This window comes from Papio anubis, chromosome 7, assembly GCF_008728515.1.
Source record: "Papio anubis isolate 15944 chromosome 7, Panubis1.0, whole genome shotgun sequence".
Lineage (NCBI taxonomy): Eukaryota > Metazoa > Chordata > Mammalia > Primates > Cercopithecidae > Papio > Papio anubis.
This window is the reverse complement of record NC_044982.1, coordinates 9,659,796-9,803,974: the sequence shown is the minus strand read 5'-3', so window position 1 is coordinate 9,803,974 and position 144,179 is coordinate 9,659,796. Positions and strand designations below refer to the sequence as shown.

At 39.0% G+C, this 144,179-nt stretch overlaps 1 protein-coding gene and 1 long non-coding RNA gene across 9 annotated transcripts; both read left to right on the top strand.

The window, feature by feature from the left end:
- The first annotated feature begins 29,502 nt into the window (after positions 1-29,502).
- On the top strand, positions 29,503-43,337 carry LOC103886473. Its single transcript, XR_650093.4, has 3 exons — positions 29,503-30,019; positions 36,085-36,259; positions 39,165-43,337. It is a non-coding gene; the product is annotated as an uncharacterized LOC103886473 (long non-coding RNA).
- Positions 43,338-45,762: 2,425 nt separating this feature from the next.
- On the top strand, positions 45,763-131,659 carry VRK1 (VRK serine/threonine kinase 1). Of its 8 annotated transcripts, none has more exons than XM_009212225.2 (14): positions 45,763-45,905; positions 82,723-82,887; positions 87,019-87,074; positions 95,771-95,840; positions 96,932-97,019; positions 102,469-102,577; positions 102,711-102,803; positions 104,889-105,021; positions 105,810-105,930; positions 106,213-106,271; positions 110,202-110,380; positions 126,079-126,169; positions 127,554-127,625; positions 131,225-131,659. In XM_009212225.2, exons 2-14 carry the CDS (start codon positions 82,728-82,730, stop codon positions 131,254-131,256), a joined length of 1,263 nt encoding a protein of 420 aa, XP_009210489.1. In that variant the 5' UTR covers positions 45,763-45,905; positions 82,723-82,727; the 3' UTR covers positions 131,257-131,659. The 8 variants fall into 8 exon arrangements, with proteins under 8 accessions (XP_009210489.1, XP_003902302.1, XP_021797240.1 ...); XM_021941548.2 differs by lacking the exon at positions 45,763-45,905 and adding an exon at positions 46,268-46,356 and having other exon boundaries at positions 110,292-110,380; XM_017961522.3 differs by lacking the exon at positions 45,763-45,905 and adding an exon at positions 46,270-46,356 and having other exon boundaries at positions 126,082-126,169.
- The last annotated feature ends 12,520 nt before the right edge of the window (positions 131,660-144,179 follow it).

Sequence of the window (144,179 nt, the reverse complement as noted above, 5' to 3'; positions counted from 1 at the left end):
CATTACCTCTCCCTCTCCTTTCTCTTACAAGGGCACAAGTCCTAGATCCAGGATGATCTCATCTTGAGATGCTCAACCTAATTACATCCGCAAAGACCCTATTTCCAAACTGGGTCACATTCACTGGTACCAGGGGTCAGGATTTGGATAAATCTTTTTGGGGGACACAATTCAACGCATGCACGTGGACTGCCGAGTGGACCATGGAGAAGAAAGTGTGTGTGGGCAGGTGCAGGGCACGATGGTGGCAGAGAGTGAGCGGGCTGCCACCTCTTCTCGGAAGGAGGCTGGGGAGGGTTCTGCAGGGAAGCATGCCCTTGAAGGGGGTCTTGAAGGTGGAGTAGAGTGTGGGGGACGTGGAGAGGACACCCCAGGCAGAGGAAATGAAATAAGCAAACCACAGACCTTTCCAACAGCCTGGGGGCAGCTTCGGGGTCCTAACTCACTGGTTTTGAAGTGGCTGGGGTATACACAGGGTGTGGAAGCGGGGAGAGGGAAGGCCAAGGAATGAGGCAGGGAGTTTGGATACCATGTCGTGGTGTTTCACAGAGGAAATACCTAATCGCTCATTTTCTTTGCTTTATATTCAAGATCCTAGGTGGGGAGTGTCAGAGACCAGTGAGTTGTTCGTTTTTCCTCCTGGGCACATAAGTGAAGTACAAGTCCCAGGCTTCCTTGCAGTTAGGTGCCGCCATATGACTGAGTTCAATGGAATGCGGGAGAGATGAGGTATGCCCCTTCTCGACAAGGTCATGGAAACCTCCCTGTTATCCTCCATACTCCCTTGTCCTTCATCTGCCTGCTGAATGCAGATGGGGCAGTGTGGGACCCTGAGCCTCAGATGGAGGAGTCCTGGCTGGTGGGATCACTGCATGGAGCAGAACACCCTCACCCACCCATGTTGGGCTGTGTTGTGTGTTATTTATTTCTTATTAAAAAAAAAAACTGTAGAGACAGGGTCTCACTATGTCGTTCAAACTGGTCTGGGCTCAAGCGATCCTCCCACCTTGGCCTCCTAAATTGCGGAATTACAGGTGTGAGTCACTGCGAAAGGCCTACATTGTGTGTTATTGTGGGAAGCCTCTGAGACGTGGGAGTTTATCACAGCAGTGGTCTACTTTGACCTTAACAACCACTTCCCTGCTGCCAGCCCTAAGAATCCTCTGCAAACAACTGAGCCACATTAGGCAAAGGGCTCTGTGGGGGAGTGGAATGGGGCCAGATGGAGGCCTGGGCAGGGATAGGCTCAAGTGGCTCAGAGGGGATAGTCTCCATCTGCCCCACAGGGGGTCAGGGGACGTGGCCTGAGAAGATTAAGTCCCATGGGACCAGCCAGGGCAGGCCCGCCTCCTAAGCAGATGCAAAGGAGATGGATGTGGAGCCAAGGATTGGGAATTCCAGCTGGAAGTCTCTAGATGGGGCCCAGAGTCCTCAGCAGCCAGGGGGAGCAGCTGCTGCAGGAGTGGGAGCGAAAGCAAGGCTTGGAGGTGAAGGTCAGGCACTCGGCCTGTGTCCAGATCAACAACGCAGGTGCAGGCTGGAATCGGGGGAGATGTCAGTGTTCCCCCATAGAGCCAAACCCCCTGGAGGTCTCTGCATGCTGGGGGTGAGGATGGGCATGAAATGAGAAGGCATATGCCAGGGTGCCCTAACAAAACAGGCTGAAACCAGGATGCCCTGATGGAGGCAGCAGGTGTCATTCATTCATTTACTCACTCATTTATTCATCCACACACATTTTCTCAACACCTACTGTGTGCCCAACCCTGAGCCAGAGAGAGGGGAAGGCATACAGGCCAACGTATCTGCATCGAAGTAGAGCATGCTCAGAGCTCTGAAGGGAGGAGAGGGGTTTAGAGGAGGGTCCAGGATGGCATCTTTCCAGAACCCTGGGGCACGTAGTTCTGATGGCAGTGGCCACCCTGAAGTCAGCCCCTCCACCCCGAGAGGGAGTCAGAGCAGGCTCACCAGCTAGGGGATGTGCTCTGCTCATTCACCAATGAAAGCCTCCTTTGTCCCTCCTCCATAGGGAAGGACAATGCCATGCCCTGGTTCCTTTGTGTTCAGGGGCCAGCAGGCTCTTGGTGAGTGTTAAATGCAATAATACCCACTCATCTTAACAGCCTCTGTTTTGGTGCCCACTGGTAGCTCAAGAATCCACACACACACACACACACACACACACACACACGCACGCCCATGGGGTCTGGCAGATGCAATTAGCCTCTGGGTGCCTCCGAATTAGATGCAGGTGGCTAATTGTCCATGCCAGGAGGCAACTGTGGGCACGATTAGTCATGTCTCTTTCCCCACTTGGGGCTAATAATGGGTGGAAATCTGCATGGGGAGCAGAAATCTGAGGGGGACTCAGGCTCTCCTTGGCCTTGGGCTGTGATGGGCAGCTCTTGGTGCCATTGCTCTTCCCTGGGCCTGGAAAAAGCTGTGGGGTGGGCAAGAAGGGAAGGCAGAGGGGGCAGCTCTTCTGGGGATCTGGGCTGTGGTGTCCCTCCATCCCTTCCCCAGCCCAGTCAGCACACGGGCTTCTGTGCATCCGATTTTATTAATGATGCCAACCCCCTGCGTGCGTGTAGCTTATTAGAATCTCAAAGCCCTTTTGCATACATTTTTGCATGGCACAGACACATGGCCAGGAGGCAGGCATAATTATCACGTCCCATTTTACAGATAAGAAAATGGAGGTTCACCTGGCAATTGGCAGAGCCTGTATTAGAATGCAGTCCTGGCCAGGTGCCGTGGCTCACACTTGTCATCCCAGCACTCTGGGAGGCCGAGGCAAGCAGATCGCCTGAGTTCAGGAATTCGAGACCAGCCTGGTCAACATGGTGAAACCCCCATCTCTACTAAAAATACAAAAATTAGCTGGGCATGGTGGCGTGCACCTATAACCCCAGCTACTCAGGAGGCTGAGGCAGGAGAATTGCTTGAACCCGGGAGGCAGAGGTTGCAGTGAGCCAAGATAGCGCCACTGCACTCCAGCCTCGGCAACAAAGTGAGACTCTGTCTCCAAAAAAATAAATAAAATAAAATAAAAAATAGAACGCAGGCCTGTCTGATGCCAAGCCTGTGTGCTGCTTTTTTGCTGCATCATGCTGCCTTTTGTCCTTCCTGCCCTTACTTTCTAGTGGGGGCTGAGAGATGGCTCCCCAGAAACTGGATGGTAGCTTTGGGCAGAGCAGACTTGGGAAGGTCCTGAGGTAAAAGTTGCTTCAGCAAACAAGTTCTGCAGCTGTCCCCTGTTGAAACCCCATCCAAGGTGTGGTGGGGGATACAGAGAGGAAGTAGCACAATCCCTGCTTATCAGGAGTTTACAGTCCAGTGCAGAGAATCAGCTATGTACATAATATCCATTCTACGAGACAGAATGTGATAAGGGCTTTGTGTGCTTCCCTGAATCCAGAAACTTGTTGAGTGACTTTGGTGTTGCCTCTCTGGGTCTCAGTTTCCTCAGCTTAGGTTTCCTCAGTAGAGTGTTGAGCCTCATTGATGACTCAGGTTTGTTCAGTTCTTTCTACTGATTTCCAACAGAGCTTTGGATTTCAAGAAGGAAGAGATTAATTCTGGTATGGGGAAGAGGATGGAGGAGGGTGCACGAAGAAGTGGCATCTGGATTGGGCTGGAGAGGGAGACAGGAGAGCAGGGCTGCATCCTAACCTAGGCTGTGGTTATGGCTGTGAGTGGCAAACTTGCTTGTGGTTGCAAGTGGCAGAAACCTAACTTTACGGGCATCGAAGTGAATGTATTGGCTGGCATATCATGGTAGCGGGTCTCCAAAGGCAGCTTCTCAATGACTCATGTCTTCCGTATACATGCCCTTGTGTAGCTTCCTCCCCTTGGATCTGGGTTGGCCCTGAGACTTGCTGGTACCCCATGGAAATAACGCTGCTGGCCTCCAAGGCAGAAGTTGCAGCTCTCACCTTGTTCCCTCGGAACACTGACTCTAGGGAAAGCCAGACACTAAGTAGGAAGTCCTGCTCTCCTGAGACCTCTGTGCTATGAGGAAGTCCACATGAGCCATGTGGGAGGCCACATGGAGAGCGATGCCTGGCCAGTCCCCAGCTCATCCAGCTTGATTGGCATCTGAACACAATAGTGTCAACAACCCTGAGCAGGACCACCTAGTTGAGCTCATCAACCCACAGAACCATGCAGATAATCATGAATGACTGTTTTACACCACTGTATTTTGAGACGGATCATTTGAAGAATCAGAATACGTATACAATGTAACAGTCCAGGGAGATTTAGTTTCAGGCATTGCTGGATCCAGGAGCTCAAAGACTATCTCTGGGTGTTGTTTTTTCCCTGTCTCATGTCTTGCTGTCTTGTGCTGGCTTCTTTTCTAAACCACCTCTCTCCACTGGCTGTCCCCCAGAACTCCCAGACTGGTTTCACCCCTGCTTCCAGCAATGCCAGTGAACAAACCTACTCTTGCTCACTGCTTTCAACAAAAGTCCTGGAAAGACACTTCATTGGCTAGTAACAGGCTCTTTTTTGAAACGTTCCTGATGTGGCCAGAAGGGAGGGGTATGGAAGGCACATTCTCTACCCCTCCAAGATGGAATGGGCATGAGCTCTGCCCAAATCAAGTCCTGAGTGTGGGGGAAGATATCTGTTAGGAAGATCTGTAGGCCGGATGCGGTGGCTCACACCTGTCATCCCAGCACTTTGGGAGGCCAAGGCGGGCAGATCATGAGGTCAAGAGATTGAGACCACCCTGGCCAACACGGTGAAACCCCATCTCTACTAAAAATACAAAAATTAGCTGGGCGTGGTGGCATGTGCCTGTAGTCCCAGCTACTCGGGAGGCTGAGGCAGGACAATCGCTTGAACCTGGGAGGCGGAGGTGGCAGTGAGCTGAGATTGTGCCATAGCACTCCAGCCTGGCAACAGAGAGAGATTTGGTCAAAAAAAAATATCTAAGGGAAATATCTATTCTGAGGGGAAATGGACACTGGATAGACACAAGTAGATGTCCGTTTCTGTGACCCTGTATAAGACACATAACTTTCCTAAAGTTTGTCCTGCCCAGCTCATTGTAAGGCTCAGGTTTGAAAACAGCATAGCAAGAAGCTTGTGAAAGCTGTCACAGAACCAGTGTCTACCTGGGAGTGGGGGACTGTTTGCACCAGTAGCCATCTGGAGATGGCTCAAAACTGAGCAGGACAAGGTGTGACTGCCCCAAACCCAAATCCTTTTCATAGAGAGGAAGGGAACTAAAACCCAAGGTTTCTGATCAGAAGGCAAAACGGAGTGACCTCTCAACAGGAGACCTGTATCCTGTGTTTTCTGGAGTCATGCATTTCTGCACATTAGCAGAGTTTAGGTCATCTGAGAATTCTCAGGAATGAAGGTCTCACATTGAAGTGAGTGAGAAGAGACTTTCTTAAAAACAAAAGCACATCCTACTGAGGCAGGACAGAGATACCTTTGCTGGAAGGAGGATGTTTCCCCTGAACCTGCAGAGGGATCAGAGACACTGCACAGGAGGCTCAATCTAGAATGATCAATTTTACTGGAAGACATATTATTTTTTCTTTCTTTATTATTCTCCAAAGGCTTTAAACATATCTAAAAAAGGGAACTTTTATATTAGTCAAGGACACAGAGCAAAACCACAAAGCAATATCAAAAATAAGGGCGACCACATGCTGCGGGTCAGAAAACCAGCACTCTTTCCACTATGAAAGCAACTCGGTTCTTGAGATTCTGGTTATTCCAATCTGGAGTGCAGTGTAAGTGGTACGAATTCCCTCATCCATGTGATAATGCTTCTTTCGATGTATTCATTCATTCACCTAGGCGTCCACCCCTTAATCTGTTCACTTAGTCAACTATCCAACAGGTCATTCCCACACCAGTGTCAGTTAGGGCAAAGCTGCTATGCCTGCTAGAGGCTAGGAGACAAATTCTCAGAGTAGAGAAATGGTTAAAATAAATCAAAATAAAATCTGAGTTGGCTGTGGTGCTTATTCTTAATGACACACAGGAAACTATAAACCAGCCATGCTACATAATTGACCACCGAGGATTTTTCACTCTCAGTCAGTTTGAGATGTACCGAATCCAATATCATATCAGTGATTTGATTTGTTAATAATCAAATTGCAAATACCTTTTCATTTGGCTTCAAAAAGCAAACAGCCATTCGGAATAATTTTTATGGGTCTTGGAATGCAATATAAACTTAAAATATTGTGTTTGCAAGTCCTATTGGCATGACCGTATTATAATTTATATTGGCCTATTTTGATGTACAGTGGCATAATGAAACTTTAAAAAATATATTCTGCAAAGCTGCATCTAAGCCCAAGCCAGCAGCACAGATTAATGTAAGAACATCATGGGGATTCTTTGCATATTTTTTTTACGGAGATTTCTAGAGAATGTTCTACTCACCAAAACTTTAACCTAAGCAAGATTTGCAAAGATTTTCAGAATCCATCTCTTGTCGCCTTTCCAGGCACACTGCCTGATGCCTCTCTTCCTGCCTCACTCTCCCCCATCTCATGCATTCCCTGTCCTGCCCTCCTATTTGCAATTTTATGAAGCTCTCATGTGTATACATGTTTGCATCCTGTTTCTTTTCCCGCCATCTATAATGCCTTTCTTCCCTTCTCTGCTTGGAGGATATCTCTTAGACATTCTTCAGCTCCTGGCTAATGTGCTATCCCTGCTGGGAACCTTCTCTGACACCCCCAGAAGTTTCCATTCTTCCACAGCAATTGAAAAGGAACTCTATTGCAGCTCTTGTCATAATGTGTTACTCTTATTTGTTTATATGCACAAGACTCTGAAGTCCTTGACAGCCTGACCATGATATATTCAATTCAAAAACTCCAATGCCTACCACCATGCCTGGTGCATAATACATGCTCTGTAAATGTTTGTGTAATGCTGCTGTGGATGAATGAGTGGGTAGATGGATGGATAAATGGAAAGATGGATGGAAGGATGAGAAGGTAGCGAATGAAGGAATGGATGGAAGGAAGGATGGGTGGGCTGTTGGACAGATGGCTGGATAGATGGATGGATGGATGGATGGATGGATGGATGGATGGGTGGATGACGGATGGGTTGGTGGATAGATTGACAGAACAGATCCTCCTGGAGGATAATGCTTTCCCTGACATTGGAAGCATTTAAGCACAGGTTGCAGAGAGACTTCAGGACCTAAATGTGTTGTGAGACAAACTAATCTATTCGATCTTTCCAACAAGAAAGCCCCTGATTCCACCATGTTCCTGTAGAGCTATATTTCAGCACAGAATTGCAGTAGAGGCTTACTTTACTTTTAAAGCCTATTTTTTGTTTGTTTATTTTTTGTTTTTTGAAGACAGGGTCTTGCTCTTCTGCTCAGGCTGGAGTGCAGTGGCACAATCATAGCTCACTGGATCCTTGAACTCTTGGGCTCAAGTGATCCTCCCACTTCAGCCTCCTGAGTAGCTAAGACTACAGGTGTGCACCACCAAGCCTGGCTAATTTTATTTTATTTTATTTTATTTTTGTAGAGTAGGGGTCTCACAGTGTTGCCTGGGCTGATCTTTAACTCCTGGCCTCAAGCAATCCTCCTGTCTCAGCCCCCCAAAGCACTGGGATTACAGGCATGAGCCATGGTACCCAGCCAAGCCTATTTTTCGAAAAGGGTCAGGAAAGGCCTCATTAACAAAATAACATTGAAACAGAGGCTTGGGGGAAGAACAGCCAGGCCTAGGGAACAGCAAGAGCTGAGCATGCCTGCAATGTCCAGGAACTGCTAGGAGTGTGGCTGGAACAGAGGGAAAGATTTGAGATCTGCCACTTTATGGCTTCTTTTGCGCCTTGCTGAGGGAGGTCTTGCTCACTTGGCATTCTAGAGAATGTTCCCCTATCTTTTATTCACATACTTTTGTAGTTTAAAATTTTATTCTTAGCTATTTGATTTAACTAGAATCTATTATTGTATATGGTGTGAGGTAAAGTTCTAAAATTGTTTCTAAATGGAGGGCCAATTATCTCAAGGTTATTTCTCGAATAGTCTGTGCTCTCCACCAATGTAAGATGCCATCTTTACCACCAACAACATTGTCATTTATCCAACAGTTGTTTTTTGTATTCTCTCTTATTTCATTGATCTATTTGTCTGTTTCTGTGTCTGTTTCTAGTACTTAGGCTACTAGAACATGTAAGATGTTTGATGTTTTTATTCTTCTTGGACTCAAACAGATGGACTTGAAAATCACTTTATCAAGTTCTATAAACTTTTTATTGGGAATACATAACATTTAAAAGTGAATTCGAGGAATACTGACATCTTTATAGTGGCATACACCATCCAAAAATGGTATGCTCTTGATTTTTTAAAGCTTTCTTATATCATTAAGAAAAGCTTTTAGTGTTTTTTAAAAATAGAATGTGCACATGTTTTGTCAAGTTTCTTCCTACATATTTGTCAGTATGTTATTGTTTTTTGTTTTCTGTGAACAGGATTTTTTTCCTGTTATATTTTCTAATTGGCCGGGGTGTATGGAAAACTATTATCAGGATAAATAGCTAATGCATGCGAGGCTTAATACCTAGGTGATGTGTTGATAGGTGCAGCAAACCACTATGGCACAAGTTTACCTATGTAACAAACCTGCACATCTTTCACATGTATTTCAGAACTTAAAATTAAAAAAAAATAAGTAATAAAAAAAGAAAACCTGCTATATATATTCCAGAAACTTATGGAAATCTCTTATTCTTTCTAGTACTTCTTCAGTTAGAAAGAAAATGATCATATTGCCTGCACAAAATTGGAATTTAAATTTCTTGCTTTCTTATATTTATTATTTTATCCTTCTTCTCACCTAATTGCTTTGACTAGTACCTCCAGCAAAATGTTGTATAATAAAGATGATAGCAGGTATCCTTTTTATGTTCCTGACTTTAATAGGGATGCTTCTAATGATTCATCATTGGAAATTATGTTTGTGGGGATTTAGGGCATAGGCTAAATGATGCAAGAAAAAGACTCCAAAATACGATGGCATAAATAAGATAGAAGCTAACTGAGATCTCTTACATAAGAGTTCACAGTGATAGTCCAGGGTAGGCAGCACAGGGCTGGTTCTGCTATTCTCCTCAGGTAGCTTCCAAACATGATCAGTCATTGCTGTTTTCCAGCTAGCAGGAGATGGGAAAGGGATGTCGAGCTTCCTCTTGAAAGCAGTAACAAGGCAATTGTAGGTGTGCCTTCTATTCACACCCCATTGGCTGAAATTAATCACCTGACCACTCTCAATGGCAAAGGAGGCTGGGAAATGTAGTCTGTAACTTAGTGACCACATACCCACCTAAAGCTAGGGTTTAGGGACCATAACAAAAGGGAGGAAGTGAGAATGGATGATGGGGGACTAGAGCAATCAATGCCACAATGTTCTTTATCAACATAAGGAAATTTCTTTCTATTTCCAGGTAATAAAAAGTTTTTTTTTTAAATTTAAATCTGGGATTAGGTATTTTATTTTACCAGATTATTTTTCAACATATTTTGAGGTGACCATATTATTTTATATTGTGATCTGTTAATAAAGTGAATTTCCTAATGTTGAACCATATTTGCATTTCTGGGATTAGACTCTACTTGATTAATTTGTGTGATTTCCATAACAGACTGTTGATCATATCTTATTTAGGATTTGCTTCTGTGTTTATAAGTGATACTGACCTGTAGTTCTCTTTATCTGTGCATTATTTGTGTTTTTAATATCAGGGTGATGCCAACCTGAAAGTATGGGCTGGGAAGCTTCCTATGCTCTATAAAAGTAAATAGATCTAAAACTATTTTTTAAAGATTTGAGGGAATTTGTTCTTAAAACGATCTGGCATGGTGATTTTTTAAAAAGAGATAGATATTTGACTACTGTGGCAGAGACTGCTAATTGTCCACAACCTTGGTTCTCTCCTTTTTCTCAGATAAGAGAACCCTTGACTTGTAGCTGAGTGAAATGCCTAGAAGGAGACACTTTCCCGGCTTCTCTGTGGCTGGAGGTGGCCAAGTTTCAAAGCCCAGGCTGTGAAAAGTTTCAGATTTTCAGTTGTGAAGACAAGTGATGTTTGTGTGCCACTTCTGGCACATGCCTTTAAATGTGGAAATGTTCCCCTTCTTTCCTCAATTTTCTACCTTGAAAGGGGACTGAGAGGTGGGTCAGGTAGCAAGTGAGGGTGGCAGATCCAGAAGGCAAAAGGAGCCTGGGTTCTTAGTGCCATGAACCTGCCATGCCAGCTCCTAGACAGTTAAGTGAGTGGAAGTTTCTTTCTTTGAGCCACTTATTTTGGGTTTTTGCTATAACCGCTAAGCCTACATTTAATTCATATAAGCCAGGGGTCCCCAACCCCTGTGGTGGAAGGAGACAGAAGGAGGAAGGAGTGACAGTCAAGCAAGTGAAGCGTCATCTGTATTTACAACTGCTCCCCATTGCTCACGTTACCACCTGAGCTCCACCTCCTGTCAGATAGGTGGCTGCATCAGATTCTCATAGGAGCGTGGACCCTATTGAGAACTGTGCATGCGAGGGATCCCTGTGGAGGGAGCCACAGACAAGCACCAGAGGACAACCACAAGGAGCTGAGGGGACCCCCAGGTGATTGCCAAGAAGAACTTACAGTCCCAAGGAACCGAATTCTGCCAATAACAGGAATTGCTTGGAAGAGGACACCAAGCTGCAGATGAGAAAGCAGCCAGCCAACACCCTCAGTGTAGCCTTGCGAGGTTCTGAGCAGAGTCCCGCAATGTCATCGTGACACCTGACCTTCTGAACTAATACAATAAATGGATGTTGTTTTAGGTAGCAGTCCCCAACTTTTTTGGCACCAGGGACCAGTTTCATGGAAGACAATTTTTTTTCACGAAGCAGGGGTTGGTGGGGGATGATTTTGGGATCATTCAAGCCCTTCACATTTATTGTGCACTTCATTTCATTACTTTCTTTTTTTTTTTTTTTAATTATACTTTAAGTTCTAGGGTACATGTGCACAACGTGCAGGTTTGTTACATATGTATACATGTGCCATGTTGGTGTGCTGCACCCATTAACTCGTCATTTACATTAGGTATATCTCCTAATGCTATCCCTCCCCCCACCCCCTGCCCACAATAGGACCCGGTGTGTGATGCTCCCTTTCCTGTGTCCAAGTGATCTCATTGTTCAATTCCCACCTATGAGTGAGAACATACGGTATTTGGTTTTCTGTTCTTGTGATAGTTTACTGAGAATGATGGTTTCCAGCTGCATCCATGTCCCTACAAAGGACACGAACTCATCCTTTTTTATGGCTGCATAGTATTCCATGGTGTATATGTGCCACATTTTCTTAATCCAGTCTGTCACTGGTGGACATTTGGGTTGATTCCAAGTCTTTGCTATTGTGAATAGTGCCACAATAAACATACGTGTGCATGTGTCTTTATAGCAGCATGACTTACAATCCTTTTGGTATATCCCCAGTAATGGGATGGCTGGGTCAAATGGCATTTCTAGTTCTAGATCCTTGAGGAATCACCACACTGTTTTCCACAATGGTTGAACTAGTTTACAGTCCCACCAACAGTGTAAAAGTGTTCCTATTTCTCCACATCCTCTCCAGCACCTGTTGTTTCCTGATTTTTTTAATGATTGTCATTCTAACTGGTGTGAGATGGTATCTCATTGTGGTTTTGATTTGCATTTCTCTGATGGTGAGTGATGATGAGCATTTTTTCATGTGTCTGTTGGCTGTATGAATGTCTTCTTTTGAGAAGTGTGTGTTCATATCCTTTGCCCACTTTTTGATGGAGTTTTTTTTTGTTGTAAATTTGATTGAGTTCTTTATAGTTTCTGGATATTAGCCCTTTGTCAGACGAGTAGATTGCAAAAATTTTCTCCCATTCTGTAGGTTGCCTGTTCACTCTGATGGTAGTTTCTTTTGCTTCGCAGAAGCTCTTTAGTATAATTAGATCCCATTTGTCAATTTTGGCTTTTGTTGCCATTGCTTTTGGTGTTTTAGACATGAAGTCCTTGCCCATGCCTATGTCCTGAATAGTATTGCCTAGGTTTTCTTCTAGGGTTTTTATGGTTTTAGGTCTAACATTTAAGTCTCTAATCCATCTTGAATTAATTTTCGTATAAGGAGTAAGGAAAGGATCCAGTTTCAGCTTTCTACTTATGGCTAGCCAATTTTCCCAGCACCATTTATTAAATAGGGAATCCTTTCCCCATTTCTTGTTTCTCTCAGGTTTGTCAAAGATCAGATGGCTGTAGATGTATGGTATTATTTCTGAGGGCTCTGTTCTGTTCCATTGGTCTACATCTCTGTTTTGGTACCAGTACCATGCTGTTTTGGTTACTGTAGCCTTGTAGCATAGTTCGAAGTCAGGTAGCATGATGCCTCCAGCTTTGTTCTTTTGACTTAGGATTGTCTAGGCAATGCGGGGTCCTTTTTGGTTCCGTATGAACTTTAAAGCAGTTTTTTCCAATTCTGTGAAGAAAGTCATTGGTAGTTTAATGGGGATGGCATTGAATCTATAAATTACCTAGGGCAGTATGGCCATTTTCACAATATTGATTCTTCCTATCCATGAGTGTGGTATGTTCTTCCATTTGTTTGTGTCCTCTTTTATTTCACTGAGAAGTGGTTTGTAGTTTTCCTTGAAGAGGTCCTTTACATCCCTTGTAAATTGGATTCCTAAGTAGTTTATTCTCTTTGAAGCTATTGTGAATGGGAGTTCATTCATGATTTGGCTGTCTGTTTATACGTTACTGCTGTATAAGAATGCTTGTGATTTTTGCACATTGATTTTGTATCCTGAGACTTTGCTGAAGTTCCTTATCAGCTTAAGGAGATTTTGGGCTGAGATAATGGGGTTTTCTAAATATACAATCATGTCATCTGCAAACAGGGACAATTTGACTTCTTCTTTTCCTAACTGAATACCCTTGATTTCTTTCTCTTGCCTAATTGCCCTAGCCAGAACTTCCAACACTATGTTGAATAGGAGTGGTGAGAGAGGGCATCCCTGTCTTATGCCAGTTTTCAAAGGGAATGCTTCCAGTTTTTGCCCATTCAGTATGATATTGGCTGTGGGTTTGTCATAAATAGCTCTTATTATTTTGAGATACATTCCATCAATACCGAATTTATTGAGAGTTTTTAGTATGAAGCGCTGTTGAATTTTGTCGAAGGCCTTTTCTGCATCTATTGAGATAATCATGTGGTTTTTGTCTTTGCTTCTGTTTATATGCTGGATTACGTTTATTGATTTGCATATGTTGAACCAGCCTTGCATCCCAGGGATGAAGCCCACTTGATCATGGTGGATAAGCTTTTTGATGTGCTGCTGGATTCGGTTTGTCAGAATTTTATTGAGGATTTTTGCATCGATGTTCATCAGGGATATGGTCTAAAATTCTCTTTTTTTGTTGTGTCTCTGCCAGGCTTTGGTATCAGGATGATGTTGGCCTCGTAAAATGAGTTAGGGAGGATTCCCTCTTTTTCTATTGATTGGAATAGTTTCAGAAGGAATGGTACCAGCTCCTCCTTGTACCTCTGGTCGAATTCAGCTGTGAATCCATCTGGTCCTGGACTTTTTTTGGTTGGCAGGCTATTAATTATTGCCTTAATTTCCGAGCCTGTTATTGGTCTATTCAGGGATTCAACTTCTTCCTGGCTTAGTCTTGGGAGAGTGTAAGTGTCCAGGAAATTATCCATTTCTTCTAGGTTTTTTAGTTTATTTGCGTAGGGTGTTTATAGTATTCTCTGATGGTAGTTTGTATTTCTGTGGGGTCGGTGGTGATATCCTCTTTATCATTTTTTGTTGCATCTATTTGATTCTTCTCTCTTTTCTTCTTTATTAGTCTTGTTAGCGGTCTATCAATTTTGTTGATCTTTTCAAAAAACCAGCTCCTGGATTCATTGATTTTTTGGAGGGTTTTTTGTGTCTCTATCTCCTTCAGTTCTGCTCTGATCTTAGTTATTTCTGGCCTTCTGCTAGCTTTTGAATGTGTTTGCTCTTGCTTCTCTAGTTCTTTTAATTGTGATGTTAGGGTGTCAATTTTAGATCTTTCCTGCTTTTTCTTGTGGGCATTTAGTGCTATAAATTTCCCTCTACGAGCTGCTTTAAATGTGTCCCAGAGATTCTGGTATGTTGTATATTTGTTCTTATTGGTTTCAAAGAACATCTTTATTTCTGCCTCTATTTCGTTATGTAGCCAGTAGTCATTCAGGAGCAGGTTGTTCAGTTTCCATGTAGTTGAGCAGTTTTGATTGAGTTTCTTAGTCCTGAGTTCTAGTTTGATTGCACTGTGGTCTGAGAGACAGTTTGTTATAATTTCTATTCTTTTACATTTGCTGAGGAGTGCTTTACTTCCAACTATGTGGTCAATTTTGGAATAAGTGCGATGTTGTGCTGAGAAGAATGTATATTCTGTTGATTTGGGGTGGAGAGTTCTGTAGATGTCTATTAGGTCCACTTTGTGCTGTTTCTTTACTTTCAATGGCAAAATTCACAATTACTTTTGCACCAACCTAATATTATTATTACAATGTAATATATAATGAAATAAGTATACAACTCACCATCACACAGAATCAGTGGGAGCCCTGAGCTTGTTCTAGACAATCCCATCTGGGGGTAATGGGAGACAGTGACAGATCATCATGCATTAGATTCTCATAAGGAGCATGCAACCTAGATCCCTCCCATGCACAGTTCACAATAGGGTTCATGCTCCTGTAATAATCTAATACAGCCTCTGAACTGACAGGAGGCGGAGCTCCGGTGGTAATGCAAGCAATGGAGAGAGGCTCTAAATACAGATGAGTCTTTGCTCCCTTGCCTGCCACTCACCTCCTGCTGTGTGGACCATTCCTAACAGGCCATGGACTGGTATCAGTCCATTACCCTGGGGTTGGAGGACCCCTGGTTTTAGGGCACTATGCAACAATAGAAAGCTAATGCACCATAGAAAACATACTGTACAGTGTATTAGGGTTTTTACGTATGTGTTTACGCTGGTGTTATAGCATTCCATTTGGGTTAGTCCAAGATAAGGCACTGGCAGATTTAGTGTCTAGTGAGGGCCCACTTTCTGGTTCATAAGTAAAGCTTTCTTTTGTGTCCTTATATGGTGGAAGGGGCAAGGTAGCTTTCTGGGGTTCCTTGACAAGGGCCCTGATGCCATTCCCAAAGCCCCACCTCCTAACACTGTAATCTTGGGGATTAGAGTTCCAACATAAGAATTTTGAAGAGACACAAACATTTAGAACATAGCAAGTGGCAGTGTTCTCTTTCTTGTATTCAGAGTTTTATGTAGTTTTTTTTTCATTATTAACATTTTTCCCTATAATTTCTAGGGATTTTGGTGGCAGAAGAAATGTACATATGGGCTTATTACTACACCTTGCTCCAACTTTATGCAATTTATTAAAAGCTGAAATTTTCCTGAGAATGGAAGTTCCTCTTTTGCTGAACAACAAAAGAAATCCACAATGACTGAAAACATTCCTTGTTGTTTTAAAGGCATCAACAGAGATCCTACAGATAAGGACTTCAATACAAGTGGAAAAAGCTCTCTGAGTTGTAAAGTAACGAAAACAAAGCCGAAGAAAAATATGAGTAGATTGAACTAGATTGAAATTCTCATTTTCGTGTTAAAAATTATAAGAAGACTAAATGTCCAACAATAGAAAATAGTGAACTAATAATAGTGCAGAGTGTGACATATTGCAGCCTGGGAGTTGGCAACCTGTTTTGTTAATAGGTTTTCACTGGGACACAGTCACGCCCATTTCTTTGCCTGTTGGCTGTAACTCTCAATACAGCAGCGGACTTGTGTACTTACAGCAGAGACTGTCTGGCCCACATAGCTTAAAATATTTACAATCTGACCCTTCAGAAGAAAAGTTTCCTGTTCCCATAGCACAAACTTATGAAGAACTCTGCTAACATTGAAGAATAGGATCTCAAGGAATTTTTAACAGTGTGTGAGAACCACAAATGAAGTCAGAAAAGTGGGTACAAAACTGTACATATAATATTTCTATGTAAAATGGGATTGACAGTACTTACCTCGTAGGGTTGCTATGATGACTAAATGAGTTTATACTTGTGGAGTGCATAGCACAGTATCTGTGCATAGTTATTAATGTACGTGCTTGCTAGTATTAGTAGTAGTGGTTGCAATTACACCTTAAATATGTTTGAAAGACATGCATTACTAATGCTCTAATAGTATGTATTAAAGATAAAAATAGAAAATAATTGGAAGGCAAAACGCCAAATTGTTCACTTTGATCCTCTCTGAAATGAGTGATTTTTTTTTTTTTTAAACAGAGTCTCGCTCTGTTGCCCAGGCTGGAGTGCAGTGGCACAATCTCGGCTCACTGCAACCTCTGCCTCCCAGGTTCAAGTGATTCGCCTACCTCAGCCTCCTCAGTGACTAGGATTATAGGCACCTGCCACCATCCCAGCTAATTTTTGTAGTTTTAGTAGAGACTGGGTTTCACCATGTTGGCCAGGCTGATCTCGAACTCCTGACCTCAGGTGATCTGACAGCCTTGGCCTCCCAAAGTGCCGGGATTACAAGCATGAGCCGCCGTGACCAGCCATGAAATGAGTGATTTTTATTTTTACCATTATACGTTTTGAATTCTTCAAATTTCCTCTATTTCATGTAGAGATAATATTACATGTATTATTTTTATTTTTATGTTTTGTCATTAGGTTGATCCATTTGAAATGCTGGTATTTGACCAATTTTGATTTATGCAAATGGAAGTTTCATGTAGTTTAAACTAACATTTTATTTTCAGAAAAAGAAAGCTAATAAAGGATCTAATTAAAAAAGAAATCGACCCTAATATAGTGGGGGATTTGGGGCAAAAAATCGGACAAGAAGCAGCTCTTCTGTTTAGATTGAAAATTGAAGAGGACGTCATGAAGGTCTCAAGTGAATGAAAGAAGCTGAAACAGATGGAAAGCAAGGTGGTAAAGCAGTGAATGGACCTTGGGGACCCACATTTATACATGATATCAAGGAGGAAATGCCCACAGAGGGCACAACCAGGAAGGCACACTACAGTTGCAAGAATGAAGGGGAAAACAGAGGAAGTGAGGTCAGCTGAAAGGAGATAAAGGGCAGAGCCTGCACAAGTCTGCCTATGAGTGTAGATAAGCCCCTCTCCCCTTGCTCTCCTTCCCTTCCTCCTCCCTCCCTTCCTCCCTCCTTCTTTCCTTCCTTCCCAGCTGGCCCTCCTTCCATCCATCCTTTTCTTCCCATTCTCTCCTCTCCACTCCTTCTCTCTACACATTCCTCCTCTCTCCTCTCCTCCTTCCTTCCTCTCTTTTCCATCACTTCCTCCTCCCTCCTTCCATCAGCTGCTCCTCACATGCTTCCTTCTTCTTCCTCCTCCCTTCTTCCCTTCCTTCCTCCCCTTCCTCCCTTCCTTCCATTCGACAGCCAAATAAACCGTTTAAGAACATAAATCGTTTCAAGCCATCATGGTTAGATCGATTTTATTAAAATACCATTTTGAACCGTTTTGAATTTTAATTTTGCGTTCGTGCCGTTCGTTTGTTATCGCGTTTGTCCATCATGGTTCCAGATGTTTTAATAAACCGTTATTGCATTGGCATTATATCTACATTTCCATTGTTTCATCCATCATTTCAGTCACCGTGGTACCATGGCGAACATTTGACAAACTGTTCGCGTTTCATCATCATCATAAAACATTCGAACATCATCATCACGGCTGCTGGAAAAGCGAACATCATCATCATTTCGACACTGACATATCATCATCATTACCCACTAATCGTACTGGGACCCCATCCATCGTACCTGCGTTATATAATTGGTTGTTTTGGCCTCATCCATCGTGTGTGCCGTTCGTGCACCACAAAAATCAATTTAAACCAACCGTTTTTATTTGGATGACGAACGCCATTGAACATGCATCATTTCGTCATCTTCGATCGCCATAAAATATCATCTTCATCATTCCTGAACTGTTTCTTGACAAACCGTACTGGAACCGTTTTCGACGAATTTTAAATTTAGACATAAAAATAATAATAATATCATCGACAAAACACTGACAACATCGACTTTGAGCATCAAACAAACCGTTTCATTGGTATGACCGGTACCATTCTTATCAGCCAATAATAATAATAAATATCCTGTCGCCCATCCATCGCCTCCTCTGACTTCGTTCCCCTTCCTTCCTTCCTTCCTTCCTTCCTTCCCCTTCCTTCCTTCTTCCTTCCTGTCCTCCCTCCTCCTTTCTTCTTTTACTTTTCCCAGGACATATTATACAGACCCTCATATGCCCTCATGTTGTAGTGATGTCGTCCCCAGCTAGTGAGGAAGAGCCTCAGAAAACACACTTTAGTGCCTGCATTGGAGTGAATTTTCAATACAGCACCCCAGATATAAAGCAGGTCAGCCTTGCCTACCCAGGCACGGAGAGGCAGAAGGGTGAGTTTCTGATTCGTTCAGTGATCACCACGCCCCTGGGTCTATTCATGTTAACTAAGGCTGCTGTCACAAAGCACCACAAACTGGGTGACTTAAACAACAGACATTCATGCTTTCCCAGTGTTGGAGGCCAGAAGTCCAAGATCCAGGTGTGAGCAGGGCCGTGCTCCCTCTGAAGGCTCTCGGGAGGGATCCGTTCCAGGTCTGTCTCTGAGCTTCTGGTAACTCCTTGGCTTGTGGCAGCAGAGCTCCCTTCAAACCGTATTCTCCCTGTGTGTGTGTGTCTGTGTCCACGTCTCCCCTTTTCATAAGTATATATTGAGGTAGGGCTCACCATACTCCAGTATGACCTCCCCTCAACCATTACATCTGCTATGACCCTATTTCCAAAGAAGGTCATATTCTGAGGTGCTCGGAGTTAGGACTTCAAAATAGGAATTTAGAGGGATACAATTCCGCCTCGAATACTGGGTAATGTGGAAACCATTCTTACAGTAGTTTTTATTTCAGAAAATCTTCCTAAAACAAATAGTTACATCTCCCTCTACAGCACAGCAAAAAGAGTCTTGGCACTCAATAAGACAGGTACCTACTGTCTTGGGTTGCGGGGGGGTCTCTACCATCCTGAGGTCCAGGGGCAGGACTGTAGGGGTTGTATGAGGCAGAGCTGGAGTCCTAGAAGCTGGGGTTTGTTTCTGAGAAGCCCCATGAAGAGCTAAGCCTCTGGAATCTGGCACATTAACCATCTCACTCAAAGGGGATGTATGACCTCAGCCTGTCACTCGTTAAGCACCTACCCTCCCAAGTCACAGCTTCTTACCTCCAAAATGCAGGGGACAGTGCATGCCTCATGGGGTTGTGTGGGGAACTGTGGTAGCCTGAATAATGAGCCGCAAATATATCAGGACCCTGTCCCTGAAACTTGTAAACATTACCTGATTTGGAAAAGCCTCTTTGCAGATGTGATAGAGTTACTCCCTTAAAGTGGGGAGATCATCCCGGATTATCTGGCGGTCCCTAAATGCTATCACCTATATCCTTGTAAGAGAGAGTCAGGAGGAGATGTGACACACACACAAAGGAGAAGGCAATGTGACCATGGAGGCAGAGATTAGAGGGATGCGGCCATAGCCCAAGGGATGTGGGCAGCCATGTGGAAGAGCCGCCAGGAGACGCAGCAGATTCTCCTCTAGAGCCTTAATTTCAGCACAGTGACGCTGACTTCAGAGGTCTGGCCACTGCAACTGTGAGAGGTTCCCCTTCTGTTGCTTAAAGGCACCCAGCGTGCTGTGATTTGTTATAACAGCCACAGGAATCAACACAGAACTAATTGAGGCAACCTCCGTGGAGTGCTGAGGGCCCACCCATGAATGGTTGCTGTGGATTGCAGACAACCTCAGTGGGGGCTACTGTGCATTCTTGAATGCATGACAGGGCAATGCTATCTGTTCTTCAGTCCGTATTTTCCAAGTACTGTTCACGAGTCAGCCCCTGTCTCCTGGTGCTTTCAGGCAGCATGACAGGCACAGAAGCAGGGGATCGGAACATTCTGGATGCAGAACACCATAAAAGAGTAGGAAGCAGAGGAGTGAAATCTCCAGGCAGGAATGGGAAAGGCCACTCTGGCTGCGGCACCAAGAGGCCAGGAGACCCCCAAGAGGCTGATGGAGGCCAGCAGGGCCATACTCTGAATGTCATGAGTCTGAGACACTATTGCCTTTGTGGGTCTCTTCCTCCAATAAAAAATATTAAACATACTACCTCTCACCCATTGGGATGGCCACTATCAAAAAACCAAATCAAACCAAAAACAGAAATTGACAGTGTTGATGAGGATGTGGAGAAGTTGGAATCTTTGTCTACTATTGATAGGAATGTAAAATGCTGCAACTGATGGGGAAAACAATATGGTGGTTCCTCAAAAAATTAAAAATATAATTCTCATATGATCCCCAGCAATTCCACTTCTGGGTATATACTCAAAAGAGTTTCAAGTAGGGACTCACGGATATTTATATGCCCATGTTCACAGCAGCATTATTGATAATAATCAAAAGGTGGCAGCAACCCAAGTGTCCACCAGTAGACGACTGGAAAGCAAATGTGGTCCATCCATACAATGGGATATTATCCAGCCTTAAAGAGGAAGATGATTCTGACACATGCTGCAACATGCATGGACCTGGAGTTCATTTTGCCGAGTGAAATAAGCCCAACACAAAAGGACAAATACTACCGGGGCCAGGAGTTCAAGACAAGCCTGAGCAACACGAGATTCCTCTGTCTACAAAAAATTTAAAAATTAGCTAGGTGTAGGCGTGCATGCCTATAGTCTCAGTTTCTTGGGAGGCTAAGGCAGGAGGATTGATTGAGTCCAGGAGTTCCTGACTGCAGTGAACTATGATCATGCCGCTGCACACCAGCCTGGGCTACAGATTGAGACCCTGACTCTTTAAAACAAACAAACAAACAAAAAATACTGTATGATTCCACTTATATAAAGTACCAATACTAGTCAAATTCATAGAGACAGAGAAGAGAATGGTAGTTGCCAGGGACTGGGGGAGAGGAGAATAGAGAATTATATAACGGGTATAGAACTTCGGTTTGGCAAGTGAAAAGAGTTCTGGAGATCGGTTGCACATCAATGTAAATGAATTTAACACAACTGAACTGTACACTAAAAATTGTTAAGATGGTAAATTTTATGTATATTTTATCACAATAAAAATTTAAATGTGTTAAACTATATTTTATGAATGCATGAGTATAAAGACAAATATATTAACATTGCATATTAAAACGTTTTCTGTGATCTAAAACTTCTTTTTTTTCCCCCCCTCTAATTCTGAAAGAAAATCAGACGTGTTTGTAGGCCCTGGAAAGTATCAGGGGCCTGGCTCTGGGCCTGTGCTGCCTGGTGGGGAAGTCAGCCCTGTGGGCAGGGCCAGTTGGCAGGTGCCAGGGCCTTTCTGAAAAGGGAGAGCCCAGGATGGGCGCAATAGCTTCAAAGCCACGCTGCAGACCCACAGGACTCTACCCCCATCTCCATGCCAGACCCCCGGGGTGTGCTTGTGAGAGGTTTCATGCCCCCTTTTGTTGGTCAAACACGCCCAGTGGTTTGTCCATCATAAGCAAAGCTTCTAGAACAAAGGTTTGAGTAGGGAAATGCTCTCCTTAGATCTGAGCTTCCTTCTCCTTCTCTCAACTTCTGCACTTCAACTAAGTGGATAACGGGTTCTCCTGAAAGAACTGAACTCTGTATGCAAAAAAAAAGTCATCCTTTGAACAACCTTGTCTGAGGGTTTGTCTGAGGTTTCTAATCCCCGCTGTTGGGAATAAAGGCAAAGCCCTACCTTGATGAAAAGACAAAAGGTGTAGGGGATGGTAGGGGGCCCATGGCCAAGCTACTGGGTATGTTGGAAGTCTGAATTTTACAATTTCTCTCTGCACATTTTACTTTTGAGAATCGTACACACGAATCAACTGATCTACAGCAAGGATCTAATAAGTAAAATGAGGTAAATTAACATAAAAGAGCAATTCACAATAGGCTTCCATTTCTCAATAACATGTAAGCACAAAGGCCCCAGGTTATAGCATTCATTTTGAATTTGTTACTCCATAAGAATAACCTACATGAGGCTTGAATAATTGAAAATTCCCAATTACGGTTCTGGCGAGCGGGGTTTTCCAGCCTCTTGTGAGTGACGTTCTAGACAGTCTGGCTAAACCAGTCGTAAAGGGAGAGGGAGATGCTCTCCCTCCTGTCTTTCTTTCCTGAACAAAAGCTACGATGCCTTTGTCAGGCCCCTCTTGGAAACACAATATCAATCTTGCCTTATCCATATTATTGATGGGTTGTGGGTATTCTACTGTAATTATGTCAAAAATGAAATATTTCAAAATGTGATTGGCAGGCTGATTGCAATAATGCATGTGATTAAGCCCAGGGCTTGCTTATGCAACCTAAGAGAGAATGTCAGTGGCAATTAACTGTATTTTCTTTAAAGTTTGCCAAGATTTCTCTTATTTTTTCATTGTGTTGTTGTGAAATAACCCTTCAAGGCACCTGGTGGTAGGCATATTTAAGTATTCTTCCTGGGAAGAACCAATGGGGTTGGAGGCAGGGATAATAGGAATCTTCAACTCCCATCACTGCGAGGTGAGCTTTGTCAGCCTCTGGAAGGCAGGAAGGGACTCAAACCAGGGACAAAGGCTGTGTGGATTGTATGTGTGTGTGTGTGTGCACGTGCGCGCGTGTGTGTCACTTTGTCCCAGGTTCTGTTTGTGTCTGTCTCTCTTTCACCATCTTTTTTCCCCATCCCTTCAATTCAGTATCCTCAAAGAAGGGGCCGATTGGCTCAGCTTGCATGAGATGCCCAGTGTATTGCCATCTTGCACAGTGTAACTTCCTGTCTCGTGACCCATTGCATTGGTCACAGATGGGCTGACTTGATGAGTAGGTCCATGCCCCAATGTGAAGGAGCATGTGTCCCAGTTGTCTGCAGACGCTGTGCAAACACTTCAAGGCCACTGTGGCAACTGGACTCCAGGAATAGGCTGGGCTGGAGTCCAGCTCTTCTCTCACTTCTGTTCAATGAACAATTTCGGAGAGCCTGCTAGATAATATGGATCCTGATGGGGGTAGAGTCAGGGAAATGACATCCCTCCCTGCCCAATGGAGTTCATGTGGAATTGCGGAATCGTAAGAGGAGTGGCTGACCCTCCCCAGCAACCTGGCTGCTCTTCTGCTAATGAGAACCCCTCTGTGGAAAGGAGATTCTTGTCTTGGTCACATCCAGACATTCTGGGTTTTGTCTTCAGATAGGAGAGAGTAAGCCCAGTGCCAGAATCCCCAAAGTGAAACAGAACAGGGATGCTTCTGGAATGGAGAACTTGTCCCTCACAGTCCTGGGGATTATCCAAATTTTAGATGTCACTTATTCTCATAAACCCTTCCAGATTCCCTGGGTCAGGTTGGGAGCCTCTTCTCTGCATTGTGCTCATTTTGAACTTAACACGTTGCTATTCACATTGGTTTGGTCGGGTTGCCATAACAAAGTACCACAGATTGGGGAATTACACAACAGAAATTTATTTTCTCATGGCCCTGGAGGCTAGAAGTCCAAGATCAGGGCGTCAGCAGGACTGGTTTCTCCTGAGACCTCTCTCCTCAGCTTATACACGGTTGACATCTTTTTTTTTTTTTTTTTTTTTGATACAGAACCTCACTCTGTCACCTAGGCTGGAGTGCAGTGGCGCAGTCTCAGCTCAGCAACCTCCGCCTCCTGGGTTCAAGCCATTCTCCTGCCTCAGCTTCCCAAGTAACTGGGACTACAGGTGCATGCCACCACACCCACCTAATTTTTTGTATTTTCAGTAGAGACGGGGTTTCACCGTGTTAGCCAGGCTGGTCTCGATCTTCTGACCTTGTGATCCACCTGCCTCGGGCTCCCAAAGTGTTGGGATTACAGGCGTGAGCCATCGCGCCCAGCCAGACGGTTGACATCTTGCTGTGTATTCAAGTTGTCTTCCTCCTGTGTGTATCTGCGTCCTAATTGCCCCTTCTTATAAGGACACCCGTCCTATTGGATCGGGGCTCACCCCAAGGACTCATTTTAACTTAAGGCCTTTTCCAAATCAACCGTCACAGTCTGAGGGTTAGGACTTCAACATATTGAATCTAGGGGGGACACAATTTGCTCATAACACTTTGTGATAAGTTTTTCCCTCAAGTGGACACTTGAGCACAAAGAGACATGTGTCCTACCCATCTCAGTACATGGGGCCCAGGACATGGGAGGAGTTCCGGGAAGACATGTTTGCAAAACAAATCAACCTTGTATTAGTTTCCCAGGGCTGCTGTAACAAAGTACCACAAACTGCTTGGCTTAGAACAACAAAAATTTATTGTCTCACAGTTCTGGAGGCTAGAAGCCCAAGATCAAAGTGTGGGAAGGGCCATGTTCCCTCTGAAGGTGCTAGGGGAGGCTCTGTTCCAGGCCTCTTTTGGAGCTTCTGGTAGCTCCTTGGTTTGTGGCCGCAGACTCTGATGTTCACACAGTATGCTCCCTGGGTGTGTACCTGTGTCCTAATTTCCTCTTGTACTAAGCATATCAGTTGTGATGTATTAGGGGCCCACCCTACTCCAGTATGGCTTTATCTTAAATTATATTACAATCGGTAAGCTCCGATTTTAGGTACTGGGGGTTAGGACTTCAACATATGAATTTTGGGGAGACAAAATTCAACCACAACAATCCTTTAGGCTCATGGTAAGGCCCTTTCTCCCATACCTGATAGATAGTTTGCAAGTTTAATACCTCAGTGTGACCCTGTGATGCCTGCCGCTGAGACAGAGAAGCCCCCATCATGACACAGAGAAACCCTCATAATGTCGCAGAGACTGTTAGGTTCCGAACCGGGAGCTGAGCACAGGTCTCTGATTATATTTCACTCTGAAATGTGAGTGACACATAACAAAACACTCTGAAACATGAGTGAAATATGATCAGAGACCTGTGCTCAGCTCCTCTCTGGCAGCATCTTGGTGAGGATGCTCACTCTAGGACCCTCCCCAAACCCTTTCTCTTTCCTGCAGAATGGCTTCCCCTCCCCAAGGCCCCACAGCACCTCGCCTGCACTTCCAATACTAAAGGCAGTGGGAGGCTATGCTTCATCTTCGGCAGTGCCTAGGCAGACTTTGAGCCTTGGGAGAAGACGAATGTCTTGAAGTGCCCAAAAGTGCCTTCCTTGAAAGGAGGCTTTGGCTGGCTTTGCAGTGAGGTCTTGTATTTGACCCAGGAACATAAGAAATCGCTGCAGAGATGGTCTTGCCATGGGAACAAAACGACTAATGTGGTGGTGTTGCTTGGCTCCTGGAATTGTATTAAATCTCATTAATTAATGAAGCCCACCTACTAATGAGGTTCTCCATATTTATGGCCATGTTCCTTCTCAAGGGACCCTGCCCCCGGTGCTTCAGAATTGTGGCTATGAAGTGACATACACTAGGGAAGAGGACATGGTAAGATTGTGCTGTGAAATAGGAAATGTGTCTGAGAAGTGTGTGTGCATGCCTATTTACTACTCCCAATCTTTTCACAAGACAGAGAAATTTTTCATTGTGTAAAATACACATAACACAAAATTTCCCATCCTAACCATTTTTAAGTGCACATAGTTCAGTGGCATTAAGCATATTCTCACTGTTGTGAAACCGTCAGTGCCATCCGTCTTCAGAATTCTTCATTTTCCAAAGGGAAACTCTGTAGCTATCAAACAGTAACTTCTGTTCACAGGATGGTTTCACCAGATGAACTTCCACTTGAATTTGTCCAGTATCATGTCTATCTCTTGCTGTGTCACAAACCACCCCAAAAGTGAGTGGCATAAAACAATAGCCCCATTGTATTATATGCACAATTTTGTAGGTTAGGAATTGGGGCAGGGCATGCAAAATAGCTGGTCTCTGATTCACAATGGCTCCACCTCAGCTAGGATGGCCTGAACAATAAGAGACGGCTGAGGGACCCCGCTGGAGCTGTGTTACTGGGGCCTTGGTTCTGGCTGCTGGTTGAATTTAATTTGTCTCCATGTTGTGTTTTCTAGGGCTGGATTACCCAAGATAGCATTTGCACTGACATGTCTGATGACTTGACTGGGATGGCTAGCACAGTGGGTCTCTTTGAATATACATCTTTCCATGTGGCTAGCTCAGGCTAACCTTAGAGCAGTGTGGTCTTTCCTAGGGGGATTGGACAGTTGACTCTCTCTAGGGCATGGGTGTCCAAACTTTTGGCTTCCCTGGACCACACTGGAAGAATTGTCTCGAGCCACACATGAACTACACTAACACTAATGATAGCGGATCACAGATTTTTTAGCTAATAAAAAAAAATCTGTGAATAATTAATAATAATAAAACCAGTATCCAGTGTTCTTGTAGGGATCAGTCAGTTCCGGTTTCTAAGAAACCTGATACATATTGGTGATTGGTGAATGCAGGTTCCCTGTTCCTGGTTGGTGTGCTTCCTTCATGACAGAGGGATTCAGGTACCACAGAGAACAGTGATGTGGTGGAAAAAAAACCAGTCTAAAAAACCATCATTAGGTGGGCCCCTAATACATCGTAACTGATATGCTTAATACAAGAGGAAATTAGGACACACCACGAAATGTCCTCGCATTCAAAGGGTTGGACACTACTGCTCTAGAGTGAGTATTCCAAGAAGCCTAGGTAGAAACTGCAAGGATTCTTATGACTAGGCTTGGAGGTCCCTTCTCCCACATTCTATTGGCCAAGCAAGCCACTAAGTCCAGCCCAGAGGAAAGGGGAGGGGAAATCAACTTCATCTTTCAATCAGGAGATGGACAAGGAATTTGCAGCCGTCTTTAACCTTCTAAGCACATCTTGCCTATCAGCCATTATCAAATCTGGGTGGTCTCTCCAAGCCCACCTCCATAGGGTTTTAGGACTGTTGTTAGCCACAAATCTAACCATTTCACCTTACCTCCACACTAAAAAGTATTTGACTATTCCATTGCCTCTGGAGGATACTTAAGGATACCCTTGGCATGCACGGCTCAGTACATTCTTCATGGCCTGACCCCTACTTACCTTTCCACTCCTCTCCTCTTATCCCTGGCTCTCTATCCCAATTTAATTCCTTGTAATTCCAGAAATCCCCTCTGCCATCATCCTTCTGGGCCTTTGCATGCATAGCCTGTGCTGCATCCTGCCTTCCTTGACTATTTCCTAGGGGCAGCAACTCATCCTTCAAACAAGGCTTCTCCCCAAACCCTCTGCGCCTCCACCAGGCACACATTTATCTTATGAGCCTTTTCACTCTTGTTTGCTGGTGTCTACCTTCCCTTTAGCCAGGAGTCATATTTTTGGAGGTGTTCTCTTTGCCTAGGAGAGTACATGTGAAGTGGAGTGCATTTTGTCAATGTGACTACATGCGCAGATCAATGAATGCTTTGAGAACAGTCATTGGTGTGGCCAAAGAATAGCTTGGCATTGGAATACCCAAGTGCAAGCATTGAAGTGTCAGTAGGAATACCCAATGTAGGAAATAGCTCAAAAATTCCACTTGAGCTTCTGGAATCTTGGAGCCCTGCTCCCTCAAGTGTGCTCTGCCCTCCATCAGTGCTATGAAATGGTGCTTGGGAAACGGTGTTGCATGGTGAAATATATTTGAGAAGTCTAAGATTGAACAAAATTATTTTCCCCCTCTGATCGTAGAAATTAAACACAATCATGGGCATTGGAAATCTTGCAGAAAGTGCTGGATGCAATATTTCCTATACTTATTTCACTTTGGAACTCCGATAGGGCCACTGGTCCATGGTGCACTCTCTGGGAAATGCTCTATTACTCCAGCTTTTCATTGCCTCTCTGCCCACAGCCCCTTCGTGGGATACTCCTTCCTATAGCCCCTGCTAACTTGGCAGTGGACCAAATTTCCCTGGCTCCCAGGTATTGGTAAAGGGTGAATCAATGACTAGGAGGTGCCGATCATATTCCCTTTTCCATGGCAGGCAACTGAGCTGAAAGGCCATGTGGAATTGAGGTTGGAGGCAGCCATATTGGCCCAACATGAGTGACAATGACAGTTCTGTGACATATTAAAATGCCCCTTTACAATAAGGAAATGGAGGCTTAGAGAAGTGAATGAACTGACCAGGGTAAAGCTAGGATGTCAGGGGTCTCCCTGCGCTAAGCGTGGGTTTTTTTCCACCACATCACTGTTCTCTGTGGGACCTGAATCCCTCAGTTATGAAGGAAGCACACCAACCAGGAACAGGGAACCTGTATTCACCAAGCACCAATATGTATCAGGTTTCTTAGAAACTGTAACTGACTGATCCCTATAAGAACATTGGATTATTATTAATAATAATAATTTTTGAGACAGAATCTTGCTCTGTCACCCAGGCTGGAGTGCAACTTTTTCTCCCAAGCTCAAGGCACTCACATGCCTCAGCCTCCCAACTAGCTGGGACCACAGGCATATGCCACTGCACCCAGCTGATTTTTGTATTTTCTTTTTAGTCGAGATGGGGTTTCGCCATATTGGCTTGGCTGGTCTTGAACTCCTGGCCTCAAGTGATCTGCCCTTCCCTCAGCCTCCCACAGTGCTGGGATTACAAGCATGAGCCACCACGCCCAGCCTGGATACTGGTATTATTGAACCTATTTTACAATGAAGTGACCTAATGGAGGAAACACACTGAGATTAATGAGGGGAGTTAAACTCAAGCTTCATGGCCTTTCTGGATGGCTCAGATGTCTTTGCTTGGAGTGATGTACTTAAAGCATTTTGTTGAAGTCCATCCAGAATGCTTTGGTATCTGCATATGGGCCTGCAGAAAAGCTCAGCCCTCTGAAATGTGTCTTACTAACCCGCAGGAGACCCAACCCCGCCATGGGATTTGCTTCTGCAATGGCTGCTTCCAAGAGCAGTCTTCAGGGGAAAAGGATCAATGGCAAAATTGGTAGATCTAGCAAGGCTTTTGCAATAAAAGCTTTTTATGCTTCTTGTTCAAAGCATTTAAGTGCCTTTTAGATCACAGATTGAACCATCGACATTATAAAGTGGAACCTTTTAATACCGAAATACACTTCCAGAGTAAAATTCCATTATGGGAAAAAGCATTTCACGGCACCAGGCTAGATAATAATTCTCTCACGTGTAATAGGAGGTATGAAATGTTTGATGATAAACAGAGTTTCTCAGTATTGTAATAAGACAACTCACATTGCAACGTGAGTGTGTGTGTGTGTGTGTGTGTGTTGTATACACATAACAAACCACTTCTCATCTCTGGACACCCAGTTTCTTTATCTGTAAATAGTGGGAATTGGACTTGATGGGCTTCAAGATGCTTTCTGCTGTCAGATTTTATGGAAAAGCTATTTTTTCATTCTGGGTTTCCATTTTCTCATCCTTAAAATGAGTTTTTTTTTTTTTTTTTCTTTTTTTATCAATCAGGAAACTTAGTTGCAAGTGATAAGTTAAAGTGGTTTAAGCAAAAAAAAGAAAAAGAAAAAAAGGTGAAATTAAAAAAAGGAATATAATTACTCTGGCTCATGTAACTAAAACTAAAGCTTGGGCAAGAGTGTTTAGAGCAAGAGTGTTTGGAGCTCAGGCAAGGTTGCATCTAGACACTCCAGCAATGTCAGTATTACCAGGACTCGGTTTACTATACTCAAGCTCCCCTTCACACTGACCTCCCTGGCTCACATAGTGGGATTCTCACTGCTTGGCAATACCAGCAGACAGATAACTTCTTTCTCCCAATATTTGCAACAAAAGCCTCTGGACTGAATCTCATTGGCTCAGATTGGATGGATGTCTATTCCTGAACCAATCACCATCTTCAAGGTACAAACTGCTCTGATTGGTTAGGCCTCAGTCACATGCTCACTACAGAGCAGAAGCGGTCAGCTCTTTTCAACTGCAAGGTAAAAGTTATAGATGATGGTTCCCCACTGGAATGGTGAAGTGCAGGTAATAGAGGAAGGGGGAAACGGTGGCAGGCAATGGAAGCAACCAATGTCTATTTGGGGTTTGAACTAGCTCTAGTTGGCACTGAGGCTTGCCCAAGCTCTAGGAGCTTCTGAATAATACATATTTAGTGCTAGAGACACTTTTGAGATTATTAAATCCACGTTTTTGCTGAAAGTTGAGGAAACTGCTGCTCAGAGGGGAGAAGTGGCTACTGAAACTACTGAAGCTCAGGTCACTAACACTCACTCCGTGCTAAAACTCTCCTATCTGAACTGTTCGGTTACGGATGCCTCCCGGAAAGAGCTGACCGTGGGGAATGTGGCTGGGACTTTGCTGTTTAAACTGATTCCATTGATAGCAGTCCTTCAACACAGCCGGTTTAGGATCTCTCAATTGACTGATGCCTTCCAAGTTTTCTGATGCGGAATCAGGATTCCCAGGTCTGATTTCTGATTTGCTATGTACTCCTGCTGCAGTCACTTAACCTCTCTGGGCATCCGTTTCTCAATGTGTGAGTTTACCCTCATACCAAAGCTCCATCTTGGTGTCTCTCCCTCCGTGCGTGCCCCTGGGGTTTCTCAGGTTCTAGAAGAAGATGATCTAATATAGTCTTCCACAATCTGGGTTTCTAGGAAGGCTTGGGTAACCTCTCTCAGAAAGTGTCTGTATTTTAACAAATGAGTTTTGAGAATACAGTGTCTCTCTGATAGAAGTGTTTCAGGCAGTGTGGGACGGCCATATCTCTGGCTTTGGAGAAGATACCCCTGAATTCAAACCTTGTACCTCCATGTATGTGACCCTGAGCGGCTGATTTAACCTCTTTGGGTATGTATTTCCTTCTCTGGAAAGTGGGGACCTTCCGGAGTACTTGTGAGAATAAAACGACACCCAGCACTGGGCTTGGGCCAGAGCAGGCTCCAATTTGGAGAGAACATGTAGCCGTGGAGACATGCCCAGCTTCACTCGGGGACAGGGAAAGTTGACTGTCAGGGCAGTCTCCACTCTTTACCTCCATTAAAGGGAATTATGTAGCAACATCGGCTGCAGTGGGTTGAATTGTGTCTCCCAAAAGGGTACGTCCAAGTTCTAACTCTGGGTACCTGTGAACGTGATCTTATTTGGAAACAAGGTGTTAAAGGATGTGGCGATGAGATCATCCTGGATTTACAGCAGGCCCTAAATCCAGTGACTGGTTTAATTAAAAGAGGGAGGAAAGAGAGATCTGAGACATACAGGGGAGAAGGCCATGTGCAGACAGAGTGGGGATTGGAGAGATGCAGGCAGTAGCCAAGGAAAGCCAGGAGCCACCAGCAGCTGCAAAAGATTCTCTCCTAGAGCATTCGGAGGCAGCACAGCTCTGAGGGCACCTTGCTTTAGGACTTTGGCCTCCAGAACCGTGCACTTCTGTTATAGGTCTCCATGTTGGTGGTCATTTGTTAAAGCAGTCCCAGGAAATTAATACAGCTGCCAGCCTAACACACAATGAAACAGAAACTTTAATGGCCCGGCGTGGTGGCTCACACTTGTAATCCCAGCACTTTGGGAAGCCAAGGTGGGTGGATCACCTGAGGTCAGGAGTTCGAGACCAGCCTGGCCAACATGGTGAAACGCTGTCTCTAATAAAAATACAAACAATCAGCTGGGCATGGTGGTGCATGCCTGTAGTCCCAGCTACTTGGGAGGCTGAGGCAGGAAAATTGCTTGAAAATCTGGGAGTTGGCGGTTGCAGTGAGCCAAGATCGTGCCATTGCACTGCAGCCTGCAGCCTGGGCAACAAGAGCGAAACGCCGTCTCAAAAAAAAAAAAAAAAAAAAAAAGAAAAAGAAACTTTACACATTCAGTAGCACTGACTCAAACTGCTTTTCTGGCTACAAAAGAATTCTTATCTCTGTCCTTCTCTCTCCCTCTTTTCCCTCCCTTCATTCATTCTCAGCATGTGCCCTATCTTTATGTTCAGTCTGATTACCCATAGAAATTTTCCCTACTGAGCTGATTAATCAAAATACCGAGCCATTCATACTACACTTAGGAATTCCTGATCATGCTTAAAAATAGTCAGTAACAGATATGTACAAATAAACCCAGCTATAAATGAGAGTGATTATTGGTGATTTAATTCACTCCAGGATCACAAGGGGGTGAAATCATATGGCATGGATGCGTTTTCAATGATATATTTTTGCTACCAGGAGAGATATTAATACATTATACGCGCTCAGGCATTGGTAAATCAGCCATACCAAATGATTCATTTATTCATTCAACAAATATTTGGTGGGTGTGGACCATGTGCCAGGGGCTAGGTAAGCTCTCTACCCAAGAATCTTCGCCTAGAGCAGAAGACAAACCACCATATATGCAATTACATTTGGATATTGAATTTGGTGATGGGTGCTTTAAAGGAAAAATGCAGGGCACAGACAGAGAGGCCGTGGAGGGCAGTGGCAAGGGCATGGGCTATAGGGTCTATTATCCTAAATCACAAGCAGAGGGAGGCTTGCTAAAAGAAAAGCAGTTTATTTGGGAACAGAGCATTGGAATGGGGAAATGCATGCTCTGGTAAACTACGTGCATACTCAGGAAGGTAAAGGAAGACAAAGGTTTTTAAAGAAGAGAAATGAAGAGGATTACACAATTGTTTGGAAATAACTATCCTTGGCTACAAAGATCAATAACAAGGGTGATGCCAGTCTGAGGTTAGACAGGCGGTTGCTGGGAAGATGTCCTTGCAGAAAGATTTTTTTCCGCAATGGCCTTTGTGCAAGATTGTGGTTTTTGCAGTCTTTCATGATAGTTTTTAGTCAGAGACATACAAGCATGAGGAACTTCTCTTTATGGCCTTCCCCAGCTGTCTTTGTTAGGATTTCCTTAATATCCGTGACTTCATTTTGATTCTGACAACTTTGACAAGCCAGACCAGGGGGATTTGAATCCCAGCCTTAAACTCAATGACTGTGTGCCTAAAACAACTACTTGACATCATTGCATCTCTGTTTCTTAGTTCCTTAGAACTTGGACATAGCCTTTCATCTTCAGTCATGGTCTTTTTGTGGGTTTTCAGCGGACAGCCTGAAATGTTTATTAAGCTCCTCTAACTCGGCGGGACTCAAACCCCAAACTTGGTCTTCCCCACAGTGGGCAGTTGTTGAAATCTGTGCATTGTTCTTTTAGCCTTCCAATTATTGTTTCCCCCTTGGGCTCCTTGAAATCTTGCTCATGCATGTGCAATTCACTAATCAGCCAGTGATTTCAGCGGTGTATATATGGGGGTTTTAAGGCTGCCCCTTGTGGCTACCCCCATTATGGGATGTCTGCCTTCCCTCGTTTCCAGTTGTTCTTGCAGTTCAGAACCCCATCCCCTGACTCCTCAGGGTAATAAAACTGTGGTTTTCCTCTTTTTTTTTTTGAGAAAGAGTCTCGCCCTGTTGCCCAGGCTGGAGTGCAATGGCATGATCTCAGCTCACTGCAACCTCTGCCTCCTGGGTTCAAGCTATTCTGCTGCCTCGGCCTCCCAAGTAGCTGGGATCGCAGGCTCGCGCCACCACGCTTGGGCCAAGTTTTTGTATCTTTAGTAGAGACGGGGTTTCACCATGTTGGCCAGGCTAGTCTTGAATTCCTGACCTCATGATCTGCCTGCCTCAGCCTCCCAAAGTGCTGGGATTACAGGTGTGAGCCACCACACCTGGCTAGTTTCCTTCTTGAGTTCTAGCTACGCTGTGGCATGCAGAGTGGGAAGTGTCCTCAGTAGAAAAGTCAAATAAACAAGGCTGTCCCCAGTGTGGCTCCTTCTTTCAAGGGTCAAATCCCTTTTGGTTTCTGCCTGCTTTTGGCTGCTGTCCAGTGGGAGGTTAGTATGATGGAAGCTACTTCACCATTACCACTGACTCTGATTATTTTAAAAATCTACACTCACTTCTTAGGGTGATCCACTCCCATCTGCAGCATGCAAACAGACGTTAACAATTCCCAAGTTTTCATCTCCACTCCCTGATATCCATTAGATTTGAACATAAAGATCCAAACATAAGCTGGGTGCAGTGGCTGACACCTATCGTCTCTGTTATTTGGGAGGCAGAGGCTGGAGGATCACTTGAGTCTAGGAGTTCGAAACCAGCCTGGGCAATAGAACAAGATTCCATCTCTTTAAAAAAATTCTAATTTATAGACAGAGAAAAAGGCCTTGAAGACTTAGAAACTGGAGCCAAAGAAGAAATGTTAGCATAAGGAGCTTTCATAGAGAAAAACAGAAATCAGGACAAAGCAGTGTTATAGAAGGCAAGAGAAGAAAGTACTTGAAGAAAAAGAGAATGGTCAATTGTGGTGAATGTCGAAAGAGCCCTGGTGAGATAAAAACTGAAAAATGGTAATTGTAATTAGTACCACGTGGTCATGGGTGGCCTTAGCAAGAAGGCTTTTGGTGGTGTGAAGGAGGTAGATGCTTCATTAGAGAAGGTTAACGTACGGCTGGAGATGAGGAAGTGAAGACAGAGATCCATCCAAAGAGAGGGGCCGGAGCTAAGGAGGTGCGGTCCCTGGAGAGTCAAGAGATGAGGGTAGCAATTTCTCAAATGCACTGAGTCTTTTTTATACTTCCATGCCTTTGCACATGCCCTTCTCCCTGCCAGGAATGCCCTTCCCATCCCTATTTACTTGAGTCATATCTACTTCTTTTTCAGAACCTCACTGGAGGGTCCAGCCTTACCCACCAGCCCCTTCCCTCCACTGGGTTGGCTATTTCTCCTCTTTGCTCATTCGTTTCCTCCCTCTCACCACTGTCATAACTACTGGTGATTAAATAACATTCTTTCTTTCCCTATGAGTTTTGCAATAAATGGAAGTATAGGCATAGAACCACACAGATGATATCAAAATGCTAGCCTTATTATAGGTAAAGCTTGATTGGAGAATATGGGTTGACCTGTGGCCGATTGAGCTTCCTTAGACTTTGGCTCCTGATCTAAAGTTTGGGGCAGCTCTGCTGAGGCCAGCCATTCACAGCCAAATGCAAGGAGTCCCTGCCCCACACCTGTGAGCCTCCAGAGAGTTATTTGTCCTTCCAGATCTGAGTTAGGAAGGCAGGTCTTGGGCCTGACCCAACCTTTCTTTTCTTTTTTTTTTTTTTGAGACAGAGTCGCGCTCTGTTGCCCAGGCTGGAGTGCAGTGGCGCAATCTCGGCTCACTGCAAGCTCCGCCTCCCAGGTTCACGCCATTCTCCTGCCTCAGCCTCCCGAGTAGCTGGGACCACAGGCGCCCGCCACCACACCTGGCTAATTTTTTGTATTTTTAGTAGAGACGGGTTTTCACTGTGTTAGCCAGGATGGTCTCGATCTCCTGACCTCGTGATCCGCCTGCCTCGACCTCCCAAAGTGCCGGGATTACAGGCGTGAGCCACCACGCCTGGCCCAAGCTTTCTTACACCTTGGAGGCAGGGGCAGGCAAGCAGATAAAGAGAGACAGTGAGAGAGTGGGTGGGTCAGGGGAACTCAGCCTCATGTTGGATTCTTTCTCCAAGTCTTACTAATCTGGCAAGTCACTTCTCTTTACTTGGGAGGAGTGAGTGAGAGAGAGGCTACAATTTCTTCCCAAGAGTACATCTCCTGGGGTGTGGAATCGAACTTTCCTCATGAAAACTGGCCAGTGGGAGCAGAAATTCCCCTCATAATGCCACTGCCCCCTTGTCCTATCACCATAAGTTTGTGTCCGTCTGCCCCCACAGAGTGTGGCCACTTGAGGACAGCAATCTTTTCTTGCTCATTCCTAGCCTGAGAGCCTAGCACAGTGTCTGAGACACACTAGGTGCTCAGTCTTTATTTGTTCAATGGTAAATGAATAAATGTCAGATTAAACCAACGGAGGCACCCAAAGGCCCTGCAATATGTCCTGACTCCTCTTAAAGCTGCTTAACAGGTTTGCAAAACACCTGAGGCCTATCTCTGTGTTAAGCTGAGACCAGTGACAGTGAGGGGAAAGAATGATCAAGTTCACAAATTTTCCTTTGGTTTATATTTTAATTCCCAAAGATAAATGGTACTTCAGTTAGATCATGCTTTCTGTCTCTTTTGCAGGTGTTAGCTCATGAAAATATTGGCTGAGCTCAGCTCCCTGGTGTGAAATGCAAGTCCCGGGAAATTGAAACATACTTGTGTGTGGTAGCCTGGTGTCTTTTATTAACGGTCACTAATGGTCAGCAATCAAGCCACACCTGTGAGAAACAAACAACAATTGGCTTGTTTGCTTGAAGTGAGTATAATGTATCAACTTGCTGATTATTTATTCTCTCTCTTGATGTATTAGCTAGAGACATTTGTGCAGAGAGAGAGAGAGGAAAATGCCCACTTACCTCGTTTTAGTAGGCAGCGTGGAGTTATCATGGCTTTGGAGTCAGACAGCCTCGGCTATAAAACCCCACTGTCACTAACTAGCCATGAGCACAACTAAAGATCCTGTTTCTCCTCTGTTAGGTCGCGGTAATCATACCTGTCTTTCAGAGTTGAGAGTGAAGGTTAAACAATCAGCATTGTCTGCAGGCCTCCCATAATAGGAGTGCAACACAATTCCTTTATTATTATTCTTATTTTCTTATGAGAAATTCAATGTGGAATTTTTTCTTTATTATTTAATATTTTTTTCCTTTTAGGAATTCAATGTGGAACATAGTTTCATTCCTGTCCCATTCTGCTATTTTCCTAGGAATTCTGTCAATCTATTTAACATTTAAAAGTAGTTGCATCAACATCTCTCTCTCCCTCTCTCTCTCTCTTTCTCTCTCTCTCTCTCTCTCTCGGTTCACGCTCTGGCCTCTTAGAAGTTTCCCTCTAATCTGAGTGATAGAAGAAGAAAGGACTCCTGATGGAACTCACACATAGGTGGCTGCAAGATGCTGGTGCAAGATAGAAATGGAGCACTGAGCCCGGAGCCACAGCCCAGACCTCAGGAGGGGCAGGGGGAGCCAACCTCTGGGGTGCGGGGATTGGCCCAGATCAGAGCCGCGCAGCTCTGCAGCTCTGTGGTCGTGTGTTAGTATGCTAGGGCAGTCATAGCAAAATACCAGACAATGAGTGACTTGAACAAGAGAAGCTTATTTTCTCACAGATTACTCCTGTTCTCACAGTCCAACACCAAGGTGTTAGTAGAATTGGTTTCTCCTGAGGCCCCTCACAGAGTGTGGACGGCCGTCTTCTCCTTGCATCTTCAGAGTCTTCCCTCTTCATGTCTCTGGGTCTGAATTTCCTCTTTGTATAAGGACACCAGTGAGACTGCATGAAGGCCCACCCCAATGACCTCATTTCTGAGTGATCACCTTTTTATAGGCCCTGTCTCCAAATGCAGTCACATTCTGACGTTTTAGGGGTTAGGACTTCAGCACAGGAATGAGAGGGGATGGAGTTTAGCCTGTAACACCACCAAATCAGTGCCTGAGGGAGAGAGTCCAGGACACAGGTGAGACCTGATGCTCTGAGACCCATCAAATGCATCCCATGTGAGATTCTACCTCCTCCACTGTCTGGGATTTGGTCTTGGGGCAAGCTACAGAGAGGGCCCTTCTCAAAGACACCTTGGCAATGATACCCTTTCTCCCTTCCTTCTTCTCTCTGTTCCTCATTTTAGGAAACATATCCACTGTTGCACTGGAAAAAGGTTTTCTGAAACTTCTGCTATGCTCCGGCCTTTCCTCCAAGGCCTTGACGTTTGATACTCCAAAGCACACATTTCTGAAACTCTGAAAATCTTCTCTGAAATACACTGCTTCTACCATGAGTTTCAAGATTGTATTTTAAAATTCGGAAGCCAAGAATTGCCATCATCTTTGTTCCCTTTCTTGTGGCATTCCTTGAGGCATGGGGCTGGAAAGCCCTTGTTGCCTGAGCAAGGAGGAAACCACGAGGTCAGAGAAATTGGTCGGGGAGCAGAGAAGGGGACATGATAATTCATATAAATAGACTATAGCCTCTGAACTTTGTCTTCTCGAAGAACCCTGGCTCACTAAGATTTCTGTGACACCTCAACTGCTGGGACAGCTGCTAGTGTGCCAGTCACTTGACATTTATCTTGATAATCAGATTACAGATTTCTGAGGACCAGGGGCATGTACCCATCTTTGCTGTGCAATCCCATATTCCCTTTGACATAGAGGAGGAACATAATCATTGACATCATACAGCTGCATTCAAATCCTGACTCTACCTCTTTTTAGCTATATGACTTTGAGCAAGTTGCCTAAGTTCTCCAAGGCTTAATTTCCTCACCTGTCAAATGTGCTAATAATGATACCTATCTCTGGGAAGAGCTGCTGAGAAGACTGAATGAAATATGAGATATAAAATACTTAGGACCATGGTTGGCACATGGTAACTGCCAAAATATGTTAGTCATTATTATTTAAAATATTTGTAGATAGATTAATTGATAGGGTGTGGGTTTAGCTACAGCACAGTGGTGGCAATGGTGATGATGTGGGGAAAAAGGGGAAAAATGCATTTTCCATGCAGTAACTATATTTGGCAACAAGTCTTTCCAATTCTCTGTAATAAAAGGATTTTGTTTTGCTCAGAGCCCCCTTTGAGTCTCATAATAATGCTTATATATAGTGCCTTTTGTCCCAGAATCTTGGAGCAGCCCTGAAATCAAAACACAACAAGAGTTGGATGGTTGCAAAAATAAAAGCAACAATTTGCTTTTGTTTTTGACAAAACTCTCCTTCCTTTCCCAGTTTGCAAGTTGGCGACTGGATATGAACATGTATGTATATTTGACTTGAGTCTATGTCTAGCCACGGACAATAAATGATAACAGCTGCTTGCAGCTTGGCTCTGGCACATGGAGTGATATGAGAGGCAGACCTCATGATGTTCAGAAGGAGAGCAATAAGAGAAGGATGAGCAGAAGGAGGAGGGAAAGCCCTTACTGAGTGCCTACTAGGGCCAAGAATTGTATAGAGGCTATCTCATTTAATCCCAACAGCCACCGTCATTCATAGATGAAAAGGAGGCTCAGCAAGATTAATAATTTATACAAGGTCACACAGCAATTAAGTGGTAGAGGAAAGTTTCAGATTCAGGCCTCTCTCAATCATGAAACCCACATCCTATTGCATTAACACATTGCTTCTCTCTTTCTCTAACGGTATTTGTCTTCACTGTCAAAGAGTGTGAAGTGAAAGAAAGGAGGAAATCCACACCCGTGGGTTTGGGGGCATTGGATCCAGTGTGCAATGTGAGAAGTAAAATGAAGAGGAGAAATGATCTGGAGAGACTTTCTGATGAAGCAAACACCAAGTATCCTAGAATTTCAACAAATCTAAGACTCCGTCAAGTGTTAGATACCCCATTATTTTATGTATTATTAATAAAGAAAAAAACACTGCCAATTATAATTGGCATTGATTGAAACATACATCCAGATTTCAGAGGTATTCAAATAGGAAAAGCATGCATCATAGAATTGATGATAGATTGCACTTATTGGTGTCTCTTTTCTCTCCTGTGTTAGTCAATGTTTAACACAGGACATAGTTAACTGTATCCTGTTAACCTGTTAACCTGCTAGATGTTTAAAGCACAAAGGGACTTAATATAGGGATTAAAATATTGAAGGGCCAGGCTGGTAGGCACTAGCTCAAGCACTGCAGAACTGCCTTGTCAGGGGAGCCACCAGCTCTGCAACAATCTAAAGGGGAAGAATGAAGAGGCTGCCACTGGCGCTAGAGAGTTTAAGAACTCTGCAGGAGTTTTAGCCAACTGTACTGTTGGAGAGAATATAACCCATAAGACTTTCCTCACTTCTGAAATTAATTGCAAAATTTGAGGGGCTCCCTAAACCTTCTTCAGTTTGGATAATTTGCTAGAAAGATTCCTAGAACTCATTAAAAGCTGTTATACTCATGGGTATGGTTTATTACAGGGAAAGGTTACAGGTTAAAATCAGCCAAGAGAAGCAGCAGAGGCTAGAGAGGGTTCCAAATTCACAGTTGTGTGGTCTTCTTTTCATGGAGTTAGGATGGCGTTTCTTCCCACTATCACTTTGTGAAAATACACATGGAGTGCTGTGGACCAGGGAGGCACATCCAAGTCTTGGTGTCCAGAGTTTTTACTGGGGCTCTGTCACCAAGGTATGGTTGTCCATATGACTGATCTCAGTCTCTGGTCCCTATGGACCACACTGACACAGTGTGACCCAAAGCACTCACCCTAAATTGCATTGCTGGTGTTTCTGGCATGAGCAACCAGCATCCTAAGACCATCTGGTGTGACCAGCCCCCACCCTAAATTATATTCAGGCTATCTGATGACCCAAGGCCCCCAGGCAAACAAAGACACTTCTATCAAGCATGATATTCCAAGGGCTTCCAACTGCGGAGAATGAAGTCCAGACCTCTCTTTGGGCAAGGTCCATATCTCTACTACATAAACTCACAACTATATCAGGAAGCTGATACTGCTACCAACCCAACATATGAGCGTCTTCTGAGTCACTACATTAGGGACAAGGCAGTGGAACACGGCTGTGGAAGAATCCCAAGACAACACCATGACCATGTTGCCACCTCACCCTGCCCTCCAAATCTTCTTTGAGGACTCTAACTGGTGGAACTTTTTGCATCCAGAGCCCTAAGTACTAGGGTTTCTGGGAAGTGCAATTTTAGTTTTGCAGCCTGTGCAGTAGGAAGGTACAGAAGAAGGCAGTAGAAATAGATGCTGAGTGTTGACAGATCATATTGAGCACACCTCCCAACAAGAAGGCAGAAACCAACCCACCTGCAGGCAGCTTACATCATCCTCAGCTCAGAGAATTTCACCAGGGCACTGTGAAACAATTCAGTCATTCTTGGAGGCCCACACATTTTATTTCCCTCTATTATTAATTGCTCAAGATTTCAGGAAGATAAAATAGTCATGGCATTTTGAAAACCATTTCAGAAGATATAAGCATATCAAATGGTGAGTGTTTGGTGAACCCCACGGTAGAATGGTTAAGCATTTGGTCTTCTGAGTCAGTAGAAACTTTGGCTTAAAGCCCAACTGCATCATTTACTAACTGTGTGACCTTCGGCAAGTGACTTACCTTCTCTGAGCTCCGATATCCTTATCTCTACACTGGGGGTAAAGTTACCAACCTCCTAAAATATTGTGAAGATTTCTGGAAATGGTGTTTATAAAGTATTAGTGCGGTTCCTGGCAAATGCTTCAAACTCAATAAATGGAAGCTGCCATCGTCAGTGTCATCATCATCATCGTTACCATCATCACCACCACTGATGTCATCAGGAGGAAGAAAAGAAGAAGGAAACATTTTGTAGGCTTTTAAAACTTCTTTCATCCACTTCTGACCTCAGAATAATTACAATAATCTATTACTGTGTCATAATATCTAAAAGAACCTATCTGTACCATTGTGGGAGGAACCATATTAATTCAGCAGAGTAACTGGGTTCATGCTGCCTTCTCTACCTTCTCAGGCTTCTCTGTGAGGCCTAGTAGAACACTTTCTTCTTCTTCCTGCATTCTCACTGTGTGGAGTCTGTGTACCTCCAGTTAGCTCTTTCCTCATTACCCTTTCCTGTGTCAATAGCTGTGACTGATATCAGGATGGATTCAAAGTCAGGCAGCTTTATTGGCCACCAGCAGTGTGACCTTGAGCAAATCAGTTAATTTCACTGGGGCTTTGTCTCTTCATCTGGACACTGGGGTCATATTACCCACCTCACAAGATTACATGAGATGGTTTTCCCAGCATGTAATAGGTTCGCATAAACATCATAGTTACTAGAATTCATGGACATGTCTGGTTCTCCCACTGTATTATAAATGTGTTAAGGACTATATTAGTCTGCTCTTACGCTGCTAATAAAGACGTACCTGAGACTGGATAATTTATAAAGGAAGGAGATTTAATTGACTCACAATTCAGAATGGCTGGGGAGGCCTCAGGAAACTTACAGTCATGGCAGAAGGAGAAGCAAGCATGTCCTTCTTCACAGGGCGGCAACAAGGAGAAGTATGAGTGAGAGGGGGAAAAGCCCCTTATAAAACCATCAGATCTTATGAGAACTCACTCCTACCCATGACACGTGGGGATTATGGGAACTATAATTCAAGATGAGATTTGGGTGGGGACACAGCCAATCCATATCAGACACTCTGCCTGACACACGGTAGATCCTCAAAAGTCCTTGCTAAAAGGGAAATAAGGGTTCTGGGCACTTGGGATGAGATAAAGCATCAAGAGCCAGTGGGGGAGTACAAACCAGGGTCAGGGTACTCAGCAGACCCTGATCACATTCTGCCCCTCACTCCTCTCTCCTTTCCTTTCTCCCAGGAAGTGATATTTCCTTGGGCTTTTCTTAGGCCATTTACACTGAGTAAGGACACCCTAGTGACTTTGTTCTGGATAGATCAAAGCCCTTTTCAAACATTACCTCATCTGCCTCCCATCAGCCTGGGGTGGCAGAGAGCTGGTTGGCCCAGAATGATTGTTCCCATTCTACAGGTGAAAACAACAAGGACAAGGAGGCATACACTGACTCACAAGTTGAATCAGTGCCTGCTGGGCAGCCCGCCAGGACAGTGTTGCTTCCTAATGACTATGGCGTTTGTTTGAAGTTTATAGATTGAGTTTCTGCCACGGTGGAGCCAAGACCAACCTCCTCACACTTTCCCAGAGTGCCTGGATTATTTTTATTTCTCTATACCTTTGTGTTAGGGATCCCATAGATGAAAAAAAAAAGAAAAAAGGAACTCTGGGGTCTGACTATGTAGCAAATCAATACAGATCCCATGTATAAATTTTTAGTTGGTTTGCCTTTACTGGGAAGCTGGAAAATTTTTATTCATGAAGTCACCCTGCTTCATCCATGATGACGCCTTAACCAGGAATCTCAGTACTAGCCTATGACAGCATTCTGTACAAGTCTTCACTACTGTGCTAAAATTATTTCTTTATAAGAATTGTCCTCATGTATTGATGCTGGGCATAAAGGGGCAGTAAAAAGAACATTTGGAAGTAGATTCAGGGGACCAAGAATCATCGTCTAAATTCTTTGAGATTTTTTCCCCTCTAGGAATTGGGGAAGTAATGTGTGTGAAAAATCACAGTGCCTGACAAATAGTAGGGACTCGTTAAACATTAGTTAAACCAGAATCCCTGGAATTTGGTTCAATCCCTGGCTCACAGTAAGTGCTCTGTAAACATTTGTTTGGACTGTATAGGTATTTGAATATATGGCAGGATTATTTTTATGAGCATTTTCTGCCTAGTTTAATTCTTAATTTTTTTTTTTTTATTTGAGACAGAGTCTCACTCTGTCACCAGGCTGGAGTGCAGTGGCACGATCGCGGCTCACTGCAACTTCTGCCTCCTGGGTTCAAGAGATTCTCCTGCCTCAGCCTCCTGAGCAGCTGGGATTACAGGTGCTACCATGCCCAGCTAATATTTTGTATCTTTAGTAGAGACAGGGTTTCACTAGGTTGGCCAGGTTGGTCTCAAACTCCTGACCTCATGATCTGCCAGCCTCAGCCTCCCCAAGTGCTGGGATTACAGGCATGAGCCATCAATTCTTAATTTCTAAAGCCCACCAATGGCAAGTCCTCACTGGTCAATCTTATATATGACCCTGATCTTGATACCAAGCTATCAACTCATAAAAATGTATCGAGGGTCTCCTAGCTTCGAGAGTTGTATCCCCATCTACAGCATTTCAGACGTGTTGTTTCTGTGACAGCAGCTTGGACTGGTGTCCTGCCATACTCTGCACTGGGAAGACATCTCAGCATGTGTGGATGATGTTGTAGGTGCTGGCAACTGCCTTGGAACATGGTTGCACGTAAGGAGTGTTTAACAGTGAGCCATCAGATGAAGGGTGCCAGGGCCAAGAGCTCCAGAATAAATACATTCCATTCTCACCTTACACTGTTGCTGATTTAACTGTGCTTTAAGGCCAGCCAATTGTCAACCCAGTGTGGAAGCAGGGACATTTCTTCACATGTCTATTGTGAGGTTAGGGGAATACGGTCACACTGTGACAGATAAGTCCTGTTCCAAGTTTTCTTAGCATGTATGTGTTTGTATGTGTGTGTGTGTGGGTGTGTGTGTCTTTCTCTCAGTGGATCCTGGCCACAGAGTCTTGCTGGGGGATTCCACACCCATGAGATGTGCAAATCTTGAGACTTTTTTGCCGACAAATTTTATCAAGTGTTCACCTTGCCCATGTGTTTCTGTTAGGGTCTCAACAGGAAGCAGATGACATAATTCAAAATAGGATAATCTGAGGAAGGTTATTTGCAATGAGACTATTTACAATGGTGTTGGGGGTAGGAACCACGACAGAGGGAGCAGTAACTTGTGGGTCAGCAGCAGCCGTGATGTTATCACTTCCAGACCTGAGGCACAAAGGAAGGGCTATTACCGCAAACTGGAGGGAGGGCCAGGGAGCAGTGACCTTCAGCTGAGGGACCTGCCAACTGGAGGTGACCTTGCCAGTAAGGATCCAGGGGCCTAACCTACTCTAACCGACCTTTCTTTTTCCTCCAGTCTTCTGTGGGGTTCTCCACTGAGCACACCCTAAAGCCAGGGAGCCCAGGGAGCGTGAAGCAATTTGTAGAGGTCAGCCTCCCGGGGCAGAGGGCAGGCAGGAGAAGTATTTGGAGCATACGCAGACGAGGGTATCTGGAGGGGAAAATGTAAGACATCAGGCACTATACTGAACTGTCTAATGGACAGAGTGATTTCAGGTTTTGTAGGGACTGAAGTTCACATAATTTTGGAGGATCTACTTTAAGAAAAATCAGCTGGGTGTGGCGGCTCATGCCTGTAACTCTAGCGCTTTGGGAGGCTGAGGTGGGGTGGATTGCTTGAGCTCAGGAGGGCAAGACCAGCCTGGGCAACATGGTCAAACCCTGTGTCTACAAAAAATACAAAAATTAGCCAGGAGTGGTGGCCTGTGCCTGTAATCCCAGCTACTTGGGGGGTTGAGGTGGGAGGATTGCTTGAGCCCAGGGGGTCGAGGCTGCAGTGAACGGAGATTGCGCCAAAGCACTGCAGCCTGGGTGACAAAGTGAGATTCTATCTTAAAAAAAAAAAAAAGAAAAGTAAAATTGACAAATAAAAAACCAAAAAGCTATGTAAACTCATTGAAGGACCTGCGCAAGTGAGGTCCTGAAGCTTACGCTTCACTGGCTTCATTGTTAATCTCCCTCTGCCTGTGACTTCAGTGATTTTGACCTAGAACAATGACCCAGTGCCCAATAAGCTTTCAGTCTCATGGATGATGGAGACTTAGCTGATTATAATAAACACAACGCAAACTGTGGCATACGTTGATTACAGGTGAAACACTGCAGAGGATTAGGTAGACATTGAGATAGGCTTTGAAATAGGCTTCGAAAAACAGTAGGATTTAGACACATGTCAATGATTGGGCAGAATAATACTAATACTATCTGCTATTTATTGAGCACCAGCTAAGTTTAAAGTACTGTCTATAGATTATTTCATTTAATCCTAACAGAAACAGGAAACTTATTTTACATCCAACTCTCTGCCAACACAATAAATCAAGCTACTAAGAACAGGGCTGTAAACCATATTTCCTAGAAGGCTAGGGAGCAGAAGGACGGGGATCTCCCTTTGCCGCTAAGAGACTCCAACTCCCAGGATGCCTTGGGAGCGCTGGACCACAGCTCCCGGCATTCCCGGGGAGGCGCGGAGCTAGCGTAGCCTCCGTCCCGCCCCGCCGCGTTCCCGCTCGTCCCGCCCCTCCCGTCGCCTCCGAGCCAATGGGAAGGCTCCATACTGCAGGGTGCGAAGGGGCCGGCGCCGCTGCCGAGTTGCGAGTCGGCGAAAGCGGCGGGAAGTTCGTACTGGGCAGAAGGTGACGGCTCTGCGACTTAGGGTAGGGAGGCCGCAGGCGACACTGCTCGAGGACTCGCGCGCCTAGCTGGGGGCGCGGAGGAGGGCGGCCGGGGGCTGGGCCGGCACTGGGCCTTCCGGGCGGTCTGTGGGTCCGCCGGGGTGCGGAAGGCGCCGTCAGCCCTGGCCGCCCCGCGGGACCGCGCTCCGCCGCGTGGCTTCCGCCTGCGCGGGCGTTCACTCTTTGCTTGTCTCGCTCAGGCCCCGCTGGCGATCCCGGGGATTCCTGGACTGGCCAGGCCGGCCCCCATCTGAGCTCCACGTTCTGGACGCGCGTGGTGTCGCGGCCGAGCTCGCAAACGCCGCCTCGGGCCTCGCCGGGAAGCTGGGTCTGTCAGGCGGGGCCCCTGCCCCGCGGAGCTCGCTGTCTACTAGGGAAACAACACACGCAGCTGCGATGCTTTGCGGATACGGACATGCTTTCTTAGAAACGGGTCAGGGAGTTGCGGGCTAGAGGAATGGGCGCGAGGCTCTTTAGGTTAGGTGATCCGGGAGGTCATCTCAGAGGATGTGACCTTTGACTTGAGACCTGAGAGGGAAGAGGGAGGCTGACCCCTGAGGATAGCAGCCAGGCCTGGGGACCGCGAGGCCGCCCGTTATTTCCCTGTCACGTCGCGGGGAGGCCCCGTGGTCTTGTACTTGAGGGTCTGTCTGGTGCAAGGCAGTTAGAGCCGCTTGTGGGTTTTGCAAAGGACTTTCGTATCCCGTTTGACAGTTCCTCCTCTGTTCTGTCCCTACCTGGCAGGGTGGCATCTTTTACTGTTGCAGCTCCATTCAAGGGCAACGCGTAGTTTTTCCTGCCACCGAAATAGTATTTTGGTTCTCGTCTCAAAACTCTTAGGTGATTGAATTGAATTCGACAGACAGCAGCGGAGTCAGACACTATAGGTTCCTGTTGAGGCCACCCATTTTTCTGATGTCCTTTCTTTCAAGTCACTCATTTTTGTTTTCCTTTGTATAGGCTCTTGCCTTCCCTCTCCTGTGTCCCTTTCTTGGAACAACTTGGAAACACCAGTTTTGCTATTGGGAGGATGTTTTAGGGAACAGTTGAAGAACCTCATTAATTACTGTGTGTGTGTTTTTCTTTTCTTTCTTTTTTTTTTTAAATTGGAATTGCCCATCTGTTGAATCTGAAATTCAAAAGAGTAAAAAAAATGTAGGGCAGCATTTATTTTCAAGAGTTCGCAATAAAGGCACCTTTCTTTATGACATGCTGAGCATGATACTTTGGGGGAGAATTTAATCTAGAATTTTGAAGCATTTTCAGAAGGAAGCAAGGGTTCTTTATATAGTCATTTTATGTAGGTTACGTTTATGTTCTTCAAAATGGCATGTAGTGATTGGAATTACATTTCTGGGTGGATATTATGTTCATCTGTTACCTATAGAAAGGAATATAACTTAGTCACTTAATAATAGCTTTCTCTGTTGATGCTACCACAGATGGTATTCTCTACATCTCAACATTGCTGATCAGATTCTGTGTTAATACAGTAACACAACTTGAATTTAATAACAATAAACTTGTGTTAGGCGTTACTGTCAATTTAGTTCTGGTATCTAGTACAAATACCAGCTTTATAGTGCAATGGCTTCTTGTTATGCTCAGTGCTGCAAAAATTATGAGAGGATATTTGTTAAACAAATGAGATAATGGAGTAATGTGTTAAGCATAGAGCCTGGCATATAGTAAGTTAGTAAGTGCCCAGGAAATGGTTATATGGAAAGCTTATGCTAAGTTTTATTCCAGTATGCAAGTGTATATTTTAAAAATAACAGTAATGCATTCAAAATGTTGACAGACCCTAAAATTAAATTTCTTAAAGGAAATAGGCCAGCTTTTTTTTTTTTAACTTTGAGAACTAATGTGAAATAATAATAAATATATAAGTGAAATGTCCCAGATGTCTAGAAATGAAAAAACAAGATTTTAATTTTGACAGCTATATTTTTTTTTTCTTAAAAGCATCCCTAATAAGATATAATGTACTATGATTAGGATTATGATTTGAAAAATAAAACTTTAAAAATATTTTTGATTTGGAAAATAAAACTTATTTGGAAATGAAGCGAAGCTTTAAGATTTACCTTATATCAAATGAAGGATGTCTCCTGAATTTATGCAAATGTGCAAATGCTTATATCTCCATAGATCAGGCAGTGAGCCTAATGGGAATTAAATGCTCCCTCTTTGTGCGTGTGAGTGAGGCTTTCATGAAAATTGCTCTTGATGGGTTCTGAGAATGGATTGGTAACTGAATAGGACTGGAGAATATTTTTCAGACTGGTAGGATATTTTACATGCTTGCCAGGGTTATTTTTCGGAGAAGAAATGGACTCATTTATTCACCAGAGATCACGTGCCCCCTATTTGCAAGGAATTGTGCTAGGTGCAAAGTCTGTTCTTGCTATTGTAGTGTTTTGCTGAAGCAAGTTTTCTTTGTTTTAAATTAATGTGCGTCTGTTTTGTTTTTTTTTTTAAACTTTATCTAGCATCCAGCACAGAATAATCCAATAAATGTGTAGAGCACATTTGAAAAACTGTACTATTAATGTTAAAATGTAGAAAATGTTTAATAAAGGTGCAAGATTAATTTAAAAGGGTGATAGAACCCTAATAAAACATTTAGGTAGGTGTTGTAACCAAGATGTAATTTTACTGTAGGATAAGTTTGGCTCCTTTGATCAAAATTCCTGTGAATCTATTTCTCATTGCCATTATAAAGATGCAGAGGGCTGTGTCCTTTGAATTTTTTTCCCTTTGGTGCTTGAATGATATTTAAGCATCCAGCATTCCGAAGTTGCTATTTTGAAGTAATTTCATGCACTTTCCCAATTACTCCTGCTCCATCTCTCCCAATGTTGTCTTAAATCTTTGCACTCAAATTCAAGCACATCCTACTACTCTTGTTCTGAGTGACATATGGGCAACACTTTGAAAAAGAAAAGCTCTCTAGAAAATCTAGAGAGGTATAAGCAGGGGCCCTTCTCCCATATTAGGAGTTAGATTTTTAGTATTCATCAATAAATACTAATGAGAAGAAACTGCTTTACTTTTACCAACATTCTTCGGGAAATTTATTAAGAATTTTATTAGCCACAGCATCTTTGTCAGCTTGGAAAAATATATGTTTGTGAATCATGTTTATTTAGTCTTTAGGTAAGTACAGGATTTTGATGATTCTTTGCAGTTACTCCTATCTCTCTATGGGTCTCTTGCCCATAGGATGGGAACCAGTGCTCTAGGATTTGAAAATTAAGGTAGATACTGTTCACACTGGCAAATATTGAAGATGAATATTAAACTTGTATACTAAAATGTTTATTGGTAAGTCTTACTCATTAAATGGGAAGATATACTAGACGAAGTAATAATTAAATTGCAAGGTAATTTGAGATTTGGGAATGTTCTGTCATACACTTTTAAAGCAAATATTATACTGATAATGGAAGGACACATGTCTTGTGGAGCTCAGTATCAGGAACAATATAGTTGGTACTCTAGGGGACTAAACATGAGAACTGAAAGTCATTAGGAACACCAGCAGCCCCATTCTACTGTTTCGAGGACCTTATAATTTCTTTCTGTGTATTTTCTTTTCTTTTTGAGGACCGTCTGTCTGACTGTTTGTATGTCGGCAGATATGTCTGCTCTAGACTTAGATACTTGCTTTAAGAATGCAAAAGAGATTGCATTATCTAATTGTCATTTGTATCTAAAATTAAACAAACCATGACTTTAGACATAGCTGAGATAACCATAGCTTTATTTCAGGTTAATTGCTTTTCTTAAACTGTTTATCAAGTAACAGCTAAAGAAAAGTCATCATTTGATGACACTAAGTATTAATGCATTGTGATTGCATTTCACAATATTAAGTGTTAGAACTGTTAGACCTTAAGTCTTTATAGATTGTGTCTGGAAAACATAGGGAAAGAAATGTTTACTGTTTCTACTGTAGTCTTTAGAGTTGCTTTTTTCACACTTTATTGCAGTTTACTATATAATTTGGCAACAGCTATCAACATAGAGATTATATGTAATTACAGTGTACCCTTGAACAACTCAGGGGTTGGAAGTGCTGACCCCCACGCAGTTGAAAATCCAGGTATAAGCTTTGACTCCTCAAAAGCATAACCACTCAGCCTGTTGACCAGAAGCCCTATCAATAGCATAAACAATTGATTAACATGTATTTGTATGTTATATATAATATATGCTATATTCTTACAATACAATAAGCTAGAGAAAAGAAAATGTTATTAAGAAAACCCTAAGAAAGAGAAAATATATTTCTGGTTGATGAAGCGGAAGTGGGCCATCTTAAAGGTCTTCATCGTCATTGTCTTGGTGTTGAGTAAGTTCAGGAGGAAGAACAAGAGGAGAAGTTGGTCTTACTGTCTTGGAATGGCAGAGGTAGAAGAAAATCTGTGTAAGTGGACCTGCACAGTTCACACTCATGTTGTTCAAGGGTCAGCTGTATACATTTTTTTCTTAGAGGTAATAAAACAAATCTGTTATTTGGGAATCAGGAAAAAAGTTCTAAGATTCATTTTTTAAAAATAAGTTCAGATTGTAACATTTAAGAAGTTTAATCTTGTTTTTTCAGACTTGCAGAAAATACTTTAGAAATGCTGATTGTAAAATTTATCTTTCATATGTTGCTGGTAGGAATCTAAAATGATTGCTGGAAATTAGTTTGGCAATTTCTCGAAAAGTTAAACATACACTTGACACACAATCCAGCAGTTGCACTCCTGAGCCTTTATCCTAGAGAAATGAAAACTTACATTCACAAAAAAACCTGTACATGAATGCTCGTAGCAGCCTTGTTTATAGTAGCTAAAAACCAGAAACAACTCACATGTCCTTCAGTGGGTGAATGGTTAAGTAAAATGTGATAGTCTTGCAGTAGAACACCACCGTCAAAAAAAGAAACAAACTGTTGGTACATGCAACAACTTGGATGGAGTTTAAGGGCATTGTATTGAGTGAAAAAAGCCAGTCTCAGAGGTTGTATGATTCCATTTATATAGCATGCTCAAAATGACAGAATTACAGAAATGGAGAACAGACCAGTTTTGCCGGGGTTAGGGCTGACTTTCTTTGAGATGATACAACAGTTCAGTGTCTTGTTTGTGGTGATGGTTACATGAATCTGTACACATGACACAATGTCCTAGAATTAGACACACAAAAGAATGTAAAAGTTGACATTTCAATAAGTAGTTCAATGATGAATATTGTATTAGTGTCACTTTCCTGCTTTTTTTTTTTTTTTTTTTTTTTTTTTTGAGACGGAGTCTCGCTCTGTCGCCCAGGCTGGAGTGCAGTGGCCGGATCTCAGCTCACTGCAAGCTCCGCCTCCCGGGTTTACACCATTCTCCTGCCTCAGCCTCCCGAGTAGCTGGGACTACAGGCGCCCGCCACCTCGCCCGGCTAGTTTTTTGTATTTTTTAGTAGAGACGGGGTTTCACCGTGTCAGCCAGGATGGTCTCGATCTCCTGACCTCGTGATCCACCCATCTCGGCCTCCCAAAGTGCTGGGATTACAGGCTTGAGCCACCGCGCCCGGCCACTTTCCTGCTTTTGATAATTGTACAGTGCTTGTCCATTTTTTTGACTGTATCACGTTTAACCATTTACCCATGGAAGGCCATGTGGGTTGTTTCTGGTTTTTGGTGATTACAGATAAAGCTGCTATGAACATTAATGTACAGGTTTGTGTGTGACTGTAAGTTTTAATTGTTCTAGAATAAATGCCGAGAAGTGCAACTGTTGGGTCATATAATGATGAAATCTTGAGCCCTCTTATTCTGTCCCAGGTGGGATGTGAATCATCCCTTTGTCCACCGTATCCACACTGTATACACCACCCACCAGCGAGTTAGTCACTCTTGGTTATCAGATTGACTGTCTGGTATCTTGGTGCTTGTGTTCAAGAATCTCTTATTTTACTTAGTAATGACCCGAAGTGCAAGACTAGTGATGCTGACTTTTTTTTTTTTTTTTTGAGACAAGTCTTGATCTTGTCCCCCAGGCTGGAGTGCAATGGTGTAATCTCAGCTCACTGCAACCTCCGCCTCCCAGGCTCAAGCGATTCTCTTGCCTCAGCCTTCCTAGTAACTGGGATCACAGGCACCTGCTGCCATGCCTGGCTAATTTTTGTATTTTTAGGAGAGACAGGGTTTCACCATGTTGGCCAGGCTAGTCTCGAACTCCTGACCTTGGGTGATCCGCCTGCCTCGGCCTCCCAAAGTGCTAGGATTGCAGGAGTGAGCCACCGTGCCCGGCTGCTGGCCTATTGTTATAATTACTTTAAGTATTGTTGTCAATCTCTTAACTGCCTCTAGTTTATAAATTAAACTTTATCGTATGTATATCTAATGTATATATAGGAAAAAGCATATTTATGTAGGGTTTGATACTCTCCATACTCTCCATCGTTTAAGGTATCCACTGAGGGCTTTGGAATGTATCCCTCACAGATGAAGCGGGGGCTGCTGTATTTGAGAGAGAGTTTCTCCACATCCTAACTACCATTTGGTATTGGTGATATTTTTTGTGTGTACTGGTATCTCCTCATGGCTTTAATTTTCATCCTAATGGCTGATGATTTCATGTGCTTATTTGCCATTCATGTTTTTTTTTTTTTTGGTGATTTGTCTGTTCAAATCTTTTACCTGTTTTGTGATTGGTTTGTTTTCTTATTGATTTTAGAGCATTCTTTATATGTTGTGTATACAAATCCTTTGCCAAGTATATGATTTGTAAATATATTCTCTCGGTCTCTGGCTTGTCTTTTCATTTTCTTCTAGTGTCTTTAGCATCTGAAAAGTTTTAAATTTTGATAAAGTCCAACTTCTCAATATACGGATCGTGTTTTTAGTGCCTTTCTTAGAACTCTCTGCCTAACTCTAGGCCAGGAGGATGTTCTCATTTTTTCTTCTAAGTGTTTTACCCGTATATGTCTTACATTTAGATCCTTTTTGGTTTCATTTTTGCACAGGATGTGAGATTTAGATCTTGGTACATTTTTCTTTTCCTTTTGTCTATGGATGTCCAGTTGTTCCAGAACCATTTGTTGAAAAGCCTACCCTTTCTCCATTGAATAAGTTTTAAAAATCAAAAATCACTTGGCCATATACTGTAAATTAGATATCAAAACAAAGACAGGAAGAAATGAATGAGCAATTAAGTATGAATAAATACAGGTTTATTGAAGGCATAACATGGCTGGAGTCTGGAAAAAGTGGGAAAACATTTTAGAGAATAACATGGGCAAAGATCTGTTCTAGAGAAAATAAGTAAGAACTGGCCATTTTGGGGAGTTATGCAAGTGAAGGGAAGTAGAGAAGTAAAGGAAGAATCATTGGTTCATGAAAAAGAAAGAGTATATAAACTTCTGGCTAGATTGAAGCATTTGTAGTCAGTTTCATTGGCCATTAGGAAGGTGCTGTATATTCTTAAGCAGGAAAATGGTATAATAGAAATTGTATTAAAGAGAAGTTGTTTTAGGACGATTTTTGGCAGTGATACGTTGGTAGGAAGAACGGGATATAATCATGACCCTTGACTTACTACTTTGTAATACAAATATCTGCCAGAAAGCTAAAAAAGTGGTGTTATTTCAGAATGTTATAAATTCCTAGTATTTTCTAGAAGGCAGTGGTAGATTTCAAAGTTTGCTACTGTCCTCAGTGATGGATATGGAGAAGTCTGCAGGACTTCCAAACTGTTTCATATTTATGCTACTGTTATTAAGTTATATATGTGGGAAAAAGAGTAGTTTCCATTGGCTTATTGTTGATGTGGGTGACATTTCTTACCAGGCCTGAAAAGAGTCCAAGAATTGAGCAACTGAAATGATAAAAACATAAAGAGTTCATAAATCGGTCCAATGAGGAAAAGTTATTGGGATCATATTTATTTATCATGGCAAAGAGGAGACTCAGGGGTTATTAGATCAGTATGTCCTGATACTTGTATGTGAAGAACTATACAGAAAATGATGATGACCAGCTGTTCTTCAGAATCCTGAGGACTATGTAAGAACAAGTGGCTCAAATTGCAGCTTTAAGGTTTTGGTCTTAGGGAAGAATTTCCAGACAGTAAGGACATTATGTATTTCATGTGAGATATCAAAGGATACACTAGAAACCTAGATGTAGTATAGGAACATTTTACTTATAGTCAGGGGGATGTGAAAGATAACATATCTGTGTTTTGGCCCTTGAGTCCTGTTAAATTGATGAGCGAAAGTACTCACTTTCCATTTTGTTAGTGCCTACTTCAGTTCTTGGTTTCTCCAGGCAAATTATACCCTTCCCCTCCCCCACCATTTATCTGTGGGGATCTCATTTGGTTTCTGCTTTCTTTTGTGCATTTAAAAGATTATCATGGCTGTAGATTGGACTTAAGTCATTTAAAAAATAATCAGTCAACAAATAGAACCTGTATAGTGTCGAACTACTAGAAATCAATGCCTTTCTGTTCCTATTTAGAACATGGAAAAATGTATCATCCCATTAAGAAAAAAATCATTGCTGACTTGTTGGGCCAAGGATTTTACAGTATAAGAGGTTACCATTGACACATGTTAATGAAAGAAGGGCAATATTAAAAGCTTTCATGCAATGACTCAAATGTTTTTAAAGTACCTTTTGTGTTTGATTTAACTTCCTTAGTCTGATTCTTTTCTACTTGTCTAGATCTTTTTTTCCACTGAAATGTTGAGATTGACCAAGAATATTTCACTTGTGATTGCAGCCCTTCAGTATTATCACCGAGATTTTTTTTTTTTTCTGCAGAAGAGCAAGCTCTTATAGTGCTGTGCAAGCTGCCCATTTAAAACTATCATTGCTTGGCACCTATGCCCTAGTGACAGTTTGACCAACATGTGAGCAGGCATACTGCCATCCTGACAGATGGGTGTGAGTATAGGCAGCCAAGAAACCATGTATCTGCATCTAGTGTATTTGTTAAGGGCAGGATTCCCAGTCGGGGATGTTCAAACGTCTGTCCATCCTGAGCTTTCACGCCTGTGGATAAAGGGATGTCATCATTAATCCCAGCTTCCATGGGTATATAAGAGCTTCTTGGCTCTTACAGAAGTAGGCAATTGGGGACAATCAGGATAATTGTTCTCTTCTTCATCACAGGACTACTTCAAATAATCCTTTCCTCTTTCTCCTAGCCAGCTAGGTTTACAGTGAGTACAAACCTGTTCAGACATTATACTGATACTTGTGGAGTATGTGCTTGCTCATTTCTTTTCCAGAGTTTGAAAGCTTTGAAAGTCATTTGATGTTTATGCTTTGGACAGTGACATATAAAATTGGATCAGGTAGATCTAGTTCAAATATTGACTGCTGTGTGACATTAGAGCAATTGAATTTAGCATCAAATCAAGGTAAAGTAATACTTAGAGTTGTTGAGAGAATTAACTGCAAAATGTATGCATGAGTCATTTGGTGTAATGTCTGGCCCACAGTAAGTGTTCAATAAATGTTTGTCATCATCATCATTTTCACTTTGATATACCTGAAGATGTTTTTCTCTGGAGAGGTATCTGAAACAAAACTTTTTTCAATTCACTCTCACTTCCCATCATTCTCCTTCCTTCCTTCCCTCCTTCCCTCCCTCCTTCCCTCTTTCCCTCCCTCCCTCCCTTCCTCCCTTCTTTCCTTCCTTCCTTCCTTCCTTCCTTCCTTCCCTCGCTCCCTCCCTCCCTCCTTCCTTCCTTCCTTCCTCGCTCTGTCAACCAGGCTGGAGTGCAGTGGTGTGATCATAGCTCACTGCCACCTTGATTTCCTGGGTGCAAATGATCCTCCTCCTGAGTAGCTGGAATGACAAGCCACCATTTCTGGCCCACCATTCTTGTGACATCATCACATGGTCTGGTCTATGATGAAATGCTTCCAATGACAGAGAACTCACTACGTAGCTCTAGGGCAGAATTTCTCATCCATGGGACTATTGACATTTTACATAGGTCATTGTTTGTTCTCTGCACTGTGGGATGTTTAGTAGCATCTCTGGCTACAGAGACAGAATCATCTCTGGTTGAGAACCACTGCTCTAGAGACAGCCTATCCTATTTTTATTAAAGTACTGACCGTTAGAAGGTTCTTTCTTACACTGAGTGGAAGTCTACTTGTTTCTTCTACTCACTTCTGCCTTTTGGAGAAATGTAGAACAGGCTGAATCCCTCTTCCACGTCACATCCTTTCAAATATGTGAAAATAGTCATCAAGTATTCTCAGTCTTTTTGATTTGAAACATCTCCAGTTCATTAGCTATTCCTTACATGGCATGGTTTCATGTCAGTTTACCACATTGGTGGCTTTCCTCTTTTTAAAGAAATTTCATTTTAAACTGTAGTGCTTTGAATTGAATTCTGTGCTCCAGACATGGCTTGATACGTGAGAAATAGAGTTGTATCTCTTGTTCTAGATCTAACACTTTTCTTTCTGTGAGTTAAGGGAAGATATCACCTTCCTTCTACATACTATATTTTTATTAATATTGGCTATATCATTTTGTGACCACATCATACATTGAACATAAAGTTGAATAAAATCCCTGCATCTATCTGAGCTATGTCTTTTCATCCTGTTTGTATGCATTAGTTTTGGGGTCCAACCATGGGAGCTTATGTTTGTCTCATTAAATTTTATTGAATTTAGCTAACTGCAACTTTTAAAGATATTTTGCAATCCTAATTCTTGGTTTAATTGGAAGCTTCTAGCCTAAAAGAACATGTATGTGATGATGCTATGCACTGAGACTGGAAATACAAGAGAAAGAAGTCATTTCTCTCTCTCTCTCTCTCTCTCTCTCTTCCCCCCCCCACCCTCCCCCTCTCTCGCTCCCTCCCGCTCTCCCTCCATCCATCTCTCTCTCTCTCTCTCTCTCTCTGTGTGTGTGTGTGTGTGTGTGTGTGTGTGTGTGTGTGTGATTGAAAAGAGATTGAGTATGGAAGCCTGGGTAATACCAATATTAAGAGGCAGCCGGGCAGAAAGGAAGTAAGAAAGGAGACCAAGAAGTGGTGGTCAAAAAGTTAGAATGAAAATAGTAGGAGTGTCTTGTAATGCTGGAGTGACTCTGTGTTAAGTACTGTGGTAGATACTTGAATAAAAAATGAATGGGACATGGTCCCTGCTTTCTGCCCTGTTTTTGTTTAATTGTTCAGTTTGCGTAACTGCCTGGTCAGTCATTCCTCGAGACTTGGAAGTCATCCTTTATTTCTCCCTCATACCCTTGCCTCTTTGGGTTACCAAGTTCCACTGATTAAAAAAATTTTTTTGAAGTGTAACAAAAAGGTGCACAAGCATGAAGCTCAATGATTTTTAAAGTTTTACAAAGTGAACACCCTGTAATCACCACTACCCAGATCAAGGTATTCATTTTCTAGCACCCCAGAAGCCCAGATTATGTGGGGATATCTTGCAGACAGTAGTTACTCCCACCCAAGGTAACCACGATTCTGAATTACATAACTATAGTTTTACCTGGTTTTGAAATCATATGTAAATGGAATAATGCCCTCTGGACTTTTTTTTTTTTTTTTTGCCTGACTTCTTTTACTCAATGTTGTGTCTGAGATTCATTCATGTTGTTGCATGTAGTTTGTTATATTTAAAAATAGCTCTATAGTTGTGGTTATCCATCCCTACATAATACACTAGTTTTGATTATTGGTTATTGCATAACACACCACTCCAAACTTAGTGGTATAAAATAACAACCATTTTATTATGCTCATGGATTCTGTGGATTGGGAATTTGGTGGTTATGGCTTATCACTGCCCTACAATGGTTGGGGTCTAGAATCATTTAGAGGCTTCTCCACTCATGTGTATGGTACCTTGACCGGAAAGTCTAGAAGGCTAGGATCATCTGATACTATTGACCAAACCTGCATGTGGGGTCAGGAGGTTTTGGATTTTCACAGCATGTTGGCTGCGTGTCCAGAGGAAGCTTCCTGAGAGTGGCTTATCTTCAGAAGTCATATAATCTCACCTCCACCATATTCCATTGGTTGACAAAGACACAGCCTGCCTGGATTGAAGGGGAGGGGACATAGACCTCATATCTTTATGAGAGGTGTGTCAAAGAATTTGTGGTCATTTTTAAAACTACCACACATTACATAGCAAAATTCATTTATTCATTCTATTTTAGGTATTTGAATAGTTTCTGTTTTGAGGCAATTATGAACAACGTTGCTATAATCATATACATATGTATATGTATGTATCCTTTGGCTTACTTGTATATTCATTTTGGTTGGGTATATATGTAGGAGTAGAATTCCTGGTCAAAATGTATATGCATCTAGCTTTATTTCTTTTTCTTTTTCTGAAACGAAGTCTCACTTTGTCACCCAGGCTGGAGTGCAGTGGTGTGATCTTGGCTCACTGCAGCCTCTGCCTCCCAGGTTCAAGTGATTCTCCTGCCTCAGTCTCACGAATAGCTGGAATTACAGGTGCCTGCCACCAGGCCTGGCTCATTTTTGTACTTTTAGTAGAGATGGGGTTTCTCCATGTTGGCCAGATGGGTCTCCAACTCCTGACCTCAAGTGATCCACCTACTTTGGCCTCCCTAAGTGCTGGGGTTACAGGCGTAAACCGCTGCACCCAGCCACGTGTCTGATTTTAACAGACACTGCCAAACTGTTTTTCATCCTTGTCGTACCTATGTATACTTTTACCAACATATGAAAGTTCCAGTTACTCTGCAGCCTTGCTTCTCTTGATATTGTCAGTTAAATATTACAAAAAATTAATCACTAGTGGCTGTATAGAAGATCTCAGTGTGGTTTTCATGGGCATTTCTCTAATGACTGATAATTTGAGTACTTCTTCATATGCTTGTTGGCCATTTGGATACCCTCTGTTATAAAGTTCCTCTTCAAGTCTTTTGTCCATTTTAAACAGATTGGATTGTCTTTTTTCTTATTGAAATGTGGAGTTTATAAGGTATCTGGATTTGAATCCTTTGTCGAATATGTGAATTATAAAAATATCTTCCTGTCTTATGGCTTGTCATTTCACTCTCGTAATGTGTTTTTGATGAACCGGAATTCTAAATTTTAATCAATTCCAGTGTATCCATCTTTTCCTTTATGGGTAGTGTTTTTTTGTGTTTAAGAAGTTTTCGCTACTCCAGGGCGATGAAGCTATTTTCTTGTGTTATCTTCTGGAAGCTTTAGTATTTTGCCTTTCAGATTTAGGTCAAAGTCCCCAGGAATTTGTTTGTGTGTTTTGAGGTAGGGATCAAGGCTTCTTTTTCTTTTTTCATATGGTAATCTATACAAGTAGTAGCCGGTGGCATTGGGTCTGGTGGGCACGAGCCTGGGAGTTAGGATTCCACTATTCTCCACCTTAGATTATCTTTAATGAGCCTTCTGCACTTGGGCATATTCTTAAATCCCTCTTGACTCAGCTTCATTTGTGAAATGAAGGATTTGAATGGAATGTTTTCTGATTTTCATTCTCACTATGGTTTGCTACATCTCTACCTACTGTTGTAGTTGTATTGAGGCTTGTTAGAATCTTTTTATATCTGGATTCTGTTATCTAAAATATTAATAACATCTCCCAGCTTTATGTTGTCCCCAGTTCGAATATGCCGTCTAGAGCTTAGCTGCTGATGAAAGATAGTTTTGTTGATCACGTAGGCAAGTCCAAGATAACCTGTTCTTCTGATTTTAGTTTTTATTTTTTTTGAGATGGAGTCTCACTCTGTTGCCCAGGCTGGAGTGCAGTGGCGCTATCTCAGCTCACTGCAACCTCTGCCTCCTGGGTTCAAGCAGTTCTCCCACCTCAGCCTCGCAAGTAGCTGGGATTACAGGCGCATGCCACCACGCCCAGCTAATTTTTTGTATTTTTAGTAGAGATGGGGTCTCATCATGTTGGCCAGGCTGGTCTTGAACTCCTGACCTCATGTGATCCACCCACCTCGGCCTCCCAAAGTGCTGGGATTACAGGCGTGAGCCACCGTGCCCAGCCTCTGATCTTACTAGTATAGTATACTCTGTCCCTTGCCAGGAGCTCATCATGCTTTCTTTAGTAAGTCATGGTACAGGACACCAATTCCATTTAAAAAAAAATTAGCTGTCTCCTACAGAAAGGATCAAATTCCATTTTTGAAAGTCATCTGCACATACTATTCATCTTACTTGTCCCTTCAGTTTCGTACTTGAACTTTTAAGAATCACATACACAGCATAGAGTTTCATGAATCAGCAGAAGTCATTCAAGATCAGTGAGTTGTAGTCTTGGCAAATTCCGTCTTCCATCTTGGAAAGTGGCATACATTCCAAATTACTATATCAGGTTTATGTAATATGTTTGTGTCTCTAAGAAGAGTGAGTCAGGAACTACCCTGGATGACAGAACAGAAAATCTATCATTTGCTGGTTTCTTTGTGTTCTTAGTGGCCTGCTTTGAGGTGTTTTTAACCCTTCTTTGAAAAGATCTAGTTTGGTTTCCACAGAATGCTATAATCAATTGTAGCTATTCTTTGTTATCCTTGCTATCACATTGTTCCTCTCATTAACCCCCTTTTTAAAAATCAAACAGCTTTAGTGAGATGTAATTTACGTACCATACAATTCATTCATTAAAAGGTATAATTCAGTAGTTTTTAGTGTATGCACAGGACTGTAACCATCACCATAATCTAATTTTAGAATGCTTTCATCAGTGCTAAAAGAAACCCCCTACTCATTAACAGTCATTCTCCATTCCCTACTCAATCCCTAAGAAACCACGAATCGTTTTGTCTATAAATTGATCAATTCTGGAAATTTTACATAATTGGAATCATACAATATGTAGTCTTTTGTGACTGGTTTCTTAACATATGTTCAGGGTTCATCCCTATTGTACATGTGTTAATACTTTATTTCTTTTTATTGCTGGATAATATTCCGTTGTGTAGATGTACCAAATTTGATTTATCCGTTCATCAGTTGAAGGACTTTGGGGTTGCTTTTACTCTTTGACTGTTATGAATAGTGCTGCTATGGACATTTATGTACAAGTTGTGTGAATATGTGTTTTCATTTCTCTTAAGTTTGCCTAGGTAATTCTTTAAGTTTTTTAGGGACTACCAAACTTTCCCAAAGTGGCTGTACTGTTTTATGTTCTTAGTAACAATATGTAAGGATTCAGATCTCTAGATCCTACCAAAACTTGTTACTGTCTTTTTGTTTATATCGTCCTAGTGGGTAGGAAGTAGTATCTCGTTGTGGTCTTGACTTTCATTTCCCTAACAGCTAATGATGTTGCACATCTTTTTGTTTGCTTGTTGGCCATTTGTTTATCTGTTTTGGAGAAATGTCTGACCAAATCCTTTACCCATTTTTAAATTGACTTAGTTGTCTTTTTGAGTTCATTAACCTTTAATGTTCACTGTGATTTACTTTTAACTCAAAATGTTTTTTCTTTTTCTTCCATTTTGTTCAGAGACTCTTCCTTCTGTATTAAGCAGGATGGTTAAGAGGGTTTTAAAGCCCTTTTACATTTTCTTGGCAACAGGTTCCATTAGCAGCGTACATACATGTGGATTACCTTAGACTGGAAAATGTACATCTACTGGTTATTGGAATAGATCATTTGTGGTTCATACTGGTTATATTAATAAACTGAACTCTGCTCTTTTCCCTACAAACCAGGGGGTAAAATGCCTGGCTTTGACTTTAATCCAAGCCTTTCATTTTACAGGTAAGGAAAAAGAAAAACCTGGAGAAGTTAGGTCTCAAGGTCTTAAGTTCCCAACAGGTAGACCTGGACCATGACTTTAATTCAGCCCATTCTTAAGAACTATCAGTTGGTTTCACATCATGTGGCAGATATGTCAGAATGAAGGGATACCATGGTAAGACAGGGTCCCTGATTTGGAGATCCTCACAAACTGTGTCACAAGAGATTGACATATACACAACTAATGGTTATACAGTGTCACAATTGCTGTGAGTTGTGTACAAGGATGTATAGTCAGTCCAGTGCTCTTAACAGTGCTCGGTGCTGACTGGGATTTTTACCTTACTTTCTTTTGCATATAGGCAGAATTAGATTCTTGAGTAGTTGATTTTGTTTGGGTCATTTAGTAAGAAATGATAACACAAATGCCATCATTCAAACCCTGAGATTACAAAAGAAACAGACTTTAGAATCTTCAGGGTTTTGGACTAGAATCTAGAAGATAGTCTCATTAAGTGCACCATTATTATATATGTATTATTTTCTTAGCTTTTTTCATATATTCTTCAGTGGCTTATACATCGAGTTTTTTTCAACTGAATTTGTGTTAGTATATTAAAAAAAACTAAAAACTTTTCTGAAGACGTTTTATTTACATCAGTGATTTATTTCATTACTTTTGTCCTTTGGATTTTTGGAAGTCATATTTCTTTTCACTTGACAGAGTTAGGCCATGGGATATGTATTTATAGTAAGATGTAAGTATGTTTCGGTTTGATCTTTTATACTATTTTCATGGCATTTATATTTATGGCTATGTTATTAGTCATTAAAGCAAATGTTTTCCCCCCTTAAGACTTCTTGTTTTGCACATGATTTATTCTGCAGTATGTGCTCTTTTAATTAGCAAAAAGGCATTTTTACAAAAATTACACTTTCCTTGCAACTTACTGGTTGTAAGGCCATGGACAAATTATTTAATTTCCCTTATCCTTGGTTTCCTTATGTAATGATACAGTCAATATCATTACACCTTTGTTTTATGGTTATCGTAAGAATTAGAGATGATGTGTTTAAATTACCCAGCATATAGCTTGCCACATAGATGCTTGAATATTGATGGTATTAATTGTAATATATTAGTTCATTTATACATAAGAGCTATAAATTCTAGTTAATGGTTAATTGATTCTTCGTGGTATGGATTACTCATTTAGGATTAATTGAGCAAAAATAAGTGATCATATTAATGTAAGAACTTGATGTCAATATTCATTTTCAGTTAGTTGTCTTTTAGAGACTGTAGTACGTTAAAGACTAGAGACTATTGCTGTTTAACCTATCTTTATCTTTAAAACATGAAGGTATGATCCTGTCTGCAGATTACGGTATTGAGAGTTATTTTTCTATGTAGTCAATTGCAGTGTTTTAACTTGTGGCAGTTGATAGGGCTGACTGTGTTGATCCTGATGCTTTAGAAGCACTGGTAAATTCCAGACTAATATTGGAAAGAATTACTTGGCATTTTATTTACTAAAGTTGTTTTTGTTATTCATGAAGAATTCTTAAAAAATACCTCAATTGAAAAATTAATACATGTACACAACAATAAATTTAAACGGTATAAAAGAGCCAAGAATGAAAATTAAGCTTCACACCCTTAAGGCATCCTCTGCTACTAATTGATTATATAGCCTCCTAGTAATGTGCTGTATGTACACGCTTGGGGATACATTGTTGCACAGCTCCCAGGGGTGTGGTCATACATATTCAAGCGTATATGCAGCATATATGTAATGGTCCTTTTATATAAATAGGAATGTTCTAATACAAAGTTCTTTCCTTGTATTTTTCACTTAATGATATGTCTTGGTGAATATTCCATGCCAATGTATGTAGATCTACCTTATTTTTAAAACTACATAATATTCCATTCTGTGTGTATGCCATACTTCATTTAATATTATGTTGGTGCAAAAGTAATTGCGGTCTAACCTAAAAGTCCCCTCTTGATGGTAATTAAGGATCTTTCTAGTCTTTTATTGTATATAATGTTGCAGTAACTGTCCATGTATATTTGACAGTATGTGAGTGTACCTACATGATAAATTACTGGAAGTGCACTTTGTGAGCAAAAGGGAGCACGCATTTAAAATTTTGGTAATGCCAAATTGTTACGCCTTTTTCCTCATACTCTTACCAACCCAGTGCATTTTCTTATTTTTTGAATTTGACTAATATGATAACTAAAAAGTCATTTTAATTGTAGATTAATTCTCATTGTAATTTTAATTTGCATTTTATTAATGAATGAAGCTGAGTCTATTTGTTATTGATTTCCAGGATATATTGTTAGTGAAAGAAATCATGGTGAAGAACAAGCTGTATAATATTCTGTCTCTCATCTGTCTCTTATCTGAAATGAGGGATGCAGATAAATGTATTTTATTTGTTATTTAAAAGGAGAAAACAGGAAGGATAACCCCAAAACGAATGAAACCAGTTATTTGAGGGGAAAAATAATAAAGAGGGAGGGATAGAGTCTAGGATTCTCTGAAAATACCTTATATTGTTTGGGCTTTGGAAATGTAAATGTTTTATACATTTAAAGAAGTTAAAGAGGAAAATATATCAGTTAAATATTTAGGTTGACATTGTTAGGAACCAAGGTTTTTAACAAATGAGAAAAAAAGCCAGGTGCAGTGGTTCGTGCCTTAATCCCAACGCTTTGGGAGGCTGAGGTGGGAGGATCACTTGAGCTCAGGAGTTTGAGACCAACCTGGGCAACATAGCCAGACCTCGCTGTACCAGAAAAAAGAACAGAATAAAACAAATTAGTGGGCATGGTGGCACTGGTCTGTAGTCCCAGCTGCTTGGAAGGTTGAGGTGGGAGGATCGCTTAGGGCCGAGGCTGCAGTGAGCGGTGATTCTGCTATTGCACTCAGCCTGGGTGACAGAGTGAGACCCTGTCCGAAAAGAAAGAAAAAAAAAATCTTGTTGCTCTGTCCACTCAAAAAACCTAGAAATAATATCTTAGAGCCCAAATTTTGGTCTCTGAATACCATTTTCAACTAAAAGGGAATAATAGGGCCCCTTGTAGAAGTGGCTGATTGTAGGCTTGGGACAGGAAAATGTACAGAAGGAACCTGGAACATTTTGTACTAGGAAAGCAAGGAAAAGCTCCACGACTGGTAGGGTTGTATCAGGAAACAGTGGCCAAATTGAAGGGGCGCCCATTGTCCAGTGGGAAAGAAAAAAATGAGCAGCCCCTGACATTCAGAAGCCTCACGGCTAGGCCATGTTCTCCTACTAAACATGAGCGGTCTCACAGAATACTTTCAATAAAGTTTCTCCGAGATCATGATAAAATGAGGCAAAACACAGACAAAAACCAAGGCCACTGTGCCACTTGTGAAATACTTAGCCAAAATGAATGACTGCTGCTTCTTTACCCATTACAGTTTTATCTTCATTCTCAGCTCCCCTCCCTTAGGTAAGATTTATTGAGATACATAACCACAGAATTACCCTACTTCCTCACAGCATCCAATGTAGAGAAACTCCTCCTTTCTCTACATTGGATGTAGAGGGGAATTTGGGGGAAGACCCTCCCCCAAATTACCAAACTGAGGGCCAAAGTGTGTAATAGATTTTAACAGCTTCTAACTGAGATGCCCCATGGTGCCCTGTGGTGTGTGTTCTCACTCACTGCAATGAGTAATACGCCTGTCTTGTTTAATTATAGGTATATTCCTGGTGGTCTTGGCTGAAGGTCATTGATAATAGGTAGAGTAATTTGAGCAACAATATCAGTAACAAAAAATACAAGGGAACAGATTAAGTGACAGTATAGGGTCAATCAGTAAAATTCAAAATGGGAAATTTTACAGGACAGATGACAAGAGGAAGGACAAAAAAGAGGACAGTGGCACTCAAAGAGACTCAAAGACATATCAGCCAGATGCATTGACTAGTATTTGGGTCCTGAGTCAAAGTAAACTGTAGGAAGACATCCTTTGAGACAATTGGATAAATTTGAACACTTCTTATTGGATGACATTAAGGAATTACGGTTAATTTTGTTAGGTGTGGCAATAATGTGTAGTGGCTTTATTTTTAAAAAGTACCTGTTAAAAGTATTTACATATGAAATGATGTGTTGTCTGAGGCTTGCTTTAAAATAATCTTGGAAGGGGTTAGTAGAAACAAACAAATTGGCCATGTGTTGTTGATAGTTGTTGAAAATAGCTGATGTTTCGGTGGGCACTCATTATATCGCTTCTCTACTTTGTATGTATTTGAAAATTCTTCTAAGGAGAAGTTTTTTTCTTTAAAGTCATATTTCTTTCTTTTTCTGTGAGTGTGCCTCTTCCTTTTCTTCCATTTTTCTGTTGGGCTTCAGTCTTATAATTTAAAGGGTTCTTTAAAGACTAAGAAGATTTGCCTTTAGTCATATGTTTTGCAGATAATTTTAATTTGTCTTTTGAACTTGTGTTTGGCATTTTTTTTAACCTGTGGAGAATTTCTATTTTTATTTTGTTAAATTTATCGGTTTTCTTTATGGCTTGAGTGTTTTGTGTGTTGTTTGGAAAAATTTTCTTGCCTCTGAGATTCTGAAAAGCTCTTTCATGTTTCCATGAATTTTTTAAATGACCACAGTACATTTCTGTTATACTTTATTTAGTCACCTTAATTTCCTCTTAGAGTATTTGGAAATATTCTCCCATAGAGCCCTGCCCCAAGACTATATAGGGAAAAATGTTGTTCAGTAGCTGTTCTATCAGATCTATTGATAGATTATTTATATAGTGAACATCCAGAGAATTAATTGTAAAAGTTTGCTCATTAATTTTGTTCCCTAAATAGAATGAATGAGAAATCTATTTACCAAATTTTGAAAATATGCTAAGTGTTATGTAAAAGTATTAGCTATATAGTTCACAGTTTCTAATTTTAGAAGAGTTTCAGTGTTTGCTTTATATAAAGAAGCATTCATTTGAGCTCTTCTCATAGGCCATAGGGTCAAGAAGCCAGGTGTCACCCCTGTTTGAAGTTGACATCTTTTGGCTTGCTCCTCTCCTAGGTCTGACTCTTGGATAGGCAGAACAGTGATTCTGTTTTCTAATCTCTGTAGGAATGGGTGTTACTGTAGTGTCTTCATCACTTTTGGTTCTGGGAGACCTGTTGAGACCCAGGAATGGATCCTTCCACCTACTGTCTCAAAAGTCAGAAACAGAAATACAGCTAAGGCTTCATGGAATCCTTCCCTTGTAGGGGAAAGTGGTAGCAGTGAGGTATCTTGGGCTTGTGTTTGCAAATGTACCACACTGTGCATTCTCAGTTGAAAACTAACTCTCCAGTTAGTGTTTCTCTTTTTTTAAGGAATAAAAGTTGAGAAAGTGCATTTGATACTATATTTTAAGCATTTTACTCACTATACCAAAACGTTTTGTAACCTAACATTAATCGCTTTTCTAATACAAGTAAAAAAATTTCTGACTGGGAAGAAATTTTTTCTTCTCTGAAGATAGCCACTTTCTTTTTCAGAGTTAGAAACGTGAGTCTTCACCTAGTTCTTTCCAGCTTAGGTGTGAAAACATGACTAGTGTGACAATTGCTGCTAAAGATTGTATCACAGTTTGAGTTTAGCTTAACGTTTTTCAGGGATAAATCTATGAATTTATGGGATCATTATCTCTGGAGGTTCACTTCTATATTCTCATGGTTTGTTGTGTTATATTTTGACACTTACTTTTTTTTAATGTTATAAAGGCACCATATAGCCATGAATTTTTTTTATACTTTTATTGATATGCATAATTCTCCTCTGAGTGAAACCTGGGGACTGATTGGGTGTTCCTAACAGGAACCCGGGGCAGTGTCCGTAAGTTTTTTATGTTTAGTGGTTTTGGTCATAAGTGAATTTTAATATCTAATGAATATCCTTACAGTTCTGTCTCAATCATAGGATTTGTGGGATCAAAATGAAGAAAATGTATGAGGACCCTCCGTGTCACTGGGAAGCGGCTTTATAAACTCAAGATTCTGTATTTTATTTTTCAGATGATTTCTTAGCACTAATCAAATGCATTAATCAACTTCTGATTAGCTGGCTCATTTATAAGAGGATTGTCTTTAGATGTATTGCTTTCAAATTGTTCCTGATGTAATTTAGCAAAGGAGGTGATGGAGTTCTTTGTTGACCGATTATCTTTCGTTTGATTTTACTCTGACTTACTGTAGTTTGGCAGGAGGCCAGTTATACCAAAATATGTAATTACTTCTTAATTCCAAATAAGTTTGAAATATAAAGAGTCATTTTGTCTCAGGGATATGATGGGATGGGAAAAAAGCGGTGTTTTTGGCTCCTCCTGAGTCACTCATGAATTTATTTTTTACCCAGCTTCTAAAATGACCTGGAACGGTCTTTTATTAAAATCCTCAAATGTAATAGACTTGTATGTAATAGAGCAATTAAAGTAAAAATGAATGACTTAAGAAGAAAGTAAGATGTACTAGAATATCTAGGTCAGTGGGTCAGTCTGTGCATCACAGTACCCCGTGTAGCATCAAAATATAAAGGTGCTGGGGCTGTTGCGGAGTAGGGCCTTTATTGTTCCAAAGTTCCACTGATAATTAGCTTGGTGCAGAAATAATTGCAGTTTTGGACTATGAATTTTAAATCATTATAACTAGGCTCAAACACATCTTTATTTATCAAAAATAGGAACCATTACAATCAACACATTTTGCCAGTGAGAAATAAGTTAGTTTATTCCTGTAGTGTAAAAATCCATGTTTTGGGATTTGATGAACTCTTGGAAAGCATTTTCTGCATCCTGCTGGTTGTGCAAGTGTTTTCCCTGCAAAAAGTTGTTGATATGCTTGAAGAAGTGGTAGTTGGCTGGTGAGAGGTCAGATGAATATAGCGAATGAGACAAAACTTTGTAGCCCAATTCATTCAACTTTTGGAGTGTTGGTTGTGTGACATGTGGTCGGACGTTGTCCTGGAGAAGAATTGGGCCCTTTTTGTTGACAAATGCTGGCTGCAGGTGTTGCAGTGTTTGGTGCATCTCATTGATTTGCTGAGCATACTTCTCCGATGTAATGGTTTCACCAGCATTCACAAAGCTGTACCAGATTAGACTGGCAGCAGACCATCAAACAGTGACCATGACTTTTTGGTGCAAGTTTGGCTTTGGGAAGTGCTTTGGAGCGTCTTCTCAGTCCAACCACTAAGCTTGTTGTCACTGATTGTTGTATAAAATTCACTCTTCATCACTCTGTGATCGAGAAGTGGTTCATTGTTTGTAGAATAAGACAGGATGACACTTCAAAATGATGATTTTTTTTTGATTTTTGCTCAGCTCATGAGGCATCCACTTTTGGAGCTTTTTCACCTTTCCAATTTGCTTCAAATGCTGAATGACTGTAGAATGGTCAATGTTGAGTTCTTCCACAACTTCTCATGTAGTTGTAAGAGGATCAGCATCGATGATTGCTCTCAATTGATCATTGTCAACTTCCAGTGGCCAGCCACTACACTCCTCATCTTCATGCCTCTCATTTCCTTTGAAAAACTTCTTGAACCACACTGCACTGTATGTTCGTTACCAGTTCCTGGGCCAAATGCGTTGTTGATGTTGTGAGTTGTCTCCACTGCTTTACAACCCATTTTGGACTCGAATAAGAAAATCACTTAAATTTGCTTTTTGTCTAACATCATTTCCATAGTCTAAAATAAACAGCAAGCAATAATTCATTAGCCAAAAAACATAAAGCGAGAAATGCCCATTAAAAGGGTGTATAACATAACTACGTTTGTTTAAGAATGTATTCCAATATCAAACAGCAAATTCCAACAATGCAAAAACCATAATTATTTTTGCACTAACCTAATAATTTTAATGTATAGTTAAGATAGATGTTACTGCCTTAGATGATGGAGCGTTACGCATTTGGCTTTATAATTTTGTTCTGAACTTCCTGGCATTCATTGCAAAAGAGGTAACGGGAGTTTCATAGCTCTTGATATCTTAAACACTTGCATCATTGGAAGAGACTTTTTTCCCTACCATGAACCTGAGAGGGTTTGATTTTGTAGATGTCTACAACTGTTCACTATCTTTAATAAATACTTTTATTAAAGGCTTCAGAAACATTCTTTCTCTGGGAAGTTTTTTATTGATCCTTGTTTGAAACTGATATATTATAACTGTGTGATGCTCTTTCTGCATATAGGTGAATGCAGCTTTTTGAGACTAAAGGTTTGAATTTCCAGCCCCTAGCACAGTTCCTGGCACATATTTTGGAGGTATTTTACAAACGTCTTTGGAAAAAAGGAGTTCAAGTGTTTAATTTCCTGGCGAACTAAATTGCTATAAAGAGAGAGCTTAGAAAGTCTAGAGTAAGAGATGATTAGCCTGCTTCCTAGACCATCTGTCACTAATACCAATTGTTTCTACTTGGCACTGCAGACGTGTTTTTTGAGGGGGAGGGCAGCTTGTGTAAAGTTAAAAAAAAAACAAAACAAAGTACCGGAACCCTTAGGTTATTCTGTACCCCTCTGTTTAGTGGCTAAAAAGTCATTGCTGTCTTCTAAAACACATTGACATTCTTATTATTCAGTAAAGATAAATGCAATTATTGCTTTTTCCAATAGCAATACAATTGTAACTGGTAGCTGTTTCTGCCTTGCCCCCTTACAATCTATTCTTGATACATCAACCGGAGTGATCCATTCAAAGTGCAAGTCAGAACATGTCACTCCTCTGCTCAAGACCTTCCAAGATTTCCCCACTCAGAGTTGAAGTCGAAGTCCTTACAATAGCCTGAGTGTTGGACATGTTCTTCACCTCTGTGCTGCTTTACATCTGACCCCAGCCATTGCTCTCCCCTGGCTAATTCTTCCTTAGCTGCACCAGTCCCCTTGCTGTTTCTAGAACAAGCTGGGCATGTTCTTGCCTTAACACCTTTGTAGTCGCTCCTCCCTCCATGTGGGATGCTCTTCCTATAGAGCATGTGTGTGGCTAGATTCTCTCACTTTTTTTTTTTTTTTTTTTTTAACAAGTTTTTGCTTAAATGTCACTTTCTTGTGAGGCTTTACCAGACCATCTTTTTAAATTTCATTCCCTTCCGCCCCCAACTCCCTGTCTCTGCTTTTTTTTTTTTTTTGTCCTTAGCCCTTATACCATTGGACATATGACATATTTTAATTTTTTAAAAATTATTTTTCTCTACTGAATAAAATATAAGCTCCATGAAGGCAGGGGTTTTTGTCTGCTTTGTTCACTCTTTATTCTTGTCTTGTAGAACAGTTCCTGCACAGAGTATGCAGTCAATAATTATTTGTTGAGTAAACAAATTAGGCAGTATATGTTGTAATAATGTAGAATTCCAATGGTACTCAGTATTGTTTTTATTTTAAACTTTAAGAAGGGTGTAGCATGGTAAAAGTTTTTATTATATCGTCAAAAATTTTTTTGCAAACCATTCACTCTAATAGCACTACTAAATTACTGATATTTACATTAAAGGGAGAGTGGGGTCTAGTCCTATTCTCTACTTTTTAGAAACAGAATTTGATTCATTGCAAAACCATTCCTATCTTGAGGTGACTTGTGACAGAGGCACTACAGAAGCACTTAACATTTTGGATTTGTATCAAGCTTATATAGTTTATAGATGGAATGTATTTTAAGAATGGACTTAGCAAAAGTATATTAGCAAAAAATATAACAAATGTAAAAACTTTGGTGAGAATTAAGTCAGCAGGAGAATTTTTCTTGACTCAGGTGTTCAGCGTATGATTTTTAATTTGGTTGAAGTGTTGTGAATTACAATGCAAATATACAGCAAGTTCCAAATGTTTACCCTATGGTGAAATTCAGAGTCCTGACAGTGGCCTTCAGGACCCTACTTGATGTCTTGCTCCTGTGCTAACTTTTGGGACTTGATCTCCTGCTTCCCCCTTACTCACGCCACACCAGCCACACTGGCATTCTTACTCTTTGGTTGCCAGGTATGCTCTTACCTTAGGGTCTTTGCACAACTCATCCCTCCGCTTATACTCTCTGCCCAGATACTCACATGGTCCTCTCCCTCAACTCCTTCAAGTCCTTGTTCCGATGAGCAAAGTCCTTTCAGAGGAGGCTGAACATGACCACTCTGTTTAACACTGCAAGCTTTCCCCTTCCACCTTCTACTCGCTATCCTCTATCTCCCTTTACCTGCTTTATGTTTTTAAAACATGACTGCATTTTCTGAAATATTAGGTAACATGCATTATTTGTTCTTTTTATCTGTCTCTTCCTGAAATAATGTGTCAAAAGAGCAGGACTTTTGTTTTGTTCCTTGAGGTATAGCAAGTGCCTAGACCAGTGCTTGGCACATTGTAGATTATCAGTGACTATTTGTAGAGTGAATGAATGAACAGACTATGTCATTACCCTTCTTCATGAATTTACATGATCCACAGTTAACATTTATTGCTGTGATAACTAGTATATTTATGTAATTAGCATCTATAAGAATAACCTCTGAAAAACATACCAATTGTAATGATTTTCCAATTGTGTGTGTATGGGAGGAGGAATGACTCTGTAGTCACCAGGAACATGTTGGTATTATCTTGATTCAACTTAATTTCTGCCTTTTTTATTTGCTACATCTAGAAACTGTGTTTTAAAAAATTGTGATAAGAAACAGATTTCCCATCTTAACCATTTTTAAGTAAGTGTATACAGTTCAGTAGCGTTAAGTGTATTCATATTGTTGTGAAGCAGATCTCCAGAACTTAATTTTGCAAATTCGAAACTCTATATACCACTAAACAACAACTCTCATTTCTCCCTCCCTCCAGCCTCTGGCACCCATTCTACCTTCTGTTTCTGTGAATTGCACTACTTTAGGTACTTTGTATAAATGGAATCATACAGTATTTCTCTTTTTGTGCCTGGCTTATTTCACTTAGCATAACTGTCCTCAAGATTCATCTGCGGTGTAGTGCGTGTCAGAATTTACTTCTGTTTTTCAAGACTGAATAATGTTCCATTGTATATACATGCCACATTTATTCATTCATCTATTAATGGACACTCAGGTTGCTTCCACCTCTTGCTATTATTGTGAATAGTGCTGCTGTGCACATGGGTGTACAGATACCTCTTTGAGACTACAGACTTTTTCCTAGAGATCTGTTAACTTAAAGGAATAAACATCAATTATTTTTTCAAATAAATGTCCTGAATTTCCAAAGATCTTAATTTTATTTAGTAGCACATTTTTAAATATATAATTTATTTTCACATAATAAAATTTGTATTTTGGTGTAAGCTGTGGAAATGTAGGTGGTCTGCTTTTGTAACATGATAAAACCCTGGAAAACTGTATATGATAAAGTGGAACAAGCTGCCTGAACGAAAAAGCTCGTTTCATCTTGAAAGAAGAATTTACTGTATTCCTCAAATTGCCTAGGACTGTGAGTAACCTAAATGGTAGGCTGGAATCCAGGATACTACTGTATTTTGAAAGCAAAGGGAAGAGAATGTTTCAAGAAAGAAAGAATGAACAGTGTTGAGTACTTCTGGGCAGGCAAATGAGATGATTCAGTGTCAGCTAGATTTCATAACATGGAGGTCACTGGTGACCTTAGCAAGGGTTAGAGAGGAATCATGAAGGCGGATCTCAGATGGAGTGAGTTGAATGAGTAGGAGAAGGGAGGTATTGGCATGTACAGACGATTATTGAAACATTTAGCATTGAAAGGGAAAAGAAAGGATGATAGCAGAGGGGGATTAAAAACATTAATTTTTTAAAATGACAGAGCCATAAGCATTTTTAAAAGCTGATGGGAAAGATCTAGTTGACGGAGACATTGAATATATGAGAGAAGGATTAATGAATAGCGTCAGTCTTGACAAGGTTTTAGGGGATGGGATCCAAAGCAAAGGTGAAGGACTTGATGTTTGATGGGAGGAGGATAATTTCTTTCAATGTGATAGGAGATAAGGAAGCTAGGATTGGCTTGAAGTGGGTGCAGGTGGTTTGTAGGAGTGACTCTTAGAAAGATAGGGAATTCCCATCTGAAGTTTCTGTTTTCTGTCTAAACTGGAGTAGGTCATCTGTTGATAATTATGGCTGAGGATGGGGAATTAGAGTTTTGAGGAAGAATAGAGTTCGACATAGTCATTGTAGAGGGTGGTTGCTGGACTTTTGAGGAATGACATTGTCCTTTGCAGTTGGGTGATGTATATTAAGCATAAAGTTAGACATCCAGTAGTAGGGGAAAAATACTAACTTAACTTTTTTGCTGTTTACTTTTATGAATTTAGTGAATTCCTAACTACAGTGTATTGTGACTAAGACATTTCTCATATACCAGGAGCTGATAAGCTTATAGGGAACAGTTATTTATCACATTCAATAAGAGGTACAAACAGTACTGAAACTTCAGAGGTCATATTTGACTTCAGAAGAGATAGGTCTTTAGGTATGGGGAAACTGTCAATCAGTGTATAAGGAGAGGTTATATGAGAGAAAAGGCTTTGTGCTGGGAAGAATAGAGATAAAAATATGTTGGTTCTATATTAATGGAATGGTGAGGTCCAGTTTGTCCAGAATTATCCTTGAATCAGAATGTCTCTATACAATATAAAACATATTAAAGAAGTTTATGACTTTAAAGAAAATTTCATAAAAATATATGACCCCCTAAAGGAGTTTACATGCGTAACTATTTTAGGGAAAATTTATGAGTAGTCATTCAGTGTATAACGAGCTTTATTCAGCATTGTAATTTTCCAGTTTGGGTATGATAAATTCATAGAGCTCATTAAGTGTAAGTGTCATTGTTGTGATTCATTCAAGCCTTTTTCCTCTCTTCAGCAGAAGGTTAAAAAAAAATTCCAAATTTGAATCCAGGACTTGAAGAATGCCAGTTGTCTAAATACAGTACCATATTGTGATAAATATAGCTATTGAAATTTTAAAAAATCTATTCACAAAACTTTGTTTTAATATTCATAGCAGAACTTTTTTTGGAATGTTATCTGAAAAACAGAGGACCATTTTATCATCAGAGCTGACTATTAATTAGGGTATTGTTGCAGATATAAAAGTTGATCTGCCACTGAAATTCTATTTGAATATGTATAGTTCCAAGCTTGCTTTGTGTATTTAATAACTTTAGTACCATAATTACTCTGTTTACAATTAAATTTTGGTGAATATGCTAATATGGAATATACCAATGAGTGATTTCAGCAAAGGGCAGTATTGATTTGCATCTTGATGTGCTTTTCAGTTGCATCTGCATTTCATTTAATATCAAAGGAAAAGAAGTGGTCAGATTATGTAATGCTAAACTTTTTTTTTCTTTGAAACCTCTCTGTTGCATTGGCTACTATAAAAGTAGATTTGCATAGAGTCAGAGGGGCTGAAATTCTGTGGGAAGATTTAATTTTGTTAAAGTTTGTGCCTTTCAATGTATTCATTAATAGAAACCTTAATGCAAGCATTGGTTTCATTATTAGAAGAAACCTATAATGTACTAAAGCAATTGTTTAATTTGAATTAGTATTTTAAGTTCTTCAGAAAACTCACTAACTACTGAAGCAAATACTTGTGATTATGTTATTTCTTTGAGCAGGGACTTCTGGTTTTAAATAATTCCTCTTCTTTTAAGAAATTGCCCAAAAGCAACAAGGAGATTGAAACACAGTGATTTCATATTCTCAGAAACTGAGAAGCTTCTGTAGCCCTTAACCAGAAAATAAGGAGCTGCCAAATGCAGTGAAGGTCAAATAGGGTATGGGAGGATGCTGAAAGGGAACCTGAGACACAGATGTCAGAAAAGCTGGCAGAATTGTGTTCTCGAAAGAAAGTGGCACACCCTGAGAGGCACGTTAATAAGCCTTTGTCTGGGAGAACAGGAATAGGTGTTGGCAGGCAGGGGCACTGGGGAACTTTATGGTGTGATGAAAATGTTCTCTGTCTGGTGGTCGCACAAGTGTATGTACATTTGTAAAATTTTATCATTTTACACTTGTGCAAGTTAGTAATTTATTGCCTCTCACCTCCAAATTCACCCCTTTTTTTCTCTGTTTATATACTTGAGCTAGATCTTTTAAATACTTTTTCTTTTCCTGGACAGTGTTAGATTTTGTCAGTAGAAGGTGAGGAAGGGATACTGCAACACTTAGCAGAGGAAGGGCTTCTCTTGTTGCAGTGTGCTTGTTTTTTTGTTCATTTGTTTGTTTTTCTTACTCTTAAGGTGTGGCTGTCAGCTCTGCTTACTCTCCTGTAAGCTTCATTAGCACCCTGGTAGGCAGCTTGTTGCTCCTAACAGTATCTCGTGGGCAGCAGATTCCTGTGGATCAGCTCTAGCCCACTGGCCCTGCAGAGAACTTCCCTACCACGCAGTGGGTCACTGCCACTGTCTGTCCAGTGAAGTTTTCCTTTCTTGGGCACTCTCCCTTGGAGACAGTAACTGCTCCCTACATTTGCTAGTTCCATATTCCTTCAAGTTTTCTTTTACGTCTGTTAGCACTTGACAACTTTTTACAGATTAATAATTTTTTATGTTACATTTTCTTGTTTTAATTGATTGTGTGTTTTCTAGCTCCTGAATGGACACTGTTATAACACACTTGTGATTTGTGTACCTTACTTACTGTTTTAATTTTACATAAATAAACAGGATGAAATAATAAGTATACTTCTTGATTACTTTCTATAACATGAACCAATTGTTTAAAACACCAAGATTGGGATATAGAATGCTACCAGATCCCTAGGAACCTTCCACCTCCAGCCATTTCTTCTGACTCTTAGTCCCCAAAGTGATATCTGCTGTTTGACTTGTATCACTATTGATTTGTTTTATTATTGAAATTCATATAAATGGAATATAGTATGTACTCTTCTGTCTGGTGCTGCTTTTTCTTGACACAGTGTTTGGTATGTTCATCCGTCTTACTATATTCATTTTCCTGTTGATGGACATACAGGTTTCCAGTTTGTGGCTGTTGTGAATAAAGCTGTTACTGTCATTCTTGTACCTGTCTTTGGGTGGACATGTACATGCATAGAAGTTGAATTGCTGGATCAGTTAGCAGGTACTGCCAAACGAATTTTCAAAATGATTGAAACAGTATACAGTGTAGAATTCTGCTTATTCCACCTCCTTATCAGCACTTTGTAGTGTCAGACTTTCACAGGTGAAGTGGGCGCGGTGGCTCAAGCCTGTAATCCCAGCACTTTGGGAGGCCGAGACGGGCGGATCACGAGGTCAGGAGATCGAGACCATCCTGGCTAACACAGTGAAACCCCGTCTCTACTAAAAATACAAAAAAACTTAGCCGGGCGAGGTGGCAGGCGCCTGTAGTCCCAGCTACTCGGGAGGCTGAGGCAGGAGAATGGCGGGAACCCGGGAGGCGGAGCTTGCAGTGAGCTGAATTCCGGCCACTGCACTCCAGCCTGGATGACAGAGCGAGACTCCGTCTCAAAAAAAACAAAAACAAAAACAAAAACAAAAACAAAAAAAACAAAACCTTAAGGAATAGATCAAATGCTGGTTAAACTCCTTAGATTGTGGTAAAGGAAGAAAAGCTTCCAAAATCTTGTTATGAAGTGAGCATAATATTGATACTAAAACAGATAAATGTAGCAGAAAAAGTAAACTACAGACCAGTCTTATTAATATCAGTCTTGTCTACAGCTATACTACCCTGAATGTGCCCAATTTCATCTGAATATGAGTCTTGTTCCTAAATAAAATATAAATAGAATTCAGCAGCACACTAAAAAAATTATAACTGCCACCAAGTATAATTTTTTTTTTCTAGGAAGGTTGTGTTAAATAGCTCTATATGAGTATGTGGTATACCAGCTGTATTTAAGTCTTTTGTGTTTCTCAAGATGTTAAAAGATAAGTATTGAACAAATATTTATTAATACACTACCATTGGCCCTGCTTATACCTAACTGAAGCAGCCCCCGAGGACTGACAGGGCCATTGGTTGCCTGAGGCCACCTGAGATTATAGGGGCCAGCAAGAGCAAGAGGGAATCCTTCACATCTTTTTCCATTAGAAGTCACAGGAGGGAGTTTCATTTAGATACATTTTGAAGAAGTATTTCTGTCATAGTGGCATCGTGCAGAGCAACTGAATATATTTTAGTGACTTCTTAACGTTTATGCGGAGATTTAGATGTGAGGGAAGTTTTAACCTAAGCACAAAGTTAGTTTCAAATGCTAGTTCATAAATCTGATTTTTTTTCTATTTTTCTTTTTTGCAAAGAAACTGGTAATCTAGAATGTACGTGTGAACAACTTTATATGAATATTTTTTGTACTTGGTTTAGTTGAGTTGGTATGATGTGTTATATTTAAGTTCTTTAAACACTGGATTTCTTTAATGTATATTGACTGAGGAAAAGAAAGAAAACAAAGCTGGATATCCATTTGGAAAAAGCTGGACTTCTCCTTCATATCTTATACCAAAATAGGTGTAAACAGATCAAAATGTTAACCAGCAAAATATGAACCGTAAAATAACCCAAAGAAAACATGGGATATTAAAAAAATATAATTTGACTGGAGGAGGTCTTTCTAAGGGTAACATGAAATCCAAAGCAAAAAATAAACAGTGCCCCAAAATAAATAGTTACTAATATATATATTGGGAAGACTCTTTGCAAGACACAGAGGTACTCTATTTAATATGCAACATATAAGATGTGCCTGGAAATAAAAAGCAAGGCTAATAATTCGAAAGAAAAATGGGCAGAGGTTACTAATAGTTTACAGGAAATGAAATACAGATTTTGCTTAGGAGTGTTTTCTTTTGATTTTTTTTTTGAGAGGGAGGTGGGAATGCCCTGGGCAGGCTCGTTGAGTATGAAAAAATTTCCAGTTTTGATCCCTTGGTGATTATTAATTATAGGAGCAATAATCATTTTGTTAAGGAACCTGGTTTCTTTTCATGGGAAGTGGTATTTCAAGAATACAATTTGTGTGCTAGGGATGCTCTTTGCTGCTGGGTTGATTATTGTTTCTAAGCTTTTTAGTGAATGGGGCTAGGAAATACAAAGATGTGTTTCTGTGTATGTGATTATTTTAAAGATACTTTCTGAACTAAAAATATTTCCAAGTACAGCATTTTGAACTTTACCTCTTCTGTCTTTTGTCTCCATCTTTTTCTTCCATATCTGAATCCTGATTTTTAGGGACACAAGGGAATGATAGAATAATAATATCACATACTTAGTCATTTGCATCATTCCACATGTATGCACACAACAGTCTTAGTTAACAAAACCAAGTATCACAATATGAGTTCTGGAAAGTTGCCCTTTGTGCATATGTTATCCCATTTTTTGATAGTTGTACTATATCTACAGTGTCAGTACATTTGCCCATTATATACTCTTTTCTCTCTTTTATAACCCTCGTTGAGTTTCAGTTCTACAAGTATATATTTTCTGCTCACTGTTACTGACATTTCTTTAGTCATTTTGGATATTGCTGTGGGAGTGGCCGACCCCTTCTACTGGACTTCTTCTCTAGTAGATTCTTATTGCTGTTTTCTATATTGATAACACTTAGCAGTCTTTATACTCGAAATTTAGCTGGGTATAAAATCTTTGGTTCATGTTTTCTTTCCTTGAGTCTTAAATATGTTATTTTCCCCCCCCCCCGGCGTAAAATGTTGCTGTTAAAGTGATGACAATTTGATTTTATTTTCCTTATAAAATATCTGCAGATGCTCAAAAAATATTTTCATTTACTATTAACTAAATTGTATCTTGGTGATGGTCATTCTGGGTTGATCTTTCAAATGTATGTGATATGACCTTTCAAAGTGTAGTTTTATGTTTTTTTAAATTAAGTTCAGGAAAGTTTTCTTGAATTAAAGGATTTTTAATATTCTGTTCCCTTGCTTTGATTTTCTTTGTTGTATGTATGTTGGTTTTTTTGTGTATGTTTTCTTAAATTTTTTTTTGTCTTCTTTGATTTTTTGTTTCTTTCCTTTTCACTATTTCTCTTGTCGTTGAAAAGTTTTATTTACTCTTATGTTCCTTCTAATTTAGTTTTTATTTCTGAACTGATTTTTGTCTTTCATTTTCAATTATTCTGTCATCTGATTTCTGAATTTTTCTAATTCTGATTGATGTTAGTCTGTATATAAAGTGTTTTTTAGCTTGTTTTGAAATACTAATTTATAGCTATCCACCTTTTGGGAGGCATGTTTTCTTATGTACTTTTCTAAAGGGATTTTTTTTTTCTCTTTAAAAATACGAACTTAGTGTGGGACTGAGCTTTGATCTCTTTTTGTTGCTGAGTTTTGTATGCAGCCAGTTTTCCCTTATTTGCAATTAGTTTTAGATGGTATGGTTCAGGGAGAGTGTATGTCATTCTCTAGATCCCACTCTTCACTTGTTTTTGTGTAGTATTCCAAAATACTGAGGCTAACTTATAGATCCACTTTCATTTGAGCTTTCTTTTTCCTTTCTTTGTGTTATCCTTGTGATGCTCACTTTGGCTTCATCCCTAGCAGTTTCTCCTCAGCCTGAGGCTTTGACCTAGAAGGGTCCTTGACTGGTTAGTTTTGAGAGTTTGTAGAGGCAACAGGCTTCACCCTCTTGAGACCTCACCAAGGACCACTTGCACTTCCTGGCTGTAGGAGTGGCAGAGCCCTTCTTGTTTCAGTTGCTTTTCTCACAGGGTCTTGTGTGCTTCTAAAACAAGTAGCTCCTGATAGATAATTTTGGGATTCTTAGATTTATCAGAGGCACCACACTTTCTTCTGTTTCCTTCTTTACAGTTGCTGATACCACACACAACTTGTTGCTGTTTGTCATGGTCTGTCTTCACCTGCTCAAATTTTGGGATTTGTAGAGATAAGGGGATATTGTTCCTCTGGTTGGTTGGAGAGGTTATCCATGGGTTTTGAGTTTCGCTCTCCAGTTGTCCTGTCCAGGTTTATGGGGGAATTCAGGGAGATGAAACAGCTGTGCTGCTGCCTCCACCACGTGCAGCGTTAACCTTCAGGAGCTGTGATTTAGAAGCGTATTGAAGAGACTGACAGTGATGACGCTGTTCTGTGGGACTATTTTTAGGAAAGAAAGTCATTCCAAGCCTTAATTAATTATTACAATTAGTTTCAATTAGTTGGCCACAGAAATAAAACTAAAAATAAAAGGAAACAGCTTTATTTGGAGGAAAATCACTTTTTATTGACCACAATTTACATTGAGTAGATGCTGAGCCAGAATATTTCATTTAAAATATGATATTTTTGTCACTTCTGGAAAGGAATTTCAGAAAAACACAAAAGATTGTGCAGTCACTATTTTGAGATATATAAAGATAAAAAACATGTTGTCCACTCATTTTAAACTATTTTGATTACTATAAGGAACCAGTCAAATAAGCGATTGATGATTTGATAAAGTTGGTTAAAATTCAGAAGGGCATCTGTTTTAATATTTGGAAGTACTATGTGTTTTAGTTGTTTCTCTTATTTGGTTTACTACCATAGGTGTAAAAATAACCTTTTTTTGTGTTTGAGTCTAGGCTAGCTTGGTTGGCACTGAAATTCCATTTTGCAAGATTTTACCATGACTGAAAACACATTCATTAAGAGAACTAATTGATACGAAGAAATAACAGAGATACATTTATTTATTTTGAAGATGTTTTTGCTTAGAGAAGATTTAGACAGCAAAGATGCATTAGTATTCTATGGGAAAAATTCAATTTAAAAATCCCCACTAAATTAATAAGGAACATTTGCAGATAAGGAGTTTGTATATTTGAAGAGATACTGGGTGAGTTGCTGAAAAATTCCAGTTAAATGTACTGTGTATGTATGTAGCGTATCTAGGCTCAAAACTGAGCCACAGACTTCTTTCATGTAAATAACCATTTCAAGTATTGCATACTGTCTTAATGATTCTTATTAACCTTCTTTCTTTTATGTATCTCCAGTATGTTTTTAGGGAACTATGGAACCTAACAAATACTTGTCTTAAATCTTTTTTGATTAGTATTTGTAGAACCGAGAGTTTGAAATCACACAACACATACATGTACACATGCATACTAGTACAAATTGAGTTCCTTCAATCAACGAAGTGAGTTACACCTGAGGGCACTTGAAGCCCAGCGTGGAGTGACTTGATCAAGATTACCCAACCAGCCGGTGTCTTACCTGCAATCCAGGCCTTTTAATTTCAGTCAGTGCTCTTTTCACAATAAAACACTGCTTTCTCTGAATGTTATGATAAACTCATGTGTTACTGAGAAAAGTGAGTCATGATCCATCTCCTAAAGGACAGTTAATGAGAAAGGAAACTTAGGAATGCTGGGTGTCACCAGCTTTGCCCAGATGACTAAGCCACAGTTTCTCCTGTCTTGAAAGTTGTGCTCCTTCGTTACAGTGACTTCCATAATTGTGGAGCATGTTGGTGAGGTCTTGGAGCCAGGTAGTCATCAGTGCAAATTTCTGTTATTCCACCACTTACCAGCTTGCTGAGCCTTAATTTCCTCGAAATGGGGATGATGATGTAATCTTCACAGAGTCATGAGGATGGATGGGAACCTGTGTAAAGCATTTACTAGCATGTTCCAGGAACCTTTGCCCTTTCCCCTTGTGCTCAATTGCCTTATGTTTTCAATCTCTGTACTGTGTTTTGTCATATCGGTATTGACCTTAATAAACTCTTCATTTTGTTCCTATAAAATATGCATTCTGATTGCATGCACCTTTCCTTCTCAACTTCATAGAGCAATTCTTTGTTAAATAGCATTTTTAGTTGTAGTTGATCATTATGCCATTGGAACTTAAACCTAATTATTTCCTTGAAAATAATTGCATGTATGATTTTATTGTCTCTTCTCCAAAGTTAAGAGATAATCAAATAGGATTTGAGCCATTATAAGTCAGAATTAACAGATATCCTTTAAGTTTTGGAGTAAGTAGGAATTTGAACAGCATCTCCATATAGAAGTTTTCCTTAGGGAAAAATGTTTTGAACACTTCTAAGATTATAATTCTGACCGTTCCCTTGTTTTATGTTATAGTGAAAATGCCTCGTGTAAAAGCAGCTCAAGCTGGAAGACAGGGCCCCGCAAAGAGACATCTTGCAGAACAATTTGCAGTTGGGGAGATAATAACTGACATGGCAAAAAAGGAATGGAAAGTAGGATTACCTATTGGCCAAGGAGGCTTTGGCTGTATATATCTTGGTAAGTGTGTGACTGCTTCTAATGGTCAATCCAAAGATGTATATGCTTATGAAAATGGTTTCTCAATTATGAGCTATTATAGGATGTTCCTAATAATCTGCAGTCAACTTAATAGTTTCTGATTAAGCAAAAATGCATCTCTGACGTAGGAGTGGAAATTGCTAATGCAGTCACAACAGAAAAAGAGGGTAAAATAGCTGTAATACTATCATTAGTGAGCACTAGGACTTTAGATTTTTAAGATACTTTATGTAATCTTAATCTCTTTTGAGACCCAAAGAAACCCATGTACATATCTTTCCCCTCCCACCTCCACCTGTGTGGGATTTATTCCGTCTAATTTGGAGATTTGCAAATCTTTTACAAGTGTGGGTTTCTTGTTTCTTTCTGTGCAACGCTCTTAGCCATCATACTGGAACTAGGAGAATTACCCAGAAACTGCATATTAGGCCTGATTAAATGTGCAGATAACTAACATACTTATTCTGAAATTTTTGGGGACCCCTTGTGGAATCCTGAAATTCTGTTATATTAACTAAATTATGGACTTAAAAAATATTTTACCTGATTGCTTCTAAAGCTGTTTCCCCAATAAATATTAGTAGTGATACAATGCAATTCATATTTGCTTCTGATTTTTCTAACTTTTCCATTCTATATTCTCACTCTACTTCTAATCTCAGATTAATTAATTTCTGGAATGGAGGTTTATAAAATTTTATTTTTAGCAATATCTTACTCAGAATACTAATAATATGACAGATTAGTGTCACCTGGGAACTTGTTAGACCTGCAGATTTTTGAGCCTTACCTCAGACTACCAATCAGAAACCGTAGGGGGAGGGCCCAGCAGTGTTTGATCAAGGTGATTCTGATGCATGCTAAAGTTTGAGAACCACTGACGTAGGTGAATGACCATTGCCCTTACTCAAGAGGAGTAAACACTTCACCTGCTGCAGGACCAGTGGGCTGCCGTTGGTCAGTTGCAGTTTCTGTAGCTATCTTTATGAAACATAGCTTGAAATCTAGTGCTTTATCATATTTTATACATATGATTCCTGTCGGTCAGTGGCACCCTTTTTGTGAAATACGTGTTGATTCTCTCGTTTTGTTGAGAGCCAAACCTATTCCAGTGAACTAGGCTGTATCTCTGATTTATGGCAAAAATCCTTATAAATCATGAAAGAGTAGTGGCTATATTAGCCAGGTATATATTTTTGATCTTGTGATTTAGGGGAGATGGTAGATTATATAAGCTGTCTTTACTACAGGATATGTGGACTTATGCCATCCTATAATAATAGAAACCTGTCTCTAAAAAAATAGTTCTTCATTTTATATTAATTTACTTTTGTAACCGTTTGCAAATTTAAAACTTGCCTTGTATGTGTCTCTGTTTTATCTGTATTTATCATCAAAAGATGCCATCTAATAGTATTTTTAATAGGCAATGATTTGACCTCTGTAATAAAACTTTACTTTTATAAGGTTGGGATGACTAATCTGTAAAAGGAAGCACTTGCTTGAGTATTGTCGCCTCCAGTCTCTCTCTCTGTGATACACTGAAACAGCCAGATTCAAGATCATCAGCAGTTGCTGTTAATGAATTAAAAAGATTGCTTTTGAATTTTCTTTGCATTTTTTTCTATAGCATTTGATACTGTTTATCTTTGTTTCTCATAACAGTTGCTTCCATTATCGTTTATGATAACGTACCTTTCCCCTAGTTTTCTGTCTGCTTTTCTGGCTGTGCTTCGTCATCTTTATAGGCACTTCTGTGTGTTCCAGCTTTTCTTCTTCTGTTCACTTTTTATTCTATATATTCTATCTGAGTGATGTCAAGCTTCTCTTACTGTCTCTTTACTGTTGATTTCTCTCTGTTTTTTTCTGTAGCCTAGGACACGATTTCCTGAGTCCGGGTCCGTAGCCACTGTCCTGTAAGGAATCTCTACTTAGATATTCTACAGGCATTTCTAAAACTCGTATCATCATCTTTTATCTCCTGATCCTGTCATGAGGATTGTCTCAATGAATGACAGCCTTGAAGCCAGAAACTGGGAAGGCATTCTTGAGCATTCCTTCACTAATATCCTAGTTCCTTTTCTAGTCCTGTTGTTTTACCTGGGTGACTTCTCAGATCCATTCATTTCCCTCCACCTTTGCAGCCACTGTCCTGGTCAGGTCATTATTATGTCTTGTCTGGACTCTGACTGTAGCACTGAATCTTCTCTGTCCCAGTCTTGCTGCCTTGCACACCATTGTTATCAGTATGGCTTTTATGACCAAGTACACTGATCAGATAATATGATCATCCTGTTTAAACCTCTCTGATGGCTCCCCAGTGCCCTTCAAATAAGGTGCCAGACTTTTAAAGAGTGACATACAAGACCCTTCATATACAACATTTATCTTCATCCGTTTTATCTCCTCAAAGTCTGTGCTTCAGCCATCTTGCTGCCCTTTGACTCTTGATCTTTGTATATGATGCTTTAAAATTTTTTTAATATATTTTATTTTACATTATTTTTGTACCAAACCTGTGAAAAATTTTTAGTAGCTTTCCTGAGGTATAATCCATATACTTAGACTATTGGTTTAGCCTCTTGACTGATCTACCTGCCTCTGCCCCTTGCCTCTATACTCCATTCTCCACAAAGCAGCCGAAAGAAGTCTTTGTTACCACAGTCTGATTTTGCTGATCCTCTGCCAGTGGCTCCCCATCTCATTCATAGTGACAGCCAAAACCTATATGTTACCTGTTAAACCCATAGTGTTTGTTCCCTGCTGCTTTCGCTTTCTGATCTCTCTTCTTCTGCCTCACTTAGTTCTCCCCAGCTACTTTTGTCTGCTTGTTTTCCAAACATGTCAAGCATACTCCTGCATCAGGGTCTTATTTATTTATTTGTTTATTTAGAGATGGAGTCTCACTCTTTTGCCCAGACTGGAGTGGAGTGGCATGATCTTGGCTCACTGCAACCTCTGCCTTTCAGGTTCAAGTGATTCTCCCACCTTAGCCTCCCAAGTAGCTGGGATTACAGGTGTGTGCCACCACCATGCCCGGCTAATTTTTGTATTTTTAGTAGAGACAGGGTTTTGCCATGTTGGCCAGGCTGCTCTCGAACTCTTGACCTTGGTAATCCACCTACCTTGGCCTCCCAAAGTGCTGGGATTGCAGGTGTGAGCCACTGTGCCCGCCCACATCAGGGTCTTGGTGCTGCTTTCCCTGGGGTGCTCTTCACTTAGGTGCGTACATGGCTTATTCCCTCCCTGCTCTCAGGCCACTGCTCGGGTAACACCAGGTCAGTGTTACTTGTGGCCACACTGCTTACCTCTCTTTCCTGCTTAATTTGTCCTCTACAGCACTTCACACTGTCAGATGTACTTCATATTTTATTTCTGGTCTGCATCCTACCACTGAAATGATGGCTTTGTAAGAGTAAGGATTTTCTTTTTTTTTTCGTAAGTGAGGATTTTTTCCTGTTCATTGCTAAATCTCTATTTCCTAGAAACTGACATTTAGTATGTACTTGGTAAATATTTGTTTAATGAATATAGGCAACCTTATTTTTCTAACTCAGTATTCTGGGGCAACTGTACTTCTTTATTTGCTTGAAATAAAATGACAGCCACATTAAAATTATTCTGATGGCAGTTGAAAGTTCTAGTGCCAACATCCTGAACTATTGGTCCAGATAAGTTTTTCCTAAACTAGTGCTTTTTAGAACTTTAGCTTCGTCATTTTTTACTCTTCAGATGCTCCTCTTAAAAGAATTTCATACTTTATTAAAGAAATGTATCACGTACCCTCTGAGGAATTCACAATATCCTTTAGCATATCAAAGGCCATTAGTACTTTTGAATAAAGAAATCTTTAACTTATTTAACTCAGTTTCCCATATGTAATTGATAATCATATGGAAGAAACCAGAAATTGTAAGATGTATTCTAAATTCAGATATGGTAAAACATGAACAAAAGTCTTAAAATATGTGAAATGTACTGTAATATTCTGAGAAACATATTTGGGAACTGAAGTGTATTCTATCAAGGGTTACAGATACACAAACCTAAATATTAATATATTTATAACATTACTTGTTCTGATGTTAAATATTTTACTTTTTTAAACAGCTGATATGAATTCTTCAGAGTCAGTTGGCAGTGATGCACCTTGTGTTGTAAAAGTGGTAAGAAATATTTTAGCTAATTTGTTTCTTTTCTGTTGATTTGGTGTAGTATTTGTTTTGTAAAATGCCTTTTTTGATGAGCTAGAATTGATTAAACCATAAGATACCAAATTTTTAATAATTTAAAAAATATGTAATAAGACACAAAAGTAGCTTTATAGTTTTAAATCACTTGAGTGTGAAAATTTCCTCTCTTGAAATAAAGTGGTCCTGGTATTTGGGGGTAAATGAATGAAAGTATAGAGGCATGCAGATGTGGAATAAAAATATTCAGCTCATTTAAGAAATTTCAGCTCCTTTTACAGATACTTTTTATATTTATCTCCTATAAGTATACTAATTTAATACAATTTTATTGTATTTTATTTTGCATTTGCTTCTGGACTTCCACTTGGTCAGTTTTTTTCTGTTTATTCCCAGTTTTCTTCCCCTTCCATTTTTGTAAATTAAATTATTTATTTAGTTGTGATTGTTGGGCCTTTTTTGCTATAATAATGTTGAAATTAGTTTGTAATGAGTAAAGATTGGCGACATCCTGTCTGACATAAGCATACTTCTAACAGCCAGATCAATTTATATGTTGGCAAACTAGAAGACATTTTAACTATTTTTTAAGTCAACTATGTACCTTTTTGCTTACCAACATTTGTTACTCCCCTTCTTCAAAGTTATTTGATACATATGAAGAATATGTTTTGGTTAAATAGAAGAACCAACAGGATGTATTATCTGGGCAAATTAACATATAACTCCTCCCTTACTTTTTCTCCTACAGGATACATGTATTAGGGTTCTCTAAGGGGACAGAACTAATGGGATAGATGTACATATGAAGGGAACACCCCCACGATTTAATTACCTCCCACCAGATCCCTCCCACAACCTCATGGGGATTATGGGAGCTACAATCCAAGATGAGATTTGGGTGGGGACACAGCCAAACCATATCAGCCAGAACTCAGGAATTAGGATTACTCTGAAGGTTTTCATTTTGTTTCATTTTACTCCCTTTTATACTTTATCTCTTAGGAGTTAGGAGTCAGCTTTTTTGGACCTTTTTAGTGATTTTTAAACTTTTTTAAAAAAATTGAGGCATAATTTTTACAGGGAAGTACGTAGATATAAAATGAACAATTTGAAGGCTTTTGACAAGCACATATACCTGTGTATCCCTCACCTCTTAAAATGTAGAACATTTCCATCACACTAAAAAGATTCCTTATGTTCTTTATCAGTCAAAACCCTACTCCCTTGCACCGTTGGAGGCAACCACTTGTCTTGAGTTGTTTTTTTTTTCTTTTTTTGCCGTGAATGAGTTATTCCTGTTCCAGAAGGTTGTGTAAATGGTATTAAACGGTATATATTGTTTTGTAACTTCTTATGCTCAGCATAATGTTTTAATGGTTCATCCATATTGTTGGTGTATCAATCATTTGATTTTATTGCTCTCTTGATAGACATTGGGGTTGTTTCCAGTTTTTGGTATTATGAGTAAAGCTTCTATAAACATTCTTGTACAAGTGTTTTTATGGACATAGGTTTTTTTCTTGGATAAATACTTAGAGTTGCTGGTTTATAGGGAAGATGTCTATTTAAACTTATAAGAAAGTACTAGGCAGATTTCCAAAATGGCTGTGCTCTTTTACACATTGGCCAATAATATATGACAGTTCTGTTTGTTTCCTCTTCAACATTTGACATTGTCAGGTGTGTGTATTTGTTTTTTAGCCATTACAGTTAGTGTGTAGATGTGAGTTATAGTTTCAGTTTGCATTTACTTGATGTCTAATGATTTTGGGCAGTTTTTTGTTGTGCTTATTGGCCATTCATGTATTTTCCTTTGTGGAGTGCCTCTTCCATCGTTTTTGCCCCTTTCCTCTTATTTTTATCTTTTAAAAATAACTGGGTTGTTTTGCTTTTTATAATTGAGTAGTAAGAGAGTTTTTTTCTGGATGCAGTTCCTTTTTCAGATATGTGTTTTAAACATTTTCTACTGTAGTTTGCCTATTCATTTTTTGAATGCTTTTTCTACATCTGAGATGAATCACAGGATTTTTCTCCTTTATTCTGTTAATGTGGCAGTTACATTGATTGATATTTGAGTATTAACCAAACTTTGTATTCTTAACATACACTCCACTTAGTCATGGTGTATTACACTTTTTACATACTGCTAGAACTGATTTGTGAATACTTCGTTAAGCATTCTTCTGTCTTTGTTCATGAAGGATAGTAGTCTTTCGTTTTTTTCCCCACTGTTTCTTAATTTAAAGTTTCCAATCTCATTGTTGATTTTGGTAGCAGAGTTCCCTACCTGGCACTCTGTTTGGTCTTCCCCATTTTGCCCTGTAGGTCTCTTAAGTCTCCTCCTTTTTACTCCTAGGGCCTCTAGGAGAAAAAACCAGGGCTGCCGTGGACTCACTTTGTTTTCTGTCTTTTAGGGGTCACAGTCCTCCTGTCCTGCCCATTATCTAATTTCTGAAAACAGAAATTTTGTTTTTTTAAAGTCTGTTTTTATCTTTGTTTGCAGCGGGAGGGCTGGATCCCAGTTATTCCCTCGTGCAGGGAAGCGGAAGCAAAGTGATGCCTTTCAAGTTGTGTCAGTGCTTTATTTCTCCTGCCCCTTTTCATGATGGCCTTTCATTGTGGATTTTTCTTCTTTTTCATTTATGGAATAACATTTTTTTGGGAATATTCAGCCTGCTGCTAAATCAGAGGAACTAAGTTCTTACTATTAAATTGGGTCATTTGTATTTAATTGCAGAATATTGTGTCCATTTGTTTTTGATAATACAAATTAAAATATTAAAATATATGGGTAAGATGAGTTTCTTCTTAGGTTCATTAAGAGTTGTGTTGTGAGAAGAAAGCAAGTCTCCTTATGACGTCTCATAATGTTGAGGTTCAAATGATGTGGTTACCTCTGACCCCTTGCAGTTAGTTGGCATAGCCGTTTCTGTGTCTTGGAAGGAAAGTGTGCCAGTGTCATATCTTGTAGGTGGAATGGTGTATAATCATGTCTTTTTTGTTCTGTATAGCCTGAACTTTTTTTTTTTTTTTTTGAAAAAGGGTCTCACCCTGTTGCCTGGGCTGAAGTGCATTGGTGCAATTATAGCTCATTGCAGCCTTGATCTCCTGGTTTCAAGTGATCCTCTTGCCTCAGCCTCTCTAGTAGCTGGGACTACCAGCATGCATCACCATGCCTGGCTAATCTTTTTGATTTTTTTGGTGGAGATGAGGTCTTGCTTTGTTGCCCAGGCTGGTGTCAAACTCAAGCTCAAGTGATCCTTCCCTCTCAGCCTCCTAAAGTGCTGGGGTTACAGGCGTGAGCCATGGCACATGGCCTCTGAACTTAAGTTGTATTTTATCTTAGAATGATGTGCTTTCTTATTGTACTTAGAAATATTTCTGTTGTTCTAATCACAAATATTTCTGTTGTGATTAGAAGTATTTCTGTTGTTAGTCAGTGTAACTTGACTTTTACTGCCTTTTTAAGTTACACGGTTAAGAAAAAACATGGCCAGGAACAGGTATTTTCTATATGCTTAAGGTAATGAATTATATTTTTAAGTTTAAGAACAAGTACCTAGTTTAGGACTGTGTATCTCCTGTCTCCTGATTTAGTTCTGTTTCCATTATCCTTCATTATTTCTTCTCTTTGTAATTAGGACAGTGATAAATACTCAGTTGATTTTTCTTTTGCATTTAATATTTTAGTAACTTTTTGGATATTGTAGTTATCCTAGAAGAATGTCATACACAAAACAATATTACTGACCAGGCACAGTGGCTCACGCTTGTAAACCCAACACTTTGAGAGGCTGAGGCGGGTGAATCACTTGAGGTCAGGAGTTCAAGACCAGCCTGGCCAACATGGTGAAACCCCATCTCTACTAAAAATACAAAAATTAGCCGGACATGGTGGTGCATGCCTGTAATCCCAACTACTCGGGAGGCTGAGGCAGGAGAGTCACTTGAAACTGGGAGGTGGAGGTTGCAGTGAGCTGAGATGGTGCCGCTGCACTCCAGCCTAAGCTACAGAGTGAGACTCTTATCTCAAAAAAAAAAAAAAAAACCCAAAAATAAAACAAAAAATAATATTATTGACTTTCTCTTTCCTTTGAAGGGGAAATTTGTAACTTCTATTTGCTTCTTTTCCCCTAACACTCTCTCCTGAATAAACACCTATAGCACTCATTGTATTAACATTTATTTTAGAATTTTATTCTTCTTATGCCACTAGTTGTTTTTAGTTTTTTTGAATGTGTTTATTCTGTCTCTCTAACTAAATTTTAAATTATCTGATAAGGACCTTGTCAATGAAGTTTGTTTTCCCTGTGCGGTCTTTAGATGCTTGTTTTATTTATTCTTTTGAATACTTTTTAGCCATTAATTGCCCATTGCCTTTTTACTACTCTCTTCATTTACTCTCAACTTCCTGATGTCCTTCACTTTCCTGTCTTATCTGTACCATAGAGAGTAGGCCCACTCATAATTTGCCTTCTCACAACTTTATAATATTAATAGTTGAAATGTTTCACCAAATAACAAACATGTAAAATGAGTATCAGTTCTTCCTGGTATTAAAATCACAACTGTTTATGAACATTTGTCATTTAAAACATTATGGGCTATTAAAGATCATGTTTTCAAAGAACATGTACTACTCTTTGGGGAAGTTTTATAATTGTTTCTAAAAAAGCAGGATACAAAGTTCTATATGTAGTATGAAGGTTTTATAAAATGGCTATTTATGAAGAAAATATATCAGAATTTCCATATTTTCTAAAATGAGCATGTATTTTATCATTAGAGAAAAAACTTGCAAATGTCACTTAAGAAATAAAGGTAAATTGATTTTCTAATGTGAAATTTTACTTAATAATGGACTAGCATATCAAACAGTGATTCTCAATCTTGTTTGTAGAGTATAATCAGAATCTCTGGGTGCAGGGCCTGGTTATTGGTATTTTTAGTAAAGCTTCCCAGGTGATTCTTTTGTGCATCAAGATTGAGAGCCACTGGTAGAATCTGGCACACAGAGCACCTTAATTATTTTAAATGGAATCATGTGTGCAGGCACATTTTTATCCTTGTTTTCAGTAGGGGTTTGCAGGTACCCTGTGCTGCTGGTAAGGGTTTCTAACTTAATGTGGACGCTTTGTCAAGAAATTGGTTATTGCTGATAATACATGTATCTGCCTTATGAAACAGCTCCAGATAGTTAACCCACAACTTTCTTATTTGGCATTGGAGTGAAGTTAAGACATACCCATTCAAGGTAGATGTTAGGCACATATTAAAAATGTTCTCCCATGTACCAAATGATGGTCTCTGGTTTTGTTTGGGGCCTTAATTCTTGATCTGCAGGAGAAACATTATTTTATTTCTGAAAGTAACTGTGCAGAGAGAAATGTTAAATTGATAATAAGTTGGATAATGCAAGGAGAAAGAAATTTTCTTTTGTGTTCTCTTGCTGACAGGCTTAATATGAAATTAGTAGTTCTTTGGGTTTTCTTTTGTTTTTTTTTTTTTGAGACGGAGTCTTGCTCTGTCGCCCAGGCTGGAGTGAGTGAGATCTGAGTGGCATGATCTCAGCTCACTGCAAGCTCCGCCTCCCGGGTTCCCGCCATTTTCCTGCCTCAGCCTCCCGAGTAGCTGGGACTACAGGCGCCCGCCACCTCGCCCGGCTAGTTTTTTTTTTGTATTTTTTAGTAGAGACGGGGTTTCACCGTGTCAGCCAGGATGGTCTCGATCTCCTGACCTCGTGATCTGCCCGCCTCAGCCTCACAAAGTGCTGGGATTACAGGCTTGAGCCACCGCGCCTGGCGAAATTAGTAGTTCTTTGAATTGCACTTACCCTTAGTCATTTCAATAGCAGAACTAGAGGCAGAGGTCAGGCTTTTGGTTGGTATCCTAACAGGTCATTGTATCGTTGTCTTTTTCTGATGTGAACTGATACGAATCTGTATTTCACAGGTCCTTGGAAAGAAGTTTGCAGACTGATGTTTCATTTTCCTCACTGATGTTATGAGAAGTGACCTGAATTTTTAATTCATATATCATAATTTTTTGGTAGGAAGGAGAAATTTTGTACAGCTTCATTTTTAAATGGCAGCCAGTTGCTTTTAGCTGGTGCCATTGAAATGTATCACATTTTAATTTTTTTTCTGTTGTCATCTTCATTTTGACACTTAGAAGTCTTAAAGAAACGTTTAGTGATATTCTAGTTAAAATGTCAGTCCCAATTTCTTTTCTAAATCTTGGCTATTATAGAGTTGGCAGAGTATTTTAGATTTGAAATATGTTAATAAAATTTTAGTTATGAGTTAAGGTATTTTCTTCAACAGGAATAGCTAGCTTTGGCTAGAGTGCAATGCCAAGGAAGTAGCTCCTTTATTTTGTGATAATGGAAGTTTATTGGATTAGAAGAAGTATGAAATGAGCCCGGAGAGCCTTCTTGTAGTGGGCTTTCATTATAATAGCCTGATTTATATGGTTGATTCTCATTATTACAAGTTTAATAAATTATTGCCTGAAGGAAAACTTGAAAGTTAAAGTTGATATGACGTAGGCTGAAACTGAATAAATCAGAATTTTATATTGATTTGTCTTAGGAAAACCTCTTTCAAACCTGAATTATATAAATGAGCTATTCCAAAGGTAAGCTTTGGAGAGGAACTTTACCAGAATTCCTCTTTTTGAATTTCTGTTTCTTACACTGATTCTGTGATTCCTACTGAAGACCTATTCTTAGCCATTGGCTGGAAACATTGCAAGTTTCTCTTGCAGATGCTTGCAAGTGTCAAACTATTGTTGCTGCTAGGAAAGGAGCCACAGGTTATAGAGAAACTTGGGTGCTGAGTCCATAAATTAAGGAATCAGCACTCATACTTTTTCAGTATGTTGGTTAGTTCCTACTTCTTAAGGAGTTGATGCATGCCAAGCCATGATACTACTGTCTTCCAAGGTTAGGGTGAAAAGTGTACTTACCTGTAACAAATAAGGCAAGCTTATTTTCAGGTTGTGATCCAAGTGTTAACGTGTGTTGCCCATTTGCTGTTAAATGCTCATTCATAACTGCCTGACTCTGCAGATTGGCTAATCAGTTTTCCTCTAAGTACTTTATTTTTGAGACGGAGTCTTGGTTTGTCTCCTAGGGTGGAGTGCAGTGGCACAGTCTCAGCTTACTGCAACCTCTACCTCTTGGGTTCAAGTGATTCTCCTCCCTCAGCCTCCTAAGTAGCTGGGATTACAGGTGCCTGCCACCACAGCCAGCTAAGTTTTGTATTTTTAGTAGAGATGGGATTTCAGCATGTTGGCCAGGCTTGTCTTGAACTCCTGACCTCAAGTATTTCACCCGCCTTGGCCTCCCAAATGCTGGGATGACAGGCATGAGCCACCATGCCCACCTTCCTCTAAGTACTTTAATTGGGGATTCCTATTTTCTGAATTATAAGAAATCTGAGATAATTTAGAGCAGAGAGTGTGGAGTGGTTTTCTACAGTTGAGGATGTCTTCAGTGAAGAAAAGGTGAACATATTTTAAGTGCTTGCAAAAGTCATCTCTAGTAACCCAAAACTATAAATTATCTCTCATTTAAGATAGTAGGCCTCATTACTCACTTCTCCCAATGCTCTATTTAACTTTGAACTCCAGCTACACAAGATATTCTGCCCAAAATAATTTTTTTCTCATACCTCCTAAAAAGAAAAGCAACCCCAAAATTAGTTTAAAAATGTTGGTTTCCTCATTTGAAGTTTGCACTGCTTTAAATACTTCTTTCTGATTCCCAATAAATAATGACCAACACAAAATACCAAACATTAAATAAATACTAATTTTAATCAGATGAAATTTACTATTTAAAAAGTCCACAGAATTATAAGATCTTTTCCACTCATATATTTACTTAAGACAAAACTGCTGACAGGCTGTCATTTCTTGTTTGTGCAAATACCTTTTTGTGAATGTATGTTTCTTTAGTAATAATTTTAATTGTTAGTATCTCTAAAAATATAAAATGAATGTAGTCCATAACGTTGGTAGAAGACAATTGTTAATGAGCCCCATGTTTTTCTTGACTTTAAATCATGTGGGAAATAAGTTGAATGGCTCTTTGGTTTGACAAACGTAGGAATCCGTGGCAGAAAGGAAGGATGCAGGTTAGTGGACAGTGCATGCTTGTTAAGGAGATGCAGAATATGCACTCTTCTTTGTGGTAAGGTCTGTTTTTGCCAGTCCTGATAAAGTAGATATAACTGTAATGAAAACAGGAAAGGAATGGGATTTTGGCATTAATTGGTTAAATCAGGTATTGAAATTTTATTAAATCTGAGAAATATCTTGTAGCCCCTTGGTGATACAGTTAAGATGGTTGCTCATCTTTGCTTAAGGGAAAGCTTAATAAAGATGAAAATTAGTTTAAACATTTTTCTTAAACTTCTGCAGGCTGAGCTATATATCTGGTTTTATATAATGTATCACTTATAGAAATGGAACTTGAGCAATGTAAGAAATATAGACTAATATTTCTCTGAACATTTCTAAGGAGTTTGACTTAACACAGTTATAAACTTAAGTATCAAAATTACATTGGACAGAAAAATAGATTTGTTGGTCTTCTTTGAAGGTTCGTTGAAAATATCTCAGTAATTTTAACTACTGCTAGTACTAATTAACTCTTATATTTTAAGGAACCCAGTGACAATGGACCTCTTTTTACTGAATTAAAGTTCTACCAACGAGCTGCAAAACCGGAGCAAAGTAAGAAGTACAGTACACATACGTTTACACTTTTAAAATGACCAATTTTTTTTTAAGCCAAGACCTAGAGCATTATATCTTATTTTTTATGACTCTTTGTTATTTTTTTGCTTTACAAATTCCACTTACATGAGATTTGTATGAAAGAATTCTGGTCTTTTAATGGGTTTGTTGCATCAAGATTTTATCTGTATTGATATGTAGAATAAAGTTAATAATAAATGACCTATGGTTTAGGAAATATTGTTAAACATTGAGAATTATTGTTGAACTAGAACAAGATATCAAGGTAGAGAGCCAGAACCTCTCCTAGTTACTTTAGTCCCTTTGTCCTTTTTCCATCTCTCCTAGATCTTGATTTCCTGGTTAAGGACTTTTATATTGAGGAAGAAAAACCTCTTAGATTGGTATGAAAAATAGGTCTTCCTATAGAAGCAAGTAAACATTATGTAATTAGAGAGATAAACTGCAACTTCAGGATAGTCCACCCCTGTGTTCTCAGATTCCACATCCTCAGACTCAACCAACCAGGGATCAAAAATATTCCAGAAAAAAAAAAAAAAAAAAAAAACACAATAAAAAATAACAATAGTAAAAAATAATACAAATAAAAAACTAGTACAGTGTAACAACTATTGATACAGCATTTTCGTTGTATTACGTATTATTAGTAACCTAGAGATGAGATAAAGTATATAGGAGGATGTGTGGAGATTATATGCAGCTATTACACCATTTTATATGAGGGACTTGAGCATCTGGATTTTGGTATCTTGAGGGGTGGCGGTTCCTGGAACCAAGCCCCTAGAACAAAGGAATGACTGTACTGTGGTTGTGATTTTTTTTAAAAAATGCTTTTTATAGATTTTTCATTTTAAAGACAATTTTAAGGGCAGGATAACAGTTTTGTAGGTTAATAAAAATGTTTTCATTGTAAAATGCTTTTCATTACTGTATTCTTCATTTTCTTTTTTATGAATACAGGCGAATTCTTATTGCATGTTTAAATACATTTTGCTCTTAATGATTTTTTAAAAAATTATCATTTATGTATAACAATTGAAATCACGAAGATCTGTTTGAATTTGTAGTTCAGAAATGGATTCGTACCCATAAGCTGAAGTACCTGGGTGTTCCTAAGTATTGGGGGTCTGGTCTACATGACAAAAATGGAAAAAGGTAAAAATATGTGTGATTTGTCTTTCTCCTTCCCTTTTGCAACATTCGCTATTTAGTTGGTTTAGTCAGTAATTATTTTCTGATCACTTACAATATTACTAGGCCTCCCTCTAGACTATGTGGAATGTATGTGACAGAGAGGAATAAGATGTTATCTCTGTCCTCTGCTTTCCATAGCAGCAGGCTATAATGCCCTATTAGAATAGGGGTGCCTCTCTAGTAAGGAGACTTCTACAGAGCAATATCAACTGACAGGGAGGAACAAAGCCAAACAGACCCTGCGTTTTTTCCTTTGCCCTTAAAAATAAACAAACTATGTTCTTTATGCAAAAGGGAACCCCTTCAGGATTCCATTTGGTATTTCATGTTGGATACGTAATCTGCCCACACCAGATCAGGCTCACCCTTTATGAGGGATTTAGTGTAGCTGGTGAGTGAAAGCAAATATGTATGAAACAATTAGAGAACAATTAAGTGCAAAACTGTATGATACTGATTTGTGTGTCTTAGGAGTTCAGAGAATAGAGAGAACAAATTCTTTGGGATAGTTTATTTGGAGAATACCTCTAATACTTTGGTGCATAAGCAGCACTCGATACATATTTGAATGAATCAATGGAACTTCATGGAGTAAGGCTTTGGTAGCTGAGACGTGAAGGGTAGATTTAGTTTGGAACTGGAGATACATTGCTTAGGATGATTTCAGCTGCAAGTAAAGGAAAACTTTGACTCAGGCAGTCATCAAGGGCCCAGGTTCCTTATCTTGCACCTTTGCCCTCCTCATCTTAGTTTTGTTCTCTGTTAGTTCTCCATTGTGTGGTTGCCAGGTGGCTGCTCCATTTCTAGGCTTCACATGCAGGCACAGTACCCAAGGGCAGAAAATGGTATCTATCGTGTGTTGTGAGTTTCACTTTCCTGGCAAAGAAAGCTTTCCCAGGAGCCCTGTGGCAGACTTCCTCTCATGTTTTCTTGGTCAGAATTTTATCAATACTTATTCTTAAACTATTCACTGGCAAGGACAAAGTGATCACAGTGATCCATGTGGAAAAGGATGGAATGCCAGAACCAAATTGGTGCTCCGTTAGAAAGGATTAAGAGGAGGGGTAGTAGTTGGGTAGGCAGCCAGTGTTGTTTACTTGGGAACCATGCCTCTCTTAGGGAGTGTGGGGATTCCTGAAGTCACGTTGAACGTTTTATTTTATATGATTTTGCTGGGATAGCAAAATATGTTACAGTTTTTATAATATTTTCTTGAGAAATACTATAGAGCAAGGATTAGTTAAGAGCAAGGATTCTAGAGCTAGACTGCCTAGTTTTAAAACCTTGTTTTACCCTTTAAAATGTGTGTTACTTTGGGCAATATTTTGCTTTAATTTCCTTATCTGTGAAATGGAGTAACAGCTAACCACTTAATGATGATTAAGTATAATGCTACAAGAGTATATGTAGAACATAGATGTTAGCTTTTGCTCTCAAAGGGGTCTTTAATCGCTTAAATGTTAAAACCTACTGGTTTAGAAAATCATTGAGGAGGCGGAATAGCATCCTTAGCGAGAGATTAACGTGAGCACAAGGATAGACTTCTGTTCTACTGTATGACTCAATGGCCGTCTTCCTCTAGCAGAGGAAGAGGGCATGCGTGTAAGAGAGAAGGAAGTAAACTTGGAGAAAAAGTCGGTGGCAGATAATGAAGACCCATAGAGGAAGGAACAGTTTGGAACCAATGTCTAGTAGGTAGTCAGAAGCTATCACTTGCTCTTGAGCAAGGGATGAGGTGACACGGTGGTGAAGGTGGCATTTGGGAAATGGTTTACATGGTGAATTAAAGACTGTCTAAAGGGGAGTAAGACAAGAAAAACCCTTAGTGATGACTTGCTAGGAAGCAAATCTGTTTGACTGTGTGCTCCAGTATACAATAGTTATATTTCTAAGGAACAGTACGTTATGGAAACCACATTTCATAGAGATGATTGGAAGAAAAGTGTGCCTGGGGCTAGAGCATTTTTCCACTTGGAATAACAGCCTTTTCCTCTTTCCATAATTTCAATATAAACGTCAAAAAAAAAAAAAAAAAAAAAAAACAAAACCAAGTACAGTATATTGCAGCAAAACCTAAACACCAAACAAATCTAGCACTAGATTGATTGTACTTGACTGCATCAGGTGTGGTCATGGGCTAGTTAACTTTCTGTCTCTCTCGTTTCCCTGTCTGTGAGATGAGGATAATAGTACTTTATGAATTACTGTGAAGATGAAATGAAAACATGTAAATTATAAGGGGCACATAGTAAGTGCCCAGGAAATATTTCTTGCAGTCATCATCACTGTGATTATCATAATTGGTTTCATTTGTTTGTCTATGATTTTTGTTTGTCAGTGGTGATATTTTGCTTAAGAATGATGGTCTTTTTAAAAGTAGCCCAAACTGTCATATCACATTTTACCATATACATTCTTATCACCCATTTTATGATAAAGTTTGGAACCAGTTAAACAGGGCTTTTGTTTGTATAACTCCTGTGAGGTGACCGGGGGCTAACTGGGTCCAAGGTTGACACTGTAAGCTGACTGATGAGGGTACTGCTGGAAAGAACTTCCCTGGTGTGGATCAGAAGTGCCTTAGAATGTGGTGACAAACGAGAACACAGTCTAAGTCTTAACTCACCACTTATTAGTGATGACTTTACCTCTTAGCCCATTTCTTCTATAAAATGAGGTTGCTAGAAATGTCTCCTTTAAAAGATGGCGTTAGTCATATATCAGGCATTGATTTGCTTTTTAGGTTGAAGCTCTTAAAAAGAATCATCGTAGGTCTTAGAAAGTAAAGAAATAGAAAGTAGATTATTCTTCCAGCCCCCTCCCGTACCAGACATCCTTAGTTTTTCTTGTAACTCATTTGAATTAATATGTATGTAGGGCTTAGAACAATGTTAGCTGCTACCATTATTAAATTATTTATACTGATGTATATTTTTCTTTTACTTGCACATTTTTATTCAAGTCTCCAGAAAAGTCTACATCAAAGGTTTTACTTTAGAGAAGTTACTTAGAAATAACTTCCATTTTACTACTCAATGATAGAGCTGTCTTTCCAGAAGAATGTGGTAATGGTTTCTATGAAATTTGTGGAATCATGTTTCAGTTGATGTTTATGATTTAGGTATGGTGACAAGATTAAGGGCTTAATAAGAATGGTGGTAGGGTGATTTGTGAATAAAAACAAAGACCTATGTAATAGAATTTATTGATAGACCCCATGTTGAATTAAGCAGTTGTGTTTTAGCCATCTTTCAGGCTGTTACAGAGGTTGTATTTTTGTTACCTGTGTATTACAGGCCTTAAGTATCCCTTATCTGAAATGTTGGCACCAGAAGTATTTTAGATTTGGGATTTCTTAAGGATTTTGGAATATTTGCATTAATACCTACTGGTTGAGCATCCCAAATCCGAAAATGGGAAATCCAAAATGCTCCAATGAGCATTTCCTTTGAGCATCATGTTGGCACTAAAAAAAACTTTCTAATTTTGGAGCACTTCTGATTTCAGATTTTCAGATTTGAGATGCTCATCCTATATTATAATCATTACACACATCACCTATTTAGTAAAAGCCAACATGTATATGTGCCCTGGTTTCATCTCTCAACCTTTCAAAACCTGTTATACAGAGGAAACCAGGAAGTCAAAGTTACCATTTTCACTTTATTATCTTACAAGCCAGGGTGCTAGGAAATCCTACATGAATGAATACATTTTGTCACTCCCCCCCCCACCCCCCGGAGATGGAGTTTCACTCTTGTTGCCCAGCTGGAGTGCAGTGGCTCAGTCTCGGCTCACTACAATCTCTGCTTCCCAGGTTCAAGCAATTCTCCTGCCTTAGCCTCCTGAGTTGCTGGGATTACAGGCACCTGCCACCATGCCCGGCTAATTCTTGTATTTTTAGTAGAGACGGGGTTTCACCATGTTGGCCAGGCTGGTCTTGAATTGCTGACCTCAGGTGATCCACCAGCCTTGGCCTCCCAGAGTGCTAGGATTACAGGCGTGAACTACTGCGCCCGACCACCACTGACTAATTTTATAACCTTGGACAAATCACTTTACCTCTGAAGACCTTAGTTATTTTATTTATTAAAAGATGTTTAGACAAGATGATTTTCTAATTTTCTTCCAATTCAAAAATGAATAGAATTCTGAGTTACTTGTTCAGTATCTTGTCTTTTAATGTTAGTCAACTCTTCCTTCCCTATTGAACTTGTCATATTGTTATCATAGAAGCCTACAACATATAAATGGGGTTTTTGTATCCTACTGACATTTATTTCAGTATATGTAGTGCAGTGGTTAAAAGCATGATTTTGCCACATACTAGAGTACAAATTATCAATTTTCTTCTGCTGTAAAATGGGGATGATAGGAATTACCTACCTTATAGAGTGATGTGAGGTTTAAATGCATTAATAACATTTTAAGTACTTACAGTAGTGCTGTGCTTATACCAGGTGTTCAGTAAATGCTAGATGTTAGAGTGTTGATGAGTCATAATCTTCCTTGTTGGAGATGTCCTGAAACATTCTGAGTGTGGTTTTGGTTTTTATTGATTTACTGAATGATTTCACCAGACAAATTAGAATCTGGAAAACTGTTGAAGGTAAAAGTGGTCCTCAGAGCAGAAGCTGAGCAGTGTTATTGCAAATAGGTGATGCTTTTCTGTACATACTGAAATACAACATGATTATTGAATCTGAGTTTTGGGTGCTGGAAGTGACCTTAGAAAGGGTGAGTCCCTACTCTCTCATTTTACTTCTGTGGAAATTGAGGCCCAAGGAAGTAATGTGACTCAGCCAAGGTGACATAGCTGCTTTACGGCCAAACCAATTATCTTCACATTTTTCCAGGATATTTGTTTTTCCCCAAATCTTGGCCATTGAGTGTTTAATGTACAATCCTTCTGCGCCATTTAAACAATGGTATTGAATCTGGCTCTTGTTAAAGCATCTGACAAGAATCTTGATTTTAGCAGAATGTTGTTACTGCTGAATATACCTTAAAAATACAGAGAAACAGTCACAGGAAGGAAGCTGATATCCAGAAACATTAATTAATTTTAACTATGAGAAAAATCAATGCTGTCATTTTTATTTAGCTTGTTTTATTTTTACTGTGAATAAACCTGTTGGGTTCTCTCTGTGAGCATTATCTTAAATTGAGTAGTCTCCTAAAACTAGCTGAGACCAGGAAGAGGCCCTCCAGGTAAAAAGCAGGACCTGAAAGCACTCTGAACTCTTGAGATTTCTAGTTGGGAGAAATTGTTGCAAATGTTTGTATTTCTTTTTTTAAAAAAACGTATTTACTAAACATTGTCTTGAAAAGATTACTTTGAGAGTACTCATTGCAAAGTTGGTTTTCTTGAATTGTATTTTGTTCATTGGCTTTTCATATTTGTCTTCAGTTATAGGTTTATGATAATGGATCGCTTTGGGAGTGACCTTCAGAAAATATATGAAGCAAATGCCAAAAGGTTTTCTCGGAAAACTGTCTTGCAGCTAAGCTTAAGAATTGTATGTGAGCTACATTCTTCTTGTTTTTAAAAAATTGTTTTTAGTACAGTAAAGGCTAGTTTATGTTGAAGCTTGGTCCTCTGCTGGCTGGTGTCAGGTACTGCATTAACTTATTCTGTATGTATTTTCATAGCTGGATATTCTGGAATATATTCACGAGCATGAGTATGTGCATGGAGATATCAAGGCCTCAAATCTTCTTCTGAACTACAAGAATCCTGACCAGGTAGTTTTATAACTTTAATTTCTACTATTTAAAATGTGTTGTTAGAAAATAAATATGGTTGCTTTGAACTTTTGAACCTATGTAGAAGTTTTACTTTTTGAAGTAGATTTGGTAATAATATTTCTTCTTGACACTTTGATCTAGTTAACATTCTACATTTTTGATGTGATTTGTTGGCACTTTATCAAGTTGGCTATTTTGCCCTAAATAAGATTCAGAAGAAGTGCTTGTGATACAAAATGAATTTCAAATAGCTATTTGGGGGTGGAAGCTTAAAATTATATAGTACACCAATGAATTATGTTTGCCTGTCTGCTTTGTCACTTTTTTTATTCCTTTGTTCAAGAAATCCATCAAATGTAAGTGTTCTATTACTTGGAAAATTTGGTCTTTAACATGTTGATTATTCAAATCAATTGGTTTACAGAAATATCTTAGCTGTCTAAATTTGTATACCCTTAGTGTTTGGAATTCAAATGTGCATTTTTTTTTTTTTTTTTGCTTATTACATTCCCTTGTAATTTTTACTTTCTAATGAAAGGAGAAAAGCTAATGTTATTATACCTTTATTTAGGTGAGTTTAGTTGAAGTAGAGGGATCTATACTATTTTCCTGTATAGCTGTTTCTGTGATTTCGGTGAAAGTAAGGTTTAGTTGACATTCATACTTAATGTATGTTCTCACTTCTTTCTTGATCTTAAATAAAAAGGAAGATTTAAACATTTTAAGTGTGTTTGGGTGCTTTGATTGTTATAATTATTTGTCAGTACTCTGTACTTCATTCTTTCTCTCAAATGTACCTTTACCTTTGCTTAGTTTTTCCTTTTTCCTTTGGGTCCCTTTTCTTTTTCTGTTGTCTCATGTTTGCTTCCCTTCCTCCAATGTCAGTTATGGTGGATATAAGGGAATCTATATAAGTATAAAAGAAGAAAGTTACTATACTGTTAATACAGTGTGCTAATGGAGAAGTCTTAAAAAGGCAATCATCAAATTCATCTCCGCTGTTTCTAGCCATTTCTTTTTAGATGTTTCTAGGCCAAGAACAAAGAAAACGCAGCTAACAACCTGAACAATAAGGGTTCCATTAATTGAAATAGGCTGGACTTGTACAGTATAATAAAATACAACTTATATCACTTTGCAGGTGACTAAAACATGCTGTCTTTGTTTATATGGAAATATTTTTGCAGCTCTGTTATCCTTCAGACATATGCTTTGGATGGGATTATTTTTCCAGTGTTAGATGTATGTGCTAGATCTAGCTACATATTTTTGCTTCAGTTTCCTCTTGTGCCCAGATGCATGCATTTGTGACATTTACTCAGAATTAGAGATGTAATGTGTGGCTATGAAATAGAAGAAAGCCAAGTTTATTAGCTTTGTATGCTAATCAGACCCACATGTATATGCCTATGAATAAGTATGTATATAATATTAAAATTTACTTTTAATCATGAAGACTTGGCTTTAGAATATAGTATTTAAATATAGATAAGAGCCTGATCTAACAGTTCTTTAGATCATTATTATGATGTATGAAATATTTTTATAAAGTAAATTGAGATTTGATTATTTTACAAGTGAAGAAACAGAGGAATAGAAGGTAACTAACATATCCTGTGTCAACATCATTAGCAGTCTTCTACTGGGTGTGCTTTTCTGTGTGGGAAGTAGCAGTTGTATCGCAACAAGTATTGATGGTTTGCTCTGTGCTCAATTTTAGAGTCTGTAAGATAAAGTATAAAATGTATAATTTTCATTCAAATTGAAGAGACAAGATTAATTACAAGTATAACATATACTTATCTTAAAAAAGTATATAAAGTCAAGTGGTTACACTATAGCTGTGTGGTCATTTTTATTAAAAATTAACATTTAATTTAGCATTTTTATTAAAAATAAAAAGCCTTTCAGAATTAAGTATTTGCTGTTGTTTGCATTTTGGATCTACATTGTTTGGAGCGTTATGGAATGACCTTGTAGATGAACCCACCTTCAGATGACAGTATTTTGTTTCTATGCTTTAAAGGGGTATATGTGCAGTGATTTTGACTTTAGTTTGTATTGGTGCTTGGAAATTTATAGGTGTACTTGGTAGATTATGGCCTTGCTTATCGGTACTGCCCAGAAGGAGTTCATAAAGAATACAAAGAAGACCCCAAAAGATGTCATGATGGCACTATTGAATTCACGAGCATCGATGCACACAATGGTGTGGGTATGTCAGTAGTACTTGAGTGAGAAATAGACTGCTAATGTTTTCACCCAGATTCCTACATAGTTCTTAATTATGCATAAATAAATAAATAGATACATAAATAAGAATTGAAGAGGCACAGGGGCATGAGGAAAGAAGGCAGAGGTGAGACTCCTACAATTGTATTCCAGGGCCATTTGTGTTCTTCTCTCTTGCCTTTTCCTTGCAACCTTCAAAGATAACCAAGAAGGTGGTAGTGGTTCATTCAACTGCAATGAGGATTTCTTTTTGGTTTTATTTAGTTTAATTGGAATGTTTGTTTGTTTCTGTATTTTTTCTCAAGTTTCTTATGTATCTACAACTTTGTAACAGCTCACTTTTATTTTACTACCTGTTAAGTTAGTTTATTTCCTCAGCAGTCATTTCTTCTGTGCTCAAAGCTGTGGAAGAACTCAAACACCCAGTTCTCTGGGCCTCTTAATAGCATATAAAAATTTTAAGAATATCTTCAAGTTTTCCAAAGGCAGTATTGAGTCTATCATTGTTTTATTTCTAGAGTAACAGTCTCTGCTTGAAACCCTAAAATTTACCAGTTTGAGTTTTAAAGTAGAAATTATTAATTGGAAGTAAATTAGGAGGTAAGCTATTTCTTTTATACTGTCCAATACCTAGGTGAAATGCAGTCAAAATTTTATGATGAAAAACAGACTGTGGAGTTGACTTGTTTTACCTTATTACTTTATATATACTTTAAATTATATATTAAAAATTATTTCAGTCTACCTAATGTTCTTCTCTTGCGTTTGTAGCCCCATCAAGACGTGGTGATTTGGAAATACTTGGTTATTGCATGATCCAATGGCTTACTGGCCATCTTCCTTGGGAGGATAATTTGAAAGATCCTAAATATGTTAGAGATTCCAAAATTAGGTAAAGGAAAACTTAAGTTATTTCTAGCAAAATCATGATAAGCCAAATGTTTTTAGTCACAGTTTCTTGACAGGAACTATAGTTTCAACTGATACTGATATAGAAATAAGAAAGTACTTGTTAAACAGTAAGGTTCCTTGGTCTTTTGTTTAATTTAGAAAAATGTCTGTAAGCATATTTAGGATGTAGCACAATATTGCTTAATGTGCTATGTATTTTTATTTCATATTAATAACATGACATCAAGCTTCAAACAGTGACTCATTCTTTAATTTTTAACAGATATAGAGAAAATATTGCAAGTTTGATGGACAAATGTTTTCCTGAGAAAAACAAACCAGGTAGGAAAACACTTCTTCAGTGTTAATAGGGATTTTGTTTTCTGGGGATAAAAAGGCATGGTATCCATGGAATAGCCCTTAATGTAAGATGTTAGGTGGTGACCAGGCATGGTGGCTCACTCCTGTAATCCCAGCACTTTGGGATGCTGAGGTGGGTGGATCACGAGGCCAGGAGATTGAGACCATCCTGGCTAACAGGTGAAACCTCATCTCTGCTAAAAATACAAAAATTAGCCACGCGTGGTGGCATGCACCTGTAGTCCCAGCTGCTCAGGAGGCTGAGGCAGGAGAATCACTTGAACCCAGGAGGCAGAGGTTGCAGTGAGCTGAGATCGCACCATTGCACTCCAGCCTGGGTGACGGAGCGAGACTCTGTCTCAAAAAAAAAAAAAAGGATATTAGATGGTTTGTTAAATGAATACTTGAGCCTTATTCAATTTTATTCAGTGCTTTTAGCAAAGGAAGCAAATTTCATTCATCCATTAAGCTAGTAAGTATTGAGGCTTTATTGTGCACCAGGGACTGGGGGTACATCAGGGAACAAAACAAATATCCCTGCCCTCATGAAGCTAACATTCTAGTTGGAGGAGTTAGATAGTAAACACATGAGCAAAATTTGTATGTTCCCCTGGTTAGTACTGTGGAACTAGAAGAAAACAGGGTATAGAATTAGGGGGATGGAGTTGGGGTGGGTAGTAAAGTAGCGAGGAGGACTGTAATTTTAAGTAGGCTGTCCAGGGACAGCCTCACTTAGGAGGTGATATTTGAGCAGTTGTAGGAAGGAGGTGAGGGAGGGAGTGAGCTCTGTAGAAGTCTGGGGAAGAGAGTTCTAGGCAGAAGGGACACTAGTGCCCAGGAGATGCGAGGACTGTTTTTATAGGTAATCATGAGGGCTTTGGCTTTTACTTCAAGGAAGAGTGTAAGGTTTGGATTAGAAGAGTGATATGAACTGTTTATCCTGAGGGGAAAGGTCTCCTGCTTCTGGCGTAGGGATGCACTGCCAAAGGAGCAAGGATGGGCCTAGGCAGAAAGCAGGTTAAGAGGCCACTGCAGTAACCCGTGCAAGAGAAGTAGCAGCCAAAGAGTGACAATTGGTCAGTTTGCATATATTCAGAAGTCTTTCTAAGCCTTTGCTCAGTTGTCTCCTTTTCAGGAAGGTCTATCTACCCTGACCTTATGCTATTTAAAATTGCAGCCTACTCCCCATATCAATAAATACGATGTGGATTTCTCAGAATTATGCCTTGGACCTCATAGCGATCAGTAGCCTCTCCCTCGTGGCCGAATGAGTCACTTACCTTAATTTCCAGTACCAAATATTTGTGTTTAAAATTTATAGAAATGGAATAATACAGTGAATGAAATAGGTAAAAATCCCTGTCCTCATGAAATTATGGTTTACTTCTGTTAGTGTCCTTTTCTTTCACTCAGTAATGTATTTGTGAAATTCATCCCCATTATCGCATGGTTTTTTTTGTTATTGTTGTTGTTATGTTTTTTTTGAGATGGGGTCTCACTCTGTTGCCCAGGCGAGAGCGCAGTGGCACAGTCACAGCTCACTGCAGCCTTGACCTCCTGAGCTTAAGAGATCTTCCCACCTCAGTCTCTGAAGTAGCTGGGACTACAGGCACACGCCACCACACCTGGCTAATTAAAAAAATTTTTTTTGTAGAGATGTGATCTCACTATGTTGCCCAGGCTAGTCTTGAATTCCTGGGCTCAAGCAGTCCTCCTACCTCAGACTCCCAGTATTGGAATTGTAGGCATGAGCCACTGCACTTGGCCCTATTATTGTATATGTTTAACAGTAGTTTCTTCATTATCATTTCTATAAGGTATTCTACTGTAGTTACATACCATTATTTATTCTGCTCTTAGTTCATCTCTAATTTTTGGCAGTTGCAGCTTGCCAATTATACATACAGATGTATAGTCTACCTGCAGTTGATTTTTGGGTATTATTTGAGGAGGGGTCATGTATCTTTCCTATCCCCATATTTATATCTAGTCGACCCAGCAACCTTCCATGAAAAGACCATTCTTTTCCTTTGTTGTCATATTTGTCATCAATCAAGTGTGGATTTGTGGATCTGTGCATCTGTTTCTGGACTCTCTTTTTTCAATTGTTCTTTTTGCCTATTCTTGGACCACGCTGTCTTAGTTACTGTAGCTTTATTTTAAGCTTGGTATCTGGTAGTTGAAATTCTTTAGCACTGCTTTTCTTTAACTAGACTTTGCTAGTTTGCTATTCTTTGCCCTTTGCATTTCTATTTAAATTTTAGAATCACCTTGTCAGTTACACACACACTCACCCACCCCCAAGTTTGCTGGAACCTTGGGATTGAATTTGACTCTGTAGACCAATTTGGGGAGCACTGACATCTTTATACTGTTGAGTTTTCCAGTCCACTTGTATGGTATATCTTTTATTAAATTTGGTCTGTCTCAATTTCTCTCAACTGTGTTTTATAGTCTTCTTTAGGAAAATCTTGCTCATCTTTCATTGTATTTGTTGCGAAGCATTTGATGCTATTTTAAGTCTTTTCTAAATAGTTTATTTTCCAATTGCTTTTTGCTAGTCTATAGAAATAGGATAGATTTTTATATATTTACCTTGCATCTTATGACCTTGCTACATTTATGTACTAGTTCTAGTAGTTATTTGTAGATTCTGTAGGATTTTCCACATGTAGTATTATGTTGTTTGTGACTAAAGTCTGATTTACATCTTCTGTTCCACTCTTTATGCCTTCTATTTATTTTCTTATTGTATTAGCTAAAAGTACACATAACTATTCTATTATACTGAAGGGACATGGCAAAAATGGACATTGTTCTCTCCCAGGGGGAGCATTTTCAATGTTTTATCATATATGGTGATAATTGTTTTAGGTTTTTTTTGTACATCTCCTTTATCAGATGAAGAAATTGGAAGTTACGTACTGTTGTCTGGTTTTTTCTCGGTATATTCCAAGTATTTAGGAATAGTGCCTGGCACATAGGAAGTGCTTAATAAATATTTGAGTTAATGAATGTGTGTGTGCACGTGCGTGTGTGTGTGTGTGTATAGAACTGATAAGATCTCTTGAAGGACTGGTGTGAGAGGAAATGATTCAAGGATGACTAACTCATATTTTAGCTTGAGGAGCTAGAAGGATGAGATTCTCAGTAACTGAGACAGAGAAAACCTCAAGTTTTAGGGATAGGTCAAGAGTTTAGATGTGGGTTTGTTGGAATTAATGGTGATATTTACACATCCAAGGACCAATATATGAATGGTAGATATACAAGTCTGGAGGTTGGGGGAAAGGTCTGTGTGTGAGTCATTAGCTCAAAAATGGATTTTTAATGTTGAGAAGTGTTGATCTTGACTAGTAGGATTTCTTTTTTATGGTGTGGTTCTGTCTAAGTGTACGGTAAACCTTTATCATTTGGAAGCTGATTTTTCTCTTTTATAGGAAAGCCAGACCTTATTTCTTTCTTCTTTCTTTGACCTCTTTTTGGTGTGTTTTATTTCTCTATCTGCTATAGAGCTAATGGCTTTGATGGCAAAAACAAATTGGCTGTGATATTCATTGTATTTAAGGACATTTTACTTTCATAATCTTTAGATCCCTTTGTATTATAACTTTAATACTAAAATAGTTATTTTTATGAATATTTAAATTTTAAGTTCTGCCTTGTTTCTTACAATTACAAAAGTGTGTTTTATATTATATCTCAAAATACTTTTTTAATTTCAGTTATCTGACAATTTCTGAGTTCAAAAGCATACTTTTCATTGAAGTGATTGAAAAAAATAGGTATCTTAACAAGATGTGTGTTTGCATTCTAACTTTACTATAACCATGAATTGTTTTTTTAGAGGTAAGAGCGAAATATATTAGATTTGTGATTGAAAGTTATAAAATGATTGTGTTATTCTTTTAGGTGAAATTGCCAAATACATGGAAACAGTGAAATTACTAGACTACACTGAAAAACCTCTTTATCAAAATTTACGTGATATTCTTTTGCAAGGACTAAAAGCTATAGGAAGTAAGGATGATGGAAAATTGGACCTCAGTGTTGTGGAGAATGGAGGTTTGAAAGCAAAAACAATAACAAAGGTGAATTTTGTTATCAAATTATTCTTTGGTCTTGTGTTTATAATTGCAACAAATACTATAAGAAAGTATAGCAGTAGTTCAATGAAGAAAAAGAACAGATTGCATGGCAATTAAGGCAAACTTTTTATAATACAGAACAATGTGTAGAGGGTTGTAGAAAAATAGTTATTTATATATTTCTTATGTTTGGTAGCAAGTTACTAAATTTCTGAAATGATTTTAACTTGAAATACTGATACCTGACAGAGAAATTTTGATGGTGCACTGAATTCATAATTTATATGTTCTTTTCTCCCAAGTCACCCCTTAGGGTTCATACTGTCTGGGTTGTTTCTTATTTGTGGATATGGTCATAGTTTTACCAGTCGAAAACGGGTATTTGAAAAATTACTATTTGAAAATTTCCTTGTTTGTTGGTGTGGTACATTTTACCATTTGAACATTATTTTGCTCTGTGAGGAAATATCATTATATAAAGCTTGTATCAGCATATAAGGGCATTAATTGTTTGGAGAGAAATGTTAAATAATGAACTTTATGATAGAAGTATTATACAAGCATGTAAAGAACTTCTGGCATCACTTTAGATTTTACAGGTAGGCATTAACTTACTGATTTGCTATTGGTTATTTTTGGTAATTAACTTATTGATAAACTTACTGATTTCCCTTATAATCTGAAATTATTTAATACAATGTGTTAGCTATTTTTATATGAGGAAGGAAAACAACTTTTAGAAGAAAAAATTTTTTTACATTATTAACTATTTTTACTGTCATTAACTTTACAAATTCTAATAGATTTCTTTGGAAATCTCATATTCCGAACTGACAAAAAGGGTTAAAACAGAATTTTCTCTCTTTAAAATCAGAAGCAGCATATTTAAAAGTTTTTATCATTTCAATTAACAAAGGAGATAGGAATTTTGAAATTGTACCAAAAATTTGACTTTCTGTGCCAAATAGCAGGTCTCTGTAATTTCATCATAGAATCTGAAATTATATACATGCATCTACATACACTTTTTTTTCTTTGATAAGTTTTGTCTTAATTACATCTGCTCCAGTTTTGTGGTCAACAAGTATGCTGAACGCTGCATCCATGTTTGAAATGAAGAGGGTAAAATGGAAGCCTGAGTGGAATTTTTTAGTAAGGTATTCTAGTAAACTTACTTTTCGCATACATGCATAAACAAGCAGAGTGTTTCTTATTGCTCAGGATAGATTTCTCTGCGTTAATATTTATAGCGAGCTTGTATAGTGTTTTTCTCTAAAATTTTGTTTTGTTGATTGAGAAGTAAAGATCTCTGCTGTTATGTGAGAACTTGTCCAGAGCAACCACCTCCCCCGTCCCAACCCCCATCCCCCTGCCCCCGCCCCTACCTTCCTTTGCAAATCCCTGTTGTTTGGACCTACGTGCTGGAGAAAATTTAGTTTCTGCAGGTTGGCTGACTTTACAGCTGAGTAGGTCAGTCTGCTGCAGAGCTAACATCTGTGACCTTATAATTCTGTTGTGTCCTTGGATAGTTCAGAAGGCTGGAAATTTCCTGTTGGATCATCCCTGACATGTATAAAGCTTCATTTAGGGGAAAAAAATGAATACTGAGTTGAACAAGTTGAACTATTAGGAGGTTTACTTCATTAGTTTACTGCTTTTTGTACACTCATTGCTGACACAGGATTGTTGTCTGTATTAAAAGGAAATTAATAAAAGTTAAGATGAAGTTAGGTAAGATCATGAGCTGCTCGATAGCCATGTTTTAACTGAAGTGAGTTATTAATTTTGTTGGCTTTTTTTTTTTTTTGTAAAGTGAAAGGATTGGACCAGACCAGTTTTTTTCAAGCTTTGCTTTTCTTTTAAACTGCAGAACATTTTCTTCATATAAATTGTAAATGCTTTCATTGAAAACAGATAAAAGCAGAGCTCTGCTGGATGAGAAGTTGGGGGCTCCCTACAATGAAAAGCTTTCTCCTTTGAGAAACTAGCTTGCTGCTTCTGTTTTGCAGCAAGATCTATAACCCACATGTCTTTTTTTGCTCTGGATGTCAGGAGGCTCAAAACTAAACATAATGCCTAATTCTACTACTTTGTTGATTTTTATAATTAGTACATTTGTTTCCTCTCTTTTCCTTTGTCATAATTTTTAAAAGTGTAAAGTGTATTTTCTGTGTGAGTATCAGACTGAGATCTGTTTTGGAAAGGGATAGGTTTAATCAGTTTAATATATGTTTGTCTTTAGGTTCCTAAGAGATACTCTTTTTGGTAAAAACTTACAGGAATTGATGAACAGTGGAATGAAGCAAGGTTTCTTTTCTATTTTTTTTGCAGCCATGCTTGATTATGGTGCAGTATATTTGGAAACTTAGAGTGAAACATGAATTTGCCCACTTGGAAATGTTTTCTGCTTAATAATCAAGGAGCTTTATTTAAAGCGTAGAATTTTGGGATGACATAATCCTGAAGGAGAACAGAGAGATCAAGTATATATCTGCCCTTAAAAAGTACAAAGTCAAATATTTTTATTGTTGATTAGAACTAAACATTTTCAGTTTTTAGAATCTGGCAGTACAGTGCAACAGTTACTGGATTCAGTGTATACTCATAAATTAACATTCAACAATTATGTAAAAGGTCTAATTTATGTACCTGATCTAGGCTAGGTCTCTAGGGCTACGAAGATCAATGACATGTGATCCCATCCTTAAAGAATTCTTCTTGTTCCATCTGGGTTAAGAACAGCTTAATTTACTGGAAAGAGCTCAGCAAGTTAAAAGGACATTAACACCTCCATGAACTATTTTAGAGTTTTAAGTTGCCTGCCTAAGTCAACAAAAAGGGTTGTTGACTGGAATCTCATCCCTGGAAAGTCGTTGAGCAAGGTCTAGATTATGGCCTTGCAATTTGTATTTTATTTTTTCATTTTCAGACAGCCTATATTGTTGCTCCCTATGAATGATATTCACATACCTTTCTTTCCTTCTCTATTTTACCTCCTAATTTTTTAATTTTTTAATTTTATTTTTCTGGCTGCATTATGCTAATTGGTCTTTCTAGAGTTTCTCTTATTTAACCATTGTTAAATAAACCCTTGCTGGCACTTAGCCTGGAGCAGGGTACAAAGAGTTGAATAAGAGCAAAGCCCTTCCATTGCAAATCAGTAGCCTGCAGCTGCTCTGGTGGACAGCTTTCTTCCTTTCTTTCCGAGGGGATTGACCTCATACAGCCTTTACACCATGTAGTCTGTAGTTTCAGTCAGGTTGCCCTGAACGTACTCTCTAAATTTGGTGAAAATCTATCTAGCTGTTTTAGCCTGATACAGTAATAAAGATAAACTGTATTGTAATTATATAAATTTAGATTGTTGAAGTTGGTACATTCCTGTTTTCTAATGGTTTGATCATAGTACTGTAGTTAAGTAGAGTCAGCATTTGCTAACAATTTTTTTCTTTAGGTCTGTTATTGAGTTCTTTATTTTCAACTTCTCATTTAGCTGAATTTTGTCAAGTGGACTTTTTCGCCCTAAATTGTTAAGTGAAGTCGTTACATATGTATAGAAAAGTGCATGAATAAGTACACTTTTACACAATATTCACTTAAACATCACCCAGATCAAGATATGAATCATTGCCAGAATTAGTTTTGCCATATTTGGGGAAATTATAGTAATGGTATCATATATTACATACTCTTTTGTTTCTTTCATTTAATTGTATCTCTGAATTTCCATGCTGTTGCACGTAACAAAAATTTGTTTTTCATTGCTATGTAGTATCCCATATGACTCTACCATAATTTATTGATGGACTTTCAGATTGTTCCAGTTTTTGGCAGTTGTGATAATGCTGTTAAGAACGTTATTTTAATTTTTGGGGGGAAGCATATACATTTATTTCAGATTGGGTCTGTACATACTGGGCTTGCTGCAGCATAAGGCTTACTTATGTTGAGGGTTTGTAGATATGCCAGTCAATTTTCCAAAGCTGCTCTCTCAGTTTAATTCTTATCAGTAGCATAGGGGAGTTCCAGTAGCTCACTGACACTAGCTATTGCATTATATTTAATTTCACCTATTTTGGTGGATATGCACTGATTTGTTTATGGTTTTAACTTAATCTCCTTGAAAAATACTGATTTGAAACATTTTTGTATGCCTGCCAGCCTTGATAATCCTGTTTTTGGTGAAGTACATTTCAAATCTTTTGCCTATTAAAAAAAAAAAAAAAAAAAAAGGTTGGGGTTGTCAGCTTTCTTTTGATTTGCCAGAGTTGAATACTTTGTATGTATGCAATGTATGTGTTACACATATTATCTTCCAGTTAGTGTTTAATCTTTTTACTCTTAATATGGTATCTTTTGATGAATGGAATCTCTTCATTTTAATGAAACTCAGTTTATCAGTCTTTTTGTTTATGGTTAGTGCTTTTTATATTCTATTAAGGAATATTTTGTCTACTTAGGATCATGAAGATACGTTATTTTCAAGAAATTTTATCTTATCCATCACATTTAAGTCTGCAGTTTAACAGAAATTGATTTTGTGCATGGTGTAAGTCAGTATTTGTTTTTCTTCTTTTGATATCTAGTTGATGTAAACCATTTGTTGAAAAGACGATCCTGCCGGGCGCGGTGGCTCAAGCCTATAATCCCAGCACTTTGGGAGGCCGAGACGGGTGGATCACGAGGTCAGGAGATCGAGACCATCCTGGCTAACATGGTGAAACCCCATCTCTACTAAAAAATACAAAAAAACTAGCCAGGCGAGGTGGCAGACCCCTATAGTCCCAGCTACTCGGGAGGCTGAGGCAGGAGAATGGCGTGAACCTGGGAGGCGGAGCTTGCAGTGAGCTGAGATCCGGCCACAGTACTCTGGCCTGGGTGACAGAGCGAGACTCCGTCTCAAAAAAAAAAAAAAAAAAAAAAAAAAAGAAAAGAAAAGAAAAGACGATCCTGTCCTTACAGCATTGCAGTGGTAACCATAGGTATTTGAGTCTTTTTCTAGATACCCTATTCTGTACCATTGGCCTGCTTGTCCATCTTTGTGCCAGTGCCACATTGTTTGAACTATTGGCTTCATAATGCTATCTGATAGCATATATTCTCCAACTTCTATTTCTTTAGCATTGTCTTTGCTCTTCTTGGCTCTTGGAATTTACATATAAATTTTAGAATTGGCTTATTAGTTTCCTTAAAAATACTTCTGGGATTTTGACTAAAATTGCGTTTACTCTATAGAGCAATTTGGAAGGAACTGACATCTTCTCTTCCATAGACATAGTAGGCACCTATAGTTACTCAGATGTTCTTCCATTTATCTCAGTCGTGTTTGTAGTTTTCTGTGTCTGTAGAGATAATACACAACATCCATGTCTATTTTCTTCTAACTGCTTAATTCTTATTCTGTTTTTTTTATTGGATTATCTGTGATTATACAAAGTCCTTCCTTTATGTCATCTGGTTGTCAGCAATGTTTGCTCTGTTTTTTACTATTCCTAATATATATACGTTCTATAATGATTGTTTTGTTTAGCTGTGCGGTTTCCTTGCTATCTTTTTGTCTTTTAAAAAATCATTTACTCTATTTTTTTAAAAAAGTAAGTATTTTTTAATCTATTTTTTAAGCCTTTTTTTAAGCCTCTGATGCATTTTATAAAATTTTCTTCCTTGGGGGAGGACTGTTTTCTTTCAGAGGTAGAGTCTTCAGCTATCTTTTGCATGTTATGAGCTTCTTTTTCAGTTTCTTTTCTTGTCTCCTGGTATTCTTTGTTGGCATGCTTATTCTATCTTTTTCATATTGGATAAGGATAGCTTTATTTGAATTTACTAGATTATCGTATTTGTGAATCTTTGACTTTCCCATCTTTGAGAATGTTATTCTTTATAGTTTGGATTTTAGGGCTTGATATATTGTCAATTCATTTTCTTTGCCTATGAATACATGTTTGGGGGTGGGGTCTGGTGAGCCATAGGCCAAATTTATCAGTCATTTTCCAGTATTTGCTTCCATTCTCTGCCTACCCAGAAGAAGCAAAAATGTGAGTTTATTAATTTGGGATGTTCTTAGTGAATCCACAGTAAAAGAAAGACTATATTGGCGATCTCTTCTCCATGGCTTTAGTTCTTTATGTTTCTTATTTATGTTCTCTTTTCTCACTGGTTGTGGTAGTCCCCTGTTTACAGTTGAAGATAATTAGTGATTTTTATTATTCTACCCTCTTTCTCCAGGTTTCTTCCCAGCCAGGGAAGAAACAAAATTGCAGGTCCTGCTTTTGGGGAGTCACTGTGGGGGTAGGGAGGGTTTCCTCTTTTCAACGGGCTGAAGTCTTTTCTCCCCCAAGCTGCCTGACTTACATCTTCTAAATTGGGGACTACTGGTGAAAAATTTCAGAATGATGTTTGCTCACATTCTTGAAGTGTCTGACAGACTTCATGGTCGTCACTTTTCAAAGGCTATGCTGCGAAGCTATGCTGCTTCTTTTTGCTGCTGAAATACTTCTTAATTGTTATTTTGGGTTCATTACTTCAGATTTTAGGTGGAGGGAAGTTGTGAAATCTTAACCTCCAAAATGTCTCCACTCATTTTTTAACACATTTTAATTTGTTTATGTGTGTGAACATTTAGAGTTAATTAGAATTTATATCCTTTTCTCACAAGAGTAAACAGAGCTTGTTTTTACTTTTACCCTCTGAGCCCTCCACAAACCATCTCTCACACTGCAATCATCTGGAATTTTTAGTTGTAGTTTTTTGTGTCATTTGTATAGTATGTATTATTATTTAGAGTTCATCATGAGTCTAACATATTTTGTGTTTTTTGTTTGTTATCCATGTCCTTTCTCTTGGCTTTATGTTTCAGAGTATATGCTAAATTTTTTTTTAAAGAAAGCTCCTGAATGATAAACTTGTAAACCTTGAGAAGTCCAAAAATATCTGTCTTTCCCTAGTTGAAAACTAATGTGGCTATATAGTTTTTAATAGAAGACATTGCTTTTTTGCCTTCTAACATCTAATTTTCCTGATGTTTGTTTTTTACTAGATTTCTGTTTTTTCCACTCTTGCTTTAAAGCTTCTTGCCTTTCTCTTTGTCCTGGCATTCTGCAGGTATCTGTGCACAAGTGTGTGTGTGTTCTGGTTTGTTCTTACACTTTGTTTGGTTTTCTTTCTTGGTATTTGGTGGACCTTTTTCATCTAAAGGCTTAATGCCTGTATTAAACACTTGGAAAATTTATTTTCTGTGTATGTGAGGATTTCCTTTTCTTTCCTTCTCTATTCTGTCCCTCTGGAACTCCTACCACATGAATCTGGGAACTCTGGAAGCTGGCTTCTTTTCTCCATGTCTCCTAACTCTTCGATCACATGTTCATTTTCTGTCCTTAACACTGTTCTGTATAGATCTGTGGGCTTCTTGTTGCTCATTTGTTACATCTGTTTTGTTTTTTGGTCATATTTTAGGGGTACTAGTTCTTTTTTTAATATGCCAGCATATTCTTGTTTTATTGGTAAGATAGCCTCTTAAATCCTTTGAGAATAGTAATTATGAGACTTTTTTATATTAACTGTTTTGGCAGAGGGATTGTTCTTTTTGAGTTTAATGTCTTTCTGTTTTGGTTCTGTGATATTGCTTAGATTTTTTTCAATGTTTATTGTCTAGTCATTTTTTTTGTTGTTGTTTGACTGATTTTAATAGTGTATACCTCAGTCCAAGTTGTAATACCTGTTTTCCTGTTAGTTTAATAGAATTTTCATTACAGACATCTACTTCCAGTGATTTCAGAAATGAGTGAAATTTGTGACCAGATAGCTTGTTTTTTGGGTGCCAGGACTCCCTGCTTCTCCAGTTTCTTTTTCTGGTCTGGGAGGGTCCATTAACACACAAGTACCTCAGATCATTTTAATGGAGGTGCTTGTGAGGCTGTGGGTGGCATCCTTAGTTGCATATTATAATAGACTCGCCTGGGAGCTTTTAAGTATCCCACTATCTGGGCTGTACCCTAGACCAAGTAAATCAAAAGCTGTAAGGGTGGGACCGTCAGGATTTTTAAAAAATTTCTTAGGGTGATTTCATTGTGCAGACATAGTTAAGAACCACTGCGTATTAAAATTTGCGTGTCTGAATAGCCTCTATGCAGAAAACAGCCCTTTTGCAAATAGGCATAGCAAATATCGGGCATTTTAGACTTTGCATTGTAGCATCTATCAACCCCATGACCAGCTTTTGCATGTGGGCAGTGATGCACACTTACTATTTTTTGATCTCTGTATATGTAAGTACCTTACTATAAGTGATACAGAAGGAAATTTGGTATCATATAAATGTCTTGAATGGTGCCCAGAAGAATTTCTTGAAGTAATGAAAGGACATGCTTATAAGAAGTACCCAAAATTGAGATCTCAAAGGATACTATTAGATTTATTTTTCTGATATAATGACCAGTTCTTTGGAAATGTTAAACATTTCTGTGCATGTTTTTTTGTTTTGTTTTGTTTTTTGTTTTGTTTGTTTGTTCGTTTGTTTTTGAGAGACAGAGTTTTGCTCTTGTTGCCCAGGCTGAAGTGCAGTGGGACCATCTTGACTCACTGCAACCTCCGAGTTCAAGCAATTCTCCAGCCTCAGCCTCCCAAGTAGCTGGGATTACAGGCGTGCACCACAACGCCTGGCTAATTTTGTATTTTTAGTAGAGACAGGGTTTCTTCGTGTTGGTCAGGCTGATCTCAAACTCCTGACCTCAGGTGATCATCCGCCTCAGCCTCCCTAAGTGCTGGGATTACAGGCATGAACCACCATGCAGGGCCTGTGTGCATTTCTTTTTAATAATGGATGAATTAAAAAAAAAATTCTCTCTGTTGAAATAAGAATGTTATCTGTCTTGCTTATAAGATTGTTGTGAGGATTAAAAGATATAAAGTGCTTAGAACAGTGGCAGGCACATAGCAAGTGACCAGTAAATGTTAACTACAATATTATTGTTAATGCTGTTATTTCATCCGCTATTTAACTTTTCCCATCTTTCTAGTTTATTGATGATAAGAAAATAACATGGAACATTTTCATTTGAACCTTCTAATAAACTAAGATCTTATATCTTTAAAAGTTCAGTTTATTAAACAGGTTATTAGGCACGTGTGAATGAAGACTCGGTTATATTTCACTTAGTATGTGTGTTAAAATAGATTGTTTGGAATAGTGAACGAGTATGAATTGGTAAAAGTTGATTTTGCAGTGAAAGACAAGATGTTAATTACTGTGAAATGAAGACTAAAATGTAACTCCATCTTGTTAAGGCAGAATATAAACAAATTTTTAAAATAAGTAAAATGTAGCTCCATAACTTTTATTAAGAACATATAAGTCAAATTAATCAGTTTGTAGTTAACCTTTTTTTTCTTAAGCTAAATAATTGATACTAAAGGATAATAGGTAGTTGACGTAAAGCAGAGGATTCCTTACCACCAGAGAATTCTGTGTCTGCTATTTTCTGCCTGTGTGTTTAGGAATTAGGTGTTTTGTGGACATAAGTTTATTAAGGGAAGATCAGGTAGTATGTTTTTAATAGTAACTCTAATGTAGCCCAGTTTGTTCTGTAATACACTTGTTCATGTGTTGCCTTGAGATTAGTTAACTCCCCACCAGTATATATATATAGGTTTTGGTTTTCATTGATGTATTTATAAAGATTAGCCTCCTTAGTTTATAGTATTATATTAAGTAGTTTTAAAAATCTTACATTTTTAATTATTGAGAATTCCTCAGAAGACTTGATTGTGCTCAGTACAGGTAATAGGATATTGACCCTTTAAATTTTAGGTTATCACTGAGCATTTATGTAGTTTCTGTATTCTTTCAGGACTTTTAAATTATTTTTTATAACTTTTGCAGCATGCCTGTGAAATTCATTTGTTCATAAATGATGGGACTAAAACTCAGAAGAGGCTAGGTGACTTGTTCAGGGCCATGAAATCATTATTATTATGCATTTATACAGAAAGTTCAAGGCATCCTAGTGATTTTAGGCATAAAATGTTAAAGGCAAAGCATGACCTGGCCACTCATTTGCCTTTACCCATAAATTGTACTTTTGAAACATCTTAACTTTGCCAAAAGTTTTCGACCTTAATGGTGCATGTCATGGAACCGTCAGAGGAAAGCATGAGTGAAGTGGTGTCGCGTTGACTTTAATCCAGAATAGAATACACTGACATATTAGTCTTCTAGACTGTAGTTCATTGAATCTCTGGAAACAGCTTTCATCTTGTTAAGTGACTGTATGTTTGATCATATTAAAGTTTCATGATCTCCTTGTAATATGAATGATGTTAAGATCATGAGAAGCCATTGCTGCCAACAAGTTGGAAGTTGAATTTACTGTTTTCAAAAGTGTCATGGGGAGATTTTTCTAGGTTGTGCTTGCTGTTATTGTGCGACATTTTGATGAAAGTTCTGAAGCATGTAGTCCTCCTGTAGATCATGTAATCAAGGGTTAGCTTGTTCCACAGCTTGTCTGCTGAGTGTTTTTTCTAGGAGAAAGGGTGACAGTAGAGCTTGAAGGCAGCTTTCCCTAGTTCGGTAGTAAGCCAAGCTGAAGGGACATACATGTGCTCTAAAATAAGTGAATAGACAAATTATGCTGACTTTATGAAAGCAGTGCTTTTGCTGAAAAAAATGTGTTGTGCATGGAGCAATCAACCCTGATAGCCAACCAGATAGTTTTTTTCCCCCATTTATTCTGACAAAGTCTACGATTGTATCAGTATTTTCCGGCACATTCATATAAATTACCTGCAATTTTTGGTGTGCTATTTTTGGATAGTTACAGTAAATTCTTAATTTTTCATGGTTTTGTAAGTAAGGGTGGGATAGCTTGAACTAGTGAAGAACATAGATATTCCAAACTTTGCCATATATTTAATCATATTATTTTGCTAACGTCGTTCCTTCAGACCTGTTAATAATAATTAGCAAAATTGCTTGAGTTGTACTTCCTGTCTCCAGAGTAGATGACTAAAAATGTTGACAGGAGAGAGATCTAAATTTAAACAAGTAGACAACAACAACAAAATCCAGGGTGGACTGTGAGGTAATGTGTGTGTTACATGTACATATGGATTGATATTTCATAGAATGAATTTCCATGTTAGTGGGATTACACCGGACACTTATATAAGAACCTCATTTATGGAACCCTAAAAGGATTTCTTACAGTGCTTACATCAAAACAAATAGTTGCAGAAATAAAACGTGTGTGTATTTAATGTTTTTATAAAAGATGATGGTTCTTTTTTGCTTTAACTATTTTATAGTGTCTATTTTTCAGCTTGAAAATGACAGTGCCAGGCACACAGTAGATGCTTAGTAAGTATGTGGTGGTGATCTTCACCTCTGTTCAGATGGAGGTCAATGCTGTTGTGGAAGGAAATTGCAATAGTCATTATTTTTATTACAGTCTTCATCTCTGAAACTCATTGAAAATAGTAAATCACTTTAATAAATTCTAGCAAATTTTTATTTTTATTTTTATTCTTTTTTTGAGACGGAGTCTCGCTGTGTCACCCAGGCTGGAGTGCGTTGGTGTGATCTTGGCTCACTGCAACCTCGACCTCCTGGGTTCAAGCAATTCTTCTGCCTCAGCTGGGACTGGTGCCTGCCACCACACCTGGCTAATTTTTGTATTTTTAGTAGAGACGGGGTTTCACCATGTGGCCAACCTAGTCTCAAACTCCTGACCTCAAGTGATCTGCCCACCTAGGCCTCCCAAAGTGCTGGGATTGTAGGTGTGAGCTACTGCGCCAGGCCTCTAGCAGGATATTTTTAGATTATTCCTCAGATTTGTCTGTCTCTTTTCAAGTCATTTGTTCATTTCCTAACTCTCCACCTTTTTATTTCTTCTCCCTGTAATTATGTTTCACCTTTTCCTGCATTTTCTTGAAACATATCTGTAATTAATGTCCATTCAAATATTACAGTTTTTGAGAGACTTAGAGGAAGATATGAAATTATTGCTTTATTACGAGAATAGTTTAATAGTTCCTCTACAGGTGCACATCTGTATATGTGCAAAACACTGTGCCAAGCTCATTAAGGGTTAGAAAAATGAGGAAAACCATGGTCCTTGCCCTCAGGGGGCATACATAGTAGGAGAGAAATAGAGGAGGTTATGGAAATAGTTTACATGAAATACACAAATTTGTGTACTATAACTCTAGAAAAAATACATTAAGAACACAGCAACTAGAAACTACTGCTTCCTACTGAAAGCTCGCATAGGGAGACAGCGTAGTGCTGTGGAAAGGAAATTGCAATAAGGATAAAGAACTCTGAGTTCTAGTCTTTTCATCACCATCAGCTGAGAATACTGAGCACATTCTCTGGCTTTTTTCCATCCCTAGCTTCAGTTTTTTCTGTGTATATAGTAGATTTTAACTAACTCTATTAGTTTCAGAAATATTGTGGTATAGTAACATGTTAGCTTTACCTTCATAGAAGGTATGTCATATCTTTTTAGTTACTACTAATATTTGTTTTCAACCACTGTTAGGGAATGTAATAATTTAATCAAATAAATAAAATAAGGTTAACTGATTAGTGCAGTCACATGGACTGATTCGTGCAGTGTTTAAAGTTCTTTGTTCTGTGACATATGTGCTGTATGAAGCATTTTAAAACTTTTAGGCTGTATAATTTAAGTTTCTAAAGTAAACATGTAGACTTCTGTCATAAGGGATGGGCAAAACCCAAATAACACTGCCTGAGTACTCATCTCTTGGAGATAGCCATGAATCTGATTGGCTTTTCTTAGAAGCTGTTGAAAGCATCTAGAGGTGATCTTTTGATGCTTGACTTGGGAAGCAAAGAATTGGTCTTTGGTTTTTGCTTCTGAAGATTTTTTTTCTCTTTTCTATTAAAACAACTTTAAGTCAATAGCAGGTCTCCAGTCGGTGTTTAGACTAGACTATTAGTAAATTATCAGTTCAAATGCATGTAGCCTATTTGTCTTCCTGTTTCTAAATTGGAAGTGAGAAGCTGCTAATTAACTAAACTTTAGCATATCTGAACACTTCAAAAATATAATGCGTAATATATATTCTAGTGCCTTTTGAAATCTAATTTCTGAAGATATTTTAGCTGTGCTGAATTAAAAGAATACTCGTTTATTTTATAAGTTAGTATATCATACAATATTTTGGTTTCATATTAAACACAAAGGCACCTGTGAGACCTCATACAGAATGTGACAAAAATCAGAGATTAGCATAGTCACTTTGTGAAGCCATTTTTCTCTTCAAAAGGAACCAAAATATGCACTATCTGAAGCCTAAGGATGTTGACAAATAACAAAATGAAGCATTTGGAAATATTCAGAAGGAAGAAGCTGGCAGCAGATTGCTTAGAATTTTACTCATTGCCTTATAAAATTGATAACATACTTAGATACTACTAAACTTGAAGGGTTTTATTTTGGTTTTTTAATTCATCTGTAGACCACTGGCCCTTTGTATCCAGACTACGTACATTGTTAGAAAAGTTGGGCAGGAGTTACCTGGCTGAAGTGTGGATTCATGCAGTAGAGTGCTTTACCTAATGCATACTGCTTAAAGCACAGGTGTTGTTTTTTGTTGGTTGAATACTGTCTGATTTTCCTTCCTATGTAATTTACCTGCATGGAGATTAAGAAAGCCCCCTTTTATTAAATAAGCTTGAAAACTAGATGAATGCACTTAGGTTCTTGGGTAGAATGTATTGGATAGCTAGCTGCCTTTATAATGAGCATTTAAAAATCTGCTCTCCAAAAACTGGAAAATGTATTCTCTGCTGTATGGAAAGCAATATAGTACTGAAATATTCCTCCTTAATTTTGGTCTGAACGAACAAAAGTGTCTGTGTTTATTCCTGCCTAATGCATCACAAATCTGCTGACATGCTAACCTTGGAGTCTTGGCTGGCGTTAATCAGGCCTGTGCACAGGCAGGAAAGATGTACCTAATGCACTCCATCAGTGCAGTTTGCATATGGAAGTTCTCACAGGGGAGCTGCCCTGTGCCAGCTGAGGGTTACCTGCCCACTGCAGTTATTGTATGTAATTATCGAACCAATCTGTTCAGCCCAGCAGGGTTTAGATGGTAATCATGAAGCAACACTTTGGAAAAGAAAGATGTAAGGCATTCTCCCCTTTTCTCATCAGTTATATGAAGTTATAGCCACTCTTACAGCTATTTTTGAGAGGCAATACCTCCATATACAAATCTGCTAAATGAATGCCTTTGAAAGTTTCTCAAGGTTCAGTCAAGTTGTTACTTTTGTATATGTGAAGCATTTTCTTTAGGAACATGGTGGGTACCTCTGAGTTCTAATTTTCCACAGCCACCTTAAGCATGTTTTGAAACAGTGGGATTAATTGTAATACATAGATAATAACAGTTCTGACCATTTGGAGGTTTTAAGATAATGTGGCTTGAATAGAGTTCGGCTTTCCCATGTAGTTCTCTTTGGAACAGAACCCATGGTTGCCATTAGGAAAATTAACAATGTGCTGTCAGCAGGCATTATCCTCTTTTCTAGCTGTACACAAAATGGCCTGCAGCAAGGAACATTCTCAGATGAAGTTTAACTTATTGTTAATTGTTAGAAAATATAAATGAGGACATTCTGTTGCATTGTGAACCTGTGAGATTTGGGGCATATCAGATGGTTTTCTAAATGATACAGACTTATTTTAGGCAACCAAAAGAAGCTTTGGATTAAAATTTGGATTTTAACCAGTTTAAATTTGAAACTACACAAGATAAAGTTATATACTAAATTCAAAGTTTCATATTTATCACTCATGTCCCTCTATAATTTTACCTATGTATAGAGATGTTAGAGAATTTAGAAACTTAACGCAGGACTGGACCTGTTAAAAAATGTTGTAGTGGTAGAAAGTAATAAAATGAAATTGAAGGAACATTTGGGAAGAATGGATAGTGACAGAATATAAGCACTGACTTCTAAATAACACTTCACTAGAAAAATAGGACAGGCCCAAGAGAATGTGGGAAATCCAGATGGTTTTTGAGATTTTAGGAGAGCTTTGTACTTTTAAGACTATTCATTTACAGTAAGGTTTATGGCCCTCTTAAACTTTTAATAAAAAGTATGCTAAAAGAGAAACATTTATTACAAGTTTTCCATTATTGATTCATAAATAGAATTTTACCACCAGTGTTATGTGGTATAAACACTGATGTAATATATGGGACAAGACATACACTTTTTCCATTTATCAAATAAATTATCCTCTCTCCATCCTACCCGCATTGTACTATGTGGAGAGTATCATTGGCCTGAGTGGTGATCGTGAGTTTGTAAAACATTTTATTTTAAAAGAGTTTCTGTATGATCAATCCTGATGGTTAAACCATAGCTTTCAATAATGAAGTATATAAAACATAAAAAGTTAGAGGTGGATATAACAAATATACCTACCATCTGGGTTAACTGTCTAGTTGAAAGTTCTCGTACTCCCCCTTTCTTCCATCCCTCATCCATTCCTTTAGGTAACCACTATCCTGAAGTTGAGAATATTCTTCCTGTGTGTTTTGACACACCCACACCTATATACAGTTACGCACAGACACACACACACACAAATACGTGATGAGTTTGTAGTTTACTTGACTGTCAGACATCTCTCTTTCTCTCTCTCTCTTTAATTTTTATATGTAAGAAGCGAAAGAAAGAAATGGAAGAAAGCAAGGAACCTGGTGTTGAAGATATGGAATGGTCAGACACACAGACAGAGGAGGCCATACAGACCCGTAAGTTGAACAGGTTTGCCTAGCTGCTTCCAAATTTCATTTCCTCCCATTACATGAGGGGTCAACTATTTGGGTCATGACCTTTTGATTTTATAATAAAATGCCACAAGATTTTTGTATAGTATGTATCACGATGTCTTTTGTACATACGTTAGGTTATTTACTCTCCACAATAATTATAAAGTTGAGACTGGGAAGCTTCCTTCATTTTGCAGATTTGGAGCCCGAGACACTGAATGATTAAATGGCAGAGCTGCCAGGCGTGGTGACTGACGTGTGCCTGTAGTCTCAGCTACTCAGGAGGCTGAGGCAGGAGGATCACTGGAGCCCAGGAGTTTGAGTCCAGTCTGGGCAACATAGAAACCCCATCTCTAAAATAAATAAAATAAATGACTGAGCTGTTGTGAAAGGGTGATAGAGACCAGAATTCTTAACTGTCAGGCCAATATCTTTCCACTTCCTCACACTGATCCCACATAACTCTGGGTATGATAGTGAGTGTCAGGGGTCAGACATGGGTCTGTTGTAACTAAGCTGCCTAATTGTTTCTTATAAAGTTTGTCAACCTCTTCTTTTTTTCTGAACAAGTTAAGAGGAAAAGAATTAAAGCTTTATGGCTGATCACTTTTCACAGTTCTTGAACCAAAAAAAAAAAAAAAAAAAAAAAAGATATGAAGTCATTTCTGAGATGGCTTATAAACTGGCACTGAAGGCACTTCTAATAGTTCCAGAAATGGCATGAGCAAAGGCAGCATCTGCAAACGGCAGAACTAGGCTGGACTTTGGTCTGATGTGTTTAATAAACTGCCGGCCAATGTGTTCCAGGATTCATATGATAGGATGATGTACTTGGCTCAATAAAGAGAGCTATTCAGTGTGGCCTACAATACATTTTTTTAAAAAGATTTTTCCTGTCTGCCTTTTTTAAAAAAATTATTTTGTTTGTCCTGAAATATTTCTTGGTTTCTAACAGAAAAGGCTTATTTTTGGTTAAAAAAATTGTTTTTAAAGCATAGGTGCCATATTGAGTAATACCACCAATTTATTTTTCCTTCCTTTTGCTAGTGGCATCAGTGCATGTTTGTGGAAAGCAAAGTATTCAACTTTCAAAGAGAATCATTTTTGCCCTGATTTTATTACTATGTTCTTCATTACTATGTTGTTCATAATATGAACAAATACTATGTTCATATTATGGTTAGAACATCCTTTGGTTTAATCTGCTTTAACCCAAAGAATACTTGAGATACCTAAAGAGGGAATATAAAACTTCATACTGAAGGTGAAAGGTTTTGAAGTAGTCCCTCTCTTTTATCCGCTGCTGTCTTCCATTCGCTACTGTCTTTTTTTCCCTTTTCCCGTGTCTTGTTCATTTTGTTATTAGGAAGTGAGGAGTCCCAAGGAGCAATACATCGAACCATGTCTCAGCCAGAGGCTAGCAGCAGCAGCTATGACAGTGAGTGGGAACAAAATTAAGGAGTATTTATAAAGATACAGCAGTATTCTTTAAAAACAATCCCTTAAATTTTAAAACTGGCAATTTTAGTTTCAGAAAGAGCCTGCATTGTTCTAGTGAGATTGACACTCATTAAGTCTAAGGCAGAGTCTCAGCTGTGCGTCGGGAAGACTCATCCCTCTCTTGACTGCCTGGACATCATTTGTTACCTGAACTTTGCTTAATGAGCATCAAGGGTTTTTGTCTTGATAAATAAATGCCTTTAAATTCTAGTATAATTATGAAATGTTTTTAACCTAAATTTTTAGTGTAAGGTCTTCTACTGATGGTTTTTCCCATGAGAAAATATATTAGTATTTTTGTTATTTTATTAATGACAAAAGAGTAAAGTAGTCATAAATAATTTAAGGAGAACAATTCAGTTTTTTTGACATAACTTTTTAAGAAGATAAAGAATAATCAGATTCACCCTTATTCATATAAACTCAGAATTACTTTTCTTAAAATGCTGTTTATTTCCCCCATTACAGTTCACTTTTTCCCCCTAAAGTACAAGGCGAGTTAAGGTATTTTACTATCAAAATAATCATAAGTGAGAGGAAATATTATCTGATGGTAAAATGTTATTGCTTCCAGCAAAAAGAAAAAGCCAAGAGTTTGTGTAAATGTATATTTTTAAATTTATCAGTGTAAAAGTAACTTGAAGGAAAAGAAACATTATTACGTTTGTTTTTTTGATTTTTAAGATATATAGTGCAATTCAGTGAATACTGTGTTTTAGGGCTTTAAGATTTTGTGTCAAACATGTTTCAAGAATGGTTACCTCTAACAGCAGCTTTAGAAATGTCAGTTTCTTCATTAACAATTTTATTTTCAAACACAATTTATGATTTACAGTATGGTAAGAGATTTTTCTCACTGTGTGATCTTTCAGAACGCTGTGCCTAGCAAAATGGGAGCAACTTTCCTTTAATATCTATTTAGACCATTTTAAAAACGTGTATAATTTTCTTGATACACCTAAACTCATTTTGAATAGTTGGGGGTCTATTGTGTAAGAACACATTCTGAAAGCTTTCAAAATGTGTATTGTGTAGGTTTTCTCAGATAAAGAGAGGAGGTGATGGGATGGTTTTCAAGAAGAACAGAGGCCTCTAATCCTTTTATTTTTATGCAAGGCATAATTTTTACCAGTTGAGAAAATTTGGTTATTTGCTGCAAGTAATTTTTCCCCTCACAAAATAAGCCTTTAAAAATCATGCATATTCTGGCATTTCAAAATTATGCCAGTATTTCAGAATTGTGCTAAAAATTAGCTAATATAGTCATGATATTTATGGCTGGTGTACTTTCCCCCCTCCTTTTCATAAAATGGAGGCTACTTTTGTTGGTATTATTTTTAAGAACCTTGGATTTTGGACCATTCCTGAGGAATCTTTGGAGAAAGCATGACTAGTCAAAAAGTAGATATTTTTAAGGGAACCCTACAAAGAAATGTCCTACTTTTTTTCCTACTGCATTATAAAATCATAGAAAAGCATCCCAAACTCGTATGTTATTTTCCAAATATCAAATTACATACATTAGACTTATGATTGGACCCTTTGCCAGTAGTCTATATTATGAAAATGGTTATATTTTAAATTAAAGAGATAAGAAGATAGATTTTTTTTGTAACAATTAGAATTGATTATTAGGGAAAATATTGAATTGATTTATGCAGCAAAGTCAACAAGTTGCATAGGACTGATTATATAATAAATTCCAGGCAGTAGTAGCCCTTTTAGTTGCAGTGAGAAACTTTGGATTGAAGGAGATAAGCAGCAATGATATTTAATTTCAGAGTAAAATGGCAAATTAAGACATTAATGAGAAGAATGCTATTTGAATATAGCTTTATAGTTGTTAGTTTAGCGTTCTTTGTAGTGTGGTTAAAGATTTAAAATGTATTGAAAGGGAGATACAGTATTGATTATTTACCTTGATTTTGTAATACCCTTTATCCAAATCTCACTATCACAACATTTTCAGTTTTCTGTGCAGAATTAATTTCAAATTTCTTGAAATAGGCCGGGCGCAGTGACTCATGCCTGTCATCCCAGCAGTTTGGGAGGCCGAGGCGGGTGCATCATTTGAGGTCAGGAGTTCAACACCAGCCTGACCAACATGGTGAAAGTCTAAGTCCTACTAAAATACAAAAATTAGCCGGGAGTGGTGACAGGCACCTGTAATCTCATCTACTCTGGAGGCTGAGGCAGGAGAATCACTCGAACCCAGGAGGCGGAGGTTGCAGTGAGCCAAGATCGTGTCACTGCACTCTAGCCTGGCAACAAAGCGAGACTCCCTCTCAAAAAATCATAAAAATAAAATTTCTTGAAATAAAAACCTAAAAATCTACTGTGGGATATTTTTAATAGATGGCTGTGTTACAGAAATTTAAGAAAAAACTCAAATTTTAGAATCAGTCATAGTACAGTATATAAGGTGTGTATTATGAGTGGCAGACAAAAGGATATTCATGTAAACTTGAAATTTGCATTCATTGAACTGTATCGTGATTGAACAGAAACTATAACTTGGAAACATTAAAAATGCTAGTTTTGAAACTAACTTTCATGTTAAGTAACTAAATAACCCATGATGAGAAAACCTGTAGATGCATATGGTGGAATTTTGTTCACATTCAAAGAATGTTTTGTACTTTTCAGAAAAGAAGTATTGATCTTTTGTGTTTTTTTTTGGTGCAGTCATTGATTAATTATGAGCACCATTCTGTCCCTCACTCTGGTGCCCCTGCTCTTTCCTGGCAAAGCATAGCATGCGGCAGTGGGAAAGAAATGGCCCTGCTTCTTTTGCCAGCACTAGGCAGCCATAACCAGGCTGACTGCTGCGCCCAGAGGTGGAGTAGGAGTAGTAGGTGGGGTGAAATGTCTCCGTGGTGAGGCAGAATTCCCATGCCCCCAGCAGAGAGTCACTGATTTATTCCAAACCAAGAATAGTTAGATAGGAGCTGTCATAAGGGACTAAGACCAGTATCACATATGATCCTTTTGTAGGAGGCTACTCATCTGGGACCTGTATAATTCCTAGCAGAAAAGACTTTCCATTTCAGTATATCCCAGTGCTCTCCTGCCTAAAGGGTGTAGGTAATAGGCTTTAAAAAGCAACTCATTCCTTTGCTTTTCATAACATGCATGACCTCATCGCTTCCCCCTAAGGAATGAATGCTTATCTATATTGCTAAGGTTTATATTTGGAGATAATATTTTAAATTTTACAATAAATTTAAATTTTGGAGAGAAATATTTCAGTATTAGTAAAAATTAGATATGTTTTGTCAGTCAAAGCATTTTTATATGGCTTAAGATTAGAAGGTAGGTTTTGTCAGCATATTTTTTTGACATATTAAAAAATGACCCAATTTTTTAAGATTTTCAGAGTTTTAGCAGTCATACTTTTGTATGTCAATTTTATCTTTGCAAATCACCAGAGTCAATTCGATTTTAAAATGTACTATATTTAGAGATATTTATATTTCTGTTCTTTTGCTTTTGTCAATTATTGATTAATGATTTCAGTTTCTTTGATTTATCTTCAAGGTTCAAGAACCAGAAAGAGAGTCCAGAAGTAATTCAGATGCTGTGAACCAGCTTTCCTTCTCTTTGTTTTCTTTTGACTTTTTTCTCCTTTTCTATTTGAAGTGTTTTATTTTCATGTGAGTCTTGCGAGGTGGAAGTAATAATTAAATACCCATGTGTTCAGAAAACCAACTTTTTTTATAAAAATAAATATTTTGTACAATTCATTAAAGGCTAATTTATGAAATTTCAAAATCTTCAGATTATACTCCTTAAGTTATTCCAAAGCCGTGTGTTTGTGATGTTTTGGAGTACATATATATGAAAATTATTATGATATGCACTTTTCTAATCATTGTACATTTCTCAGAGTGGATAAAAATGTTTGACAGAGTCCTCACTTTTTAGGAAATGCAAAGCTTAAAATAAAAATCTCTTTTGTTTGATACAAACGCACAGTATGTCGTGGCTGTAAGGTTTGGTTTGATTTGTATTGATTTTGTTCTGTTCCAAAATCTTTTATTAAGCACCTGCTGTATGAGACAGGAGGTACAAAGATGGGAAAGGAATATGAAATAAAAAGTGGAGGAAGTGTATCCATGAGAGAGAAAATCTACATAAATGAAAGATTACATAAGAATTATGTCAGTGTGCAAGCTGTATGACAAGAAAACAAGTGGCAAATGATGAAGTGGTGGTGTAATTAAAGATTGCATAAAGACTGGCTTTGTCTATGGAAGACCTATGAACTAGATATTAATAGATCCTATTCATTCACAGTTTATTTTTCTTAAAAGTTTCACTTTCATAGCATGTAATATTTATACAGTAAACCAGGCACTTCAGAGTTTCAGTAATCAGAAAGTTTAAGATCTGAAATTTTTTTAGTTGCCTTGGGAACAAAAGCTTGTAATTTTAACACATTTATGAACAATTTCGTGATTCATTCCTCAAAGTTTTCTTGGTCAGAGAAATCGGGATTGGACTCTATTTTCTGACGGATGGTATGCTTTACCACTTAATAACATGCACAGTGTGTTTAGAAGGTATATGGACATAGTTTCACTTAAATATTTAAGTATTTTAATATGTATTCAAAATACAGTTATCACATTAAACTGGTGATTTGTCTACTACTTAGGACAAACCTAAAGTAGGTATTTCAATTTTTAAAAGCAAGTCGGTTTGAGGAAAGAAGTAAATGTACAGGTGGGATATGTACATACCAGAAATTGTCAAGGTTGTACCAAGTTTGAGAAACTATGAACCAGTACAAAGACTATAACTTGTGGCTTTCTTATGTGGATATTTAGTGATCATGTGAAGCATTTATCACTGCAATGGTTAAATACTGAAAAATGCAAAACATCTACAGACTTTCCTTTGAAGATTAACCTTTTAATGCCTCCTGAAGTTCTAGAGCAACGTATCTTTACAGATTAGAAAATTTGACTTTGGGCAGAGGCTCCTCCTGCTTTCTGTAGAATGTTAGGTTTTAGTACTTATCTGTGTTAATGCCCTCAAGTTCATTTGTAACACCTAAATCAACTCTCAAGTTCTGTTTTAAACACATTAATGCTTAAAATAGAGTAAACTGTGTGCGATGTGTTTTTCTGTATATGCCTTAGCCTCCTTATTTTTCACAATATAGAAACATGGAAAACTTGGTTAAATAATAAGAAAACAAATATTTCCTCACATATTGTTTTAAGTAAGTGCTGGCATTTTCTTAAATGTTACTGTATTGGCAAGGCTACAGAAATTAATGAAAAACTACTGGCCATAGTATCCAGTTTGATTCGTTTGCTGCATCCCTCGTTGTTTTATTCCCTATCTTGTACTGTTTTTTTTCTACTCCCCTTTTAAGAAATGATTAAGCAACCTCGTCATTCAGAGTAATTTTTTTTCTTGTCCTTTTCAGTTCTATATTTAGTATTTTTATCTTGCATTGTTTTTATTTTCTTTCCAATGCCCGAATGGAGTAGATTTGCCATTTTTGGTTCTCCTTTCACAATCCAGCTTCCATATTTTAACATGTTCTTGGTTCCATTTTCTCTTGCCTTCTCTGCCATTTTCCTTAGGTCCTCATTGAGCTGAGGTTTTCTAGTCTGTTGAGGATAAACACCACTGCCAGGCTCTTGTCCTTCACACAAGAGGATGTATATGTGCTCTACATTTTTTAGAAAGCAACTGATAAGTCTTTGGTAACTAAGCCCTGAAGTTAAATAGCTTCTAGGTGTTCTTCAGTAGTGATCTAAGACAAATCAAACACTAATAAGCCAGTTATAAAACCCTGATTATTGTTTTGAATTACTAAATTAAGTATGCATATAAAGACCCAAGTTGCATAGCAATAAAGTAGTGGTGGAAATATAAACAATTTATTTGTATTTGTGTGGGGAGATATATATGTCCACAGTTGAACATTACATTTTTGTTAATTCTTTAAATTTCTGTTTTAATGTGCTTTATATTCTTTGGATTATAAGGGTGTATTAATAATACATGGCCATTTTATATAATTTAGAACATACAGAAAAGTGTCAACAGACAAACCAGCCATAATACTACTACCCACAGGCAACCACTATTAATGTTTTGACACATTTTCTTCAGTCATTTCTATGCGCTTTTATTTTTAAACAGTTACACTTCATATACAGCTTTACATTCTTCTTTTTAAAGTTAACATTAAATACTTTTTACATTATTATAAATCCTTCATGAATATAACTTCTATGTTTTCTTAACTTTTTAAAATGAATTTATGATACTTTCATGACCATTTTTGTATTATTGGGCATTTAAGTTGTTTTCAGTATTGGGATATTATAAACAATGTTTTTGAACAAAATTGGGCAGTAATCTTCGTTGACATGTGAATATTCTTAGATTTTCAAAAGGAAGCCACTGGGTCAAAGACTATGAAATGAAAAGTTGTGGATACTTACCAAATTGCTTTGCAAAAATCTATCAGTTAACACTTTGCCCAGTAGATCTGAGTGCCCAACCTGCATTTTTGTCATCCTTGAGGGTTATAGACTGAAAGTTGGTGTGGCCCGCATTGTTCCTGTGTTTAACCCCTAAGATGATGGTCTTTGGAGGTGGACCTTTGGGAGGTGATTAGGTCATGAGGGTGAAGGCTTCATGAATGGGATTAATGGCTTTATAAGGGAAAGGGGAGAGATGATGTCTGTCTCTGTCATGTGACCATCTGCAAACCAGCCTCCAGAACTGTGGGAAATAAATGTTTGCTATTTAGGCCACCCAGACTAACACATTAAATTTTATTTTTATAATTTGATTAGGTAATTTTTTTTTTTTAATCGCTAGTGCACCCAAACCTTTATTTGTAAACTAATCACTCTTTTCTTTTTGGTGTGTTGATAAGTACTGTTTATACAGTAATGACCTTAACTCTTTGCCATTTTTGTTGCTGACTTTTTCCTGTTTATTTTTTGTGTATGATATGTTTTTAATTTTTATGAAGTTTAGCTTTTATCGCTTTAATCTGTTGATCTTTCATTGTAATTTCTGTCACTGTTTTAAAATGTTTTTCATCCAAAAATTAGAAATATTCACCATGACTTTTTCTAGGCTTTTTTGTTTTAATGCTTTTAAATTTTCAATCCGTATGGGATTTATTTTGGTAAATGTATGCCATGAGGTGAGGAACACAAAGATTTTTTTCCTAAGCAACTAGCCAGTAACTTCAGTACCATTTGTTAAATAAATGACCTCCTCCACCTTGTCTCCACCCTGGTTTGGGATGCTTGCTTGATTACATACTCTTGTTTCTAGACTATGTTCGATTTCATTGATGTGTCTGTTCTTACCCAGCACCACACTGACTTAGTTAATGCCGTTTTACTTATTAATTCTAATTTAGTGCCCACACCGCATTCATAGAAATCAGAATTCACTTACAATCCCACCGCCACTACAGAAATCCAACTCTTGTCCTTTAGCTGTGTTACTCTTAGTCCTATTTCATGCCTGCTTAATTTTTTAGTCATAACAGTTGCATGGATAAAATTTTTTAGTTTTTTTAAAAGTTCCACAGGTTATTCTGTAATCTTGTAACTTAGCTCTACGGATAGAGAAAGTACAAGTCACATTAAAGGATTAATATTATAAAAGGGTCTTGACATGCAGATAGCCTTATACACTATATTAGTAATTGTATGCAGTCTACTGCTGACCAGATAGTTTAGAAAACTGGTTTGTTTTTTTTTTTGGTTTTTGGTTTTTTGTTTTTTGTTTTTTTGAGACGTAGTCTCGCTCTGTCCCCCAGGCTGGAGCACAGTGGCCAGATCTCAGCTCACTGCAAGCTCCGCCTCCCGGGTTCACGCCATTCTCCTGCCTCAGCCTCCCGAGTAGCTGGGACTACAGGCGCCCGCCACCTCGCCCGACTAGTTTTTTGTATTTTTTAGTAGAGACGGGGTTTCACCATGTTAGCCAGGATGATCTCGATCTCCGGACCTCGTGATCCGCCCGTCTCGGCCTCCCAAAGTGCTGGGATTACAGGCTTGAGCCACTGCGTCCGGCCTTAGAGGACTCTTTATCACTTGCGTGTTACACAAATAAAATGCTTACCATTTCCACTGTATTAAGGATGCGTTTGTACAGACAATGGTGAGTTTATGATGGCATAGCATTTTGCAACTTAAGAATAGCATTCTTGAATTTTTGTAGTTTGGCTTGTCATGAAGTTCCCTGTAAAACTTCTGCATGGAGAAATTTCAGTTTCATTTGTAAACCACTGCAGATGATCTTCAAAAAACCGTGTTCTTACACTAAGTTAAGTCCAATGTTAGAACGTTGTTCTGAGATGGCAGCCATGTGAGTGGAGATGATAATATAATATTTGTGCCTGGGGTGCAGCAGGGAGGAGTGAATCCAGAGTTTGGGGAGAGGGTGGAACAGTCGTCTGAATGCTATTTCCACTTTCCTGTGTGTTGGCTGTCTGCTTCTGATATCCTATAGAAACCAGTGAAAACCCATCACAGTTATTTAAAATGAACACTGTATAATACCTGGGCAACAGTTTCTTTAAAAGTGGAAAAATTGCTGTATTCAATATTCTCTCTGGCCTTGACACAAAAATCATAGTTCAGAAGTTCATGGTGGTAGTTGTTGGTAAAATTCTCAGATGTGAGAAGGGTCCCTACACACTTGTGTAGACTTTCCCCATAAGGAACCAATATGTGTTAGTACTTAAAAGTCAAAGTAGAGCCACTGAAGGGTCTGCTAAACCTGAAGACTGGAAAGTTCTAGGACAGTATATTGCAGGGAAAGTTACAATTGGGAAGTGATTCTATTAGATTTCCTGGTGAAGAGAAAAGAGTACATTTACTTCTTGAACTTTTCTAGGTCGAGAAATACGCCTTTAAGGTTCTTAGGAAGACTTTTGATGTGGACATTTTAGTTCTTCCCTACTCCTTCTCCCACCCCAACACAGACATCCTAGTTGTTCTCATGTCTTCATTTATTTCATTAACTATTATAGAACATTTTGGTGCAAACATGTGAGTCAGTTTAACTGTAAGTAATATGTACATTCCAATCTGCTTGACATTGTAATTGCAGAAGTATATATCTAGTCCCTGTGTACCTCCCTACCCCAAGTTTCTAGCCCAGAAATCCTTGACAGATAACTAAACAGTTATGGCGAAGTATTAGGTTGGTGCAAAAGTAGTTGTAGTTTTTGTCATTTTTTTTTTTAATACAGTGTGCCCTAGCATTCATAATTTTAAGTAGGGCTATTTAGACATTTCTTAAGATATGCATACAGTTGCAATGGGGTTTTTTCCTTTTTTTTTGTTTCTAACTAGACTTTTGAAAGAGAAGCCGTCTGTATTCCAGGTGCTGCAGCTCCAAAATAAGTCTTTGATATGTCCTGCAAAGTGTTCAGAAAGCAAAGGTGGTTGAAATGACATCAGAATGGTTTTCAAGGCCCTGTCTGTTCCTGTAGAGGTCAGAGAAACCACAGCCTGCAAAAACACAATTTGAGGTCAAGAATCTAAAACACCTGCTGTTCCCAATGAACTGTGTGATGCACACAGAACGTGTTTGGAAGGGAGGGTCAAGCTAAGTGAACAGTCATGATAATACCTGGTTGGTCTTGTAGCAACAAAATTGAGGGGAAATATGAAAGTTAAAAAAAATTTTTTTTTGATGTTATTGTTGATATCCCTATTTGAATGTAAAGTCCCTAACACAAAGAAGCAAGCTTCCTTTAGACTGCATTTACTGCTCTTGATGACTCCAGTTGTGTGTAAATATTAGAAAACAGCAGGGTCCTGCATTCCAAGAATCACTTGAGCAGTGCCATGAAGACAAGTGTCCTTACTGGTATTGTAGTCATACTCCCAAGCTCTCCTGCTGTTTCTAATCTGTGCGCACAGCCGTGAAAAAACTGGACTGACATTTACAGGCACAGCAGGGAGACACTTGACTAGGGAATGTTAAAGACTACAGTACCTCCAATTCAAAGTGGCCACCACACATGATAAATCTTCGCAGGAGAGCCAGTCTGCACTTCAGCTGATGCCATAATGAGGGTACCTGTAATGAAGCAAAAAGCAGAACATTTTTCTCCTCTAAACTCAACTTTTTAGCAGTCAGATATTTATTGTTGCCTTTTTAAAGACCTAAATATCTAAAGGAAAAATCTAATTCTGCATAGGTGACGGATCTATTTCTTTGAAACTGTGTTTTTTGGAAGGTCTGTTTCCTTACTGTTCAGTCCTCACTAGGGTTTTATAGGAATGTTCCTTAGTAAAAGAGCATTTACTCATCAACTCTGAATAGAAATAACATTTCCTGGAATCTTCTCTAACTGGCATGTAAAAGAGGGTCAGTCGCCTTCTGCCTCGAGTTCGGCAGATTTTATTCCCTGTTTTGTCCCAGGGAGCTGCCAGATTCGTATGCCATAATACCAGGAATGCAATTAGGTTTGCTGCACATTGTCTGGTTGACTTCTCAGTTAAGAGTTTCTTTCCCTATGGGAATAAGACTAGACAGACTGTCATTTGCTATTACTAATTCTGCTTAGCATTATCACTGGAGCTTTTTTTGTAATTAGCTATCTTAGTTGGCTCTTAAATTTTAATAGCCAATTGAAGCTACGTTTTAGCCAAGTTCCATATCTAAATTGCATTCAGTCCATTAACAAAGTTGGTTAAAAGGCTATTAAAACAAAAGCCAATATATGGTGGTTCGCACTTATATCTTCGCGGCAGTAGCAATGCTGGCTTCCCCCGAGTTCTCTAAAGGAACTTACTCTCCTCGAACAAAGTTACACGTAAACTGGACACAAGTTCTGAGTGGCAAGAAATTAATGACAAGATTTTTAGCATGCTAACATATTAAAAAATGTCACTACCTACCCCCTTCAACTTTTGGTGAGGGTTTCTCCAGGGTTTGGTTTCATTTGGTTGATGGCGATGAAGAGAGGAAGAAAGAGACATTTAATATTGTAACTTAAAATTGATGGTTTTTGAAAAGTGAATAATTGAAATGATGTTTTTCTCCATTTTAGCTTATCAAAATTATTAGCAAAACCATCTGAGGCACCTTCTGGTAGAATTGTAGTCTCGCTGGGTTTAGTTTGTAAAACACGCTGCCAGACATTAAAAAAAAAAATTGTAGTGGAGCCAGCACATAGGCTCAGAGCACTCTTTGCCTAATTGATAGTCCTTGTTGTTATTATGGTTAAAGTCAGAAGACCATTTCTAACACTCCCCCACCCTTGGCAAATTAGTTTACCATGATTTGAATTTCTACATTGAGTCCCCCTTCCTCCAAATTGGAACATTAGTTCAGTTTTCCATTTTCAAAGATACTTAATTTAAAAAATTTTAATAATTTGTAATGCAGGCTGTCAAAAGAAATTAGACTGGTACGGGGTGCATTCAGTATACATTCATCTCTGAATTGTGAGTACCCTGGGAATGAAGACATGGAGAGAAACTAGTGGGCAAATACATCCTGTCACCTTTACTCAGTCGAGTGCAACTGAAACTGCTCCCCACCCCCACCCTGCCCCATTTTGCCAATGTCCTATTTTGAAAAGAATAATTTTTCTATTTCAAAAATCTACAGATTTTTTAAGACACCAAATGATGGCTTTTTCTATTGCCTCATTCAGAAGCTATTAGAAATTGTATTTAATCTTACATTTTTTAAAGTCACAAGAGGTGTCAAATACTTTCCATCTCCCTCTATTTGACTGTTCTTCCACAGATAGCTTTCTTTATCACCCCCAGGACTGTGATCAAGCTTTGTCTTTGATGATGCTATCTTCCTTACTGAAAGCCACGTGGCAGACAAAATCTGGGTAGAGGTGATTCTACTAAAATTACATTTCCATTTTAGTAGCCCACATTCACATGGGATTTTTCAACCAGGTTTACTTTTTCAGTCTCTGGCTAGATGGCTGAGGCAACGTCAGTGAAAGTATGGCCTCACTGACTAGGTGAAAGCTTCACATGTCTTAGCAAAGCAACAGCAATGCTGGATGGTCTCTGGTGATTTTTGTTCTATACCAGAAGCTGATAGAAAAGGACAAGAGAGGTCATTTTATCCATGTTAAGATTATAATGCAGTAAAATTAATATGCTATTGTATATGTAACTAATTGGGCTTTAATAAAAATAAAACTGGCTTTGAAAATCATGTCAGAAACTCTCTAAGAAATGAGTTTGATGGCTTCTCCTATGGAAGACAAAGCAGGAACAGCCCTGCTGTGATTTTATTTTATTTTTGAGATGGAGTCTCTGTCGCCCAGGCTGGAGTACAGTGGTGCAATCTCAGCTCACTGCAACCTCTGCCTCCTGTGTGATTTGTAAGAGGACCCTCTAGCTGTCTGTCTGTATATGAGTCAGCCATTAAACAGGTGATTGGGAGTTGCAAGAGTGTGCACATGTGGTGGGGTGGGGCTTTGGAGCTGTCTTTTTTTTTTTTTTTTTTTAACTTCTCAGGTGGGCCATTTTTAGAAGGACTTCTCTTTTCACCTGGGATCTTCAGAGAGCTGAGCCTGAGACAAAGGCTTATGTGCAGTTAGTTTATTTGTGAATGTGATCCTGGGGAGGAGAAATGAAGGACAAAGGAGTAAGAAGGGAGAGCCAGCATGGGGAGGCATCATTAAGTCAGCCAAACGACTGAAATCCTGCAGAACCTTCCAAGGAGCCCATGAAATGCGTCTCACAACCTGCTTTTGGGTGCTAACTTTCCCATGCTCCTGAATTGCACATGTGGAATGCAATGTTCCTGGCAGGCATCGCATACAAGCCCTAGAGAAGGAAAGGAGAGGGGCCTTCAGGAACCTGGTAGAAGCCTGGGCAGAGTTGGCTGACGTCACTTGGTCTGGAATGAGTGAGGATTTGACACCGCACACAGTACAGGAGGCACCTCTTGTGCCACCGTATGATTCCCTTAAGGTCTTTTCTCTCGGACTGGTCTATTTCCCTAGAGAAGGTCCTGTCTGTTGCCCAGAGGGCTGAATTTTGAAGACCATAGTTAAGAGAGCACCATCCAGTTCATCAGCTTTGCCTTTTCGGGATTATGCTTTTGGTGTCTGGTCTAAGAACTTGGCCTAGCCCTAGATTCTGAAGATTTTTCAATTTTCCCTAAAAGTTCTATAGTTTTGTGTTCTACATCTAAGGCTTTGATCTATTTTGAGGGGTTTTTTTTTTTTTTTTTTAATAAGCTGTAAGTTTTGAGTCAAGATTCTGCTTTTTGCCTATGGATATCCAATTGTTTCAGAACAATTATTATTATTTTTTCTGAGACCAAGTCTCACTCTGTCACCCAGGCTGGGTTGCAATGGCACGATCTCAGCTCACTGCAACCTCTGCCTTCCGGGTTCAAGCAATTCTCCTGTCTCAGCCTCCCAAGTAGCTGGGATTACAGGCATGCGCCACTAGACCCAGCTAATTTTTGTATTTTTAGTAGAGATGGGGTTTCACCATGTTGGCCAGGCTGGTCTCAAACTCTTGACCTCGTGATCTACCCACCTTGGCCTCCCAAAGTGCTGGGATTACATGTGTGAGCCACCGAGCCTGGCAGGTATTGTTTTTGATTTTAGTTTCCACAGATTCATTGTTAGTGTAAAGAAATACAATTTTTGAATTTTGTGTTTTTGAACTTGCATGCTGTCACACTGATGAATTTACTATTTATCAATTTTAAAACTTAAGTATTGAGTTTTTATTATGGTAGATGAGATCTTGGCTCTCTTGTACTCTTGCCCCTCCCCTATCCTTTCGTACAATTAGGTATTTTTAGATAAATTGGTAGTCAGTGTTTACACTGTTTCGATTAAGTAGATATTACTTACTTCAGTGTATGGTGATATCGTTTCCTTTTTTGGTAAAACTTCTTGCTTCTCTTGGAATTAAAAATTGCCTCATTAATTTTTTTCTAAGTTTTCTACATATTTTTGATTATTTACAGTTATTCCATCAGATCTATTATAACACCCGCCAGTAGCTTTTTTATTTCACATGTTCAGTCATATCAGAACATTTATCAATTTCTTTTTAAATTGGATGCCTCCCTTCTGGAGTATTTCTTTTTGCTCCACGTGATACCAAGTTGTCTTGGGGATCCTGTGCAGAGCTTCACCTAAAGCTTCTCCTCACCATAATTTTGGACTTCTCTTTACCACTTTGCTGTATTGTATCTCCCGTTCCTGATTTCTGTAGCTTCTTTCCTGATTTTGTCTCTTGCTTTGCACTACATCCTGCAGAAGCTTCTTTAAAAAGATGTATGGGAGGCTATTATTTTTAATCCTTGCATGTCGGAAAATATTTGAGTTACCTTCACATCTGTTAGATAGTTTGGCTAGGTATAGCAACCTGGTTTGAAAATTGTTTTCCTTCAGATTTTTGAAAGATGTTGCACCACTCATTGTGTTTTAGCATTTGATGTTGCCTAGGGGGAAGCTTAGTGCATTCTGATGCCCTTTCCACTTTGAAACTCTTAGGATCTTCTCTTTGTCCTTCTGTTACAACATTTCATGGCCATGCACCTTCATGAGGCTTCCTGTCATTTGTTGTGTTGGTAACTCAATTATTTGTCAAATATTGAATGTTTACTTTGGCACTATTCTGAACTCCAGAGATATTGCAGTGAATAAGACAAGGTTTTCACCTTATGGAGCTTATAATCTGGTAGGGGAAAAAAGAGAAGAAATATATAATCATTTCAGTCAGTGACAAATACGATGAATATAAAACAGAAAAGGGAAGTTGAGGAATGTTTTTTGGACTGTAGGTGCTATGTTAGGGTGACCAGGGAAGATCTGTCTGAGGAGGCGATGTGAGTGCTGAGGCCTAGAGGCGAGAAAGAAGAAGCTCCTGGGGAAGATAGAGGATGGAGGCAGAAGCAGGTGGAAAGGACTGGTTGGCGTGCAGGAGGAACAGAGAGCACCGTGTGCCTGGAGTGGGTAAGGAAGGAGTGCCAGGCAGGAAGTCTGAGAGTCCAGCAGAAGCTGTATCACACAGGGCTACTGAAAGGAGTTTGGATTTTATCCTATTTGAAATGAAAAACCCTTGGAAAGTGACACTCACAGGGGCGAGAGGCTCTGCTTGACACGGCTCTGGGAGGACAGACTGGAGAGGAATATGCGTTGTAGGAGCGTGACCGCAGAGGAGGCTGTTTCAGACTTTCCTATGGTGGGTTTTGACTCAGTGGCCCTTTCAGACCAGCGTACTGTGCTTTTCAGTTCTGGGAAATATTCTTGTATTACTTCTTTGATGATTTCCTTCCCTCCAGCTTCTCTGTTCTATGTTCCTAGAACTCTCAGCAATTATTTGTTGCACTTCTCTCCTGTTTTTTTCTCTTTATTTTTTCATTCTATTTTTTTGAGACATTTTCGTTTTATCCTTCGACATTTTTAGAGATGTTTTAATCAGATTTTGGAGGGTTAGGTCTTGCTGAGTGGGGAAGGAAGGCTAGGGTCCAAGTGAGCCCCCTTATGTTCAACCCCGTGCCCTGTCGCCAGCTCCCAGAGGAACCTGGAGGGCCGTGTCACTCAGGAGAGCCCTGCAAGGGCTGCTTCTGCTGTGTTAGGTCCGTTACTCCTCTTCCATCCTCTCCTCAAATATGTATTTATTTAACATATTTAGTTATCGATCACAATGCACTTATCTAACATTTACTGGGTTTTCAAACTCTGCCAGGCACTGTGTAAACGTTGATAGATGAAAAGACCAGCAGAACTATTTGCCTGCTAATTTGTTTCCGTTTTCTTAAAAGGAAAATACTTCCTTAAGGGATGCTGAAAGCTCAAGAGAAGTATGATGTCAGGAGGATAGTTATGCAGTTGAAAAGAACCCAAGTGTCCAAGCATTGGCCTGTTGCACACCAGGGACAGCTAGAGTGTGCTGGTGTGTGATGGCCGAAACACTGTTAGGGATTTCTGAGTAATCACAGAAAATGTAAACAGTGTCAGAGACCTGAAATGGGAAAATATTCTACTCGTTTTCAAGCGTCAATGCCCTATAATATTCTGGGTATACGTATTTAAATATATGATGGTAACCTAAGTCTTTTCTTCTTCTCTGTTCTTTTAAGTTTTCTTTCTTCCTCCTTCCTTCTCTCCCTTAGGAGAGAATAAAAAGAGTGAAAGTTTATTTACTTTGCTAGTACTTAGGAGGAATAAAAGGAGTGAAAGTTTATTTTTAATGAGACCAAGGGGCCTGGAAAAAGCGCAAAATCTTGGCGTGGTAGCTTCAGGCGGAGTTGTAGCTAGGACACAGTCATCCAGAGGAGTCGCTGTTCCGCTGTGGGCGCTCAGTCCTTATTTTCACACTTTCATCACATTTCTATGTGAAGACACCTGCATTAGTCTGTTCTCACGCTGCTGATAAAGACATACCCAAGACTGGACTGGGTAATTTATACAGAAAAAGAGGTTTAATGGACTCACAGTTCCACGTGGCTGGGGAGGCCTCACAATCATGGAGGA

Excerpts from the sequence above, each read along its gene's own strand:
- VRK1 (XM_017961521.3), top strand. The coding sequence starts at position 46,320 with ATGCTTTGCGGATACGGACATGCTTTCTTAGAAACGG. Across the intron at positions 102,578-102,710 it reads TGCAGCTAAGCTTAAGAATT|CTGGATATTCTGGAATATAT; the intron begins GTATGTGAGCTA and ends GTATTTTCATAG. Across the intron at positions 110,381-126,078 it reads AAGCAAAAACAATAACAAAG|AAGCGAAAGAAAGAAATGGA; the intron begins GTGAATTTTGTT and ends TTTATATGTAAG.